At 60.7% G+C, this 134,343-nt stretch overlaps 31 protein-coding genes across 31 annotated transcripts; all 31 read right to left on the reverse strand.

The window, feature by feature from the left end:
• Positions 1-716: 716 nt before the first annotated feature.
• On the reverse strand, positions 717-1,868 carry LSCM1_03558 (uncharacterized protein; the record flags this gene model as incomplete). Its single annotated transcript, XM_067321095.1, has 1 exon — positions 717-1,868. The coding sequence occupies one exon, from the start codon at positions 1,866-1,868 to the stop codon at positions 717-719; it is 1,152 nt and encodes a 383-aa protein (XP_067177705.1).
• A 977-nt stretch (positions 1,869-2,845) lies between these two features.
• On the reverse strand, positions 2,846-3,952 carry LSCM1_03559 (uncharacterized protein; the record flags this gene model as incomplete). Its single annotated transcript, XM_067321096.1, has 1 exon — positions 2,846-3,952. The coding sequence occupies one exon, from the start codon at positions 3,950-3,952 to the stop codon at positions 2,846-2,848; it is 1,107 nt and encodes a 368-aa protein (XP_067177706.1).
• A 5,603-nt stretch (positions 3,953-9,555) lies between these two features.
• Positions 9,556-9,804, reverse strand: LSCM1_03561 (uncharacterized protein; the record flags this gene model as incomplete). Its single annotated transcript, XM_067321097.1, has 1 exon — positions 9,556-9,804. One exon carries the CDS (start codon positions 9,802-9,804, stop codon positions 9,556-9,558), a length of 249 nt encoding a protein of 82 aa, XP_067177707.1.
• Positions 9,805-11,641: 1,837 nt separating this feature from the next.
• Positions 11,642-12,085, reverse strand: LSCM1_03562 (uncharacterized protein; the record flags this gene model as incomplete). The annotated part of the gene is made up of 1 exon (XM_067321098.1): positions 11,642-12,085. One exon carries the CDS (start codon positions 12,083-12,085, stop codon positions 11,642-11,644), a length of 444 nt encoding a protein of 147 aa, XP_067177708.1.
• Positions 12,086-13,387: 1,302 nt separating this feature from the next.
• On the reverse strand, positions 13,388-14,722 carry LSCM1_03563 (uncharacterized protein; the record flags this gene model as incomplete). The annotated part of the gene is made up of 1 exon (XM_067321099.1): positions 13,388-14,722. One exon carries the CDS (start codon positions 14,720-14,722, stop codon positions 13,388-13,390), a length of 1,335 nt encoding a protein of 444 aa, XP_067177709.1.
• Positions 14,723-23,457: 8,735 nt separating this feature from the next.
• LSCM1_03565 (uncharacterized protein) lies at positions 23,458-24,465 on the reverse strand (the record flags this gene model as incomplete). The annotated part of the gene is made up of 1 exon (XM_067321100.1): positions 23,458-24,465. One exon carries the CDS (start codon positions 24,463-24,465, stop codon positions 23,458-23,460), a length of 1,008 nt encoding a protein of 335 aa, XP_067177710.1.
• A 1,885-nt stretch (positions 24,466-26,350) lies between these two features.
• Positions 26,351-31,912, reverse strand: LSCM1_03566 (uncharacterized protein; the record flags this gene model as incomplete). Its single annotated transcript, XM_067321101.1, has 1 exon — positions 26,351-31,912. The coding sequence occupies one exon, from the start codon at positions 31,910-31,912 to the stop codon at positions 26,351-26,353; it is 5,562 nt and encodes a 1,853-aa protein (XP_067177711.1).
• A 1,440-nt stretch (positions 31,913-33,352) lies between these two features.
• LSCM1_03567 (uncharacterized protein) lies at positions 33,353-36,187 on the reverse strand (the record flags this gene model as incomplete). Its single annotated transcript, XM_067321102.1, has 1 exon — positions 33,353-36,187. The coding sequence occupies one exon, from the start codon at positions 36,185-36,187 to the stop codon at positions 33,353-33,355; it is 2,835 nt and encodes a 944-aa protein (XP_067177712.1).
• A 2,994-nt stretch (positions 36,188-39,181) lies between these two features.
• On the reverse strand, positions 39,182-39,343 carry LSCM1_03568 (uncharacterized protein; the record flags this gene model as incomplete). The annotated part of the gene is made up of 1 exon (XM_067321103.1): positions 39,182-39,343. The coding sequence occupies one exon, from the start codon at positions 39,341-39,343 to the stop codon at positions 39,182-39,184; it is 162 nt and encodes a 53-aa protein (XP_067177713.1).
• Positions 39,344-40,079: 736 nt separating this feature from the next.
• Positions 40,080-41,210, reverse strand: LSCM1_03569 (uncharacterized protein; the record flags this gene model as incomplete). The annotated part of the gene is made up of 1 exon (XM_067321104.1): positions 40,080-41,210. One exon carries the CDS (start codon positions 41,208-41,210, stop codon positions 40,080-40,082), a length of 1,131 nt encoding a protein of 376 aa, XP_067177714.1.
• Positions 41,211-42,875: 1,665 nt separating this feature from the next.
• On the reverse strand, positions 42,876-47,678 carry LSCM1_03570 (uncharacterized protein; the record flags this gene model as incomplete). The annotated part of the gene is made up of 1 exon (XM_067321105.1): positions 42,876-47,678. One exon carries the CDS (start codon positions 47,676-47,678, stop codon positions 42,876-42,878), a length of 4,803 nt encoding a protein of 1,600 aa, XP_067177715.1.
• A 1,306-nt stretch (positions 47,679-48,984) lies between these two features.
• LSCM1_03571 (uncharacterized protein) lies at positions 48,985-50,145 on the reverse strand (the record flags this gene model as incomplete). The annotated part of the gene is made up of 1 exon (XM_067321106.1): positions 48,985-50,145. The coding sequence occupies one exon, from the start codon at positions 50,143-50,145 to the stop codon at positions 48,985-48,987; it is 1,161 nt and encodes a 386-aa protein (XP_067177716.1).
• A 1,257-nt stretch (positions 50,146-51,402) lies between these two features.
• On the reverse strand, positions 51,403-51,894 carry LSCM1_03572 (uncharacterized protein; the record flags this gene model as incomplete). Its single annotated transcript, XM_067321107.1, has 1 exon — positions 51,403-51,894. The coding sequence occupies one exon, from the start codon at positions 51,892-51,894 to the stop codon at positions 51,403-51,405; it is 492 nt and encodes a 163-aa protein (XP_067177717.1).
• Positions 51,895-52,883: 989 nt separating this feature from the next.
• Positions 52,884-53,609, reverse strand: LSCM1_03573 (uncharacterized protein; the record flags this gene model as incomplete). The annotated part of the gene is made up of 1 exon (XM_067321108.1): positions 52,884-53,609. The coding sequence occupies one exon, from the start codon at positions 53,607-53,609 to the stop codon at positions 52,884-52,886; it is 726 nt and encodes a 241-aa protein (XP_067177718.1).
• A 1,938-nt stretch (positions 53,610-55,547) lies between these two features.
• LSCM1_03574 (uncharacterized protein) lies at positions 55,548-56,612 on the reverse strand (the record flags this gene model as incomplete). Its single annotated transcript, XM_067321109.1, has 1 exon — positions 55,548-56,612. The coding sequence occupies one exon, from the start codon at positions 56,610-56,612 to the stop codon at positions 55,548-55,550; it is 1,065 nt and encodes a 354-aa protein (XP_067177719.1).
• A 707-nt stretch (positions 56,613-57,319) lies between these two features.
• On the reverse strand, positions 57,320-58,357 carry LSCM1_03575 (uncharacterized protein; the record flags this gene model as incomplete). Its single annotated transcript, XM_067321110.1, has 1 exon — positions 57,320-58,357. One exon carries the CDS (start codon positions 58,355-58,357, stop codon positions 57,320-57,322), a length of 1,038 nt encoding a protein of 345 aa, XP_067177720.1.
• A 1,096-nt stretch (positions 58,358-59,453) lies between these two features.
• On the reverse strand, positions 59,454-65,546 carry LSCM1_03576 (uncharacterized protein; the record flags this gene model as incomplete). The annotated part of the gene is made up of 1 exon (XM_067321111.1): positions 59,454-65,546. The coding sequence occupies one exon, from the start codon at positions 65,544-65,546 to the stop codon at positions 59,454-59,456; it is 6,093 nt and encodes a 2,030-aa protein (XP_067177721.1).
• Positions 65,547-67,521: 1,975 nt separating this feature from the next.
• On the reverse strand, positions 67,522-67,800 carry LSCM1_03577 (uncharacterized protein; the record flags this gene model as incomplete). The annotated part of the gene is made up of 1 exon (XM_067321112.1): positions 67,522-67,800. One exon carries the CDS (start codon positions 67,798-67,800, stop codon positions 67,522-67,524), a length of 279 nt encoding a protein of 92 aa, XP_067177722.1.
• Positions 67,801-68,888: 1,088 nt separating this feature from the next.
• LSCM1_03578 (uncharacterized protein) lies at positions 68,889-71,150 on the reverse strand (the record flags this gene model as incomplete). The annotated part of the gene is made up of 1 exon (XM_067321113.1): positions 68,889-71,150. One exon carries the CDS (start codon positions 71,148-71,150, stop codon positions 68,889-68,891), a length of 2,262 nt encoding a protein of 753 aa, XP_067177723.1.
• A 915-nt stretch (positions 71,151-72,065) lies between these two features.
• Positions 72,066-73,223, reverse strand: LSCM1_03579 (uncharacterized protein; the record flags this gene model as incomplete). Its single annotated transcript, XM_067321114.1, has 1 exon — positions 72,066-73,223. The coding sequence occupies one exon, from the start codon at positions 73,221-73,223 to the stop codon at positions 72,066-72,068; it is 1,158 nt and encodes a 385-aa protein (XP_067177724.1).
• A 626-nt stretch (positions 73,224-73,849) lies between these two features.
• On the reverse strand, positions 73,850-77,272 carry LSCM1_03580 (uncharacterized protein; the record flags this gene model as incomplete). The annotated part of the gene is made up of 1 exon (XM_067321115.1): positions 73,850-77,272. One exon carries the CDS (start codon positions 77,270-77,272, stop codon positions 73,850-73,852), a length of 3,423 nt encoding a protein of 1,140 aa, XP_067177725.1.
• Positions 77,273-79,197: 1,925 nt separating this feature from the next.
• On the reverse strand, positions 79,198-81,333 carry LSCM1_03581 (uncharacterized protein; the record flags this gene model as incomplete). Its single annotated transcript, XM_067321116.1, has 1 exon — positions 79,198-81,333. The coding sequence occupies one exon, from the start codon at positions 81,331-81,333 to the stop codon at positions 79,198-79,200; it is 2,136 nt and encodes a 711-aa protein (XP_067177726.1).
• Positions 81,334-83,654: 2,321 nt separating this feature from the next.
• Positions 83,655-85,367, reverse strand: LSCM1_03582 (uncharacterized protein; the record flags this gene model as incomplete). Its single annotated transcript, XM_067321117.1, has 1 exon — positions 83,655-85,367. The coding sequence occupies one exon, from the start codon at positions 85,365-85,367 to the stop codon at positions 83,655-83,657; it is 1,713 nt and encodes a 570-aa protein (XP_067177727.1).
• Positions 85,368-87,552: 2,185 nt separating this feature from the next.
• On the reverse strand, positions 87,553-89,850 carry LSCM1_03583 (uncharacterized protein; the record flags this gene model as incomplete). Its single annotated transcript, XM_067321118.1, has 1 exon — positions 87,553-89,850. One exon carries the CDS (start codon positions 89,848-89,850, stop codon positions 87,553-87,555), a length of 2,298 nt encoding a protein of 765 aa, XP_067177728.1.
• Positions 89,851-91,158: 1,308 nt separating this feature from the next.
• On the reverse strand, positions 91,159-93,258 carry LSCM1_03584 (uncharacterized protein; the record flags this gene model as incomplete). Its single annotated transcript, XM_067321119.1, has 1 exon — positions 91,159-93,258. The coding sequence occupies one exon, from the start codon at positions 93,256-93,258 to the stop codon at positions 91,159-91,161; it is 2,100 nt and encodes a 699-aa protein (XP_067177729.1).
• An 804-nt stretch (positions 93,259-94,062) lies between these two features.
• Positions 94,063-94,608, reverse strand: LSCM1_03585 (uncharacterized protein; the record flags this gene model as incomplete). Its single annotated transcript, XM_067321120.1, has 1 exon — positions 94,063-94,608. The coding sequence occupies one exon, from the start codon at positions 94,606-94,608 to the stop codon at positions 94,063-94,065; it is 546 nt and encodes a 181-aa protein (XP_067177730.1).
• A 596-nt stretch (positions 94,609-95,204) lies between these two features.
• Positions 95,205-95,945, reverse strand: LSCM1_03586 (uncharacterized protein; the record flags this gene model as incomplete). Its single annotated transcript, XM_067321121.1, has 1 exon — positions 95,205-95,945. The coding sequence occupies one exon, from the start codon at positions 95,943-95,945 to the stop codon at positions 95,205-95,207; it is 741 nt and encodes a 246-aa protein (XP_067177731.1).
• An 889-nt stretch (positions 95,946-96,834) lies between these two features.
• On the reverse strand, positions 96,835-97,779 carry LSCM1_03587 (uncharacterized protein; the record flags this gene model as incomplete). Its single annotated transcript, XM_067321122.1, has 1 exon — positions 96,835-97,779. The coding sequence occupies one exon, from the start codon at positions 97,777-97,779 to the stop codon at positions 96,835-96,837; it is 945 nt and encodes a 314-aa protein (XP_067177732.1).
• A 568-nt stretch (positions 97,780-98,347) lies between these two features.
• Positions 98,348-99,526, reverse strand: LSCM1_03588 (uncharacterized protein; the record flags this gene model as incomplete). The annotated part of the gene is made up of 1 exon (XM_067321123.1): positions 98,348-99,526. One exon carries the CDS (start codon positions 99,524-99,526, stop codon positions 98,348-98,350), a length of 1,179 nt encoding a protein of 392 aa, XP_067177733.1.
• Positions 99,527-99,906: 380 nt separating this feature from the next.
• On the reverse strand, positions 99,907-100,389 carry LSCM1_03589 (uncharacterized protein; the record flags this gene model as incomplete). The annotated part of the gene is made up of 1 exon (XM_067321124.1): positions 99,907-100,389. One exon carries the CDS (start codon positions 100,387-100,389, stop codon positions 99,907-99,909), a length of 483 nt encoding a protein of 160 aa, XP_067177734.1.
• Positions 100,390-100,692: 303 nt separating this feature from the next.
• On the reverse strand, positions 100,693-101,943 carry LSCM1_03590 (uncharacterized protein; the record flags this gene model as incomplete). Its single annotated transcript, XM_067321125.1, has 1 exon — positions 100,693-101,943. One exon carries the CDS (start codon positions 101,941-101,943, stop codon positions 100,693-100,695), a length of 1,251 nt encoding a protein of 416 aa, XP_067177735.1.
• Positions 101,944-134,343: the final 32,400 nt, after the last annotated feature.

Here is a 134,343-nt window from a genome sequence, read left to right on the forward strand (position 1 = left end):
TCAGCGTGAACGCTCGCACAACGATGTGCGTGTGTGTGTGTGTGTAGGTTTGATGCAACGCCGCTCTCCGGAGGTGTCGATGAGGAAGAGGTAAGAAAGGGAGGAAAGGGAGGAAAAAGCCGGGTGAGAACACAGCCAACGTTGGAAGGCGACGGTGCCATTTGAGGTCGCAATAACAGCGAAGGCCAGAGGCGTGCGTTTGGAGTGAGTAAAGCGCCGCACAGTACGATACGCCTTCGCTGTGGCGTGTACACACACAACACACACAACACAGAGAGAGAGAGAGAGACAGCATCCTCATGGTCGCTCCGCGTGTTGCTGTTTTTCTGGTCGTTGCGCATTCACTATCCGCCCACCTAAAAAGACTACCCTCAGAGGCGACGCACGCGAAGAGCACCAGCGGAAATCTGCCCACGTATCTGCATGCGCGTGTATGCCATGTATGCATGCGAGCAAAACTTGAGGGGCGGTCGCCCTCTCTATTGTGTCCATCTGCGTCCGGAGACAGATGGCCAGAGGCCGTTCCGCGATCAGGGAGGGAGGAAGAAGAAGACGGCAAACGTGCGGTGGGAGCTGGACGGATGTTGACTTCTTGATGCATCCGATCTGTCCGTTGCGCTGCTAGACAGTACACACACACACACAAGCTGATGGTGCAGGGATCCATCCTGCGAGTCGAATAAGCGGGAAGAGAAGTTGAAGTGCGACGCTCGTGCCTAGAAGTCCTCCGAGAGGGAGAACTTCTTTGACGTCCCCTCCGTGCTCATGACGCCGGCCTTCTGGTACTCGCCCACCTTCTTCTCGAAGAAGTTCGTCTTGCCCTGCAGCGAGATCATCTCCATGAAGTCAAATGGCTGCGTCGCGTTGTAGTGCTTCTCCTCACCGAGCGAGATGAGCAGTCGGTCCGCCACGAACTCGATGTACTGTGCCATCAACTCCGAGTTCATGCCGATCAGCCGCACCGGCAGCGCGTCGCAGATGAACTCGCGCTCGATGTTCACCGCATCCACGATGATCTCCAGCACGCGCTCGCGGGGTAGCTTGTGCCTGATGTGCGAGTTGTACAACAGACATGCGAAGTCCGTGTGCAGGCCTTCGTCTCGCGAGATGAGCTCGTTGCTGAACGTCAGCCCCGGCATCAGGCCACGCTTCTTCAGCCAGAACAGCGCACAGAACGAGCCCGAAAAGAAGATGCCCTCCACCGCGGCAAACGCAATCAGTCGCTCCTGAAAGCTCGCGCTGCTCCCAATCCACCGTACAGCCCACTCTGCCTTCTTCTTGATGCACGGGATCGTCTGAATCGCGTGCAGCAGCCGCAACTTCTCCTCGCTGTCCGTGATGTACGTGTCCAGCAGCACCGAGTACGTCTCGGAGTGAATGTTCTCCATCATCAGCTGGAACCCATAGAACGCGCGCGCCTCCGGCACCTTTACGTCGCTCATAAAGCGCTGCGCGAGGTTCTCGACGACGATGCCGTCACTGCCGGCGAAGAAGGCGAGCACGTGCTTGATGAAGTGCCGCTCCCCGTCGTTCAGCGCCACCCAGTCCTTCATGTCGTTGCCGAGGTCGATCTCCTCCACCGTCCAGATGCAGCTCTCCTGCTCCTTGTACTTGCGCCAGATGTCATGATACTGGATCGGGAAGAGGACGTAGCGGAACGGATTCTCCTGCTGCAGCGGCTCCTCCTCGGTAGTCTCACCCGCTGGTGACACCTCGGCGCCGGCCGCGACGGGCTTCATGATGAGAGCATCCGCCTTGGCAGCATCGGTAGCCACGCCGGCTATCGACACGTGAGCGACTTCCGCCCCCACATTTTCTTCACGCGCACGTTTCGCGGCAGGTTGTAGGCCGGCTTCAGTGGAAGACATGGTGATGAGCGAGGACTGGCACCGGCGCAAGGTAGAAAGCTTCGAGAGGATCGAGGCGCCCGTGCAGATAACGAAGTTTATGAGTCTCTATGGAGTGGGGGCAACAGATAGTAGGAGAGCTCTGTGCGTGTGTATGTGTGTCTATGACGCTAAACAAAAAAGGAGCTGGTGGATCACCACGAGAGAGAGAGTGAGATGACTGCGTGTGGGTGCGTGTGGAGGGGGGTGTCGATTTGAAAAGTTGAGAGAGCTGAGGCACAAGGAGGCAGCGGTGTGCGCGCGTCGGTGCATGCAAGGCGCACGTGGTGGTGGGTGGCATGGCACACCCACAGGCACACAGGCATCCACACAACGCATGACAGATGTCGGCCCGAAGCTGAGAGACTCTCCTCACCCACGCGGAGGAGAAGCAAACACAAGACGAGCTGAGGCCATCGATGTCTGGATAGGAGGGAGGGGAAATCTTCAGCGGGCGAGAGCCCGTCGAGAGAGATGTGGGTGCACATTGAGAGGTGCGCATGCACCCATACGTGCACAGTGCCCATTAATACCTCGTCGCCGCCTTTACAGACGTTCGGCAGTGTGCTTACGTGTACAGGTGCACCTCTGTAGATGTTATACGCAAGCTGCGGAATGGCGGCAGGGGAGGCGAGAGAGAGAGGGACACGAGAAGCCCTGTTCTGTGCGTCACAGGGTACACACACGCATACACACACAGACGCGCACTTTCAGCAGTACGCACTCGCGTTTTTAGTTCAACTTATGGCGAATTGTCACAGCACATAGCGAGAGGGAGAGGGGGGAGTCATTGCCCCACGGCAGGAAGGTCGACAGCATCGCACACCGAGGGCGGGGATGTCGTTGCCGCTCGCCACAGCAGCCACCTCCACGCCCCCCTCTCCTTTCCTGCCTTTTCTCTCCGCAGCCTGCACGCCGGCTCTCCACCTCCTCCACGTCGTCATGCACCATGGACTCCATTAAGTGTGTGGTCGCTTACGCTGGCCCTTGCGAGCGCATGCCGCCTCACCGCCCTTTCCGCCCTCTTCCCTCTTCGGGATCTCACACTCAATGACCACAACGCGGCGCGCTGAAGTAGCAGCATCCGTGTCGGCAGCGGGCGCCCGCGACTTCCGTGCGCGCTTCTTTGGCGCCAGCTCGGGGCCGACCTCTGGCGCCTCGCTGGAAGACTGCAGCGGCCGCTGCGACTCGCCTGAGAAGAAAAAGGGTCCGGGTGCCGCACGCGGCGGGCGGATGCCGATGCAACGCATAGCAGCCGGCTCAGAGACGAGCAGGACTGCTTGCCCTGGCACGATGGGCTCATCCTCGAGGCACCTCGCTGTCACGCGCAGCTGCTGATCCTCAGGAACCCCGGTGCGGCACCTGTGCTTCGCAGCCACCGTCGCGTCGCCGTTGCTCAGCTCTACCTCGACGTCGTGGCCCTCCCTATGTGGCACATTGTCGGTGCTTGTGGTCGAAGAAGCCCTCAGCAGCAATAGAGCGGCGTCATCTGTGCTTCCTCGCGCTGCCACCGCAGCGGACACGGCAACTGTAGGCACCCGCACTTGCATGCACGACGTGAACGGCGACGCCTCCGAGACACCGGCGCAGATCCCGTGCTGAAGACGAGCTGCAACCAGGGTCACCATCACGTTCACCTGTACATCGCCGCGTGGGTTCACCTGACGAGCTGTGTCGGAGTGGACCTCTGCGGACTTGATGTGAACAATCACGTACGGCGTCAGCGAAGAGGATGACGACGTCGAAGCTGCATGATCATCGAGTGAGGTGTAAGCACCGTGCCCGTGCTTGCCGTCATTATCGACCTCCTGCTGCTGCGCAAGGTCCTCCGCGGATGGCTCGTAGGGGCGGTGTAGCAGCTTTTTCAGTAGTGCCGTATGCAGTGCGTCGCGGTCACGCAAGTGGCGGAGTGGAAGCACGACGGAGATGACCTTTGTGACGGCGATAGCATCGGTGAGGGAAGCAGAGCCCATCGAAAAGAACGGCGCCGGGTCCGGCACGCTGGCAGACACACTCACCGTCGCTGGTTTGGACGGCCGTGCCCTCCTTGCCCGCTGCTGTGTCATCACTCTTGCCTATGGGTGCCTATGTGGTGTGTGTGTGTGTGTGTCGGGGTATCTCGCTCAGCAGGATCGCAAAGAGTGGCATGTGCGCACGTGAGGGAGCGAGCAGGAGCGATATGGCGGCCAGCAGCACCGGGGGGGTGCGTGCGAGGGAGCGCGCGCGCGAAAGGGGTCCACAGCAGTGCAGCGGTTCCCGGCTTGCATCGATGCAGAGACGCTCTGCACTAATCGATGTTGAACGCCACAGAGCACAGCGCGCGGTCAAGACAAAGTGGGGCATTCGCTTGAGGGCTGAAGATGTGCGAGGGGTGTGGGGCGGCAGGTGCTGCCAAACCTGCGCGTCCCGCACGGCGCGCTTCGATACCAGTGGACGTAGCCCTGTCTTCTTCATGCTTGTGCGCGGACGCGTGCGCACCAGCACGTGCGCGTGTCCCCTGAAAGACGCCAGGACTGTGGAGCATGGGCATCGGTTGCCGCCTCCTACACAAAACATGCGATAGAGAGAGTTGGGGTGGGAAGAGATGCCCTCTTCGGCAAGCACGCGCTCTTGACTATAGGATTGGAAGTACGTAAGCCAGCACACGAAAATAGTGTCGAGTGGGACAACGAAGAGCGACGTGCACGCACGCACTCGCGAGAGAGAGGACCTGTCTACGCAGAGGCACCAGCGCATGCGCCGGCGCGCTCATCAACTCAAGGTCGGAGAGGAGGAGAGGGTATTTGAATGGCCAACGCGCTACAGAGCGCCCAGCAGAGCGCAGCCGCGTACCTTCCGCGCTCGTGCAGGAACAGATGGGCTCTTCATTTCCGTCTCGCTCCTCTGCTGCTGGTTGCTAGGTTAGCTGAAGTGTTCTCTACTGTCACCACGCGGCCCATTTCGAGCTGTGATGGAGCCGGAGACTGCCCGCGAATATTGCCGCGATCGTTGCCAGTGTAGCGCTGCCTACTGGACGCCACCGCTCCAGCGTACACCATCATCGTCGCCGCCGGTGTCCACGCGTGCAGGAGTGTGGTGCAGCGGCAGCGAATCTTCACGATACGGCGGGCTTTCACTTCGGCTGCTACTACCGCTGCTACTCGGCAGCCCTCTCAGCACCAAGTCCAGCACGTCACGCACTTCCACAGCCTGATCCGGCGAATCCTGCCACGACTTCAAGGCGCAACTGAAGTACTGCTGCGTCAGCGGGTCCCAGAACATGTTGCGGTCGAACGAGTAGTACATGTCACTGCGGTCATCGTAAACCCAGTCGGTGGCGCCAGCGATCGGCACGCCGAGCTCCGCAGCGGTGAAGTATTCGGGGTCGTACTCGCGGTTGAAGAAGCGAAGAAACGTGCGATGGCGCATTCGACCTTGCTGATAGGCCAGCGCGTTGCGCAGCTTGCCGGGGAGACTCTGCTTTGACTTCGGCTTCCTCGAGGTGAGTGAGGGATGCGTCGTTGCCTTCTGCGGTTCAACGCTGCGCTGACGCCCCGCGCGTGACCGGAAAGACCCCTCGGGCGATGCTTCCTCCTGGTCACAACGCTGGCGCTGGTCGCCGTTGCTGCCGTCCGCGGCCGCGGCACCGACACTCAGGCCGCGCGTCGCGAGTCGGTTGCATGCGTTGTCGTCCGAGGCGTAGGATACTGCCGTCGTTGAGCCAGCAGCAGTGCTGATGCGGCCGTCGTCGAAGGAAAATGTCGGCACTGGTTGATGCGCTCGGTGGCAGCGAGATTGTCGGCCGCGAAAGAGTGCCGAGTCCCCTTCGTCGGTCGCACCGTCCCGCACCTCAGCAAAGAAAACGTGTGGCTCACCACGAGCCGGCTTTGTCGACATCGTCGACGTGGCATTGTCGTTGGTATGGACTTGGCTGCAATGCTCCACCCCGCTGGTGAAGTTCGCGTCACCGGCCAAGGCGGATGATGCGGAGCGTAATGCCCTCATGTAGTCGGCGCGCAGCACGTCCCCGTTCACGCCCTCATTCTCACCGCCGTCTTGACCTGCGAGGATTCGACTACTCGAAGGGGCTTCGGGGGCACTCCCCGGCGGCCTCACCGACCGGCAACCACTGAACGGCGAAGCGGTTCGCGCAGCGTCGCAGGTACTGCAAGCACTAGCGCCACCACCGCCGTCTCCCATGAGGGCGGCAGTTGTCGGCAAGTCGAGCATACGCACAATGTAGTCTTCTACTTGCACATCGCGGGACAGCCGCTGCCGTTCAGCTCGAAGCTGCCGACGCGATGTGGCACGAATACTGTGGATATAGCTGTGCATGCACAGCACGAGTGCGAGCAGCAGCCCATGCAGGGCGATGGTGGCGATGTACAGCTGGTACCCGTAGCGGTAGCTCACATTGCACCCGTTGCCAAAGGCGTTCCCACCCTCGCAGGTGCGCCGCAGACACGAGGTGTATAAGCTGAACAGAACCACCGTTGCAATGCCACTGCCCACACTCAGGAGAAGGTTGGAAAAGAGCAGGACAAGAGCGCCACTGCGTGTAGGGCGAACCGCAAGCCGCAGGCCCAGTACCACGACTAGCACCTCGCACAGAAGCTGCAGAATCCCCATCGCCCACAGAGCCACGATAAAGCGGCGCACAAACCCCGCAGACGCGTGGCACAGCACGGCGCCGGTGGCAGCGTGCACGACGCTCCACTCCAGCTGCGAGCTACGCCACGACGTGCACATGCGGCGGTGCCGATCTTGGCATGAGAAGAACAGCCCGACAGACAAGATGATGTCGTCGCTCTCGACGCTCAGCCACTCCGTTGTGCACGTGCTCAGGACAAGGCAAAAAACCGAGAAGCTGAGCAAGAGCTGCATGAGGATACAGAAACGCCAGAGAACGTTCACCGCGTCGTACTTCTGCTTCTTGTAGAGCACAAAGCTCTCCAGGTCTTGGCGGCTGTAGGCCTCTCGCTGATGCGGCCTCAGGGCAACCATGCTGCAGCCCATGCGGTGGCGAAGGACCACCACGGCGGGAAGGCCGGACGCCAAGCCGCGCGGTGGTTGCTCCTCGACAGAGGTCAGCAGTGGCGCACCCATCGGAGCGGTGTCAGCTCCTACCTGTCCACAGCACTCCTCCACACCGCCCTCGGCGCAGTCGGCCCCGCCGTCACGGCGAGCAGCCGCTTCGGTTTCTTTAACAGAAGCGCAACGACCGCCATCGCACGTTTGCACCTTCATGGGAAAGTACGGAGAGCTTGTTAGAGACGGGAAGCCGACCAGGTCACCGCTTGCGTCGCGGACGCTGGCTTCGTCTGCCCTCCTCCTGCTGTCGCCGCTGTCGGCCCCATCCCTGCCCGCCTGAGCATCCTCCTGTGCGAAACACATAGCCTCCCTTGCAGCAGCCGTTACAGAAGATGTCGATCTGACAGCACCACCCAGACTCCCCCTTCCAGTCTCCAGGCTCTCCGCGCCAGTGTCACCTCCCAGCGTCAAGTGGGAGAGGAAGCACTAAGAGGGATCGCGGTTCAAGAATCGGCGGCGGCGGCAGGGACTACAGCGGCCTGCCGGCCATGCAGTCGCCTCAAGAGGCACTCGGAGAAGCCCACTTGACGGGTGCAGACGATTAGACCCGTACCTGAGACGCACTACTCCGATGGCGACAGTGATGACACAAAGCAGGAAGACGTGGCAGGAGCAGAAAGAGTGAGTGGATAATGAGCTGAGAGAAGCAACAACTGAGAGAGACTGCGCCCCGAGGCTGCAGGCTATGCAACCGCCAACTGTGCGAGAGACAGGCAAAGGCCGACGCGACGAGTAACGAGCATCAAGATGAAGAGGGCGCCAAAGGGCGCGTGTCCATTGAATCCGCCACTGCATCTGACGACGCCAATACGGAGAGATACCTTTCCCCTCACAGTTCTTTCGGTGTTGTTCTTCATTAGCCGACGTTTGCATCCGCGTGCCCCGTTGCGCTGTCGTGCAGCATGCACACACGCACACTAAGAGAGGCGCAACGCCGCCGCACTCCACCGCGCCCTGCCACAGACGCCCACCGCGGGTGGCGACGCGGCCGCGGGCTGCGCGTCACCCGCAAGGCGCCCCCACCCAGCCATCATGATGCCCGCCCCCTCGCCCATACCCCTCGGGGAAGGCGCAGGCCCCTCACACAAGCGGGCACCGAGCACCGGGTGAGGCGCGCTCGAGTCACGCGCCCACCCTTCGCCCATCGCACGGACGGTGTGCAGGCGGGTGCCCGCCTGTCGCGCGCAGCCCCGGCGGCACGCCGTCCGCGGCATGGCACCCTCCCCTCCCCCACACACACACACGCACGCACCTTCCCCCCTCTCTTTCCCCGGCATCCGTAGCGATGCGTCGCTCTCGCCTTCCCACACACCGTGGCTGCTGGGCCCTGTCACCGGCAGAGAGAGGGGAGAGGGGGGCGGCGGTCCGGCATCCATAGAGTATATATGAAGAGCAGCGGCATAGTGAGAAGATGAAAGCGAAAGCGCCAAGAGAAGAGAGCCTCACGAAAGAGGGACTGTCAGGCTTGTGAGCGCCGCTGAAGAGCGAAGAGAGAAGGCGGAGGACGTCGAGCAGCGGAGAGCCCAAGAAAGAGGCCGTCGACCTGAGGATCAGATGTGCGAGCAGAAGGTGACCGGGGGAAGGAACCAGGGGAAGAGGGCGTGAAAGCGCTCACTCGCGGTCGCGCCCCCCCTTCCCCTTCCACACCCCCTTCCTCGGCCGTGTTCTCCAATCGTGCTCCACGCCGCAGAGTACAGGAGGCAGTTGTGCAACGCCAGAGAGAGCGAGAGAGCACGCGCGGTGTCAGAGGCCGCCGCAGAGGAGCGTGTGGAGTCGCAACGACACCACCACCACCCTCACAGCCACCACCCTTCCTGCTAAGCTCAGCTGAGTCGATCAGCATCTGAGGACGCGAGGGTACCCGTCTTGGCGTGCATCCGTGTACAGTAGCCTATGGGCGTCAGCCAGATGAGGAAAGAGAGGGAAAAGGGGGGCGGTGGTGGTGGTGCGCGATGAGGCGCAGTTGATGGCGTGGTTTGTGAGTAGCTCCGTGGAGGTCAGGGAGCTAAGGGAGTCCGCACAAAGGAGTCGAGGGAGGGGGCGGGGGTGGGCACCAGATAACGGGTAGAGCACGATGCGAGACGCCACAAGGGAACGGGTGAGCGACCTGCATGGGTCACTGGAGCGGCAGAGGCGTCTCTCTTGCCTCTTTCTTGAGCGCTATCGGTGCTGTTCGTGGTGCACTTCTGGAAAGAGGTCTGGCATAGACGGCCAGAGGCCGCAGCAGCAGCAGCAGTGTGGGAGGGCAGCGAGAGGTAGCCGGCAGTGCGCACAAGCACACAAACAGAAAAGGAGAGTAGCAGAGGCCGCCGCAGCAGCAGCAGCAGCAGCGATATACGGAAAGACCTTTTGCGCTTCTGCAGGCAACGCGGAACGGAAAGAGAACAGACGCTGCTCGCCCGTCCCCGTCCCCTTCCCCCCTTCCCCTTACCCCCATCACGACCAGCTTCATCCGAGAAGCGACAGGGAAGATGCGAGACAGAGAGAGAGAGGCACTTGCCTACACGGGTGAAAGCGGAGGGTTGCGCAAGTAGAGCACCGTGTGCGCACGCCGGTGACGACGCAGGCGCAGAGCTGTGTACCCTGAGGCGCGGTGGTGCTACGCTGTCTCGCTGAAAGGGCTTTCGCCGGAGCACCCCGGCCCGCTCGGTGCGTGAAACGGTGTAAGCGCCGCAACCCGGCCTTCCATGTCGCGTATCATGTCATGAATCTTCCTCACGTAGTCGAGGTGAGCACTGTAGGTGCGGTGCCGCATCACGAGATTGTAATCAAGCCGAGCCAGCAGGCCCTGCAGCTCTTGCTCTGCTAGTACGACGTCCACCTCCTTCCGAGTAAGGCGTGGCTCCATCGCTGGCGCAGCGGCAAAAGCAGCGGAAGGACTAAAAGAAAAGAGTGGGGGAGACAGAGCTCGTGTGTTGGGTGCAAGGGAGTGGGAGGGGGACCTGTGCGGCCTCCCGAGAGCCGTGCCCTTGGTACGCAGTGAGACGGAGACGGCGGTCCTGTCGTTGCCCCCAAAGCAAGCGAAGAGGCGAGTCGTATGAAAGGGCGGAGAAAGTGAGTGGGTGTGAAAGCAGCGGCGATGCAGCACGTCCCGGTGCTTTAATGTTTGTGTGTCCGTGTGTGTGTGTAAGAGGAGGGGGGGTACTGTTACCGCTTGGAGAGCTGCCTTCCTGGAAGCCAAGCAATTCATCTGCTGCGCCGTGAGTGTCTTGCGAGCGCACGACTCACCCACGGAGGCCGGCGAAGCAGTGGCCCCGTTCGCGCCGATCATGAAGCACACTGCATGTGCCAAAGGGTAGAAGGAGAAAACGGAGAACAAAACTTCCGTCGGCGCTGGCGCTGCACGCGATGCGGCCGCACAAGCCGGGAAAGTTATCTCGCGCCATCACACCCCATCACTTCTTTTTCTTCGACGCTTCACAGGGACAAAACACCATCACGTCTGCGTACAACTCCGCGCGTCTTCTTCTCGCGTGCACGGTGTAACCCCATTTCCTTTCCCTACGTACTGTATCGGTGCCGCCACTGCAGCTAAAGTCGTTGTCTCCCTCCCTTTCTCCTGTGAACGGTCCCACCCGCTCGCCCACCCACCTCACACACGCGCACACCATTCTGCTCCATTCTGCTGCCTTCGAGAACACCATGGAGGGGCACGAAGAGAGGGAGAAAGAGCGCGAGCGCGCAGGTGGAGATCAGATAACGGTGGTAGGGCCCCTCCCACCTCCTTTACGTCTTCGTACGCCTTTCACTCCCCCGGCAGCCGGACTGATGATGACGTCTGCGTTTCTGCAGAGTCCTCGGGAGCACACCAAAATAGAGACATGACACACACGCACACGCGCGTACCTGCGTGCCTCGGGATGAGTGGATGGCTAACGCCCAAGGACTAGTGGGGTCCACCATCAAAGAGCTCTTCCTCTCTCCACCCGCGTGCCCCGTTGCGCTGTCGTGCAGCATGCACACACGCACACTAAGAGAGGCGCAACGCCGCCGCACTCCACCGCGCCCTGCCACAGACGCCCACCGCGGGTGGCGACGCGGCCGCGGGCTGCGCGTCACCCGCAAGGCGCCCCCACCCAGCCATCATGCTGCCCGCCCCCTCGCCCATACCCCTCGGGGAAGGCGCAGGCCCCTCACACAAGCGGGCACCGAGCACCGGGTGAGGCGCGCTCGAGTCACGCGCCCACCCTTCGCCCATCGCACGGACGGTGTGCAGGCGGGTGCCCGCCTGTCGCGCGCAGCCCCGGCGGCACGCCGTCCGCGGCATGGCACCCTCCCCTCCCCCACACACACACACGCACGCACCTTCCCCCCTCTCTTTCCCCGGCATCCGTAGCGATGCGTCGCTCTCGCCTTCCCACACACCGTGGCTGCTGGGCCCTGTCACCGGCAGAGAGAGGGGAGAGGGGGGCGGCGGTCCGGCATCCATAGAGAGTCTGTCAAAGTAACAACGGAGAAAGAGAAGGGAGGGAGGGGTCGACAGCGGCCGGTGGCCACGAGACGTCATGTCCTTCAACAGGGTCTGGCACCAGTGCGCACGCCAAAGAGCGCCTATCACCTAAGCGCCGACGAGCGCAGACAGACGCATCCCTTGGAATATCGGCACAGATGCGCATAACCTCACACAGGCGCGCTTCGGGGGGAAGAAGGAAATGGAGGAGGAGAGGGCGAAGTCTGTTGCTAAGCTACTCGATCTTGCCCGGAAGCGCAGCCTTGGGGTACGACGCTGTCCAACGCTCCCCGTTCACCTGCGAGTAGTCCCAGTGCTTGGCGCACTCCTTCGCCCACCATACCCGCCGCATCATCGACGTCTCCTTGTTGTTTGCCACGTTCTCATACCACAGCGGGGCGAGCGACATGCCGATGCAGAAGCCGAGCACCGAAAAGCCGCTGAAGGTGGAGAAGAGCACAAAATATGTATTCCTGCGCCGCATGACGACGTACCACGACCCAATCACCGTCGACGCCGCGGACACAGCAAGAGCAAAAGTCAGCTGACAGCGCCGCTGCCTAAATTGCTGCCCCCACACGCCACCCTCCTTCTCAAACCGGCGCATGTCGCTCGGCCACATCATCGGCAGGTCGGCTATAAGGACCTTGCCAGCTGCCTTGTCTTCGTTTCCACCCATCGTCGGGGAGGGGGGAGGTGCAGCTACGGAAGGCGCCCGAAGGAGGAGATGCAGCGAGCGAGTCTCTGATGAGACTTTTTCTTCTTTCGATTTCGTCCGGTCAAGTGCTGTCGCAGAGACGCGCGGGGACAGAGATGCGCGCAGACGACACACGCACACACTTACACAGAGGGAAGGAGAGTGGGTATGGGCGGTTTTCTTTTTCCTGGGGACTCCTTTCTTGTCACGCGAGAAGGGCGAGAAGAGGGGAACAGGGCGCCGAAAATAGCAATGAACGATAGGCGACGCTTTTCTTTTTTTCTGCGGAAAAGGGGGGAAGCAAAATACGTCGTGTTGCTGCAGCCCATTTCACATATCGTCAGCGTTTATGTATACATATACATATATACATATGTATACATAAATATGTGTGTGTGTGTGAGGGAGAGGGAGAGGGAGGATACAGAGGAGAGAAGGGAAAGGGTGAGCAGGGACAATGGTGGAAATGGAAAGCGAGCAAGCGAGTGGTGACGACAGGCTCATGCACACACACACACATTCCTCCTCCATCTTGCGCATGGGTGCTGCGAACCGTCGCCACGTGAAATGGAAAGCAGAGCCAACACAGAGACAGAGGGAGGAAAAGAAGACGGGGCAGCGCGGCGAAGGAAAGGGCCCAAACGGTAGTGCGCATGAGGTGCGTGCATCAAGCGTGTGCGCCATGACCGCTGACCGCACGGTTTTCCTCGCCGCTCTCATCGACAGAGCAAAGAGAGAGAGAGAGACAGAGTGAGAGGCAGTGAGACAAAGACAAAGCCACATCACCACCCACCTGTTGCGCAGCCTTTCCTCGCCGCGCTCTCGCCGTATGCGCCTGCGTCACGGTTTATTTGCTTTAATGTATTTCGGTATCCTATCCACCACTCGCGGAAGCCGGCGTTAGCGAAGGGGGAGGAGAGAAAGGAGGGGGAGGGAGGGGGGCCACGCACGCACGCACAAAAAGAAATGAGTCGCCCCCTCCGCCTCGCCTCTGCTTTCTTTGTTTCCCGTTTTCCCTTTTTAAATCGTCCCATCCTCTCGCCTTGGCACGCACGCGTACACGTTTAGGTTCATCCATGTCGGGCGCACTGTCGCCTGTGCCCGCCTTAGTCCACTCGTGCGCCTCTTCCGCCCAAAGCGTCGCCTCCGTTGCCCCCAACCCTTTTATCGGGCACCTTGGGGGAGGGGGGAGGTTAGCGGCTCAATCACACAGTCCGGTTGCCTGCACACCACCACCGCCACCACCGTCACGCACGCATTCGTTTCAGCGGGGCTTCTTTCCTTCTAACGGCGATTGCGTGGCGGGCTGCGGCTCTGACGGCGTCGACGAGGCGGGCTGCGGCTGCGCGAGTGGCGACGGCGGTCGCGGTCGAGCGAGCCAGAGCGGCGGCGGGGGCGGTCGCGGTCGAGCGAGTCAGAGCGGCGGCGGGGGCGGTCGCGGTCGAGCGAGTCAGAGCGGCGGCGGGGGCGGTCGCGGTCGAGCGAGTCAGAGCGGCGGCGGGGGCGGTCGCGGTCGAGTGAGCCAGAGCGGCGGCGGGGACGGCGGTCGCGATCGGACGAGGAGGAAGACGATCGACGACGACGACGACGCTCGTTGCTGCGGCGCCGGGAACTATGCGCGGGCTCCTTGCACTGTGCCGCCACGTGCCCCTCCTTATCACACCGGCGGCAGATCAGCGGAAGTCGCTGCTCCACCCTCACGCGGGTGCCCATAAACATCTCCCCTGACTTGCTGATGGCCCGTTTAGCGTTCTCGGCTGAGGTGAATGCCACAAAGGCAACACCGATTTCGGGCTTGAGAAACACATCAACCAGTGGCCCGCAGTCGGGCGAGAAAAAGGCGCGCAGAGCCTCCTTGGTGACGTCAGAGGGAACACCGTGAACGACGACGCGGACCTCCAGCGGCCGCCTGCTCGGCGCCGAGGTGCCGGCGCCATCGCTGCCGCGGCGTGACAGGTCGTGCCGGGGTGCAGGCGAAGGCGCATCATCACGGGGCGGGCAAGGCCGCACAACGACGGGGTTACCGTTCACCATGGTCCCGTCCAGCTTCAGTGCCTTCGTATACGCCTCCTCCGTTGTGTATCCCACGAAGGCCATGTGGCGGGTGGGGATCAGGCGAAAGTCGCAGATGGCACCGCACGAGCTGAAGACGTCGCGCAGCTGCGCTCGCGTCGTGTGAGGATAAATGGACGAGACCACAACTTTGTTTTTGGACGTCCTCTCGGCCTCTGCCGAACGACGCGCCGGCAGGCCAGTGCCCGGTTCCCCCGAAGCTGTGGCGGCAGCTGCACTGCCGTTGGTATCCCCGACAGCGTCCGCGGCGGTGGTGGTCGCCAAGGCGGCCGCCTCCTGCGTCGCGGCGGCGCTTGGCGCCACAGCGGAGATGTAGATCGGGATGTCCTCCTGAAAGTCGCTGCCACTGATGGACACGGCACTGACGGCATCTTCGGGTTTGTCGAAGACGACCTCCACGGCTGCTGCGGTCCCAGAAGACGGCTGCTGCTCCGTGGTGGGCAAGTGCACCTCTGCCACGTTGCCGATCCGTGTAAAGAAGTCGAAGATGTCGTCCTCCGTCGCTGAGGCCGGCACCCCGGTCACGTAGACAGTGCAGGAGCTCATGGTGATGTGTGCCCCTCTTCGTTCTTCTATGTGCAAGGGGGGTGGGGGAGGGGGGAAGAAGCGGTAGTAAAGACACGCAAGCGCCCACGCGAGATGGCTGAGTGTATGTGTGTGGGGGAGGTGGCGGGGGGCGAGAGAGAGGAGAACAAAACAATCGGCGAACGTGAGATGAACCCCCCTGTGTGTGCACCGAGAGAGTCACGTACGCACGCACACGCACAGACTGGTGGAGGGAGGAGGGGGGTAATCGATCAGCGTGCTAGTTGGAGCTGAGATGACGAAGGAAAGCGGCGGTTTAGTGGGATCGTCAAAGTTTCGTGGCAACGCTCGTGGTGCTGATGGAGGTGTCTCGCAGAGTCAAATATAGAAGCAAAAAGGGGGAGAGAGAGAGGCGCACACACGCACCGGAGAGGCGGAGGGATGAGGGAAGGGAAGAGGGGGCAACACGCGCCAGGGTGAGAGCCACACGAAGATGTTGAAACCCGAAAATCGAGGGTAAAAAGGAGTCCAAATGGAAAAAGGGGAAGAGGGGGGGATGGGGAAAGGCGACGGAGAGCACTCACGCACTTAAGCACGCACGCACAGAGAGAGATGTTGGTCAAGGAGGGGCCGTGTGACAGCCGCGAAAAAGAATGTGTGGGTGTGTTTGTGTGTGTGTGTGTGTGTTATCGACACAGACAGACAGAGAGAGGGGAGAGGAGGAGAGGAGGAGAGGAGGAGGGGGGCGAAGAGAGTGTGCAGGCGGTGTGGGCCGAAGAGCAGAAGGAAGCCCAAAATACAAAAGAAAAAGGGAAAGACCCAAATAGAGGGGAAAGGGGGGTTGAAGGAGAGACGTGCGGTTGGTGGCTGCTTCAGTTGCTTTGAGGGGAAGCGGAGGAAGCGGAGGGGGGAGAGGCGCAGGGAGATGGACATGGATGCACGTGTGCTTATCTCCGCCTTGCGTGGCCACACGTGCATCCGCTCTCTCCACTCCTCTCCACGCGGAGGGGAGGGGGAAAGGGGGCGTCGTGGCTTACAAGGACATACACCCATATATACATATATATATATATATGTATGCGTCGCTGCCGCGAATCGCCGTCCTCTCCTCCCCCTCCCCTCTTTTCCTCTCCTCTTCTTTCCCTTTCTCTCGCCGTTTCCATTCTCCTTCGATGTCCGCCATGCCTCGTCCACCCATCCACAGGTGAAGAGAGAGACAGGCTCCATCCAGTGAGCACTCTTCGCTCCCACTGCTACTGCCGCTGTTGCCTCTTCTCTGCGGCTGAAGCATGCGCGCTTCAGCACCCACGTTGATATGTGAATGTATTTATGTATCGTTGTAGCGATCACGTCATCGTCAGCACGCCGACAGGTGAAGCCCTGGCCCGCTCACTGTGTTGCCTGCATCTGCTTCTCCTGCGAGTGCTCCACGAGTCACTGCTGCTCCGGTGGTAATGACGGCCAGGGGCTGCCCCTGCCGTCCCCTTTTCGCTTTGCATTGAGTCGCGAGTGTGTCGCACCTCGAGGCCGATGCGTGTGTACATGCGTTGTTGCTGTTTGTTGGTTCTTCTGTGCGTGTGTGTCTGTTCATGAACGTATTGTTGTAGTGTGCCTGAATGCGCGCGCAGGGATCCGCTCAGCGCACTCCCAAGTCCGCACAAGGGATGCCGTTCATTGCCTGCGCAGTTGCCCCACCCATCCCCCCCCTCAACAGACACACTTAAGCATACTCGCAAGCCCCTTCCACTCCACTGTCCGCCTATCCTCGTGCTCAGCCCGCTTGCCTACTTGTCCCTCTCTCTCCCCCTCCCCTTCCCCCCCCCCCGCGCGCACACACACATCCACATCTACCAATATCCCCTACCCCTGTGGCAGCTTCCACTCACCAACTATCTGCGCGCGAACATGAAGAAAAGGCTGTCATGCCGCCCTCGTACTTCTCCTTCAGCACACGCATCACCGCGATCCAGGCGAACGTGCCACGTTTTTGTTGTCGTTAATGCGCACCTCGCCCCGTGCCCTCTCTCGCTTATCTCCGGTCTCACACCCGCACCACTCCTGTCTCCTTGTCAGCGCTGCGGTATCGGTGCGCGTGCTTTGGCCGACTCATCCTCATTACTGCGGTCAGATAAAGATGGAAGGGGGGCAAGTACCACCGCCCTGTAGAGGTTCTGACCCCCCTGCCCAGGCACTGCTCTGCAGGATGCAGCTCCTCAATAGCCACACTGCCTAGCTGCGCTCTGATCCGCTCGTGCGCCGCGGATCCTCATGTATCTCCCCCAGTGATGCACTGTAGGCGTCCACCATGTGCTGCATCAGCATAGATTTCATGAGGAATAACTCATGCATGACAGGGTGACCGCGCGGCACGTCCACCAGGCGGTTTGTGGCGAAGTCCCACGGCGAGGTGAGCAGCAGCACCCGTCCCGGGTGGTGAAGCTCATGCGCGAGGTCCCTCGCACTGTGCCTCCGGCCCTCATCCTTCGAAGGTGAGCCCGTCACGCCGGGTGCGCCTTCAGCCCCACAGCTCACCCGTGTGCACGGCTCGTCGCGCCCAAGAGGCACACACACCGCGGAGGTCACAGAGTGGGGGGCGGTGGAGGGGGCGGCACTCGCCCTCTCGCCTGATCCCCTCACCACCACATCCATCCCCTCGAGGGCCACCGTGTCGACTTCAGCTCCCGCCGCCGCCCCACTCGCCGTGCCACCTTTGCGCAGCTCCTCACAAGCGGAGGCCTGCGCGGCGCCCTTCTCTACACGCGGTGATGCGACTTCCGTCGCAGCGGCGCTGCTGGGCGGCGCGGGCATGTCTGTCATCTCCGTCCCCTCACACGCGTCGGCAGCCGCTGCGTCTCGCCCGTGTGATCTTCGCAGTACTGGATGCCATGCACCTGCGCTGGCCGGGGATGTAGTCGATGTGCCTGTAGCCGGTGGCACCTCCGCAGAGGAAGCGACAGGAGGCCCGACCACCTGCCGGAGCAGTCGATCCATTGTGTTCAGCTGCAACCTCGGTACGCAGTCGAAGCCGTTCACGACACTCCATACCGGAAAACATGCCGCCCCTGGTGCTCGTTGTCGCGGTGAGTCACGGCAGTGGTAGCCGCCGTCGGCCCGCACGCAGCTCACCTCGTCAAAGCACGAGGCAGCCGGCAGGGATAAGGTCGGCATCGGCGCGAATGCGATCACGTGAATACGCTCGAGCACCGCTGGCGGTAATGCCTGGTCATGGTGCAGCCGCGTGGCGAAGAGCAAGGCAACGCCACCCCCGAGCGAGTGGCCTGTGATCAGAATGGAATAAGACGGATGCTCCACCGCGAGCTGCTCGAGCCCGTCGAGAAGGCCATCAGGCGCGTCCAGAGGCTGCAGCGCGTACGGCTTCAGCACGGCCATCGGCGACTCCTTGGCCGCCCCAGGGGCACCGATGTCATCCACTTCACGGCTGGTAGCAGGAAAAGATGTCTGCTCCGCCATACCCACAGCCCTCTTCGCTGCGGATGTTGGAGTCACCGCTTCAGGTTTGCTGGCGCAGCGTGCTACGCCCTCCGCGGAGGTCGGCGCGGCGTCAGCGACCGCCTCCTTTCTTCGCTGCACCCCTGCCCTCTCCCCGCACCGAGAGGCGCGCTGCTCAAAGAGCGCATGCACCACTTCCGCTGCGCCTTGATGGGCGTAGCCGCCGCAAAACTGCTGGGTGGACGCCGCGAGGTCCGTCATGATGTCGACGGTGTTCAGCGTTCCACGGAAAGAGACGACGATGCGGCCGGCGTCGTCGTCCACGAGGAGGGCGTAGCTGGGCTCGGCAGTCTGTGAGGACCACCGCGACAGTCGCATCGCACCAGGTGGAAGCTCCAGCAAGGCAGTCACCGCCGCGTCGTTTGCCTGCTTCGACACGTCGGCGCTGCTGCGGTTAAGCGTGAAGTGCAGTGCAGCGGAGACGGCAGAAGAAAGGGAGCCGCGGCGGTACAATTCGCCGTAGACTGCTGTCGCGTACCGCATGGCCTGCCAGAGGAGGAGCTGCACCGGATAGCGAGCGACGGGCCACGCTGGTGGCACGTCTTCATCCTTGTCACTGGACACCGCCCCCTGAGCCGTCATCGGTGCTGTCGCCTCTTTCCTGAAGAAAGGTGAGAAGAGGTCTTTGCCGCCGACGCCGCTGACAGTGGCCTTGAGGTTGTCGAAGACGGACTTATCCACGCGCAGTGGTCGCATGACGGCCAAGGCGGGCGTGGAGGATGTGGTCGCGGCAGCACCGGTCCGCGCCTGCCGGTGTAGCTGCACTGCATCCCAGCCAATGCTGCAAAGGAGCCGTGTGTCGTCCAGGGATGCCGCACACGCTGCGTATAACGCCTGATGCGCTTTGCCGAGATCCTGTATTGCCGGGCACCTCCTCACGAGCGTGAGCGGCGCCAACGTCGGATAGCGCGCAGACACCGTGTCGATCAGCGTGCACACACCCGCAAGCACAGCCTTCGCATTCGCGTCATGGCGGCTGTAGGCGGCCGAGTCAGGGCCGAGGTATTTCCTCAGCACTGCCTTGACGCGATCCCATGAAAAGGGCCCACTGTCCACCAAGGGCACCGCGAGGTTCGTTACCACCGCCGCCGCCGCTGCCGCTGGCGTTGGAAAGGCGGGAGGAGAAGGGGAGGACGAGGCCGATGTGGACAAGAGAGACGGCATCGGATGAGCAGCCGGCGCCAGCACCTCACACGCCTGTGTTTGACGCATTTGGGTGATGCAGTGCAGGTGCAAAGAGAGGCCGCAGATATCGCAGCGGTACCCCTCCGATCCAAGCCCCAGAAATGGCTGAGACGGTGCTGCAGCAGCAGCAGCAGACGACCCTGGCGAGGTCGACGACGAGGAAGGCGCAGCAGGAGGCGGAAAGGAAGTCGTCTGAGGCGGCGTGTCGCATGCGCCGGCTGACATTCTGCTCACCGGCCGTATCTTTGGTGCGGGTGAAAACAGTATACGAGCGAAGGGCGACAACGAGGCAGCGCGCGACTGCGGCACCGCTGTCGACTGCTGCAAATGTGGCTGCGGCCAAATCCTCTCTTTCATCATTGCTGCCGCGCACACCTTACACAGAGTGGGGAGAAGAAACTGTGTTGGTCGCAGCTGATGAGTGTGCATAGGCGACGGGGTGGTCGGCGGCGCATGGCTTCCGGGTACAGCGCTCGCACAGCCGGCTCCCTCCGCCATACTGTCACACCCACTGTCTGTCATTGGTGTAGAGGGATCTGTCACGCGCTCCTCACCCAAGCTAACGCCTGGCAGCGCCAGGCACGACAGGAAAGTGTTGAAGGGGCTCTTTTCGTAGATGAAATCGGGTAGCGCGGTGGCCCAGGAGGGTGGCGACAGGCGCGGAGGGTCGGCGGCCACTACCACCGGTGCTCCCTTGACATTGTGCAGCTCGTCCTCGCACATGTGCGGGGGGGCCTTTGGAGGTATCGCGGCAGCCACGGTTGATTCCAACGGCCCTGTTGCTGCTTCGTGCAGCTGCTCGGTCCTGAAGATCTTTAGTAGCGCTGCCTTCTGCTCGGTGAGATACCGCATGAAGTCGGAGGGTGGTGCCGCATCAACTGGTCTAGAGAGCGGAGTGTTACGGCCACTGCGGCATGACTGCGTTGCTGAGTCTGCACCAGCCGTCGAGCCCTCTGCCGAAGAGGTCGATGGGGACCTGCTCATCGCTGGTCTACCATGGCAACGGCACGTCCGAACTCCCTCTTCAGAACTGCTGAGAAATGTGGGTGAAGAGGGGTTAGAATGAGATATAAAGCAGGACCAGAGGAGCCCCCGCCTCTGCGCCTATGCCATGCCGGCCACCGCCACCACCGCTGGCTTGGGCCCCTACGCAGCAATTCACTTCGAGCATCCGCCGAGTGCGCGCGGCAGCATATGCCCGCATGTGATCGAAGCTGAAGCAATCCTGCGCGCGGCAGGCTACAGCAGCGCATGCTTGTGTGCCACTGCGCAGATGGAATGGAAGCCGGCTCCATGGCGCACGTCTGTCGGTCTTTCCTGCACAGCGGACTCTGCTATTTGTGCCCTATCCATTGGGATTGATTTTTTTTCCTGTGAGGCAGGGAAGGGTAATTTTTTTTTCGCCTTCCTCGTTGGACAACGGGGTCAGTCGAAGAGGGGGCGCGCGTTGTGTGAGAAGGGCGACGGGGAGGGGGGAGGAGGCGGCGGCGGCGAGAGAGTTGGAGCGGCGACACACCGGAGACGCCGCCGCCCGTGAAGGCACCGGAATAGGCACCAGAGGAGACAGACGAGAACGCGAGCGCACGACAGAAATAAAAATAAGTAGCGGCCAAGGACACCTTTCGTTGTGAAGGAAACGCCGCTTTAAAGGCGAAGACGACACGCGTCAAGCGACGGAAGATCAGAGACGTGCGGAGGCGTGGCGAGCGGCTCCACGCGTAACAAATGAAGCGAAAAAAGGGGAAGAACAAAAAGCGCCGGCGACCAGCGGCGGGCACTCTTCGCGGGCGCGGCGGCAGAAGTGTGTCACCTGCAGGTGAACGGATAAGATAGATTCGTGTGAAAGGGAGATACACATGGTCACTTACTCACACCCCAGTGCGTGCCCATGCGCGCTCGTATGCGCGTACATGCCTGCGTGTGCTCCGAGCACAGGGGATGGGGCGGGCTCCTCGTGCGGAAGGCAGCGGACCGCTGAGAGAGTAATGTGAGTGCGACCTATCAGACACACGCGCGCGGGTACCATGGCGCGTGATCTGCAAGGCCGCTATGCCGATGCGCCGCACATTTCTCAGGATCCCATCAGCTCCTAGAATGGATGGCTAACGCCCAAGGACTAGTGGGGTCCACCATCAAAGAGCTCTTCCTCTCTCCACCCGCGTGCCCCGTTGCGCTGTCGTGCAGCATGCACACACGCACACTAAGAGAGGCGCAACGCCGCCGCACTCCACCGCGCCCTGCCACAGAGGCCCACCGCGGGTGGCGACGCGGCCGCGGGCTGCGCGTCACCCGCAAGGCGCCCCCACCCAGCCATCATGCTGCCCGCCCCCTCGCCCATACCCCTCGGGGAAGGCGCAGGCCCCTCACACAAGCGGGCACCGAGCACCGGGTGAGGCGCGCTCGAGTCACGCGCCCACCCTTCGCCCATCGCACGGACGGTGTGCAGGCGGGTGCCCGCCTGTCGCGCGCAGCCCCGGCGGCACGCCGTCCGCGGCATGGCACCCTCCCCTCCCCCACACACACACACGCACGCACCTTCCCCCCTCTCTTTCCCCGGCATCCGTAGCGATGCGTCGCTCTCGCCTTCCCACACACCGTGGCTGCTGGGCCCTGTCACCGGCAGAGAGAGGGGAGAGGGGGGGCGGCGTATGCAGAAAAGGTGGCGCAGAGAGAGGAGAAGAGAAGCGGGAGTGTTCCATTAAGTTTCGCTACTCCCTCTCTCACATCCGCCTCTAAGATGTTGTCAGGCGCCACACGAAATGCAGCAAAGCATCGGTGCTGCCACGAAAGCAGCTGTGCGTGTTCGTGTGTGTGTGTGTGTGTGTGAGGGAGACAGACAGATGAGCATTCGAGCGAAAGTGTAACAGCAGAAGGGAGAGCGAAGTAACACATGAAGAAGCGCAATAGTGCAACCAACCGAATGCAGCTGAGGAAGTGGAAACGAAGTCACGCATGGATAGGAAGCCGGCGGAGGTCTACGAGGACACCCAGTCAGCCTCTCTTCGTTCCGGGGTCATGCTGAGCACCATCATTCCTGCAATAGCGATGAGGGGGCGTGTAGTGCTTGGTGGGCGATGCCGATAACGAAACCGCCACCCCCCCTCCCACACACGCCCTTTACTGCAGTACAGCTTTTCGTAGGGAGGATCAAGTGAGCCGGAGGGCGGTGAAATGCGACAAGCTTAGAGGAGTTCCAGACAGCTGTGCAGCAGCAGCGAAGACAGAGGAACACTGTTGCTAACGCAAGCTGCATCGTCCACTTCGTGCCCCTTCCATTGGGCACGCAACGTGGAGGCTTGAAAGGGCTTGCCGTGCCTTCACGTCTGCCTTGTCGCGAATTGCATAGGGCGCTGAGAGGCAAAACCAAACAGCAAACGGATGTGCACACTCACCGATGCACAAAACCCACGCGGGCGTGCGGCACCGAAGAAATACGGAAGCACTGCGCGGGTGTGGCTCTTCCGTGTCGCTGTTGCAAGGTGTCTCCTATCGCTCAACTCCTCCCACCCACCCACGCACCCCCGATGTCGCGGCCTCTCTCTCTCCCTGCCCCATCGACGCTCTGCTGAAGTGCTGAGACCCTCTCTGTGAGGACTGCGGTATCCGCACTAACAACGACAGCAGCAGCAGTCAGAGGCGAAGGGACAGATGTGCGCGAGGGAGGTGTGAGTTGCCATCGAGGGAAGCAAGAGGGGTAAGGGATGCAGAAGATAAGCGGAGATGGCGGTGGGTGGGGAAGTGGTCGCACACGGTAGAGAAAGCGAGGGAGTCAAGCGTGAAAAGAGTGGGCACGACAGAAATGGAGGACAGAGTCGAGCTCATGGTACAAAGCGGCCGAGTTGATCAATATATAAATAAAGAGAAGCCGAGCCCACGCCAACGACAGTGCGGTGTGCCGGAGAGGAGCGAAGAGGGCGAAGGCGAGGGCGCTCCAGGCCCACACAGAAGCGAGCCGTCCCCCCTCCCCTCGGCCACATGCACACACGGGTTGCGCTGCCGACAGCCACGCTGGGCTAGTGTGTCCCACCTGCGGGTGTGTGTGTGTGTGTGCAGGGCTAGCGTTAGGCAATCAGCCACGTCAGAAGGTTGGACTGATCGAACAGGCCGCACAGCAGCGTGGCAAACAAAAGTGCGCCGGCCACCTGGTAGGAGAGCTTGTAATTCATTACCTGCACCCCGATCTCATGCAATGTGACGGTGCCATTGGTCGAGTCGGAGGCAGCGCCCCATCTCTGCGCTGGCGCCCAAGATGGTGAGGAGCTAGACGGCACCGACGCAGCGGAGGCCGCACTGGGACTGGCTGGAGAAATGCCTGGGGAACCTGTTGTGCGTGCAGTGTAACCGGCATCGTTGAGCGGAGTCGACGCCGTCGGCGTAGTGCGTTGGCTCTCGGAGTGGCGGGGCGGCGGCCCCTCCGGCGGGGTGGTGCCATGCGGCTGTGTCGACGATGTCATCGGAGGGCGCGTCTTCGGCAACGGCCCGGCACCGTCCGCCGCCGCCTGGGCCTTGTCGTCCTCTTCCTTCATGCACATCACCAGGGTGTCTGGTACGTTGTTGCGCGCGGCGAAGATGCACTTGAGCTTGTAGCGCATCATCGTTGGCGAGTTCTTTTTTACTTGGCCGATCTGCTTCCAAAACTGCGAAGCGTCGGCCATGACCTCCCGAGACACCTTCGCCTCTCTGCTGCCAGGAGCCCAGTGCGCTAGGGCCGTCGGCGCCAACTGTGCGTCGACAACTGCGAAGTCCACGTGGATGGCATCCCTTGTCGCCTCTGTCGGCAGCTCGCGCTCCTCTGGGTTCTTCCGCATCCTCACATGCTCTGGGTTGAAGGAGAAGACAACCGTGACGTGCTCGCCGGCCCCAATGAAGCCGACAGGAGGGCGAACGGAGTACCTGTACTGCACCCGGCTCAAGATCTTGAACGAGATGACGTTTGCCTTTGGGTCGCCTTGCACAACCGGAAGCGTGTTCTTCATCTGAACGACATTATCGATGGTGGCGTTCGTGAAGGGCAAGGGGAAGAAGAGGCTGTCTTGCGACAGCTTGACCTGAAGGGTGTCGGTGGCCATAGTGTCCGACTAATTCTACCACGCACGCGGGTAGCAGCACGTGAGTGGGCGCCTGAGGTGAAGGGACAAAGTTGGGTGAACGCTGATGAAGAGAAGGGGAGAGAGGCGCACACACAAGGCACCACAGGCGTTGGCTGTCTCGAGGATGGTCGTGGGGGGGGGGCGACGCTCCTGCTTCTGTGTGTATGTGTGTGTGGGGGTGGGTGAGTGTTGCGTAGGTGTGGTGGAGAGATCAGGTTGGGAGATGCCGATGTGCTGAGGGCCTCCAAAGGAGATCCTCACAGGTATGACAAAAGCGCGGTCGCGTGACGCCCACCCGGGCTGCTTCAATGAGTCTGCCGCAGCGCTACGCTGTATGAGTAGGCAACGCTCTCCTCTTATGGCGCATGTGCGTTTGCAGGAGGAGCGACCGACACGGAAGCGCAGAGCTGCAACAGTGTGAAGCGTCAAGAGAGGGAAGAGGCGGAGGTGGACTTGCGCGTAATGAGTGAGAGAGACGGGATGCTGTATCGGCGGCGACGATGGTCAAGAAACGTTTGGGATGGGGGGTGGGGCAGTAGAGGTATGCGGAGACGGAGACACTGACACCTCTGCCGCGGGGCGAGAAGAGAGAAACGCGGGGGCTGCGGCAATGAAGGCGGGGAGCGAGAGAGGAGAAGGTGCCGCGGACACGGCAGGAGGGAAGAGGGGGGAAACGGGTTGTGCGAGCGCAAATGAAGCGGATACGCGAGGCTGGCAGAGGGTGGAGAGTCCGGAGGCAGGCAGAGACAATGGCCATGGCGGGTGTGCGGAGACCCCCGTGTGCTAGGCGAGCCTCCTTGGGGTCTTCTAGCTTGGGCGAGTGAAAAGAAAAAAAGCGGCTCCACTCATACAGCTGTGCAGTGGCGCACACACTCTCCTTCCCACCCCACACACCCGCGTCGGCGTTCCATCGAGGCCCAGAGAGCACGTCCCGGTCATTGTCCTCGCTGTGACAGACGCACAGGCGGCGAATATGAGAAGGGCGGCGTTGAGAGGGCAGGACGAGGAGAGAGAGGCAGGCGGCAACGTCACCGAGCGATAACAGCCGCAAACGGTCATAAGCGCTGCAGCACAGGGAGGCTCACTTGTTGCCCTGTTTCCCTCTGATGCCCTCCTCCCCTTCCTCGGCTCGCTCAGATGGTGCGCAAGCGTTCGTGGCCGCCTACATACGCGCGCGCCCAACAGAGCACGGCGTCATGCGGCACCGTTTTCTCCGGCTCGCGCCTGTCTGACATGAGGGCTTCAGAGAGGTGACACGTAAGGGGGGTGCATCCATCGCACGCACACACACACGCGGAGAAGGAGAGATTCGCACCTACTAAAGAAAGAAAACAAACAGCACGGGAGAGAAGGCAATAAGACATGATGGCGACATCGAATAGTTTACATTTAGTGGCGGCTGATGGCCTCTGCTCTCTCTCCGCTTGGGGAGGGAGGAGAGAGGGGAGGAGAGCAGAAAGAGCAGACACACAGAGAGAGAAGTTACACAGAGAAAACGACGCGAGAGGCGGTGCCAAGGCCGATGCGTCACCAAGGCCGAGCACGTGCACGCATGACGTGTTTGCAGTCCAGTGATGACGGCATGTCGAAAAGGGAAGGAGAGAGGGAGGGAGGGGAGGGGAGACAAGCTGACTACGCCTCATCATACACAGGGACGTAACTTCGGACATGCACATGCTCCCGCGCGCGTGCAGGCGACGCGATTGCATGGGGTCTAGCGGCATGCCTGCGATGCACAGATAAGCGTCCACACGTACCCGTACCTACCCATCCTCTGGTGCGCTGTCGAGTCAGTCAGCAGCCTCGTGGGGACGGAGCAGATCCTCTCGCCCCGGGCCGCGCGGCCCACGCAGCGGGGGAGGCGTCAAACAAACCAGGTCGCGGCAATCTCGTCGTCGATGCAGAGTGTGGCACAGCCGGCGAACGTCGGCGGTATGGCGCAGGTCACCGCATACACGTCCACGGCGCTATCGATCTCTCCACCGCCTTCGAGCTGTGGCGATGGCGACGAGGAGGACCCGGCACCACGGGCAAACGACGGCTGTCGCACCAGCGCCACTTCGTCCGGCACCTCCCCCGCGAGCTTGGCGACGCCACCATGACTTGTACCATCTAGCACCCCAGACCGCCTTGCGGGCAAGCACCGCTGAGGGCGAACGGCAGAGAAGGCCATGTTACAGCCGCTGCCAGCAGCAACCGCAGCGGTGTTGAAGAAACGGAGCGTCACCTTCGGCGCCGCTGATTGCGGTATTGTCGACAGCGACGGTGCCGTTCCCGCATTGCCGTTAGCGCCTTTCAGCGCGAACAGCGGCAGCGAGGACTCAATGATACACAACTCGTCAGCGATGCGCACCAGGCGAGCGCGACGCAGCACCTGGGTGCGCTCGCGTGTGCGCAGCGCACCGCTGGCCGCCGTGGTCGCCTCTCTCAAGGACACCACGCATCCATCTATGAGCTGCAGCGCACACACCAAGTCTTCGTGGTCGTGCTGCAGGCGCAGCAGCTCCTTCCCCTTCTTTTTGGTGATCTCTGCGGCTATGCGGTCACGCTCGCCAGCGAGGATGGGCTGCACGCGCGCTAGGTACGCCTCGCGGACGTCCAAGTCGGCGCGCAATCGCCCGGTGAGCTCTCGAAGAGCAGGGATAGAAATCACTGAGGGTTGCAAACACGCCTGCACGTTGCCCCGGCTGGACGCCACCAGCTTCTCGGCTGCAGCACGCTCCGTCATGGCGACGTACTCGCGCAGCGCAGCGCTCTCCGGTAGTTCGGGCATCACACTTGCGCTCAGCGGGTGACGGTGTGCCGGTGCGGCTGCCGAAAAGGGACCGGTGGTGGCGGCTGCAGAGAGAGCTGTGGCCGAAGACGCCACGGCGCCGCCATGTTCCGTACGCGCCGCCGGCGCCCTCCTCTTCGACGTGCTGGCAAGACCGCCACTAGCGAGCGACGAGCCGTACCTCGACTTGGCTCCACCGCCGCTTGCCTTACCTGCGGCGCTGAACTTCTTTGCGGCGCGCTCGCCCTCGCTGCATGTTTTTCCCCCCTCCGCAGCCGTCCCTTTGGAGGGGCCTGGGGCACCTTCAGCATCGGCAGACGAGCCTTCCCCGGCCGCACCAGCCGCTGTACCCGTCCCCCCTGCGCTTGCGGATGAATGCAAAGGGAAAGAGGTGGGCGCCGAAGCGGCCACTGCTGTAGCGGTGCCTCCTGACAGGTCGCTGTCGCCAAGTGCGGCACCCGTGGCACCTGCGCCCGCTTCATCGGATGACCCGGCAACTTCGGCGAGTGGCTGGTCGACCGCCTCCACGGGTGACTGCGGCGACTGGCCTTGCGGTGTACCGTCAGCGGTCGGCGACTGCGCAGTCGAGGCGACTGCCTCTTCGTCACCCTCTGCCGCCACTTCCTCTGCTAGCTTTCTGCGCAGACGTCGCAGCGTCGACAGGCGCCGATGCCGCCATCGTTCATTGCAGTTGGCCGGCAGCTGTACAGCTACACAAATCGCACGCCCTGCGACTGCCGCCGCCTCGCCACCTCTGTCGCCACTTAACTGCTGACGGAGTTGCAGCGCCTCCGGCGCGCCACCGCTCCGCTCCGACTCGCGGAGGTCCACTGAAAGCGGACAGAGCAACACGCCATCCCTGCCGAGCAGTGGCTCATGCAGCGTGACCCACCCCGTGGACGCGGCAGTCGGCGGGGTGGGGGCCGTCCTCGAGAGCACAGATGTCTGCGCCGCTGTGTGGGAGGTAGTGGTCAGACCTGTAGCTCTCTGTATTGAGAGAGGCGAGGCAGCCATGCCAGCGAGACCATTCAGAAGGTAGCGCCACTCTGGCGCCATTAGCACAGAGGGCGTGTGCGCGGAAGACACTCCAGAAGCGGCGACGGCGACAGCGCCGGTGTTCACCTCGACCGGCTTCGGGTACTGCTGCATGCGAATAAAGGCGACGTGTTCGAACTCGCCCATTGGGTCGTTCATGTCCTTCGCGTAGAGGTGCAGGGAGAGCGGCACGGCGGCGCCGGCAGCGGGCACTGTCAGCGCGCCTGCATCGCGCAGCCCATCTTCGTTCAGCGCGGCACCACCACTCCCGGTCGATGCAACGGCGTGACGCTGAAAGGCAGCTGCCGTGTCCACCAGCACAAGCCAAACAGACGGGTCCACAGGACTTCGCTGGGACAGAACCTCGGCCGCGCTCGTGGTCGGGTGAGGTGGAGTCGGCTCGTACTGACGCGTTACTTGAGCCACAATGCGGATCGAGGGATCATGACGGCCGTCGCTGCGCATGCGTTCATCCTCAACAGCGCACATGGGGCTGTGCGTAACGGACGAGTCTGGTGAGGTGAGCGGCACACGCACAGCCACGCAAACAATGCGGCACGATGAATCACTGGCGTGTATGTGCATGGGGTGCATGGTGGGCGTCAGCAGTGTGACACCGAGGGTCGAGTGCACGTCCACTGCGGCGCGACGCGCCTCGACTGCGTCCGCAATACTGACGCTGTGGCTGGTGCTCTGTGGGCCGCCGTCGTGCATCGCGGCCGGCGTGCTCCGCACAACGCGCCGCGCCGCTGCCGGACTCATGTGGCGGCACCCACGCACCACTTCGTACTCTTCGAAGCCGGACGCAAACAGTAGCGTCGTGCAGATGGCAGCGTGTGATTTCTCCGCGAAGGGGGGCTGCATGCCCCGACTGCTAGCGGTGCAGGAGGAGGCATAAGATGCCACCTGCCGCTCTTCGCACGCTTCCGCAAAGGTCGGTACACGACGCCAGCCACTCACCTGCTGCCAGCCGCACCCGATCGTATAGGCGCCGGCCCACAGAAGGGGCCACAGCCGCTGCGCCGCAGCCGCAGCCGCTCGCTGCGCGTGAGACGTGGCCGTGGTGGCGCCATTGCCACCGCTGCTACTCTTGTATTCAGTCGCCTCGAACGGCGCACCTTCTTTGCCCGACCACACAGCCAGCGCCTCATTGGCGCCTTCACGCTCCCCCATCCCCCGCTGCGATGGCGCCGCGCGGAGCTGCGACGCGCGTGCACGCTCCGCCGTGTCACTGGTGCCGGCAGGCGCATCGGCTGCCGCGTACACGCGGCCTTCGATGCGCACTCCTGCGTAGCACTGTGTTACATTGATGCTATGCGCCATCGAGGGCGCCGATGTCCTCCGCGCTGCGTGGTCGCTGCTCTGCGGTAAGCTGTGGTTCGAGAAGCCCAGCACCGGGGTCAGCGAGCCGACAATCATCTGCAGTAGCAGGGAGCGTGGGCTGCCAGGCCCTGCCTGTAGGTGAAGCCCGCGCACCTCGCCAGAGATGTAGCCATACGTCGCGCATGCATTCTTCGTAACGCTGGCGAGAAGCGAGGCCTCCTCCGACAGCAACGGCAGCACCCACGACGGCACCGCCTCCGTCCCGCTCGGCTCGCGAGCCGAGCCTTCGTCCACGTCCATGCGATTGCGCATCCCGTGCAATGCGCTAGAGTTCGTGACCTTCGCCCTTGCTTCTTCTCCTTGGCGCTCCCCTAGGCGGCGCGAAAGCTGCTCTAAAGTTGACAGAGGTGTCGTGGCTGCACTCATGTACTCAGCCAGCCTCACCAGCGTGGCACGCGACACCGCGAACAGGTCCTGCAGCGCTGCCACCCGCTCCTCGTCGCCGTAGTAGGTTTCAGCTGTATCGCGAGCGGCCAACGAAAGGCCTCGGTGGTGCTGCACGAGAGGGGCTGGCTGTGCCTCTCGCAGCACACGCACCGCGTCCAGCACAAGATTGGCGGCAGCAAGACTCCGCTGGCAGGCGTTGCAAACGTCGCAGAGCTCCTTTGCCATGTGCTGAATGCGTGCCTCGTGCACGCTGCGCAGCTGCGCCAGGTCCTCGTTACGGCGCTGCACAAGGGGGTCGTCCGAAGTGCCGCCCCCGTGAGCCAGTAAGCTGGTGGTGCTGGAGTAGCTCAGCTTCTTGTTGCCGTGCGGCACCACCGCCGACACGCTCGACTCGGTTGCGTTGTTGCCATACAACGTCGCCGGGGAGGGGTTCATGTTTTGGCCGAGCGTGTTCGGCGTCAAGAATCGGCGGCCCTTTTTCAGCGCTCTTTCGTCCTCGGAGGCCCATGCCGCCTGCTGTGCCGCCTCCGCCTGCTGCTGAGCGAGTCGCATGTCACGCAGCGCAACTTCGAGGGCGGCGCGGTAGCGCTGCTGACAGCGAAATTGGTGACGTAACTGAGAGAGGGTCAGCTCATGGAGCCCGTTGCTGCGCAGCGTTGATGGGGTCATGCTCACCGCGGACGTGCCCGCCACTGTCACTCCCCCGCCAGGAAGTTCGGGCGACACCGTCTCCCACCGTGACGGCAGTCCACTGCTGCCGTGCAAGCCGGCTTTGTGTGTGCTCTGACGCTCAGACGCTGGCGACGCTCGACTGATGCGCCGTGGCGCGGCGCTGCCCGAACTGGAACCCGTGGACAGCGCTGGCACCGAGGGGGAGCTGGCGAAGCCTTTTTTGCCCTTGCGCTTCTCGTGACCGGTCTGCAAGCCCGTCTTCGGCGACACGACGTGCGCCGAGCCACGAGAGCCGGCGGCGCCAGTCGCGGATGCCGCCTCGACTCGCGCAAGACAGTATTGCTCCTCCAGCTGGCGGCGCAGCTCGGTGGCAGCGTTCTCGGCAGCGCTCTCGTCGCAGAAATAGAGGTCATCCTCCTGGACGTAGGGTGCACCGATCGTGACCTCTCGCTCCACAATGGCCGCGTAAGCTGCCGGCGCACGCCGCAGCTCGTTCACCTCCCGCACAAGCTCCTCCTCAAAGGCGGTGTAGGCCTCGGTACTCGTACTGACCGCATTGCGCACAGTTGCCGTGTTGGTGAAATTTGCTGCCCACGCCTTGCGCAGCGATGCATCCCCCGTCACTTGCACCGACTCCCTTGCTGCACCGACATCAGCAGCTGATGCAGAAGGCGTCGCCTTCCTGGTCGAGGCCGCCATAGCTGCGTGCGCGAGAAGCGACCGTTCGCTGCAGCTCAACAGCAGTAGCCGCGCCATGCTGTTGTGCCCTCTTGCGCTCATCTGCAGCGCTGCGGAGGGATGTGGCGCGCGGTCGGCGGCTCCTTCGTTCAGCTGCCCTCGCAGCCCACGCAAGGTTGCAGCGGAAACGGCTGCGGCAGCAGCAGCCGGTGACCTATTGTGGGCGACATCGACGCTCGAGTCAGCGGTGCAAGTGCGGGCGGAGTGCGGGCCCGGTACCGAAGAGACAGACTTGCACGTGAAGCAAGAAGAGCTGTAACCTTGCGGCGACACACCACCATGGTCAGGGAGCAGGGCAGTGTGGATGGCGGCCTCAGAGCCCGGGGCTGCTGTTGTTCCTGATGCAGGGGTGGCACCTGCGAGTGTCTGGGCAGCCAGCACCTCATGCTTTAGGACAGTGTGTCGCCCCGAAGACCGCGTGGCCTCTGTGGTGGGCATCAGGGCAGTCAGAAATCCCAAGAGTAAATACAACGGCAAGGGAGGCTATGCAGGCAGCCACGACTCACAAGAGGGCGAGCAGATCCTTTGCTGGAGCGGTGGTGCTGATGGCGGCGACGTGAAGATGCGGCTCCGCACACACACACACACCGCAGAAGGGGAGGGAGGGAGGGGGGCTGCGAGTGATGGACGCAAAAAGTGGGGGAGAGAGACCTGCCATGAAGCATTCATACACGAGCGCGCGCACTTCTGTTCCTTCACCGGCGCGACAGAAAAATGGCTCGGAGAGAGTAGGAATAGCCCCCATCGCCCGCCGCACATGCAGAGTCAGATGATTCCCTAGGGAGGGCGCTGTGCGATCGAGCCACTCGCCTCAAGCTGCATGGCTCGAGGTGGTCCTTCGGCACGCTTCTGCGTCATTTCTTTTCTTCCGCTTTAGTATCCACGAGAGTGCTGGCTCGCCACGTGTCCTCCTCCCCCTTCCTCCTCTGCCTCCTCTCCACACACGCACGCACCTTCCCCCCTCTCTTTCCCCGGCATCCGTAGCGATGCGTCGCTCTCGCCTCCCCACACACCGTGGCTGCTGGGCCCTGTCACCGACAGAGAGAGGAGAGAGGGGGCGGCTGTCCGGCACTGGCGGGGATGGGGAGAAGGGGGCGTATGCAGAAAAGGCTGCTCAAGGAGAGGAGAAGAGAGGCGGGGCATGGAGCGAGATGACGTACAGTCGCACGCGCACATGCATAACGGCACGCGGCAAGTGATTTGCTGCGCTCTTCGCAAGTGTCGAAGATGACGAACGCGTGAATCAACGGTGAGCATTGCCGAGCGTGCCGTCCTCACCCCTCGTTCTCCCCCTCCTCTCTTCTCGCACTCCGTCGGGTGGGGCAAAGCAGTAAGGAGTGGCGCTGAAAGAATTCGCTGCTCGCTCGAAGGGGCGCACGAGGCAAAAAAAAAACGAACGCAACAGAAGAGGCATCATGTTTTCATGGGAAAGAGGCGGTGGGGAGGGGGGAAGGGGGCGCAAGCGACTGCGCAGAGCAGCAAAAAAGGGCCAACGTTACACAGGAAGGGGAGGAGGAAAGGGAGACGGGGGGCGTCGAGGGAAGAAAACGATATGGCGCTGAGGCAGATACATAAGCGGCTGCCCCGGCTGTGGCAAACACGAGGTGATGGGGGGCGGCGGCGGCAGGGAAGAAGAGGACCGGCGTACGGGGCCTGGAGTGGGAGCTCGTACGGAGCGGGATGCGCGCGGGTGACCCCCACCCGCCGCCTGTGGGCGCGTGTTTGCATTGCGTCCCCACCAACATCCGGGCCCCGCCCCACGCGCCGCTTCACGGAAGAGAACCAAATAAACGAACAGGAACAAGGAGCAGCGGGAGGGAGTCGGCGGTGGTGGCGAGCGGGCATGTGCGCACACGTGGCTCGAAGGGCTCCGCGTGCTTACGGAGCAGACCTCCTGCGGCGAGCGAGCCGCTGTCGAATGTTATCATCGAACCTCCGCCAGACCGGCTCCCACGTCAATTCGTCCTTCGACTCCTCGAGGACCTCCTCCAGCAGGGATGCCTGTGTAACACGAGGACGCCGGCAGAGACTTCCGATTTCATACGCCGTCATGTGAAACTCAAGGGCGGCGATCTGCAGCAGGCGCGTGGTGCACCGAATCACATCTGCCGCCGTGTTCGCCGCGTCCCTGTCGTGTGCAACAGGAGCAGAGACACGCCTGCTTGATTCCGCATGCGACGCTGGAAAGGATGCGTTGGAGGAAGACGGCGATGACGAGAGCGACCACGCAGACGCCACAGCACCAGCACAGAAAGCAGCGGCGCTGCCGCTGCTTTCCTGTTCGTTGAAGCCATCCATTCCGCTGAATTTTCTCAGGTCCCCAGTCACTGTACGCCAAGCCCTCACATGCGGAGCCGGGCAGGCGGCAACGTCTCCAGCACTCGCGCCGATGGGTTTCTGTGCAATTGGAGCCGTGAGCGCGAAGAGCACTGCCACGGAGCCCGTTCTCGGCGCCACCTCTTCTTCGGTCGGCACCGTCTGCAGAGGCGAGAACACGGCGTGCTCGCCTAACTGCGCAGCGGCAGTGCAGCGGTTGCACTGGTTGCAGTGATGCTGCGGAGTGTGCCGCGTCGCGAGTGATGCACTCGCAGGGCACAGAATTGCAGACTTTTGCGCAGCTGCTCGGGCACGCTGAAGACCACTGTGCGTCCGAGACGTCAGCGCAGCTTCTGGCTGTCTCTCCTCCGCCTCCACGTCATAAAAGCCAGCTTCTACTGGCGGAGTCGACACGCTGAGGCTGCCAGCGCTGCTGTGTGCGAGGAGCGCCGTTCGCACCAGCTGCGCATCTTCCACTGCATCGAGGGCAGCGATGTAAGCTAGATTGCGCTTCGAGAAGGGCTTCTTAGACTGTGGCCACGACAGCCACTCGTAGTCCGGATCAGCGTAGCCTGATGGGCAGATGTAACTGTGGTCAATGGGGATCAACTGAGGAGCGTCATCCTTGACATCGCTACCGGTTGCGGGCACCTCGGCAGGTGGTCCGACCGCTGTCGAAGGCACGGCGGGCGACAATGCCATCCTGTCACCCGCCGTGGTGCTAGCTAGAGTGGCGCACCGAGGGCGACGAGCCATGCTGACCCGACGGCCGTCTCGGCGACGGTGATAGTTGCGCACAAGTACGTTGCCCCCGTGTCGGTCGCCGTTGAGGGTGCGGATGTCGAAGATGGCAAGCGCGTGCACCTCGTCGACGTCGAAGTGTCCCGGAAGAACGTCTGCAGCTTCCTTACAGTCCGGTATGAACAGCTGCAGGCTGCCGATCTGCGCGTGCACGTTTGCTACCGCCCGAGCGGCCATGTGGCGATCATCGATGGCACCGGTACCGCGACGGTCTTTCTCATCTACGCATTGGCCATGAAGGCCCCCGCTCGCAGGCGCAGCACCACCGCCTGCCGCCGCGTCTAGCGCGCACATAGGTGAGTCGGCGGCAGCACCACCATCACCGGCGTCGTCAACTCTTGTCGTATAGGCTTTGGGCCAGTACGTCGATATCACCTCCAGCGTCGGCGGCACACCAGCGTTGTGTCCGTGATCGAGGAGGTAGGCGAGCACCTCACGGGGGCTGCCACTGCCAGGGGCAAATGTTTCCGTGCGATCGCTTTCACAATTGGCGTGCGGGTTGCCAACCTGACCGATTTCCTCGTCACAGGGCTTGAAGATGGCCACAATCGCATCACCGTCGCCACTGACGTTCGTCGCAGAAGTCGGTGCCGTCGGCGAGGACGACAGCCTTGCGAGTCGCACCATGTATGTGCCGCCAGCGCTGTTGCCGTGCAGTTCCAGGCGCAGAGGGGCGTCCCACAGCGAAAAGGCAGAGAGTACCTGGCGGGACGAGAGGGGCTTGCTGGATGCTGATGCATTCTGTAGCAGGGCCTCGTTAACGCCGCAAAGGCGTGGCCTCATAGTCCAGTAATCGCGTGGGCTGCAACTGCTGGAGCCGCGGCATCGACGGCGGCGGAGACACAGGGAGCGGTCGCCTTCCGTGTCATTAGTGAGCATGGCGTCGCGGCCCTCGAAGCACCACGCATCGGGAAAGCAGGGATGGCCGTTAGACGGCGCCGCCGTCGGCATGGCGGTAGATGTCGTCGGCCCCGTGCAGCGACCGCAATCAGCGTGCGCGGGATCAGCGTGTTGTACGCACTTGCGAAAGCGTCGTCGTGCGGTGTCGCCCCCGCATCTCACCAGCGCAGGGGGGCATCCCCTCGTATTCGGCAGATCGCAGGAGAACGAAGCGAACCAGAAAGAGGCTGAGGAAGGTGGCGTCATGCCCGCTGCGGGGGTCTCAACTGTGTCCGCACCGGACAAGCCCCTCTCGCGCTCCTTTGGCGCGTCCCCGCGATGCGAGTGAGGGCCGCTGCGGGTGCTCCCCGTGCGATCGGTAGCGATGTCAGTAGTCTCGTGGTATGTCGGTGCACGCAAGGACGCCTGCATGGAGGTGACAAAAGTGCTGCCACTATCCCACTTGCCGCCGCGGCCGTCCCGGTCGTCCTCGCCGCTCTCAGCGAGCGGCGTCAAGTCCAACTCCCGGGAGCTGTGGGAATGGGGAAGTTCGTCCTCTCTGCAGTTCCCTAGCCACACCACCTCGCGATTTGGGAGTAACAGGAGAGGCGACGTCACCGGGTGCACAGACCCCGAGGCGGCTTGCTGTTGCTGTCCGCGAGCGTCCTCTGCGACCTTCACTAGGAGCCGCCGCGGCTCTTCCCGCGCCGCCCTCATACTTGCCGAGGTCCCTGGCAGAAAAAGACGCTGCTACAGACGGCACAAGAGCCACGATGTCTGCCTCGTCACTCAAGTCAATGCCGTGGCAGTGTTAGAGAGCAGACGGGGGGTAAGTGAAGTACGTCGGTCACCGCGAAGGTGAAGGCGCACACTTGGGACGAATGCAGAGAGAAGAGAAGAGCTTTGAGCAATCCGCTTAGCAGACACCAGAAGGGAATCGCACCGCCAGCACTGCGTGGAGGGGACGGCGAGCGGTGACGGTGATGGTGACGGCAGTGTGTGTGTGGGGGGGGGAGGGGAGGCGTGCGCTGCACGGTGGACAAAGGAGGGAAGGAAGGACAGACAGACAGGCGGAAAGGGAGATGAAGAGACGCAGAGGGAGAGAGAGAGGAAGAAAGAGAGGAAGAGAACAGGTCCGCAGACACGAGGGTGGAGGAGGAGGTGCGACACCTGCAGAAGCTGATGAATGACCCGTGATTGTACAGTATGTGCAACGGATGCGCCCCCGCGCACCAGCGAGTTCGCCAGTCACCGGAACCCCACGAACAACAGAAGGCTGCAACATACATACATAAGCATACGTGCGCGCAGACACACAGCGTATGCAGAGAGAGAGAGACAACAACGGGGTAGGAGAAAGGAAGGGAGGGCACTACTGACATGCAACTTCAGGAGAGAGGGGGGCGTGAAGAAAGGGAAGGAGAGGAAGGCAGCAGGGCAGAGAGGAGGTGAGAAGGGGAGGAGGAGAGAGAAGAGGGGAAGAGCAGCTGATGGATGGCCCGGGGCCGACAAGCAGTGCACTCGTTGTCAAGTGCGCGCGCACGAGAGAGAAAGAGCGACCACGAGAGTCAATGCATGAATAGATGAAAGCAGCTCAGGAAAAGGCCCCGGTATATCGATGCAAAGATATATACCTAAACGTTTCGTGCGCGGAGGGTGGGAGGGAGCCGGGTGTGTGGGCGTTGCGGGGTGTCTGCGCCGTCCACACGGGCGTTGTGAAGAAGGGGGGAAAGGGGAATGCTTTACAACTTGGACAGAGAGTGCAGTAAAGCGGTGAAAAAAGGGGGGCGGGGAGTGGAAGGAGGAGGGAAGGATTCGCGAGACAGCCGAGCTCACACCGATCCTTAACAAAGGAAAAAAAAGCGAAGCGGGGCGACGTTTGCCATGAGACGATGATAGGAACAGAGACGTAAGGGCCCGCGCTGTGTTTCGGGAAGGAGGTGGGGAGGGTATATGTGTGCAGAGAGATCGATCTTCGTATCGCGGGCCCTCACTGACCCGCCGGTCCACCCGCTCTCCCCCTCGCTTCTTCCACCACGCCGCCTTCAAGACGGCTCGCGCCTTTGCTGTTGCGGCCGCCTACCGTCGCCGTTGCTGCTGGGAATCGATGTGCTACGCGCTAGCACGCATCCACGGGGATACGCATACGATGCATGCAATCACCCGTCACATACGCATGCACGGCCGCGAGGACAGGCGCACGCTAGCGGGTGTGCGTTGGGGAGGAGGGGGTGAAGAAGGGGGGAAGGAGGGGGTAGGCTAAGTTGATGGATCCGCCTCCCGTTAGTGGAATACGAGCTCCTCGACGGACGAAGCGATCGGCGTCAATTGGCACAAGGCGTATCGAGAAAAAAAAATGTTGCGTGATCAGTGCTTTGATGTTGCCTCCTCCTGAAGGCTGCGTAGGTGCGAGCGCAGTGAACTCGCGCGTGCTGGCGCGTCGACCCACACAAGCGCTGGTTGGTGTTGGGGTGCGTACAGCGCCAGAGAGAGAGAGCGCGGAAATGAACAGCGCAGAGCGTGGACGAGGAAAGAGAGGCGTGACGGCGGTGAAAACGTACACGGAGACAGAGAGGGAGAGAGAGAGAGCCGATTCGTGCCAAACACTTTACCGCTTTGTGACCTTTATATTGTTGGCAACGCCTTTTTGTGTGTGTGTGTGTGCTCAGTGGGCAGGGGGAGGGGATGCGAACGCGTGAGCTTCTCGCCTTGGAGGCTATCCTGCATAAGCGTGGATGTGCATGGCGTATGAGGTGATCGTGAGCGTTCGAGACATTGGCCATCACGCGTGAAGGGCAGCGAGGTACAAGGACAAGAAGAGCAGGGAGGAGGAGGAGGAGACGGGCGTGAAGAGTCGGAGGCATGGGAATGGCGTGAAGAAAGAAGGGTGCACTGAGCACTGAACTCACCCCCATCGCGATGCCCCTTCTCTCGCTCGTCAGCATACGCTCAATGGAGTGCCCTCACAGGCGCACGTGTGCAGAGGGGCAGAGAGCGCACGTATATGTGCGCGTATGTCTGCGTGAATGGCTCTCGTGAGCGTTGAGAGAAGGGGGAGGGTCGACGATTCAGTGATGGTGAGAGCACTTCTCTCTTTCGCGCCAACGCATATTCTCGCTGTCCGGGTTCACGCCGCTGTCCCGTTGGAATGACAGCACGCCTAGAGTAGCCTTCACCTGTCGTGAGCCTCCTCGTTTCTCTGCACGAAGATGCTCTCGTCGAGGTGGTCAAGTGACTCGAGCAAGCAAGCAACAGAGAGAGAGACGAAGATCGAAGAGAGCGATTGCGAAGACAACAATAGCGCCGCTACCTCGACCGACACGCACGCGAAGGAACGAAGGGGGGGCGATGATGGGAAAGGCTCAACGCAGGAGAGGGACGGTGATGTTGTGTGGCGTGTGCGAATACGTCCTTGTTGCATCACACGTCCATGTGCCCATGTGTGCCGCATTTCGCAAAGGTCGAGGAGAAACGGGAAAAAAAATCCGATACCAGGAAGAGAGAGAGACCGCACGGGGACAGGTGAAGGCAGGCGAAGTGCTCCAGCGCAGGAGGACTCCATCTGCTTCCCTTTCCCCTCCCAGAACCGCGCCAGTCCCTGCTTGATCCGCCGTTCCACACTATTCCCTCGCTCGCCTCCCCCTTTCCCTCTATGTGCTTCCCCACCGCCCACCCTGTCCTCCGTTCTATCGGGGCTCCTCTGTTTTCCCTCTACTGAATCTTCTTTGCCTGCCGCAGGTCGTACTGCTGGCGCATCCAGTCCCAATGCTCCTTGCTGCTACCACCATCGCTCACGAGCGCCAGTAACGATGCGGCGCACATGAACACAAGTCCATACCTATACATGTGGGACTGGTATGACACCCACTTCATCTTTGTCAGCTGTTGAAGAGGCGGCCAATGAATTGCGCTCGAGGGAGAGCAGTTCGCTGGCAGAGGAGATGGAGGCCGTATCGGCGATGATGGCGCGAACCGAAGAGACAAGAAGGGTAAATATAAGGAATCCTGCCGTACCCGCGCCTCAAGGAAGGAGGAAGGGGGAGGGACGGAGGGAGCGTGTGTCTTCTTGAGGGTGTGTGACCGTGCGGCAGAGTCCCGCTCCAAGACAAGGTCATATGGGGAGGGGGGAGGAGATGCAGCGATGAAGAGAACGTCGGCGGAGACGCTTGGATGGCACCCGCCGCGGCCATAGGCGCATGCAAACACGTTCTTCATGGGACAGGCAAGTGGCTCGCACGCCGCACCTTGGAGGAGGGAGAGGGAGAGTGGCTCAGCGGGGTAGCTGAGAGACGAAAATGTCGGAGCGCAGCGAAAGAATGGGCAGCTTCGTCACCTTTGCTTTCTTTTCCTATTTGAAGCCGCAACGGCCGCGCCCCTTCCCCACCTCCCCCCTCCACACACACACAGAGAGAGGGGGAGGGGAGGAGAGGGGATCAGCAGCAGCAGCAGCGGCAGCAGCGGTCACCACATCGCCAACGTCATGCAAGAGAGGCATCGTGTCCTCTCACTCCTGCTGAAATGAGAGAGAGGGAAGAAGGAGGGGGACGGAGCAGTGGACGAGTCGAGGCGGCGCAAGATTTTGCAGACACACACACGCCGGTACACACCCTCATCCGTCTTGATGCGTCAGCAACCGATTTGCCTCCATCATCTGCGCACCCATCATGCGCTCTCCTCCGCGGCACCCCACATCAGGGTACCGACGCAGATACAGCACATCGCCAACACTCAGTGGCTGCAGCGCGCGCAAGGCAAAAAATCCACCCCCGGCCAGCAGGGCTGGATCCATCAGCTCATGTTCCGCGCTGATCGTCTGCGACACTCCTCGCACCGTGCGCGTCTCCTGCGTCACTCTGGGCTCCTCCTTGCCCTTCTCGAAAAAGGGGATCTGCAGCTCTTCGCATTGCGCCCGGAGTGTCGCCACGTCTGAGTAGGGGTAGTACTCGAGGACCGTGTTGTGCGAGCCATCCTCCAGCTGCGGGATGGCGTCGACGAGGGGGACGAGGGTTGGGACGTACATTTCGCTCGACTTGGCCTTGAAGAAGTTCGTGCCTGGTATGAACGACTCCACGGCAGCCGCCTCGATCGGCTGCGAGCGGAGGTGCACGCACGCCAGCCCACGGAAGAAGTTCTCCAGGAACACCTCCGGATCCTCGCACGCGTCCGTCGCCATCTCGGAGAGATAGTGGTCCACCATGCCACTCTCCTCCTCGCGCTCCTTGCCCATGCCGTTCGAGATGCCGTCGCGACCGCGCGTGTCCTCGAAGAGGTAATGCACGTATGGCGTGTACGCAGACTCCTCAAGGGAGGCGATGCGTGCCATCCAGCCGGCCTGCGCGAACTCGAACATGCAGGCGCTCTGCATGAAGGGCAAGCGCTCGTTGTAGTTCATCCAGTTCAGCTGTAACGGAAATGCCGTGGAAGGGCAGTCGTACATCTCCTTAGCAACGGTCAAGAAGTTGAAGCACGCGGAGAGGGGACTAGTAATGATGGCTTGCCCCGGCAGGATCGGTTTCGAGGCACGCAGACACCGCGCGAAGTGGACAGTCGACGTCATCTTCACGTTTCCGTACGCGCGCACCTGACGCCCACGGCACCACGCGCCGAACCTCACCATCGTTTCCTTCTTGTAAAGCCACGTCCCCACCTCCGTCACGAGCCGCGGCTTGCGCGTCGTTTCACGGTGGATGGGGAGGCCCCCACCCATGGCGCTACTCGCCGCCGGCGATGTACGACGCATCGCAACAAAGACAATGGAATACTCTGGCGGAGCGTACTTCGAATCTGATGAGTGATCGCCTCTCGCCCTTGTCGCCTCTCTTTCCTTCTTCGTCCTACGCAAGCACGCGCTGTACAGTGGCCCTTGCATACGCGCGCGCCGATGCGTGCTCAGGGCGTGTGTACGTATGGTCAGGGGAATCCCAGGCAGGAGGAGGGAGGCCCGCGAACGTCACGCGGGTACCTAAGAAACGCGCACCATCGTCGCATGCGATTTGTGGTAGATCAGCAGAAAGGGGGGAGAAGAGGAGGACAGTGGGGCATGGCGGAGGGAGAGGGAGCACCGGCTCGAGTGCGTGGCCGCGTGCATGGACGCAGGCGCGCGCGTGGGCGCCTGCAGAGAGAGAAAGAGAGTCGCACAGGTTCGCGTACACGCACACACGCCGCTCACAGCGCAACTCGCAGTAGGTGTGAGAGCAGCATGCAGAGCAAAGGCGGCGCCGATGTGGCTGCGCCACATTAGCCTTGTCTGTCACACTCTCTGAAGCGACAAGTCCCGCCGGCAGACTCCTCAGTCACCACAAAGACGTGCGTTCAGCACGTGGGAGTCCTCTCGGGCCCTCGACTATCTCTCTCCCCCCACCCCTCCCTCCCGATGTGCTGCAGACCAACAAACCTACTGCAGTTGTAGCCAATGCTCCTACCGTGTCGAGCACCGCATTGCCTTCCGCTTTGGCGCTCCATGGAAAGGGCGAGGGGAGGGGAGGAGAGGGACGGGGCGAAGAAGCTTGTGCACAGGAGATGGAGGGGGGGCACAGAGGGCGCACATAGCGGCACCGGAAGGAAAAGGAAATGGGCCACGGTGGATAGAGGAGAGGGGAAAACAGGTATGTTACATGTACGTACATGGCACGAGCACACGCGCATACACCCACGCGCAGAGCAGCGCAGCATCAACACTCCCAAAGGGAGCCGGGGGTGGGAGGGTGAAGGGAATGCACAGCAAAGGAAAGGTCCCTCGTGGGGGGAAGAGACGGAAGAGGAAAGGACGACGGTGACGACCACGACATATCCGCAACAAACATGTGAGCAACAGGGAAAGGAACGAAGGCAACGAGGGGGCGAGCATCACGAGACGCAACTAACCTGACGGATTGTGTGCGTGCGTGAATGGATGCGTTTACGGGGTGGGGGTGAGCGTGTAGGGCTGGTTCAGAGGAAGGTGGAGCTGATACATGGGGGCAGGCGTTCAATTAAAAAAAAACGGCATGCGGGAGAGGTGCACCGACACAGGGGGGGAAGAGCATTTGGGAACGTAGGGAGCAACAAAGCACGCACACTATTCGAAAGGCCCTCACACACACACACGCACACACACGAGAGAGAGAGGGGGGAATACACGTAGACGGGGGCCTTGACGAAAGGAGGAGGGGGACGATGTTCGAGTGTAAACTCGTGCGCAGATGTACACTGTACGGGAAGGGGCGAAAGGGAGGGGCATACAGGCACACGGCGTGAGAGAGGTGCGCGTGTTTCTTTTTTTTTTTGCGTGACGCACACACAGATCTGAATGTCCTCGCTGCGTCATCGCGCCATTTCTTTCGCACCTCTGCCCCGAAGCATGTTTGGATGCACATTTGTACGTGTGTGTGTGCGCGCGCTCTCACGGAGACGGTGTGCCACAGCTCTACTGAGAGGCGGCAAAGGAGTCTACGGATGGCAATTTGCCGCTCGCCTTTGCTGAGGTGGTGGCCGGCCGCCCAGCGAGGGTGCGCTCTAAATTCTCAATGTACGCGCGCAGCATGCGCAGCTCTCGACTGTTCATCTCAATTTCAGACTGCGGGGACGTCGGTCGCTGGCCGCCGCTGCTGCCTCCACCGCCACGCCGACGCGTTCCGGCACCACTGCGAGTACTCCCAGCCTCGCTGGGGGCAAACTGGATCGAGTGTCCGACGGTTTCCGCGGCGATGGAGCGCGAGGTGTCGATGGTACCTGCCTCCGACACGCCGCTGCGCTCGGCGCTGGCGCGACCCGCACCGTGGCCTGCTCCCCTGCCCCCACCCGTGCGCCGCTGCAGTTGATACTGCTGCTGCTGCTTCGACACCGTATCTGCTGCTACTCGTGCGCGTAGGTGATCCATCTCGCTGCGTAGCGAGTGGATCTCGCGAATGAGGGACAAGTTCTCCGTCATCATCGCCGAGGCCTCCTTCTTGTGCCGCTGCTGGTCAGACTTTAGCTTGCGCCGAAGAGCGTCGACGGAAGTGGAAAGGTACTCGAGCTGGGACTGCAGCTCGTGCTTCACGTTCGGGTCCGCTGGAGCAATTTGCTTGACGTCGCGCGGTGCAACGTGTACCTCGTACAGGCGGGCGACGGCGGCAGCCAAGGCCACCGGGTCCTGCAACTGATGGGCCAGCTCTCCTATGTCACGCTCAGCTCGCGAGCGGTACGTCTCCAACCCTTGCAGCTCCCGCAATCGAGCCTGCAGCGTGCGTTGCTGCTCCGCAATGTCCTTCTTCAGCTCCTCCGTGTTTTGGCGCAGGGTGAGGTTGCTCGTGTGCTGCTCTTCAAGATTCATGTTCTGCCGCTTCGTCTCCAGGTTGAGCTCCGCAATCTCGCGCTGCTTCGGCTCTATCTGCCCTTTCAGCTCGCGAATTTGGTGGTCGAGCACGTACTTGTGCTTCTCCAGCTCTTGGTTTTGCTTCTTGAGGCTGTAGATGACCTTCTCCCTCTTTTCTGTGATGCTGTCCCGCTCGTCGATGTCCTGATGCAGCTGCGCCACCTGCTGCGTCAGGTCCGCCAGTTGGCTCTGCAGGGCCGCCTTGGCGCCGTCGAGCAGCTGCAGTTCGCTTGTGCGAACCTCAATCTCGCGCTCCAGCCGCATCGCGTTCTTACGCATAACGGCCCCCTCGCCCTTGAGGCGCAGGAATCGCTCCCGCACCTTCTGCAGAGTGCCTTTCTGGCTCTGAAAGACCGCCTGCGATTCCGAGTCAGTATCCAATTCGAGCTGGTGGAGGGTGACGCGGTTCGTCTCTTGGCTGTGCTCCAGCTGGCGGCGCAGCTTGTGCACCGCCTCGGTGCGCTGGCTTAGCACGTCCTGGAAGTGCGCCTCGTCCTCGGCGCGTGCCTGCTCCAGGCTGGCCCGCAACGCCTTGAGCTCCGCCGCGTGTGCCACCTTCGTCGTCTCGAGGCGGTGCTGCAACGCGCCACATTCGTCAGCAAGGGCGTCCACTTCGCGCTGGCGCTGCGTCTCCATGTCCTCCAGGCTCTGTGCTGCATCCCGAGCCTTCTCATTCATGGCGTCCAGAAAGGTCTGCTCCTGATCTGCCTTTGCGTGTCGAAGGGCGTCGTACTCCGAGGCCAGCGCAATGGCGTCCTGTTGCAGCTCTTCTGCCCGCTCACGGGTACGGGTGCCCTGCTCGTGCGCGCGACGCTTATCCTCGCTCTCCATGTCTGTCTTCAGCTTCTCCATGTACTGCTGCAGACTCTCTATCTCGATGGCCTGCTCCTCCATCTCCTGCCTCGTGACGAGCACCTCCTCAGTGCTGGTCATGTTGCGGCGGCTTGCCGGGTCGTGGTGCTGGGCGGTGGTGCCGGCCGCACCCGCGCCAGTGGGCTTCGCCTTCTCCTTCTCCGCAAAGACCTCCCACATGATGACGCTGCCGTCAGCGCTGGCGGTGAAGAGGGTCGTCTCGTCAAAGGACAGGGCCATGCGGGTCACTGGAAGCGCATGCGCCGCTATTGGGGCCTCCTGAATGCCGGCCTGCAGGGGGAAAGTCATGGCCTTAACGGAGCCGTCCTCCGCGCCGGCGACGAGCACGCGCTGGTGCGGCGCCACCATGAGGCGGGTCAGGGCCGTCTCCGTGAACTCGTAGTCGCCAACGCTGTTGCCTAGGGCACTGCCGACAGCAGCGCTGTCCGCCCCAGCAGGCGTCGCCATCATGCGACCCGCGCCACCGACCGCGCCTCGACCGCCCGCTGTGCCACCCTTGACCGTGCCAACGTGGATGGTGCCAAGACTCTGCCGATCAATCTCGCGCAGCAGTACCTTCCACGACACGTCAAGCGCCGTCGCCGGCGTAGGCGCCGCCACTGCCCAGACGCTGCGGTCATCGGATGCGACTGCAACATACTGGAAGCGCCTGTCGGAGTGTTCCGTCTGCTTGCGCATCTCCGACATGTTCCAGTCCATGATGATGCCATCCGAGGAGCATGTCACAGCGCGGTTATCCGTTGGGTACGCCGTTGTGGAGCACCACTGGAAGTCTTTGATGCGCTGTGGGTGCCCGCGCAGCTGCCCCTGCACCTCGCATGTGTTCGCGTCGATGATATGGACAAGGTTATGGTGCACAACGGCGAAGAGTTGGCCACCCTTCGCGAAGCACACATCGGATGCGTTGCGCAGGCTGACTGTGCGGCGCTCACGCATCGAGTTCCACAACACGCTCATGACACGCACCTTGTCAGGAAAGCAAACGACCGCGACTAGGCCGTCGGGGTGGATCGCAACGGCACCCGGCTCCGACGCAAAGAACTGGCACATGAGCAGCTGCCCCGTCTGCGTGTTCCAAACACGAATGCTGTGATCACTGCCGGAGGTGACGAGGAGCGGCTTGCGCACACTGCAGTCCATCCCGTTTATGCGACCGCAATGAGTGAAGGGGAAAAGAGGGCGGAAGAGCATGCTGCGGGCTGACACAGCCCCGGATAGGGCCGCCGACGGCACTGCCCCCCCGGGCTCGCCGTGGCCGTGCTCTACGAGGGAGGGAAGCAGCGCGAGCAGCATTGACGGCTCCCCACCACTGGTTCCGCCAGAGGTAACGGCGGCCGGCGTAGACATGTCCGACGTGTGAAACATCGCCTCGCGCGCTGTCCAGTTCTGCTGGAAACTGAGTCCGTACAGCTTCCCAGACGCCGTGAGGAGCGCAAGGCACTCCTCCGCCTGATCGAGGGCTAAGGCCGAGACGCTGCGCCGCTGTGCATCGCTGCCCAGGGCGTGTTCAGCGCTGTCAACGCCGCCTTTGTAGGCGCCCGTGTTGTCGCCCCCTCCGCTCTGCCCGTGTCGCTCAGGTGCTGCTGCTGTGACCGCATTCGCGGTGGCACCCTTGGTGCCCGCCCGCTCGCGTAGGTGAGAGAAGCGACCGGCGCGCCTCGTGCCGGCACTCCCCACATCTGCGGTATTTGCCGTGGTCGCCGACAGTGGCGCGGCAGCCGAAGTGATGGTGTCTGTGATAGGCATCAGCGCTGGGGCAGAGGAGTTTTGTACCGCAGATGCCCTCTGCGGTGCACGAGGCGAGCGCTGCTGCTGCAACTCGCCGGCCTCGCAGGCTGGAATTTCTAGTCGGCACACGAACGTGTAGCCGGTCGCTTCGCCTGCAGCTTCCTCGCCCGCCGGTCCATCCGCGACGCCGTCGGCGCCAGCGGCGTTGCCGTCGCCTTGGAAAATGAGCACACGGCCACAGTTTGTGCCGGCGATGAAGCCGCTGTGCTGCCGCGCCCGCGACTGCTGCAGCTGCTGATGGGTTGGAGCAATGCACGTAACGACGTCCACGGGCGCGGCGGCCGCCACCTCCTCCAGAAGGGGTTCGGAGGTGAGACCTCGCAGGCGCGACGGAGACGATGGCGGCATCTCAATCGCCCCCAGGTACCGCCCCTCCTGAATGAGAAGAAGACGTCCGCTGTATGTTGCCAAGACGACGTTGTGCTCGGTGATCCAGAGGTGCGTCGAAAAGCTCTCGAACTGCTCGCGCGGCACGCCCGTGGTCGGCTGCGGCTGCAGGACGCCCTCGGTGTACCGGAAAAAGCGAAAGAAGCCGATGCCCGCTACAGTCACCAGCAGCGGGTCGAGGGGGCAGACACCAATACTCGTGACGACCTGCGGCGGTGTACGCGATGCCGCAAAGGTGCCACGCGGCGCCGTGTTGGCAGCTGTGCTCGCCTGTGTACTCCCCTCTCGGCAAGCGGAGTTGCCGTCGATGCGGGATGCGTTGTCGCCCAACGCGCCGATTGGCTTCGGCTCCTGTCCCTGCTCAGCTGGCGCGCACAGCTTCCCGACCGACACGGAAGCGAGCGGCTGAGAGCGCTCCCAGTTCCAGTAGTGCAGCTTCCAACCCGGCGCGCCACCCTGCGTGACGAGGTGCCGCCCATCGCTGCTAAAGCTGAGTGCGACATAGCGATTACTATCCAGGTCCGCCACACTGAGCACCTTTCGGCGCTTACGAGTCACGGTGTCTATGATCTGCACCTGCGGATGCGGGCCACTCTCAGCGATCGCCATAAACTTCTTATTGGCGCTCATCGCAATCGCGGTGATGGCCGTGCTGTGATACGCCGCCTCGAGGAAGCGTTGCGTACACGAATTCGGCTGCTGCAGCACAATGGTCTTACCGACCGGGTACACAAGGGAGCCGTCATCCAGCCAGTGCAGGCAGTTCTTGCCGTCGTGGTTCGTGCCGAACACATAGCGCTTCACCAGCGCCCGTCTCGAGTCCATGATGCCTTCCGCCTCCCGTTGCCTGTGTATGCTGGCCAAGGGCCACCTCCTTCGTGAATCGAGGCACGTTGTCGGGCCTCCACGACGCCCACGTCGGTGTTTGAGCGCACTGAGAAGCAGTGAGGTGAGTGTGTCCGCTATCAGCCGACACTTCAGAATTGAGATTACCCTCAGCCCTCCGTTTCCTCCTTCACTTTCCCTCTCAGCTGGGGAGCCTCAAGTGGATACCGGCAGCGACACGCGCGCTCGCACGCCCACACACGGCTCCAGAGAGAGAGACGAGGGGAGAAAGAACGGAGGCGGACGCGTATAAGCAGGCCACGCGCCTCCCTGCCTGGGCCGCGGTTGCAAGGGAGAAGGCGGGGGAGCAGAGGAGATGCTGACAGACAGACAGAGAGAGACACACACACACACACTCAGAGGGAGACACCTGCAGAAGAGATGACTACCGGGTGTCATCGGAGGGGAAACGGAAAAAAAAAGATCGGGTCGCGTCCGAAAGACGGCAGCAGTGTGTGTGTGTGTGTGTGAGGGGAGAAAGAGGACAGAGAGAGGACCGGGAGCTGAGAAGCGAAAGAGCAGAGAGGCCGCTAAGCTCACATACAGAGAGAGAGAGGCGGGGGCTGCCGCGTACTCATGAGTGAGGGGTAAAATGCAGATAGAAGGGTGAAGGGGGGGAGGGGCTTGTCCTGGCACTCCGCGCCACCGTGACACTGAGGATTTCGGTTGCTTCCGGGTTGTCGTGGACACCTTTGCCTCGTCCTCTTCACCTGCTGAGGAGAGTCGGTAGGCACTTTCTCACGCACACACGCCGTGACCGAGAACGGTCATTTGGGGCATGGGGAACTTCGCTCCGTGCGCGCCTCTGTCTGCCCGATCGCACGACAGTCTCCGTGGGCGCGCGGCTGCGCGTGCCCGAGAGAGGATACTTGAGCTATCACGCCTTCCTTTCGTATGGATCACTTGTGAAGCAACACGCGCACATCCCAGCGGCACATTGGCACACGGCAAGCAGCCACATCCGAGAGTAGACACTCCGTAATGAGGGCGGAACCCCTAGAGCTCCATCACACCACCACAAAACGCCGGAACACCTTAGTCAACACCACCGGCGACACCACCGCACTTCGCTCTCTGGGAGAGGAAGAGGGATGCCCCAGTGCCTACACCGCGGCTGCCACGCGCGCGCCTAGCGAGGGAAGCTGAGCGGAGCCACACACACACCTCTGGTCCCAGGTCCTACTCCTCGCGGACAGCAATGCTTGACTGTACACTTGTCCCGGCAACCCTCTTCGACGACAGGTGATCAGGCGGAGCGGGACTTGTACTTGTCGCCGACGAAGTAGAAGACACCGCGAGCGATCTCTTCCGGCAGCTGCCGAATCGCAAGATGGCACGGTATCTCCTTAATCTCTATATGGCGCACTTTTTTGTTCGCAAGGTACTCCCCCACGGGCATGCCGGTCGTCTCGAGGTCGTGCACAATGCTCTTGATCGTGCGCAGGGCGCGGTCGTTCGCGGGGTAGTCCTGGCCGGTGTCCATGTACTCGCCGCGGATGAAGTCATCCACGAGGATGGCGTTTCCGTTGCAGTTACGCACGGAGAGGGGGCGGTTCTCGATGATGAGGGTGTCCTCCAGCGGCCGCCTCAGCCATAAGATGTTCTTCTCGTAGTAATTGTCACCTGTGAACCATTCCTTGCTACGGGAAAGGTACTGCGACACGCGTACACCCATCGGGTCGATTATCCCGAGTACCTGCCGCATGTACCGCTCGCTCGAGGCGGACCACAGAACCACCTCCGCGTCGATAGAGCTGAGGTAGTCAAGCAGCTCGGCAAGGTAGGGGCGGGGAACGAGACCGGCCTTGAGGCGGAACGCCTTGTCACCGTAGGAAACAATGGTCTCATCGACGTCGAGCACGATAGTAAGGCGGCTGCGGTACTGCTTCTTCCGCGGCCCCAGCAAGCCGCTCTCCGCGCGCTGCAACTTCTGCATCTGCCACAGTTTAGCTGTGGCGGCCATCATGAGGACAATGATGGTGAACAGATAGTACCGCACGCCTCGATCAGCCAACATGCGCCGCCAGTACTCGCGAAAGCGTTTGGCGCCATAGAAGCGGTCGTCCGTATAGCCGTCCCACGCGTTCTCCTTATTGGCGTACATGTGCACGCCCCCCTGGCGGCCGGCGCTGCTGGCTGTCCCCAACACTCCAGCGGCCACCTCAGCGTACGACTTGCTCCGCGTCGTCGTGGGCAATTCAGACGCGCTTGCAGCTCCATGGCCACCAGCAGAGACGGCGTAGTGCGACTGACGGTGCAGCGCCGTCTTCTGGAACAAGTCGCGCGGGGCTGAGCCGCCGTCACCCCTGTGCGGCTTCGCACCAGAGACGTCACCGGAGCGGTCTGGGCGGCCAAAAGGTGTCCAGCTGCCAAAGGGGGCGAGCAGTGCACAAGAGCGGCGGCGCATGGCGACGAGGGGTTTCACGCCAAGGCGCACCTGTGTGTTTTACGGCTGCGGCTGCTGCGAGGAGGGGGAAGGGAAGTCGGCACGGCGACACAGCCAACGATAGTTGAGGGGACGGCTGACGGGCAGGGGGTTGGTCTCTGAAACGGTGGAACACTCGGCCGTCAACCTGAGCGAGGGCCTCTGTATGCGTTCCGGGGCGTAAGTCCTTAGGCAGGGACGATCCCAATGGCACCTGAGTGCTCCCTCGAGCAGCGCGGCAGACTCCTCTCTCGATTAAAGAGGACGCGATGCGGCCACGAAGGGGCAACTTCACACACACAAACGCAGAGGAAGACGCGCGCGCTACGTGCCCCCCCCGCCTATGGTACGAGTGATGTACGCCCAAAAAAGGGCAGCGGAAGCGTTCCCGATGGAGTCCTCCTACCCACGTGACCGCTTCTTCTGATTCCTGTGGGATCAAGACGCGCTGTGCGACTGCAGAAGAGGAGGGAGGCGGAGGCGGAGGATGGAGGTGAAAGCGGTGCTAGAGGAGACATGGAAAGGGGTGGGGTGAGGTAGGGTGGGGCGGGTTAGGTAAGGCGGTCATGATTCAGAGTGCATTGTGCAAATAGGGAAAGGCACATGAGTGCTTGGCTCTCGCGATGCGGAACAGCGGTGGGCGTTCCAACACAGCCCTTTCCGACCGTCTCTCTCTCGCTCCCTTCCCTCTTGCCCGCTGTTGCCACCGTATCACACGCAGACACGCCCTCGTTCATCTTCAGCACAGAGCGATGGCAAGAGTCTCTGCCCTACGCTTGGGAACGTGTCAGTCGGTGGTGGGTGTAAATGAGGGATGGGAAGCGGCAGCGGAGAGGGTGCGCAGGTGCCCTGCTATGGCCTCTCCCCTCTCTGGGTCACCCACCCACCCACCCCACACACACCTGGCACCGATCCGCTCTACGAATGTTTGATTCACCTATGCGCGGCGCTCATACATCCATCGTCTTCGCAGCAACTGCTCAGACCCGAAGAGGGCGAGGGCCTGACAACAACACCCTCACCTGGCCGGCACCACACCCGCGCTACCTCACAGGAAGATCCCCTCCATCCGTGTTGGGTACGGCATTCAGCTCCATCAGGGCTGCATGTCGCACAGGTTCCTGCACCTTGGACCCGTGCACACCCCGCGCCTGCTCTCGCGCTCGCTCCTCCTCAGTCATCCTCACCGTATATGCATCACTCAACGAGGGAAGCCGAAGAGGCAGAGAGCCGTGCGGCTCACCCGCGCTTCTTGGACTCTGTCGATGACGATGATGCTGCTGCCGCCGCCCTGCTCGCAGCAGTTCGCTTCCACCATCGATACGCTACGCACACTGTCGCCACGTTCACCACATAGGTAAGACAGCACACCAAGCACAAGTCACGCAGGACTACGACGAGGATGGAGGCGAGGCAGAGAGTAGCCAGGATACTCGGCGCGCTAATGACTAAGATCAGCGTCGGATGCCAACAGCAGAGCATTTCCACCATGTAGTAAGCCACCCCCACGAGCGCGATCGAAGTCTTTGGAAGGCCAAAGAAGCGAGCGCCGACGCCGTACTCCGAGGAGAAGACCTTCGTGCATGAGAAGGGCCCGATATCGCAGTAGGCATTGTACACGACGCCGAGCTGCTTCGCCCGCTCCGCGCGCACCTCGACGTAGTACGCGTAGCTAGACAGAAGACAGCCGGCAAGGCACAGACTCACCAACGACAGGTTCACTTGGAACATTGTGTCTCGGGTTTCCCTCACCATTCTCTTCTGCGGGGGACTGTTTACGGCGTATGCTGCAGCAAAGATGTCGGGTGCCGGTGAAGGTCATAACACATGTGTGAGCGTGTATGTATGTATGTCGCGGGAAGAGGTGAGAGGCGTGCAAGCCGATAAAATGACACAGGAAAAGGGCCGCCAAGATTCTCGGAGGAAACTGAGAAGTTCGAGGTAGGATTGAAGCAAACAAAGAGAGGCGAGGCGGTCGTGCGATACGCGGTCGTTACACCAGCAGACACGGGTACACCGCCTATCGACTGCCTAGCGGATCAGAGGAGTCGTCCGCTCTCACTCCTGCTCTCCCTCACCGGTGCAGATGCGGTGGGGGAAGCCCCCCCTGACAGTCATCTGATCAGCATAGAGGGGGAAGACGGCGAGGCAGCAGCCCTTCTCCCTTCCCTCCCTCCAACCGCACGTGCGCGCGACAGAGAGGAGAGTGTCGAGTGGTTGACAGAAAAAGGGGACGCCACGCGCCTTCTCACACAGCGTACCCCCTCACCTCACCCCTCTTTTCCTTGTCGTCTCGCGCACGTGTTCCATTTCTGCTGCTGTTGTTGCAGCGCACGTGCGCCTCAAGTCTTTCGCTCCTATCCATGTACGTGGTAGACAAGGACCACGCATACGGCCAAGCACACACTCATACAAAATTATGTGCACGCGTGTATCCACAGACGCGCTTCTCTCGAGCGGGGAGGGCGCGGCCGTGGCGACAACCTGTCAACGTCAGTTTGCTTGAGCAGCCACACAAGCGCACGGGCTCGCGTGGTGTGCAAATAAGCAGGGGCAGGAGCGGTGGAGGGAGATGCACCCGCCGACGCGCAGACACATCGACACCATCTCTGCTCGCTTTTGTTGAAAGAGTGGTGTCGCGCAAGTTACTGCCAGACGCACGACAGCGGGAAAAGCGCTGCCCCACCCGCCCCGCGCCGTCCCTGACTCGGCTCGTGCGCCTACTCGTCGGTCCCTAGCTTGAGCGCGTGGACGATGCGCTCCCGCAGCAGGTTCGGGTCGAGGGTGCCGTCCTCGTTCGTACACCCCTCAAAGCCAAGGATACGATCAATGCATACGTCGTTCAGGAAGAGCACACACTGCGGCAATGTCGTCACGCGCAGCCGCTCGACCAGGAAGGGTGAGCGCTCGGCGTCGATTTTCACGAACTTCACTTCCAGCAGAGTGCGTGATAGCTCTGACAAGCGGCGGTCTATCACCTTGCACGACTCGAAGTCTTTGTGATAGAAGTGCACGCACACCCGCTCGCTCCCGCCCTTCTCGCGCACAACAATGTTAAAGAAGTCGTCTTGCGCGATTTCGCGGTACTCCCCATGCTGCTTGCTGAGCCATTCGGCCTCTTTCTCTTTGTTGGCTCGCATGTGTTGCAGGCGTATCCGGCGAAGCTCCATCAGCTCGGCATCCTCGTCGTCCTCCTCCGCGTCCGCCACATGTCCGCGCTCGATTTTATCCACATGCTTCTCTGCAGCCGGGTCGTACACTGGGACGCCGTTGTCGCGGGCGGCTTCAACAATCGGGCGGCGATGCGTCGGGATGACATCGCTCATATCACGACCCTGGCGGTACGCCCGCGAATTCATCTGCTCTATGGTGGCAGTAAGGTTCTCGTTGGCCTTGAGGTTGCTGGCCTCATTCACCACACCACTCGACTTGCCAGAGCCTAGCATGATGCCGCTGTAAGTGTGTATATATATATATATGTGTGTGTGTACGCGTCAGGGAGAGCGCACTCTAGTGGTGGAGAACGACTCTCTCGCAGCTATAAAGGCGTGGGTGCGTGCGTGTGCGTTGTGTGTGTGTGTGTGTGTTGGGGGAGAAGGGGAGGGGGTCGGTCAATGACTCACGCAAGCAGCGACGAAGGAGAAGTGAAGTCTTCCCCTTCTTTCCTCTACGGGCTGTGTATGGTGGCACGTTGCCGACGCCCCCAGTCCAGATGAGACACACAAGACGACGGAGACGGAAAGTTACAAGGCAAGGCTGATGGCGGTCAGTGCAGCCTACGCGGATTGTGTATGTGTGTGTGTGTGCGTATGAGCTTCGAGTGGAGAGAAGCCTCACAGGCAGCTCTGCCAAGGAGTAACGTATCCAGAGACTAGCAGCGTCAATGCTCCCCTCTGTCGACACAAATTCAGAGACTACGCACAGACACAAAAAAAAAACGGCCGCCGCCTCTTGAGGCCCTGGTCATCATCAACGCCTCACGCAGCGACAGCGAATGCACCATTACACCGGAAAGACGCGAAAAGGGGGGAAATACGCAGTCACGCAGCAGGAGCGATATAGATAGACGTCTGGAAGGAGATGTGGAGGCAATGCTGCTCAGACGTCCGAGCACTGGCACCGCTGCCTCTCGCATGCCCTTATTCCGTCCCATCTGGTCGTGTGTGTGTGTGACTCACTCGTTCGGCAGCACCCCACTTATCCACCAGCAGCGGTCTGGCAGCTGCCGCCCTCCATTGCGACGTTCAGGCGTACACACAACATGTACATCAGAATGCAGGCGCAAAAGAGCGGCAGCAGCGTAGGCGCCCATCTCATGATGGGCTTCCAGGCATGACGTCACGAGATGCGTGCACGAGAGCGAGAGGAAAAGGCGCAGAGAGCGCGCAAAGCGCTGTCACGGGGCAGCACGCATGAAAAAAGCTCTCTCAGCCCTGTAGAGGGAGGGGGGAGGCGACATCAGGAGGCAGCAAGTCAAGCCACAACCATGCCGTTTCATGTGTGGGGGGAGGGAGGGAGAGGGAGATGTGTATGGGTGTGTGCGGTGGATGCCAAGCTGGCCGCTGGCCTGCGCACCCACACCATCCGTTCGGAGATGAGACAGGAAGAGAGGAAGGCGGTCGAGCTCAGAGCGAATTTGCGCTGATGCGAAAGAGTGAGAAGAGGAGGGGAAGTGAAGTGAAGTTTGGCATACACATACACGCACACAGAGCACAGAAAAGCGGTGTGAGAGGTGTCCATAGAAACAGACTGTCGCAAAGACGGAAAGAGAGAGTGCCGCTGTGCGTGTGTGTCTGTCTGTGTGTGTGTCTGCCAGTCTGTGTGGGCGAGTGCGTCAGCAAATCAAGCCGAAGAAAACGCTCACTCAGATGTACCGAGGGAGAAGGCGGACACCGAACTTTTCAACAGGGGACGGAAACACAAGCCGGCGAGCCCATCGCGTGCGCATCTCATCCCCCCCCCCGCGTCCCCTTGGCCGAAGGAGATGCGCGCGAGTGAGAGAGGCACCGCGCACAAGGGGAGGGGAGGGGCACCAGCAGCACAGGAGTGCGTCTATGCGAGGCAGTCGCAGCTCACCACATTCCGCAAAACAGCAGAGAGAGGTGGAGAGGAGAGCAAGCGCCAGTAGAAAGCAGCCAGATGCACACACGCACACACACAGACAGACAGACATCTATACGTGTACGTATGCGTCTCAACACACGCAGGCATGGCAGACGTATAGCTCTGCTTGTACTGAGACAAGGCAGACGCATGAAGGGCATGGAGACCGACGGTGAGAAAGAAGGCGCGGCGAGGCACCATCACCGCTACCACGCGCACACACGTGTCATCCAAATACGTGGAGGAGGATGAGGAAAGAGGAGATGACCCGTCTTCCACATCTACTGATTCCGCAGCGCATTCGCCGCACGCAAAAAGCTCTCGTTTGCCAGCGCTCTACGCAACCCTGGCTCGTGCTCATCCACGCCCAGCTGCACGCCATACTCGTGCAGCTGTTGTCGAAAGCCAATGTTCGGCGACGCACACGGGCGGCGGTGCTGAACCAGATGAATCGCAGCAGACGAGCTGAGGCGCAGCTTCCGCATGAGATAAGCGGACACCACCGTCGGAGCGCGAGAAATGCCGGCGCCACAATGAACAAGCACTCCGCCACGGCTCTTTACGAGCGCGTTCTCAATAAACTCAAAGGTGCGCGCAAAGTGGGGCGTCATGTCGTAGTCGGGGCGGTCGTCTGCGGACAGCGTCATGTACATGAAGTTCCCCGGGAAGCGTGGCTGTGTGCCAATGCAGCAGCACACGTGCGTGATGCCGTGGCGTTGCATGAGCGCACGATCGCTCGCTGGGTGGTAGGAGCCGCACCACAGGCCAGGGACGACCTCCTGCATCTGGCTGAGGCAATCGATTCCAAAGCTGCTCGAGCCACGAGCGCCGCCGCACTCCGCAACTGCGCTGCCCAGCGCGCCACTACTGCTCGAGCTTCCCGCAGGCCCGCTCTCGTCCGTCAGCAGCACCATCTGCCGCAGCTCCTTCGTGACGGCAGGATCCCCAAGCTCGCTGCAGAGCTCTTCCAGAAGCTCACAGACGACCTTGCGGGCCTCAGCAAGCCCTTCCTGATCGATGGGCAGATTTGTCGCCATCATTCGGAACGCCTCCAAAGGCTCTCGAAGGATGGGTGGCATCTGAATGCGATTGTTTAGAGAGGCACTGGTGCCGGTCTGCGTGCGCTGCGGATGTGACTGCGCGCTGCTCCGGGGAGCCGACGCGGATGAAGCGGTGGGGGTGCTGCAGTTGGAGTCATCGAGGCACTCGGCGGCTTTGTTGAGAGTGGCGAGTTGAGGGTAGGCTGAAAGGAAGCGCAGTACGCGGAAAAAAAGGTTTAGGTCGCCCTCGGGGAGGTGGTGAAAGGCGCCCTGCGGCGGCGGCGGCCTCATCATCTTGGGCGGCATGGCGAAGATGCTCCTTCACTCCAATGGAAGAGGCTGGCGAGCAGGCTGTGATGCGACAGAGGGGCGGGGAAGAGGTGCAGCTTGCGCTGGTGACAGCAGGCCGCGTCGTTCGTGCGTCTGTATAAAGATCCCGGTGCGAGTGGCGTTGCTCACGTTTGCCGTTTAGCCCTCCGCTGTGGTTGAGGCGAATGTGGTTCGTAGTGATGGCGATGGGAATGGAGATGGGGGGGAGGAGGCGTCGTAGACAGCTTTTTTACCAGGGAGAGAGAACGTATGGCGGAACACTGTCTCGATAGGAAAGGGAGGAGAGAGGGCGTGTGGCGGGGGCGTGTCAAAGTGCATCGGTGCTGCTGCTACTTTACCCGTTGGATGGAGCTGCGCAGCGGAGGGGGGTGAGCCAAAGTGCTCGGGCACTGCTCTTGCGTGTGGGGCGGTACGACGGTGCGCGTGAGAGAACCAAAAAGGAGCGCGGGAGTGGACGGAACGAATCGCTTCGTAACGGAGCCCACCGCGCTGGCGGCGCAACGGGGAGGGGAGAGAGAGGGGGGACAGAAAGACCCCTACCCCTTCTCGTTTGTGAAGTGGACGAAAATAGCAACATGAACGGCGGGGCAGCCGACTCAGACTCAGCACACCCAGTAGCGCCTCTTGCTCGGCACTCGGCAGACTCTCCACACCACCACCACCACGCAACAAGCACGCCTGCCTCAGTGCGGCGGTGCTGCATCCCGCGACCAGTACACCTGCGACTGCACCTGCTCGTCGGTCATTCTCAGCTGCCGCTGGCGATCATGCTCTGGCAGGCGATAATTTAGAAACACAACACGCATCTCCTCCGGTGTCATTTCGTTGAACCAGCCGCGCGTGTTGAGGTAGCGACGCGCCATTTCTCGATGGCGCCTATCCTGCGTAAAGAGGCTCTTGGGGTGAGACGACTTCCACAGCGCGTTCAGCAGGTTAGCATCCTTCAGGCCCTCCTCAAGCTGTGCGTTGGTCAGCGGCGCCATGTTCGGTCGATGCAGACGCTCAATCAACGGGGCGGACTCGAGCTCCTTCGCCTTCAGTGCCTCGTACTGCGCCATGTGCACTTGACGGTACTTCTCGCTCTCCTCCATGTACTGCTTCTCCGTCATACCCTTCACGGGCGAACTGTGCGTGGTATCAACGCCGATGATGGCAATGCCCATGCGTCTCGCCTGGCCAATGACACGCCGCACACGCACCTCTATGGGTGGGTACTCGACCTTGCCCCACGACATCTGCTTCATCTTGGCGATCTCGTAGCACATCTCTAGGGTTAGGTAGGCGCAGTAGCTGCCGCGCAGCACAACGGGGCCCGTCTCGCCTCTTTTCTTGCGAATGGCTCGCAGCAGAAACCACGCCGTCGGCGGCGGCTCGATTCGGAAGATGTACGACTTGTCGAAGTACACCTGAATCCGCACGATGAGATCGACGTCCTCCTTGAAGTGCGGCTTCGTGCGGTCGTTGAACGCCTTGGCGAAGTCCATCGCCTTCAGCCCCAGCTTCGAGAACTCCTGGCCAACCGGCGGCCCTGTGGCGGCCTTGCCTGCTTTGATGAAGAAGCGCCAGTTGTGCAGCACCGCCTTGTTCGGAAAGTCCGGTACGGCGAAGATGTCCTTTGCCTTCGCCTCCACCTTGGGGTCGAGAAAACGGTTGCTTCCGGGCTCGATATTGACCGTCTTCGGCCGCGCCTTGAGGTGCCACAGCACACCACGTCGCAGCATTTCAGCGGAGCAGGCGAGGTGGAGCGCCGTCGTGCCTCAGATGCGGGGAAGGAAAAAGCCGACGACAGTAACAGCCCGCAGCAGAGTGCTCGTGCCTCTGTGTCTTTGTGGGGGGGGGAGGAGGGGGACGAGTTGCCTCTTCAACAGAGGGGCTCGACGGGCGCGTGCGTCTGTGCACGCGCAATCACCTGCGGGAAGAGATGCAACTAAAACGAGGAGCGCCCGCTACGCCGTCTGGAGATGCTGCCCGAGAGGACAGAAACACCCCGAACGAGAGAAGGGGGCGAGGATGGGCGCAGCAAGAGAGATGGTGCGCGCCCGCCTCTGCCTATGCGTGTGTATGGGCGTGTGTGTGTGTGTTGACCCGCTCCATAAAGCGCACCACAAGCACGCACACCAAGACCCACTCGCACACACAACTCTTAATCGAGTACTTGAACGACTCGTAGCGTCAGGCACTAGGGCAGAGAGGCCCCAAAGACGCGTTAGCACATGCGAGCCATGAAGACAGCAAGAGAGTGGAAGAAGAAGAGAGTCCTGGTGACTGCAGTAGCAAGCCGAGTGAAGTAGGTGCGCATCTGTGTGGATGGTGTGCTTACCTTTGCTTCGAGGGGGAGGGGGCGGCCAGCACGGGCCGCACTCACATCAACGCACAAAGACGGGATATGCCCCCTCAACCTCCACCGAGGGGGATCAACGCGTCTGTCGCACGTCATGTGCGCTCTTCGCCTCTGCCCAGCGGCGCCGTTTTCAGGAAGGAAAAGCAACGTGTGATGAAGGGGGGGCGTTGATGGGCACGTGCGTACGTCTGGCTGTGTGTGTGTGGTTGGGGGAGCGGGGGTAGGAGCGTGCAAACCCGCTGGTCGACTGGCGGCGATCTTGTGAAGCGTAAGTAAAGGCGTCCTGTGCGATGCGCAGCAGTCACGCCGCCCTGAGCCCTCTCTCCCCCTCTCCTTCTAACAACAACGTCTGCCTTACCATAAGCAGTAGGCGCCACGCTGCGCGATCCACGTCCTTTGGTGTGGAGGTGGAGAGAGGAGGAAGGAGGGGCGCATTCCTGCCCATGCTCTAGTGAGTTGCGTCGGTAATGTGTCGGCTACGGAGGTGCGCACGGTAGCTCGGGCCCGTGGGTCGTCAAGCATCGCTCGCACCGCACACACCCGTGTAACACGTGGCTTCGAGAGAGCTTCATGTCCTGCAGGTATGCCCACTTGGTCTCTGTGTTGATGTGCTCCCTCTCGTGTGGACGGAGTAGGAGACACAGGCGGCGCAGCGTCGCAAAGCCGATCTCGTCAAAGATAGTGCTGGCGTTGACCACATCGATCAAGTCGAGGGCTGCAAGAAGCAGCCGACGAGTCCATGCGTCCTGCAGGGAGGGCGGAAGCGCCGGTAGTGGCTCGTGACACTGGTGGGCGTGATCGTCCTTGTTGAGATGCCGTCGCCGCGGTGACCTCGAGCTCGGCAGCGAGTCCTTGATGCGGTGTTCGGCAAGAGTGCACACACCGTCCAAGACCTGGCGCACATCTACGATTGCCGAGTGCGCCATTCCCCTCTCATGGCCACTGCTCTCGAGCACAGCCACTAGCGGCTCGGCGGAGCAGGCCTGCTGCGCAGACGTCAAGTCACACCCGCGCCAGGGCAGGCGCTCGTGCAAGCAGTGCTGGGGATAAAGCACGCACGAATGCCTGCCTGAGTCGCAGCAGCGAGGTGGCGCTACCGACACGGACGAGGTGATGAGTCGAACTCCAGAGAGAACAAAACGTGACAGCCACGCCCAGTCCAGTCTCCGGCGGGGTGCTGTCACAGACACACAAGAGGAAGTCGCCCTCGTGGCTCCACCGCTGTCGATGCCGGTGGGCGTCGAGGCTGCATGCTTGGGCGGTGGCACTTCAAGTGCAACCCCCTCTTGGAGGGCGTGCGCCAGGGCTTTCAGGAGCAGTCGCAGAGCCATGGCATGCTCTCCAGGCAGTAGCGGTAGCGGGGCCGGCGCAGCTTCGTCGCTCGCCTGGCGTGGCAGGGACGGGGGCGCCGGCTGCCTGATACCATCACCAGTACCAGCATGAGGTATGCCGGGTATATCATACGCGCACGACGACCGACCCCACGCGCACCACCCGCAAGAGGCGCACACGTCGACCATCAAGAGGGGGCGAAGGCGCAGCGGCAACCGCGCGGACGGAGCCGCCGCCTCCGGTGTCTCAGACGTCACACTCGCCCCGCATGAAGCGCAGATGACAGCGGTCGTCGCGCCTGTCAAGCACGAGCGAGGAAGCCATTGCGCATTCGACTGCGGCACCGTCGTCGCTCCCTCCACTGATCGCGCTGCAGAGAAGACTTTCGAGGCTAAGCCCCCAGTGCCCCGCAGCCCAGGCTGTCGCACAGTGATGTAGCCAGGCAACGGTGCGCTCGCTGGTAGCAGCACCGCCTCCACCACCGCCGAAGCGGTCGTCGGAGAAAGCTGCGCTGCTGCGTCACTCCACGCAAAGCGATCGCGAAACGGGCTCAGTACCTCGGCTAGATGGCGCGGCGTGAAGGCGCACGCGGCGCAGCTGTGAGAGGGAGGCGCCGCGGTTGCGCCTGAGTCGCCATCAGCGTCTTGTGTCGCTAAGTTGATACGGTTGACGTGCATGCAGCCGCCATGCAAGCACAGCCATCGTGTGGCGCTTGGAACGCGCAACGGGGCGTCCGCGCCTGCGGAGGAGGAAGAGGCTTCATCGTCCGCTTGCGAATCGGTCGCGCTGGCGTCCATCACAACACGTGTCACCTGTGTCACCCACCGCCACCACCCATCGGAGACGGCCTTCCGCACCTCAATCGGCCATGTCAGCGGCGCGTGGCACTGCCAGCAATGAAGCATGCCAGTACGACTTTCCGCATTGCAGGAGGGGCACGCCTGCATCAGCCAAGGTATCGCAATGAACGGTGCGGCAGCGTTGTGCGTCTCCGTCAAGCGTCCGAGGCCAGGCAACAGAGGCAACGCCGATGGCAACGACGACACCGTGGCCATCCGCGTCGCCCTCGGTACAGCGGCAGCAGCAGCGGGCCGGCCGGCACCGCAGAGTTCGCAGTGAGTACGTATCCCAGGGTTGAGCACCACCGTGCACTCGACGCACCACCACAGATACAGCAAGTGCTGTCCCGTAACAGCAGCAGGTGGAATAGCGCTGGTGACAGATGTGGACGAGCACGATGGCGGCCTGGTCGACGATGAAGCGCAGCTTGCGGCAGGCGGCTTGCAGAGCTCTCGAATGCGCTGATGGAGTGCACCGCACTGTTCGCACCACGGAAGCATACGCGCCTCAATGGACTTGGGGCTATACTGACAACACTTACAAGCCAGTGCAGCCGCAGCGTAGCTTGCGTCGCTGCTCTCGCCTGCCGCACCGGCCACCGCCTCACGCTTCTGCGGATCGGTCGTCGCTCGCCGGCATCCGCGGCAGAAGAACACGTGCTGGGGATCGTTCAGGGTCCGGCAGTGCGCACATGTCCAGTGCCGCAGGAGCACGACGCGCGCGATGGCAGCAGAGGTGGTGAACCGACTGGCTGCGCGACCAGTGCCGGCGACGGTGGCAGCAGCAGCAGCAGCAGTACCTCCGACTGCGAAGCCCCTAACCACAGCAGACGACAGGCCCTGTGCCAGAGCATCCACGCGGCCCGCATCGACTGTGGACGCACGTGCCAAAGGGTCTGCAGGTGATGAGGGCGACTTCGGCACCTCTTCGCTCCCCTGAGACGAGGACGGCGGGAGCAGCAATGACCCACACACATCACAGCTCAAGCCACGATCATCACAGTCGTCCACGGATGACGTCAAGCACATGCACGCGCGGCACTGCAGGAGCACCGATGACAAGGCATGGCACCGCTTGCAGGCCTTTGCATATCGGCTATTCCACAGGTAGCACCCGCTGCACTGCCAGGGCTGGCGCTGCTCCTCCTCGGCACGACGGCACTGCAAGATCAAGCTCATGCGATCATGGTAGAAGCTGATGCTCCCTCCAGAGCAAGCGACTGCACGCTGCCCAGTCACAATGAAAGGGCCTCTCGGCTTGGTGACACTCGCAGAGGCCACGCACCACTTCAGCGAGCTCAGCAGCCGCTCAAGCCCCTCCAAGGCGATGCGCGGCATCAAGCGCAGAGTATCCAACGCATAACGCTCAGTGAAGCCGGCGCTCCACGCGCGGCAGCGAGATAGGAGCTGCACATCACGTGGCGTGAGCGCCTCTTTCTCCGTGCTTTGGGCTGAAGTCGTGGTGGTAGCCACTGGCGGCGTCGTTGCCGTCAGTGGTATGCACAGTCGATAGGCAAGGGCTGTGGGCACGGAAGTGCTTGTGCGCGGATAAATTCCGGAGCTGTTCGTCGAGTGGTCAGCCGCTGCAGGCGCCTCGACGAGCTTGTAAAGCTCACCAAGGAGCCACACAGCCGTCCACGCTACCCGTGCATCACTCTCTGCCAGAGAGCTGTCGTCGTTGGCGGCTGGTCGAGAGCCTGCAGTGTCCGGCGGCGCCCTCGGCGGCAGCGGCGTCGCCAGCTGCGCCAGACGCGCTAACAGCAGTCGAGCGATCGGCAGCTGAGGATAACCAGAGAGGAGCCTGGCTGTCACGGCACGGAGGTACCGATCTGTGAGGGATAGCCTCGGTGACGTCGAAGGAGACGCTGACGAAGCCTCGGCGCCGTCGCTGCTGCGTCGGCCCAAGTACGGCGCCACGCAAGACGTCCACAGCTCAACTGTCTTGGCCAGAAGTCCCTTCTGCGGATTTTCGTCGAGATGGCAGCGCAAAACATATGTGCAGAGCACAGCCGTCGCGCGAGTGCGCTCCTCTGCGGAGGTGCACGGCTCTGGAGACAGAGGGAGCAACGAAGACGGAGAAAGCGGAGAAGTGCCGGACTTCGATCTGATTGGCCGACGTGCAGTTGGGGGTAGCGTGGTCGCGGTATCATCATGGGGCCCGCTGGCAGCGGCCTCAGGGGATACCGAGGTGAGGCCTCGCATGAGTGCATGAAGGCACAGAGGCAGTGGAGCCGGCAGTGCGTTCAGGTGTGCATACAAGGAGTACAATCGTGTACGCAGCTCCGCCGGGAGCGGCGCCTCCGCCTCTCCTGATGTGGCCTCGGTAAAGGCGATAACAGCGTTCGGGGGCGCCCCGGAGGCATGAACGGCCTCCAGCCATCGCGAGTCTTGCACCAAGGCGGCCGCCGCACCCTCGATCGCCTCTAGCAGCATCTGGCGCACGGCAATCGCACTGGAAGGCTGGAGCAACGGTGAATGCGAGGAGGCGGGCGACGGATACGTCACTGGAGCCCCTCGCGCGGTCGCATCCATGTGTAGCAACGATACCAGCACCTGCACAGCGGCGCTGTACTGTCCACACTGCAGCAGCGACCGCCCCACCTCCCAGCTCGCCCCCATCGATGGATACCGAAAGTACAGTGCACACACCTGCTCCGGCACGCCCCAGCGGGCGAGCACCTTGGCACTCAGGCGAAGCCCCTCCTGCAGCTTGGCAATCAGCCCAGCGCGGGTGCGCGGTGTGAGCCACCGCAGCAACATCGACCTGCGCACATGGGACACAGCGTAGGACACATCGCGGTCTTCGGTCGCTGCGGATTGGCCACCAACGTTCCCACCCGGCTTGGCTGGTTCCGAGTCACTACCGGCCCTCCCCGCTACCTCGCCGTCTGAGGCCTCCAGCACCGTGAGGTGCTGCGCACACTCTTGCTGAAGGTATGCCACCTGATGCAGTACGGCGGTCTTGTCCACCGCTGCGCTGTCGACAGCGTGCTCGCTCACGTGACCGATGGTGATGAGAGCGTACGCGTCGAAGAGAACGACCTCGCGCCACAGCATCGCACCTGCCTGATGTCGTTGCGGATGATACGTCGGCTGTGAGCGATCGCGATGACGGCGCCGTCGACCCTCCTCCTGCGAGGTGGGCGCGGCGGGTCGCGGTTGCAGTAGCTCGCCCGACAAGAGGCGGCGACGCCATTGCGCCGCAGTTTCCGCCATCGATAAAGAGCCCGTGATGCCATCGGCGCTACGACGGAAGGCGTCATTCCTGTGCGGCCGCTGTTCCTTCTGTTGAGACAGGTGCGTATCTGCGACGGAGCCAGACGGGCTAATCCGCCCACTCACCATCGCATGCAGCTGCAGCAGCGGCACAAGACGACGATGACGCTGTAGAGAACACGCAATACGTCGCAGGGAGATGTAACAGCCAACGGCATGGAACTGCAACTCTTCCAGCGTGGCAGTCGTCGAGCTTGACGATGCCGGAAGATCATTTCCCGGAGCCTTGGGGCTCGATGAAGAGAGCGCATGGCTATGTCTGTGTACGTTCGCAGCTTCGCTGAGTTCGATGATCGCATCCACAGCGTGGGCACAGCTTCGCACCATTTCACTGACCACCAGTTGCCAGTAGGGGTGCCACGTGCCGTAGGAGCCGCTGTTGCTCCACCCGACTACGTCTGTAACGCCGCACGCTGCATACCACTCCCGCAGCCACCCCTCATCTGCTGCCCTTCGGATGTCAGCACCGCCGTCTCTTTCGCGCGTGAACGTCTGCGCCCCCGCGATGTTCGTAGCCTCTGTGTCCAGAACGCCCTGCCACGGCCCAAATGTATGCGCCCTCGCCACCGCCGCTCCCGCGTCGTTTTTCGGCGACGCCGCAGGTGTTGGTGGAAGCTGAAGCAGCTCGCTGCTTTGTGCGGCGCACACGCGATCTGCGGCGGCGGTCATCCATGCGCTCACAGCCGACCAGCTTGCAGCACTCCCCCTGGGCGTTTGCGCCGAGGTTGCCCGGAGCGACGGTGTCATCCGGATATGCCTCGTGGAGTAGCGGTGAAGCAGCCACGGCACACAACTCTGCCAAGCGGCTGCAGATACCGAGCCACTGTCCTCGTCCCCGCCGCGCTGGCTGTGGTGTATGGCCACCGCTGCTGCCTCGACAAGCATGGTGACCGGCACCGCCACCCCAGCATCTGCCGCCGCCGTGAAAACATGGACGAGGCAGGCCAGGGACTGGGCGTCTCGCTCGTAAGCGCCGCGCAACGCCACAAGCTCAGCGACCACGTGGGCTTCCTCCTTGAAGAATGACGCAGCCTCCTCATGCACTGCCTTTCTAGGGCTGCCGAGCGTGTCGGCCCGACGCGATGCCCTTCGAGTGGCCCATCTCTTGAGAACCAGCTCCATCACTTGCAGGCGCCGCAGCACACACTGGACAACATCGACTTGCAATGGCAGTAGCCACGTCTCTTCCGCATCCGTCCACGTCGCCACCAGCTGAGCTGGAGAGCGCCTGTCCTTTAATGATTGCCGGCGTGGTGCGCTACTCTGGCGTCCATTTGAAGTAGAGGGCGTCGTTCTCGGCGCAGCCATGGGCAGTGACTGATGCGAGATGCGGTACGCACGCAGCAGATCGCCCAAGGCGCGGACTTCGCAATGCAGTCGCAGAAAGTCCCCCTCCTGCTGGGAAGACGGTTTAGCCGGCGGCGGTGGTGCCATGCCCCCCGACATCTCTTCGGACACCGTCAGCACGCCAGGCGAGTACGGGCCTGCAATAGAAGCGGGGTATGCAGCACCCCACCGCCGGAGCTGCAGAAGGTAGAACAGTGTAGAGGCCAAAGGTACCTCTTCGGCTGCCTCGCCGGCGCTGCTGCCGCTGTGAATGGCTGGAAAAGCGGAGGCTGGCACGACCGCGGACGGGTGAGACTCACCACCTCCGCGTAAAGCGGGAGTCCGCGAAGGCGTGACTACCTCATCCGATACGAACGGCGGCGAGGCTGTAGTACCCGCCGCTTGCACCGCCCCCAGTGCAGCAGGCAAGCGCCAAGCGGGGATCGACAATGGCGCACCGAGGAGGGGCGGCGGCGCGGCCAGACGAGGCTGGTTGAGCGGAGAGGGGCCAGCACCTACGCATGGCTCTCGGCAAGCGGGAGGCGAAAGAAGAGCAGTCAGCGCATGAGGTCGCCTCATGGCGTCGGTCCTCCTCTCTGTTCACCCCCTATCCAGCCTGTGGCAGCTGTGCAGGTGAGCAGTCGGAGTCGGGAGAGGCGAGCAGAGTGCAGTAACAACAAAAAAAAGCGGAGGAAGCGGACAAGAGTGAGCCGCAATCGATTTTATGTAGTCGTGTTTCTTTTCTTTTCCGCACTGCAGCATTCCTCCGTGACACATCATTCCCCCCGCCCTCTCTCACGCTCATACGAGTCTCCCCCTTCCACCCATGCGTGCACCATATACGCACAACCAGCAACGTGTCCTTTAGGCGTGCGTGTTGGCGTGTTAGCGCGAGGGCGGGGTGTGGGTGGGGATAGAATCGAGTCGATACGGAAGGGAAAAAAAGAGGTACAAAAGACGCGGCCGTATCTCATGTCAGTGTGTGTGCGTGTGCATCGCAAACGGAGAAGTGGTCGATAGTGCGATAAGGACAGGTGACAAGGAGGAAGAGAGTGATCGGTAGAGCGGGGCGGCGTGAGCTGCGAGCAGCGCCTAGGGCATCATAGAGGAACAGGGGCCACTTTCCGTAGCCCAAAGCGCGCCTCTTTTTTTCCTCATTGGCATCCTAAAGGGCCCGACCTCGGCGCTCGCGTACCCCCGGCGAGTGTGTGTATTCTTCCTCCGCGCTGTAGCTATGTCAGATATGACAGCTGGGGTTGAGCCCCGACTTCTCTCAGCGTTGCAGTACTTCTTTCGCGCTTCCGCTCCTCTCCACTTTATGCTTTCTCGTTGTGTGTGTGTATGTGTGTGTGTGATGGGAAAAGAAGAGAGACGGAGAGAGGGAGGCAGAGGGGTAGCGTCCGTAATAGCACCTCCATCCCTCCCTCCCTCGGCGGTGCGCCTTCGTCGCCGTTTCACTTGCTTCTGTGAGCACGCATGCGTGCGCACGTTGGCGAGAACACTTCCACATGAATCAGTACGGCGCTAATCGAGACGACGACTGCTCTCAATGTCACTATCAAGACGCTCCTCCCCCCTTCTCTCACCCTCACACGCACACAAGTCCATAAAGCCCTGCATCGGCACCGTGCAGTATGCAGTACAGCACACACATGCATACATACAGCGGGAGAGGGACCGGTTAGCGGAGTTCAACAGCGCCAATACCGCTGTTCCCCTTTCCTTCCTCGACGCTCCTGATGGCGACGTTGCCGTGGGGCGGGAGCACTTCTCAGCTACACAGCGTACTGTGCGTCAACCTCTCCACCGCATCCACCACGTCCTGGACCCGTATCGCTCGATTGCTCACGACGCGGAGGCGCTCGACCGGTTCATAGAATGGAAAAAGGATGTCGCGATAGAGAACCTCGAGCGTGCGCTGCAGCTCCTCGGTCCGAGCGGCAGAAGCTGAAGAGAAGACATCGACATTGGAGGAGGAGGCGGCGGCTCCAGCGGATATGCCAAAGGAAGAGCGGGTTGCGTCTGCAGCGCTTTCAGGTGCAGAAGACATGACGGGTTGGTGGGGGTGGTAACCGTGGCTACGTCGTTGCCCTTGGGTGCGTGCTCGTCTGAGCGCGCACGGGGTAAGGAAGGGGGACAATAAGGGCGGTATGGGCGCCCGCGGTCAGTTTTCTTCTCCGTTATATAGCTATATCGTCCCGCTCGGGTGTATCCTCAGCTTACCCCGACATACAAACACAAACACACACGTCTTGCCTCACTCTTGTGCGTGGTGCCAGAGCAGCGAGCAGAGGGAGGGAGGGGGGTGGAACCGGGGGGAGCAAGAGCTGCTGCATATATGTTTATGTGCATCGAGGTGCGTGTACGTGCGTGCGGGTGCTATGCGTACGCCGAAGAGGGAGAAACATGAGTGAGACGAGCGGCAATGGTGAAAGAGTGAGGAACAGAGAGGGGTGCAATCGGCCGCCTGATAAGCCGCATAGCACACAGGGTGTGAGTGGCGGGGTGGGGGGAGGGGGGCGCTCAGGCACCACAGGGGGGTGCGACACAAGGAAACAGGAGGAGAGGGGTCAGCCCGCGAGCAACTTCCTCTCACCCTTCCTTCCCCCCACCCTCGCCTCCTCTTATCTGGCCGGCATCTACGTTGGCGCGCCTACATGCTACGCCTCGCCCCTTTGTGTGTTGAGGGGGAGGGGGAGAGGAGGGTTTCCTGGTCAGTTTTTTTGCTGCCGCAGTGGCGCTTCCACCTCCCCTTCGCTGCATCTTCACGGGGGATGAAAAGAGCGAGCAGAGCCACGCAGGAAAGGAGGCGCGTGAGGGATGAGCGGCGGGGGTGATGCGGTGCGCCGCTCATCCCTCACGTGCCTATTCACCGCAAGAAATACAGAAGCGAGCACACACGGGTGTGTGTGTGTGTGCCTTCGTGAGGAGGGGTAAAAGTGCACGCGCGCCCGTGTGTGCGGTGCGACGCGCGTTTTGGAACAAGCAAAGACGGGGTGGGGTAAAAGGGTTCTCCAAGTCATCTCCGTACGTCCCTTTCTGTCTCTCTTGCCCGCACAGCCTCGCTGCCATCTGGGCCACTCACGCGAGTCTCGCCACCACACACACACACGAGCACATCGCTATCCTGTATGAGCCTCACTCGACGTCGTGTAGCAGCAAATCCAGCAGCGCGCCGAGCCGATCAGAGCAAGCGAGCACGCGGCGCTCTGGCTTGCCCATCGCTTTCGCCAGTGCAATCCCATCGCGCAGCAAGAGATGCACTCCGGCCATCATGAGAGGCCGCTCCGCTACCTTGTGGCATCTTAGCGGGTACTTGAGTGCATCCGTGAGTGTATACGGGGCCGCTAACACTTGTTGGGCGCTGATGTTCGGCGACGGAAGCACGTGACTCTGCCCGCTCCCTAAAAGAATCGGGCAGGGAAGTGCGCAGCTGTACAAAATAGAAAGCGCAACGAGCAGGTGGCCAGCGTGGCCAAGAGCGACCGCCTCCTCATGCATGTCCTCCGCCGTACTCGCCACCAAATGCGAGGCAGTGTCGGCGTCAGCGCGGCCGGCAAACATAATGGGAAGCGCACATTTGTTGATGTGATCCTTCGCATCCGCCGCGCGTGTGCACGCCTCATTCGCGTACTGAGATGAAAGGTCGACGGTGTAGACAAGACACAATTCTCGCGCACGCTGCTGCCGGCTTCGGGCGAGCTGGGCGCGCAACCGCGCGCGTCTCGCCTCCTCTTCGCGCGCCATGGCCCTTGACTGCTCCCGTGCCTCGGATGACGCTATGTAAGCCTGGTGTCTCTGCGCCTGGGCGTGCGCCTCCTCTTGCCTTCGCAGCTGCCGTCGCCGCTGCTCCACCTGCTCTCGCAGCCCCTCCAGCTCCAGGGTGGAAAGGGCGAGTCGCTCTCGAGCAGCTGACAGCTGCACGCGAAGCTCGGCACACAGCGCCTCCTGCGCACGCTCCTCTGGATCGGCGGCAGCCTCGCAATTCAAGTCTGCGGCCAAATTCGCCTGTCGCGCTTCCATCACGTCGGCCAGTCGCTGCCACGCAACGGTCGCGAGAGCTGCAGCCTTTAAGTCTCCCATAGTTAAACGGAGCGGGCCGGCACGAGGGACGGCGTTAGGCGGGTATCGCCAGCCAACCGAGGATGGCGCGCGACTCCACGGCAGCTCCTCACACGCCGCCGCGGTCGATGTTTGGCTACCGATCCTGTGAAGCGTAGATGGAAGGAAAGACATGACTTGCAGGTCGGCCACCGTCGGTGGTGGGGCAAAGGTGCTCGTTCGAGCCGCCTGCATCTCCTCCAGCATCACCGTGGCCGCGGCCGAGACATCTGACAGGCACACGCGCGGGACAAAGACGCCGTCCGTGTATCGTAGAAAGATGATGGGCTTAGTGGAGCATCGAGTCTGTGGCTGCTGTTGCTGCTCGATGTGAAGCACTCGGCTCAGTGTGGCGTCTGCCTCCTCCACGGTCGACCCGGCATACACCACGTCGCGCATGTCCACTCGGCAGCGATGCACACACACGTCCGTCGGCACGATGCGATGGAGAGGAGCAGTTGTGGAGGGCGTAGGGTCCGATGCAGACATCACAGATGACACCGCCTTCGAGAGGCATGCAGCCGTGTAGTAGAAGGCGAGCTCGACCTGCGTAGCCGCACCGTACCCACCCAGTAGCCCTGGGGGTATGGCGGCCCAGCATGGATGTGAGCTGCCACGGGCCACCTCACTCGTATACAGAGAAATCGGTGAAGTAACGAGCGTAGGTGGCCGCTGCTCCTGCACAGCCGACTCGTCGTCTCGGTCGCCATGCACCCTTGAGTCTTCTGTGTCGCGCTTCGCTTGCGCAGGCGCGGCACTGAGCGTCTGACCGACTGGAGCGGCGGAAGAAGAGAACGGAGGAAATACGTCGATAGTGTAGTACACTTCGATGCACAAGGAGGGGCTATGAAACTTGGCCGTGCGTACTGACGAGGTGATATCAGCATTGGCAGCAGTGCTGGCGTGCGCTGCCTCTTCGCCAAGGGGGGTTATGTTGTGGCCCGGAGACGGTGGCAGTGGCAAAGATAAATACCCGGCGTCATCAGCAGATGCAGTGTGCGCTGGCGACGATGGAGAGCCCGATGCCGCCGCAGCGGCCGTCTCCCTTCTCACCTGCGTACTCAACTTCTGGCAGCTACCGTCTTCGCCGCTCTTCTCTGATGATGCAAGCAAGCATAGTGGGGAGTCGTGTCCACCCTCACCAGGTGCGTTTGTTGGCATCGCGGTGCCATGCCGTGCGGTGGATGCAGCGGACCACGGCTGCGGCACCGCCAACCGCACATGTAGTGGGGCACAGCGAAGGGAGACACCGACGAGGTGCTGAAGGCACCGAAAATCGAAGGGCATCAGTGACGTCATTGCATTGCGGCACAGCGAAACCGCCTGTGTGAAGAAGCGGCAGAGGCTCGCCAAAATGTGTATGAGAGGAGGAGGAGAAATGCGCAGGCAAATCTCCACTATGTCCCCGCCAGTCAGTACCTGAGCCCTACCACATCCGAGTGCGCATGTGCGTCACAGTGGGGTCGTGAAAAGCGCGAAGGGGACGGGACATATGCGTGAAGCACGCGAGAACGATTGTAAAGGATGCAAGCAGATGCAGCCGGCGCGGCAAAGAAGACTGCGAGAGAGTGAAACGAGGGGGGAGTGGAGAGGCGGGGGAGGTGATGCGCACACACAGAGAGGCGAGCTCAAGGGCTCTTGGCACAGGTCCTGTCCGTCGCTTCTCCTCTGCTGCGTCGTTCGCCCCCTTCCCGTCACCTCGCGCTCGCCCGCAGAAGTCCGATGACGCGTACGTTCGTGACATCATGGGGAAGCCAAACACCGCAACGCGGAAATTGATGGATGCGTCACCTCAGAGTGGGGCGCACGTTTCCCTCCCCCTCTTCACCCCCCTCTCGGCAGACTGCCGCTCGCTCACTCACTCGCCTACCCCGCAGGTGTGCATCGTCGTTTGTCTTTAGTGCGGAAGAGGTTACTCGCTTCTCGACCGTGTGCCTGCGCACCACACGCGAGCCGCACACATGCGCATAAAGGCGCACCACCATACTTATTTCATGCAACAGGAGGCCTTATTCGGTTTATCTGGCGAGCCACACCATCTCCGGTGGCGCTCCCCACACTGACCCACCAGCGTCCGTCAACATCGTGGGAAACCACTGCTTCGGCGTCGGGCCTCGTGCCTACACAGGCATCCACGAACACAGTCTCTGGAGAGATGAAGCGAAGGAAGCAGTGCACAGGCCCTCGGCCATCTAGTCGACTGCAGCGGTTGCCTCACCGATCGTTATCAGCCTCCTGGTCAGCCGGGAACACTTCACGGTTCCTTTGCGGCGGCTCACGTGTTGGGTGGCTGCCAGTCGCTGGTTGCCCGCTGCCTGCCCCCACTGTCGCAGCGCCACTGCTCGAACTGCTCGCCGGCTCCACGCGCGTGTGCCCCTCGCACACCCGTGCACACTGCACGTGCGCTGTCATCGGATACGCGGAGAGACACACCGATCTGGTGATGTAGTCGATGCCGTCGAGGTTGCAGTCGTCCGTGCACGAGATGCAGTAGAAGGCTGCCACGTGCTTGATACCGCCCTGCAGAGAGTCATCCACTGGTGCCGCAGCAGCCTGTTGTGCCAGCTGCGTCGCCGTCACGATTGGAGAAGCAAGGCTGTTCGTCAGCCCAACCACCTCCGCGCCATGGGGAATGATGGGTGCCACAGAGCCCGGCATCAGTCGCATCAGCACCTGCCCATCCGTCGAGCAGATACGTCCGTCACGGAGTAGGGCAGACATTAGACCGCGGAAACGCGCGTACGTACGTGGCGGCCGCAACGCCGGCGATACCTCGATCACCTTCCCTTGCCGCACGAAGAGACTAATGTACACGCGCAGCCGGTGCTGGTAGGCGAGGTCGGAGTCGAAGAGAGCGAGAAGGCACTGGTGCACAATGTCGGGGCGCACGTCTTTCAGGGACTCGTTCGCGATCTCGGTCGTCGCCGCCCGGTCGTAGGCATCTACGAGGCCCATGTTGCCCAGAAGGATGCCGGCCTTCTCTAGGATGACGACAATATCACGTGGCTTCGCGGCACCGCTGGTGCTTCGAGAAGCGCTGCTCATGGAGCGACCACCTCGCGACGGGGAAGCAGCAGCGGCAGTCCCGGAGCGATGCGATGACGAGAAGCGAGAGTTGGTGGGAGACGAGAAGGGGCGCCTCTCACAGCTCTCAGTGCCCCCGCGGCCGCCGCGGGCGCGCTCGCCGGGCAGGTGTGGTCTCGGAACGGACTCGTCCGCAACCTGCGGTCGATACCCGCCAGCCCACTTAGAGCTGCTAGACATGCCAGCTGCGCTGCGGTCTCGATCACGAAAGCCGCGGGTGCGATCACGACCACCATAGCCATGAAAGCCGTCGCTGCCGCTGCGCTGCCGTTTCAAGTTGGAATCCATGTTGACTGTTTGGGAGAAGCAAGTGAGAAGAGCATCAGCAGCGGAATTCAGTACATGAAGAGTACGTCGGAGAGACACAGTTGCTCGTCCAGAGAGCTGAAAGACTCCTCTGCCTTGGGCTATGGCAGTGTGCGTCTACGCAAGCGCGTTTGCGTGCGTCTGTTAGAGAAGGGCGCAAGCCTTTCCACCACACGCCCCCCCCTGTCAGAGATCCATAGCCGGAAGGCGACACACACACTAAGATGGCACGCGCTGATCATGCACGCACGTCGCGTGGTGCTCTCTATTCTTTGGCGTGCGCTTTTTTTCGCTTCCGCTGAGGAGCCAAACCAACCTCGAAGCACAACCCGCACCTTCCGGAGATGTAATAAAGCGGTGCAGCAAAGAGGCACACACACACACACACGCACGCTCTCTCAAGCACGGCATCGTCTGCGTCGCCGCCGTGCGCGTCTGTCTATGAGAAAAAGCCACCCAGAGAAGTCCGCAGCGAGGCTGACGCGCACACACCTTCGGCGCCCCTCCATCCTTCACTCCAATCCGCGTTCCCGTCAACCCACAGACACGCACACACGCATACACACACGGCATCTCATACTTTCGCTCCGCTTCTGCATTGCGTACCGTTACTCCACGTCGATCACCTCTGCATACGACGGCACGCGGCGGCTCCCGACGGGCTTCGGGTCTGTGAGCGTAAAGACGGGGTCGACGCTGCCGGCCCCTCCCTCGCTGCCCGCTGGTGCCGCGGCTTTGGGAGGCGTGACATGAGGCGGTGGCGGAAGGGGGACTATACCACTCGCCGCAGTAGTACCGTGGGTGCCTGCATCGCTTGCACACCCGGCACGCAGCAAGAGGGAGCGGCTCAGCTCCTGAATACGCTCTACGCTCTGTAGGAGAGTCGAAACAGCGGCCTGCGGGGCATCGCTGCCCTCGCTCCTGTGTCGCTTGCTCTGGTTCCCGGTATTGTCGAGCAACGCCAGATCTCTCTCTTGAAGGTGTTGCAGCACAGCCTCGCAGTACGAGAGACCTCGACGCAAATCTTCCTCAGACGAGGGCGGCGCCATTGCGTCCATGTACGAAGGCGTCGCGCGAAGCGCCTCCGTCAGCACTGGTGCCGGCGCCGACTCCCCCGCCTGCTCACTCTCCTCCGCAGCGAGGCGACGGTTCAGAAACCACTTCTCCGTTTCGCGCCACTCCGCTGCCTCGCGGCCCCGCACTGCAGTCCAAGAGGGACAGCGAGCACCACAGTCGTCATCGTCACCCACCCCATCCTTCTCCCCGGAGCTACCTCTATCGTCGCCCTTTAGAAGCTCCATGAGGGAGTGGGCGGACTCCTCGGGCAGGCGCAGCTTCTCCAGCGACAGCGTCGTGCACTCCTCCATTATGTGCAGCAGTGCAGCGGCAGCGTCGGCGAGAGCGACGGGGTCGTCGTGGCGCACGGTCGCAGAGCCCTCCCTGGCGGCACAAGCTCCGCTAGCAAAGGCAAGGTCTGTCCATCGACGCACGCACGCAACCAAGACTGCGTCCTCAGAGCTGTCTGTCAGTGGCACCACGGCAACCTCGTCCAGTAGCCGCGCGGCTACCCAGCGTGCCACGCGAGTGCAAGGTCGATAAGATGGGATCTCCGCCTCCTCGCTCGCCACCGACAGTCCAGGCTCACAGCCCAGCGACTGCAGAGTGTGCGTCAGAGAGGCGAGTAGCGGCGCAAGAGACAGCAATGCTGTCTTCAGCTCCAACCCACAACGCTCAGCAGTGTCCGCCCCGTTCGCATTGGCTGGGGCAGTAGGGCGGTGCTGTGACACAGCAGTGGAAAGAGCGCTCCACGCACGAGGCACACCTAGGAGCAGCAGGGCAGTCTGGGTACGTCGGGTGGGCTTTGCAGACGCCGGCGTCTTCTCTACCCCAGAGGCCGACTCGTTCTGCTGCACAGACAGGAGCAGCTCGCGCAGCTGCATGGTGGCATCAGTCACTGCGCGCGCCTCGGTGTCTGCCGCCGTCTCGCTTACTTTGCTTCCGCAAAGGTGAGGAGTCATGTGTGCTCTCATCACCTCCGTCAAGTGCGCGACCACCCTTGCAGCCGTGGCGACCTCAGCCTCACCAGCGCACTCAAATTGAGCTGTCGCACCGGCGCATGGCGAAAGCACCCCTAGCATCGCCTCTCCGTAAGCCAGCAGCGATACCGCTGCGCAGATCCAACGGAGTGGTATGGCGGCCAGCGCATGTGTGCTGCCAAAGGCCGCCGCTTGCTCTGGGCCAGCCCTGTATCGGCCATCCTGCGAATGGCATCGCTGCAGTCGCAAGAGGCCCTCGACGAGTGCAGCTGCCCCGCAGCGAAGATCGGCTAATACACGCAGAAGCGCATGCGCGATTGTCACTGCGCCACCAGAGGTGCACAATGTATCTGGAGACGGTATCGCGGACGCAAAGTCAGTGGCTGCCTCTTCCGCCCGGAGGAAAAGCTGCGCCCACGCCTCCAGTACCATTAAGGCAGCCGGGGACGAAGGAAGCGTGCCGGCGACAGACGACAGCAGGAGAGAAGCAAATCTCGCACTACAGACGACAACAACAGCGGGTTCCGCTTTCCCACCCCGGGCCTTTGGTGTGCGCAGCGCCGCTGCTGGCTTCACGGCTTCGGCGCCGCAAGATGTACTTGCGCGAAGGCGCTCTGCAGCACCCGAGCGACAGGCCTCGCCGCTTTCCTTAGGTGCCTCGCACATGCGACGGAGCCACTGATGCCACACTGTGGCGAGTGTGTCCGTCCACAGCGCGCGCAGCGACACGGGAGGCGCCGCTCCTGACGCGTCGAGGGCCTCAGAGCAACAGAGGACATCCGGCGGCAGTGCAACTGCCCACGTCAGGACCTCCGCCCTTAGCAAAGAAGCGCGAGTCCTGGGGGCGTGCACCTGCCCATCCTCCGTTTGGCTGTGCGTCCACCACATCAAACTCTTCATGACCAACTCTTGCGTCGCGAGTGGGGCCAGCCTTGGCGAGCTCGGCGCAGGCGCGAAAGCAGCTGCCTCATCCCCTTCTGCACCTCTCCTTCCGGAGTCACTCGCCTGCTTCACCGAGTCCGCGCTGGTGCCGGCGGCCGGCGGTGTGGCCGCATCTAGGGCCCCTCGCACAACATGCAGATAGAGGCTGAATGCGGCTGTGGCGATTGCCATGCGCGCCGCCACCCCGCCCCCCGCCGCCTCCTCCACCTCTCGTGCGGCCTCCGTCGACACGCACTGGATCAGCAACTCCTCCAAGACGCTTGCTGGGCTCCTGCAGCGTAGCTGTGATGGTATAGCAGCCGAGTCACCTAAAGTAACTTCGCCGCACGGCGACGATGCAGCGTCGCCCTCGTTCCCCTCGTCGGCTCCGCATGCTTCCTCCACATCTAGCTCACCGCTGTGTGCACTCACCGTAGCAGCAGCGGCGGCGGCGCTACCAAAGCAGTTGAAGATGTTGTGGAAGCGTACCACAATGCTGTCGTAAAGCAGCGACACCGCCACTGCGTCCTGTGTACTCGTCGCCACCGTCACACATACGGCAAAGTACAGGCGTACGAGCTGGCTAATCACGGCTGTCGCATCCGGCGTGCAGGGTAGCAGCAGCTGGGGATGGGCCCGTACCGCGGAGACAACGTGCGACGCAAAGAATGCAGCTAGCCGCACGCGCTTCTTGTCACTCCAATCATGCGTCAGAACACCCCAATGAAGCTGCTCGACCATGTGCGCGACGGCAGCGCCATAGTAACCTGGCTCCACCCCACCCTGCGAAGCGATCGTAAGAAGCAGCTTCCACGCTGCGTTGAGCATCGTCAGCTTCTTCGGTGCGGCCTCCACCTCCGTCGTCGCATCGCAGGCCTCCAGTACACTGGAAAACAACGCTGGCGTGCAGTGTGAGGCCAGATGCTGGGCCGAATCCATGAGCTGCGCCAAGGTGTCTGCGCTGATTCGACGCTGACAAGCCTCCTGAAGAATGCGCACCGCCTCATCCACGTCGATGAGACGGGTGGCCCGTAGGGACATCGCCTGAAGCTGACCTCTCGCGCCCCCAGTCATCCCCTGTTTGGTGTGTGCCCGACACCTCTCCGTCGTTGATTGTTGAGGCGCTTTGAAAAGGTACGTTTATGTGATTCAAATTGGACCGTGCCATGGAGATGCGAGTAGCAGACGGCTGTGGCAGGCTGCCGTGGCAGTTTTGGGGAAGGGGAAGGGGAAGCAGATGGGGAGGGAAAAAGGAAATGAGGACGGCACCCCAGGCGTGGCCTCCCGCGCTCTGTCTATGCCCCCTCCCTCAGTTCCGTGTGTGTGTGTGTGTGCGGAAGACAGAGGGGGGTCTCCCTACTCTTTTCTTTTATGATCTACGCGACACCGCCCAGTCGAGGGCAGCGTTACCCTGTGTGGCAACGCGCGCGTGCGGATCTGCGGGAGTCTGGCTCTGTATGCTGCGGCGTGTTTGTCCTTATCGGGAAACCATGTGGCGGACCATGCGAAAGAGAGTGGGTATTGCGGTAAAAATAGCAGGGGAGGGAGGGAGGGACGGGGGAGGGGCAACAAAGCTTCTCCCGAGCTGCTAGTTCTGTCGCCCCAGCTACCACCTCTTTTCTTGAGCAGTATGTGGGCGCCGTCACTACGGGAAGGAGAGAGGAAAGGGCTACAGGACAAAGCTGTAAAGGTGCAGAGAGAGAGAGAGGGGGGAGGCGGGGGGTGGAGGGAGAGAGACCACAGCACCAAGCAACAAGTGTGCAGCGCAGAGCGTATGTGAGAAGAGGCGGGCCATCTCTCTCTCTGTGTGTGTCCAGCAGACACCCATACGTGCACCTGCATGTCTGTGAGACGATGTTTTCTTTTTGGGGGAGGGGGAGGGGGGTGCGCTTGTGAGATCAAGATGCACACAGAAAAAAAAATGACCCGTCTCCTTCCTTGCCCCCAGCGAGAACTGCTCCAATGCCGGCCAGTGTTGCGCGGATGCAAAGTGCTGAGTGAAAACGAAGAGACAAGACAGAAGAGACCCACAGTTGAGGCGAAGGTGTGCACAATACACCCCCGCACTGAGGAAGTCCTTGGAATGGGGGAGGGGGGAAGTGCCTCGTTCTCCAGGGCAGAGATGCAGAGGAAGCGAAGAGACCGCTTTCGACTCATGCTTGATGCGCACACGGAGCATACTTCGTCACCTTTTTTCCTCGCCGCAACGCCCTTTTACTGTTCCCTCACCACGCTACTTCTCACCATCAATGCACCTCTCTCGTCTCTCTCTCCCCCTTTCCTCCCTTCACCTTTTTTGCATCCGAAAGGCAGACAGAGGGGAGTCGCTGGTCGCACGTCACGTGCCCAACTCCACCTTGCTGGGCCCCCATTTTACTAGGGCGGCTGTTTTGACGCCCAGCGCCTGCAGCCGCATGACGCCTCACCCATTGCCACATATACGCAGACACATGCGCAGGAGGAGAGAGAATAGAAGAATAGGAAGAGAGAAAGAAAAGCGCGCCGTTAGAGAGGAAGAGAGGGGGAGGGAGGAGGAGGAGGGAGGCACATAATCTAAGAAAGTTGGCAAACACAAACGGCATCATCATCGACAACATCTATTCCTGCGCGTGCGCGTCTATTCTACAAATAAAATGAGAGGAGAGTGTCGGCAACCACACAAACACAATGGGTTCGTGATCGTAAAAAGAAAAAACGTGAGGGGAGGGAGAGAACTCTGAAGAGATGAACAGAGTGCCTGGAGGACGTCATGGCGGCGGGCGGACACATCCTCTGCCACGCACGCAGATGGAGCACGTCATTGTGCCGGCAGCAACGAGAGGGACAAAGAGAACGGGGGGGCGACAGAAAAAGAGCACGAAAAAAAAAATGAGGTATGGCAAGGCATAGCAGAGAAGAGTAATGCGCTTGACATGCGTGTTCGCGTGCGCCACATCCCTTGGCGTGATCCCTCATCACGCATAATAGGGCACAAAGTCCTTTGCGGCGCCACCGCTCCGTCACTCAGATTGCGACTGCGCAGCGGCGGCGTGCATGTGGAGGATTAGCGGTGGCGATGGTGGCAAGCGCACCTGACACGTGGAGGCGCTCCTGCTGTCGGCGTTGGCACTGTGAGGACGGGCCGGCGTGGGAGTTGTACCAGGAGCACCCGGAAGGGGACTAGTGTCCACGCTGTGGCCACCGTTGTTGCTGATGTCGACAATGTTCACATCCCCCTCCCACGCCGTGCTCTTCGTGACAGTGGTGGCCGTGGGGCGGGCCGCAGCACCTGCCTCGCTTTGCTGCCGGAGCAGATGTGGCGTGGCTGTCTCTGAGGTCACCGCCTCTGGCACCAGTGCGTTTGTTGCCCCCTGAGATGCTGCGTCCAAGGTCGCCTCGGCATCAATGCTGCTGATCCACTCCATGATTGAAGCCAGCCTCTGCTCCAGCGCCGCCTGACGTGCCTCCCATGCGGCCTTATCAGCAGCATGGTCGACGAGCAGCTGCTCCAGTGCGTGAGAGAGAAGATTGCACTTCTGCTCTGCTCGGGTTGCCCGTGCCAGCGCCCCGTCGCACTGGCTCTGCAGAGCCGCCTCTCGCCCTGGTCGCGGTGGTGTAGTCTGCGCTGCACTGGGGGCGTCATGGCTCTGAAATAGCGCGCGCGCAGATGGCGGAGACAGGGGAGAGGCAACTGTTGCCCGTGACGGTTGCCCGGAAGCGCGGCGCGGCACTGTCGCCTGCTCCCGCCTCACCTGCAATGATGCAGAGGCGGTGCGCTTCAGGACGTTCTCGGCGTTGGGTAGAGAAGCCCCTGTCGCATCCCTTTCCTCCGACCTGGCACCGCGCAGTCCCCGAGCATTGGAGGATGTCTCGGGGCTGCGCGACGCGCACCGGCGTGCCGACGACGGCGGTTGCGACCCTGGCGCGCTCACCAGAGGTCGCTGCTTCCTCTGCGGCTGCCGCTGATTCCATGCCGGTCGTGCCACCTGTATCGGATGCGGATTCCACTGTGGATGTGTGAATTGACTGTGCACGGACTCTGAGCGGACGTTGCTGAGGCTCCTGCGCCCTGCCGCTCCGGGTGTGGCAATCCCTGCCGTAGGCACACGGCCCCAGGCGCTGGCCACCTCCCCTTCTTCCACCCCTCGCACCTGAGCAGCTAATGGGGCGCACGCATCGCTGTGCTCAGGTCTCTCCGCGCTGAGAGATCGTCGACCTCGCGATACGCCAGAGCAGCGGCTGTGCTGCAGGCTACTCCGAAGCGCTCCTCCCGTCGCGTACAAGTCGGTCGACGGCGGGCGAGGATCGGGCGACGCGGCGCTAGAGCGCTGATACAGTGGAGATTCAGCTGCTCGAGCCACTCGTGCTACGAGAGTGTCAGCTTGGGCTTGCACCCGCCCAGCCGCGGTTCCCCGAGCCATTCTCTTTGCCATGGAAGAGGCCGGCTTAGGCGACGGACTGCGCGACCGCGATAGCCCGATCAATCGCCTACCTGCATCACTTGAGCGACCTTGTGTCCCGTCGGCAGCTTCGGCGTCACGAGGTGAAGACCGCCGAGGAAGCGGAGAAGAGCCCCGATGACTCCCCGCGCCTGGCTCCATATTGTGCTCCACACCGGATGTGCCGGTGGCGTGGTCTCGCACTAAGCTCGCACAACTCGCGCGCACGCGTTGCACGAGTCGCTCCAGGAAATCTTCCTTCTGCAAAAGCAGCTCGCCAGTAGGGAGGTTGGTTTGGAGCCCAGTCAGTGCAGTTACCGATGGCAACTCGGGCAGCACGTCGCCAGGCGTCGTTTGCAGAGCCACGCCTCTCTCCTGTACCGACTCCTCTAGACGACATTGCTCGTTGTACAGCTTGCTGTCGTCAGCGAAGCCGCTGCCCTCCCCCCACTCACGCGACGGTGGCCACTCTTCCACAGCAGCCGCTCCAGTGCTGCACTCATACACACAAAGCTCTGCCGGTGGTAACGGTGATGCGCCCGCAGGAATGGTAAAAGCCCCGGGAAGCCAAGTGTCAGAGAAACGATGTTTCATGCTTGAGGGGGGCGAGTAGGAGGTCGCCTTCGCCGCCGTATCGCCACCGCTCGGGAAGCCGAGTGTTGGGATCTTGACCGACGGTGCGACGGGCACGCGGTTCAGGTCGCGCGCCGCAAGCATGGCGTGGGCCCTCTTAAAGATGATCCTGTATTGATCACTGCTTCCTGTGTGCATGCACGAATGCGTCTGGGTGTATGCCGGCAAGGCCTCCGCTTTGTTTTCCAGTGCGCGCCCGCAACACACCAGCTTTGATTCCCACGCAAAGACCACCCAAGGGCCAGAGAAGGGAAAGGGGGAGGGCGATGGAAAAGGTAGCGTGAACGACCGAGGAAACAGTGTGCCGTATCTCGTGTGGTCGTTGTCGTGCCCGAGTGTGATAGCATATATATGTCCTGAAGACGTGCCCGCTAGTTCTAAATGATATATATATATATATAAGCTGATCTTCACACTTGCCACTTTTCCCTTTCTTTTTCTCTGTCGATGGTGAGTGCTCCTCCGTCGATAACAGCCGCGGAGAAAGGAAGAGGGAGAGGGGTTGAGGGAGGGGAAGGCCAGGCAGGACGCGATAGAAAAAAAAAGAGGTCTGTGTGTGTTGGTGGGTGTGTGTCGATTATCTATGCATACGTGGTATACGTTTGGCGAGAGTCTGAGGTGCCCGCCTGCCGTAAAGCAGGAGGAGAGCGTATCGTGCAAGAGGAAAGGGGAAAGAGGTGTGGGCAGGAGGAAAGAGAAGCATATATCGATCAATCCACTGCAGGACTATCCTTGCACTCGTGCGCTCCCTCTGCTGTCACTGGCGACGTGTGAGACGGTAACCGACCCCAAAACGTGTGGGACCGCTGAATTAGGATGAGACATTTCCCCAAGTGTCACGTGGGGGGATAGGAGGAGAGGGAGCCGCAATGCAAAGGGGAGAGAGGGTCCACGAAGGTGGGTAGAATGAGTTTCTCTGGTCTCGCAAGGAGAAGAAGGAAGTGGGCTTGATGCGCGCGCGTTTCCGTCTGCTCGTGCGCGTGTCAGCGGCGAAAACACACAATCGCTTGCAACGGCTCTTCTTCATGTTCCCTGTAGCGCAGAAGGACTTACTCAGGAGATTCTGGGAGGAGGGAGGGAAAGGGAAACAGGGTAGGCGCCGACAGGACGCACGCGTGTGCCGCCTGGAAGCCTTCCGGATGAGCCATCATGTACATTTTTCCAACTCCACCCCACACACACACACACTCATCCCTGCAGACTGCTCTCGCTGAGTGTGTGTGCGTATGACTCCTTGCTGCTCTTTCTGTGCAGTTCTTGATGAGAGAAGGCACGCCTTAGTGCGTGTGGTACCTCAGGGGTCCAGCGCCACCCGCCCTCTGCGAGAGTCACGCAGCCCCCCCTCCTCCCTGCCAACACCGAAGCGCCTCTGGCGCTGACAGGGTCAAGTGGCTGCGACGTCACCAGGTCTAGGCGAGTTGTCACCACAGATGTCGGTGGCCAGGCCCTGCATGGCGTCGCGCCGCCGTGGCCTGCGACCGGGAGCATGCCCGCGCCACGCGTGTGGCAGGCAGAGCTGTGGGGTGGCCTGAGCGCACCGCGCCCAGCGCTGACTGCCCACTGGAGTTTGGAGCCTGCGCCGCGCCGAGGGATGCGCCACATGCCGCACGGGACGGCGGGGGGACCTCTGCGAGGCGACCTTCAACGCGGGGGCTGGTAGCGCTTGGGGCTGGGGGTGCCCCCAGGTGGGCTGGACGGCGCGTGGCCGCGACGCGTGCCTACCGCTGTTTCGCACCAGTAGGGTGGGCCTGTGTGGCGGGCCGGGTAAGGGGGCGCCAAAGTGTGTGCACTCTATGGGAGAGAATGGGGGCGTTGAACGAAGAAAAAAATGACTAGTCGCTCAGCGCTTGGTAGATGAGAGCGAAGGGCCTGCCGCTTGGCGCCGTGCAGCATAGCCCATAACGAAGGGTAGCAGAGGAAAGGCAAGCCTGTGCTGCTGTCACACACAAACACAGAAGCGCACCTACTCCCTCACACTTGCCCCTTCATAGCGTCCCCCATCTCCCCCTTCACACGCACGCAAGCCGCCCGCCCATCTCCATCCATCAAGACGCCAGCTGAGCTACCCTGGGACTGAGGGAGGAACGCAGAGCAAGGAGGAAGCGGAGGAAGAAACAGAGAATCGCAAGCACACGCAAGGCGCCGCTGAGAGAGCCGGAGCGATTTAGAGAAACAAAAAAAGGGAAGTCTAAGGGAGAACATCGTGATGAGCGGTAGTGGTACAAAGTAAGAAAGCCAAACAGACACGTCGACCCCACAGACTCTGTCAAGGGAGGGGGAGAGGGAAAGAGAGAGAGAAGGGCGCAGAGCTCCAGCGAACGAGGTTGAAATACACACAGAGAAAGAGATTCACCGCAACCCGGAAAAGATGCAGAAAGCGAAACAGCTACGGCGCACACATCCACTTAGTCAGGGATTCGGGCGCCCTTTATCATGTCATTACGGCGGATAAAGTTCACCACATTATTCAAGGCCTCGAACCACATGTCGCACTTTTCTTTCAGCTCCGTCGCCAACTGCAGCACCCGCTTCCTCGTCTCGATCAGCAGCACGTAGTACGTCTTTGGGAGCCCTCTCTCGTCCAAGGTGGAGAGGTCGCGCAAGGTGACTTGGCAGATGCGGTCAAGGCGCACATTGCCGCAGAAGCGCGGGTTGTGGGTCTCGTAATTGCTCCATACAAGCAGGTATCTTTTCACGTCGATCCAGACCCATCTCGGGTGCACCGAATCACCTTTGACGGTCCATTTGTAGAACCAATCCCCAGCGCGCAGCGTCTCGACGCTCGTGAGCAGGTCCATCGTCGAGTGGGCGTCAGGGAGACCGAGGGCGGGCTCGCGCTCCAGCTGTACGGGCGGCCGTGAAGGTCGCGGCGAGCGATGTGGCAGTAGCGCTGCGGATGATGAGTGGGACCATCGTGAGCTGCCTTCCCGCGAAGATGACGGCGGTGCCGCCCCGGGAAAAGGGCCCATGGGCACTACAGGTGGTGCACAGATATCTCTGAGCTGCCGTGCGTCGTAGCGTCTGCGTCGCCCAGAGAGTTGCTTTCTGCCGACCGCGCCATCTTCGTCCCGCTCTGCCCCCGCGCGCCGCCACGAGCCCCCTCGTGGCTGAGAGCTGTCATCTCGGGATGTCGATTTTCGGACGCCAGGGCGCCCGTGCCAGTGAAGTGGGGACTTCACGCCACTGCCTTCGCGGCCATCGCGGCCATCGTCGCACGACTGAGAGCTATGTCGGCGATGGTGTCGCGATTGGTGGCGAGACGAGCGGTGGCGATTGCCGTGGCTCGCTCCGCGTTTTTGGCCGGGCGACTCCATGTTTGGCGTTGTGGCTGGCCCGTCATTCCACCGTGAGAGATGGCTCGTGCCCCGTTGACTCCAAGTCATGGGTGAAGGGCACGTGCTTATGCAGCTGCGGTCGCGCCGGGTATTCATGCACGTCGGTGACATCACCAGTGGGTGCCAGTGTGAGCAAGAGGTCCATCTGCCCCATCGTTCTCTGCTTGATAGCCGCTCAGGCCACAGAGGTTCCCGAAGAGCGGAGTGCGGCCGTGGAATGTAGAGGGGCGGCGACAGAGGCTCAATAGAGCACGCGCGCCCCCCCGCTCCAGAGAACCACCCTGGCGACGAGGCGGAGGCTAGCGACCGCCGCAGATCTGCGCGTCGTCGAGAAATTGAGTTCGGGGTGCTGTAGGCTAGTGATGGCACGCGGCCGGGGGACTGAAAGCGCACCCCTCCACCTAACGTTGCCTTTGGATTTGGCGACATCAGCGGCGGCGCGGCTGCTCCAGCTGCCCTGCTCCGTGGCACACTTTGCCGCCAATCTGATGGGGTGGGTGATGCTCCTGGTGACGACTGAAGAAGCGGCGACGCCGATGTTGGTGCGGCCGGCGTAGGCATCGTCTGCGCCGCTGCCGCCATCTTCGAGCAACCCGTTGTTTGCGTGCCAGTCGAAGAGCCGCGGCGCTGGCGAGGCGGTGCAGGCGACGGCGGCGACATCGCGCCGTCAGCGTACTTACGCAAAGGCGGGGTCGCGACTAGCTCACAGAACGCACCTAGTACACCACGGCGCCGCCGCGCCTCTAAAATGCGCGTCAGATGCGCCTCATGCAAGCTGTCCATTTTCGGCTACACACAATGGCGCACCCGCCCTCCCTCCTTGCCTTGTATCTATGTTGGTGAGAGGAGAGTGTGTGTGTGCGTTTCTATCCACCAAGCGCAGCGCGCACGCGACTATCCACGAATGAAGGGATCGCCAGTGGGAGAGTGTGCTTGATCATGTAGATAAGCCCACACCAAGAGACACGATCGGTGAGAGGGGCCAGCAAATAGGCCACCTGTGAAGAGGGACAGAATAAATAAAAAAATTGAAACAGAGAGGAGAAAGGCGAATATGCACGACTGTACAAGAGCGAAGGAAAGAGCTGCGACAGCACACATGCGCCAAGCGGCAGGCCCTTCGCTCTCATCTACCAAGCGCTGAGCGACTAGTCATTTTTTTCTTCGTTCAACGCCCTCATTCTCTCCCATAGAGTGCACACACTTTGGCGCCCCCTTACCCGGCCCGCCACACAGGCCCACCCTACTGGTGCGAAACAGCGGTAGGCACGCGTCGCGGCCACGCGCCGTCCAGCCCACCTGGGGGCACCCCCAGCCCCAAGCGCTACCAGCCCCCGCGTTGAAGGTCGCCTCGCAGAGGTCCCCCCGCCGTCCCGTGCGGCATGTGGCGCATCCCTCGGCGCGGCGCAGGCTCCAAACTCCAGTGGGCAGTCAGCGCTGGGCGCGGTGCGCTCAGGCCACCCCACAGCTCTGCCTGCCACACGCGTGGCGCGGGCATGCTCCCGGTCGCAGGCCACGGCGGCGCGACGCCATGCAGGGCCTGGCCACCGACATCTGTGGTGACAACTCGCCTAGACCTGGTGACGTCGCAGCCACTTGACCCTGTCAGCGCCAGAGGCGCTTCGGTGTTGGCAGGGAGGAGGGGGGGCTGCGTGACTCTCGCAGAGGGCGGGTGGCGCTGGACCCCTGAGGTACCACACGCACTAAGGCGTGTTCTTCGTCATGGACGAGAACCACTACGAAAGAATGCACTCAGTCGGTGGGGCAAAATACACGATGGACAGGGCGAGAGCGAGTCAAGTGCTGAAAAACCGTGAAGAGGGCAGGGAGAGAGAGAGGGGGGGGGAGAGTACCGCGAGGGGTGAGAGGAAGAAGCAGTGGTGATAAGAGTGTCTCATGTACATTGTGCTGAACGCGGAGGCCATGCTGAGCGATGCCGAAACGCGCGGCAGGTATGCAGGTGCAAGCGGAAAAAAATGTGCCTTTCGCATAAGAGACGGGAGAGAGTGGAAGAAGAAGGGAAAAAAGGGGAGCTGCGTTCCGGGCCTTGCTCCATTACCTACTTCCCGCGGATTCCTCGTTCTCCTCTTGTGTGAGCTGTCAGCGCCAGCCCACGCGAGGCCTCCCTAGCCGATGGAGGAAGAGGAAGGAAAATGAACCAAAAGGATGTGCATACAGCATCACGGTGTCAGAAGCCGAGTGCAGGGGGGAACGAGTGAGCAAAAACGGCCAAGACGCACGCAACTCGGTGTTGCTCTCGTCTTTCGGAGTCTACCGAAACGGTTGGACGCACGCTACGGGGAGGAAGTTCATGCGAAGAGGCAGAAGAAGGGAAGGACCAATTGGGGAGAAGAGATGTGCTTGTGCCACTATCAAGCACATCGACTCATCAGGCATTTCATGCCAAGCCCATCTGACCTTCACTCACCACCCACCAACCCTAGCTAGGTGGGCCACACGATGTGGCGAGAACCCTTCAGGCTATGTAATGGCCTGAGAGGAAACGTAGAAGCGAATGAGAAACGAAGCGAAGTCTTCTTGTCACTCCTTTCCTCCGTCGCTATTGCTCTTGTATCGGGCCTCACGGTTGCGTCCCAAAGCTATGTGCCGATTCGCCCCTTTCTTCTCTTGGGGCTATCGCCCCCTGAAGTCTCTGTGATGACGCCGCCCCAACAGCACGCTGCAGACAACAAAATCCGCCTCCCATCACTGAAGGCACAAACGCCACCTCCGCCACCTCAAGCAGCGCGTGTGCACGAAAAACGTAGAGGCGGCGGCGGACAGGCAAGAGGAAGAGAACATACGCCTCGCTATCCCTCGGTCTATGGCATCCCATGCATACACACACACACACGCATAAATGCCATGGCCGCCTCGATCTCGATGCACTCCAGCGCACCTGCCTGATGGATGTATCTTCCTACGTCGTATTCACGCTCATCAGAACCCGAAGGTCGCACCTACGGTGCTACGGCGCTTTGCGACGCGCGTACGAGGGCTCGTCGGCGAGACCGTGGAACAGGTCAAACTCCTCCGACGACTCACGTATCCCCTCCTGATCAGCCTTAGCTTTTTCCGCCCGGTGGCCGCGCTTGGATGACGAGGCGCCAACGGCATCATGCAGAGTGACCCGATCCCCGCGCTCGATGTGCGTGTTCGTTCCTGGAATGGTCCAGTAGGCCTCCATGAAGGTAGCCGAGCGGCACGGCGCACGAGCGGTCTCCGGCACCTGCATCGCCTCCACAAGATGCACGCACTGCGGCGCAAGCACGGTCACGACGTTATCAAGGTGGCCTGCGAGCGTCTCTGCCTTGCTAGGGCTCAGCATCTTCGACGACAGCAAGAAGTCCAACCGGTCCATTTGTCTCGTCAGGGCGTAGATCCAGCCAATGTCACGCAGGATCTTGCGGCCACGCGGGTCGCTGCACGTCTCCGTCTCCTTCATCATGACATCAACGTAGTGCATCTCCATGAATGCTTCACCGCAGTGCACGACAGTGCGGTGGCGGAACATGACCCAATCATACCACTGATGCTCACCCCCACCCCTTCGCCGCTCTACCTCACGCGATTGCCGCAGGCGCTTCTTGAGACTGTAGTGCTTGTGGCTGAAGAAGATCAGATGGCGGCCGAGATCAGCGATGCGAGGTGAGTACAGCGGGTTCTTCAAAAAGCGGTCGAGCGCTGGAAACACCGGTTGCAGCAGACTTGTCAGCCACCATCCCCAGTGCGTTGTGCCGATGTTCTTGGTAATTGACCGAAAGGCGACCTCTCGAATCAAGGCGGAGGTGTCCAGGCCCTCTTGCCGGAGATGCACTAGAGTTACAGCAGCGGCCTTGCCTGTGCTGGCAAAAGAGCCGTGCAGGCCCATTGTATTGTCGGTGAATGTCTGTATGTTGAGCAGGTTCTCCTGTAGGAAGTGAACCGTGCCGGCGAGGCGCATGTGGTCCTCGTACGACGGCGGCAACCCGGAAGGATCCGTGAAGACGGGCAGGAGTCGCTGCCACGCAATCAGGTACACGTACGACTTCACCACCAAGCCCACGAGCGGCGACTGGATGTGCTGGAGGCCCAGAAAGGGATAGTTTCGACGATAATCGGGGCCCACTACGTACTTGTCGGCTGTGAAAGTCACCACATCGGTAAGGAGCTTCTTTGTCACGCCAACGTAAAGGGCGCCGGTAGCGATGCGGCGGCGGGTGCGCAGCACCTCTGCTGCTGGTTCGTGACCCTCCTGCCCAGGGACGTACCCCACCTTTGAATCGCATGTGATACAGTGCGGGTCGAGCAAGTAATCGCTTGGGATTCGCACATCCTCGAAATGCAGCACAGCCACGCCACAGCCAGCCATGACGGTGTTCTCGCCCGTGATCAAACGCACCGATACACCACGACGAAGCTGCCCCGGAGCACCAAGCAAGCCGTCCTCTCGAAGAGGGACCAAAAAAAGGTGTGTGCCGTTGTGCTCCTTCTTGTTGAGGGTGAGGGTGGCGCTCACCACGGCCCACTGCGCGCAAGCTGCGGCCACCACGCCGAACTTCCCCGTGCCACGAAGTATAAAACACCGCTCGTGTACGTCGTAGCGCGCCTCTGTGTTCAGAGGGGTACCCTCCGCGACAAGCTCTTGCTCAGCGATGCATCCGATAGTCGTGCCACTGTCCACTCCAGCAAGCACTGCATCCCGCACACTTTTCTTTGCGTGAGTCGCCACCAGCCCTGCAAAGGTGTAGTGCTCCGCCGCCAGTGCCGCGAGCGCCGTGCTGGCCGCGGCGAGGGTCTCGTAGTAGGACGCCAGCCGTCGCGGTGTGGAACGGACCTGCGCGAACGAGACAAATTGCTGCCGGCACAGCGACCGGAATGCCTGCAGTATCTGCGGCAGCCGCAATGCTGAGCCTTCCTCCCGCTGGGTGAAGTTCGACGGGGAAGGGGGAAGTACTTTTGCCAGCGCTACTCGCACGTCCTCCTTGAAATCGACGTCGACCCCTTCACAGATAAAGCGAAAGGTCGGCTCCTCGAAGGCAGTCTCGATCGCGTAGCTCTCACGGGTTGGATTGACCTCGAACAGGCGTGGCTCCGTGCATCGTGCAAAGTGGCGGCGAGGAGCGAGATGAGCCCACAAGTGCGTTGGAGTACCACTACCTAGGAAAAAGACGGGGCTGAAGAGCATGAGCCGCATCCTCCTCGACAGCCATCTGCACGACACTGCTGGGGAAGCACTCACGATCATGACAGACTGCCCCACTCCGGTGCTTCGCCTATGGAGCATGTTTTTTTGCAGCACGCTGGGTACGTGCGCCTGTGATCGTACGTGTCTGGGGGACAGAAGACCGAGAGAGCGACCGTCAACAATGCCCCCCCCCGTTCCTTTCTTCCCCCTCGGCCCGCCTTTGGTGGAGGAGAAAGCACAAGCGAGAGAGAGGGACGGGCCTTTTGCCGTGCTCACCGAAGTATGTGTCTGTATGGGGCTCAAGCGGTGAATTGGCCTACTGAGGAAGGAGGCAAAGAGAAAGGGGCTGGGTGAAGGGTAAGCGTCTGCAAGCAGAGGAGACTGAGCAACGGAAAGACTTGCCGAAGCCGCACAGAAGTCTCGATCGAAACCCGCCGTCACAGATGATGGGCTCGCCCTTCTCTACGGTCTCGTGTATGTTAGGAAGGGGTGTTGCACCAGTGCACTCGAGCGCTTCATCGCTTTTGTGTTTCGTAAAATAGACGTGGTCCTGAGGCGGTGAGACACGCTCCGAAACCTTCTCCCCACTTCGCGGCACTTCGGCACACAAACAAAAACAACACTCTTGCCAAGGGACACCCGCCACGGTGAGATGCATTGCTTGTGACCACGGGGACAGCTGTGCGTGTGCCTGTGCCTTCAACTCTCTTCTTATAACAGCCACACGCATTCGCTTCGCTTCTGCGCTGTCTGGTCGTTATTGTTCAGCACTCACACACACGCACACACATACAGAATCGCTTCCCCAGCGAAGGAGCAAGATGCGCCCCTAGAAGCCTTAGCGCAGCGTACGCAAATGCAAGCGAGGTCCACCCTCGCACACACGAAAATGGCCCACGCCGCCGAAAAGAAAAAGAAAAAAGGGCCGGCCTCGACCCTTACGTCCCCTCCCTAGAGCCACAGGAATACACATAGGGCATCGCATACACGCAACTGCAATGAAATGCACATGCGCGAACGTGAGTCGTAGGGGAAGAAGGGAGGGGAGGGAGCTGGTTCCTCAGAAGGTACCAGCGTATACTTCCCTGTCCGAAGACAAACTTGGCCATTCCGTGCCTGAGCGCTCTGGTGTGTGCAAGCCCCTCCACAAACCCCTCCCCCTACACACAACTATGCCCATGTGAGTAGTCAAGTGCACCCGCAGACACAGGGAGAGGGGGTAGGAGCACCTGCGCCATTCCACTGCGTTCCTTTCCAGAGGCAAGGTAGCGACTCATGATGGGCACGCGCAGAGCTGGGTAGACCCCAGCGCCGTAGAAGACACTAACACCAAAGAAAGACTGCCCTGCAAGCAGCACGGAGTGGTGGGGAAACACTTATTCCCTCGCATGCTTGCGCAAAGGCCACCTACATCATCGCAGATGCATTGTTGCCTATCATGGAGCTCTCGTCCCACAGCTCTGAGTCGCGGCACTGCCCATCGGAGAGACGAACCGCAGCCGCGGCGTACTGGCCTACGCTCCTTTCCGGCGCCACCTCCTGCGCTGGTGCAGCGCGGTGAGTCGTCTTGCGGCCGCCAATGAGGAGCACGCACTCTGCCTTCAGTGCCACTATGTTCGCGTGGAGCGGCGATGCACGGCAGCGCACAAACACTGTCCGATGGAAGATGTGCTCGATACGGCCCGTCTGTCCCTCGAGGCCGATCGGCGTCCATGGGTGCTTCTGGATGCGCACCTCCGCTCCTCGAGAAAGCGTATTTTCGCGGCAGTCCGTTGTTTGGCGTGTGTCGCGGCCTACTGCGCTCACCTGCGCGTAGGACAGCGTGCGCACATCGTTGTTTTCAGTCAGCACATCCACATCGTTTCGATTCAGGCGCACGATGCAGCCGACACAGTTTGGCTCCGTGATAGAAACAAGATCAAAAAGCTGCCACACACCCTTCGAGTGCACCGAGGTGCTCCCCAGCTTGCTTTGGTGGCAGTCGTTCGCCTCAACCTTCAGTTCTGCCCCAACAGCGGCGCGGTCTGGAAACAGCAACACGATGCTGCCCCAGGACTTGACAACGGTGCCGGACTCCCCAGCGTGTTCACCACGCTCCACGACAACGTGCGCGCCCTCGGAGAAGTGCTTCGTGCAGGCGCTAAGCTCCACTTGCACCTTGATGGGCTGCGTGCGGCCAGGAACTGTGCATGTGAGCACGGCCGTGTTCGTGTTGGTGAACACGTTTTCCACCACTCCAATAGTGTTGCGCAGCTGCCCTGTCATCACACGAACGGAGTCGCCAATGCTGATAGGCGGCACCTGCGCAGCCGCCTCCGCTACTTTAAGAGCCCGCTCGACCTTTTCGCGCTGATCATTGTAAAAGCGAGCGAGTTCCTCGGTACTGGGCTGCTCCAGCTGAGCTCCAGATACCACCATACGCGTCGAAACAGTCTTGAGGAGATAGCCTTCCCGGTCAAAGTGCAGATCGCCCCATACGTATGAGTTCTCCATTTCGCGCACCCCCACCGCCTGCCGTGGCGTGAAGAAGCGAGGTTCAAGTCGCTTCGTCGCCCTATTGAATGGCTTCTGCACAAAGTCCTCGCGAGGAACTACCTTGCATGTGATGTGGATACCATCCGGATGCAGCGCCGTCACCTGCGCAAGGTCGCCGCGATAAAAGCGCTGCCGCAGGCGTACGTAGTCGCCAACACGCACCTTCGGCGTGGACGGACGCGTCTCCATTGTCTGCAGAAGCTCCTTCGGGTCTACCACCGCGATGTTAAAGCGGAAGACGCCATCAAGGCCGTTGAGCACATTCTCGACAAAGCGCTTGCGACTTGCCTCAACGTAGATGTACTCTTTCACGTGATCCAGCGCAAAGACGGAGATGATGCCAAGGTCAACCTTTTTGCACTCATAGTTGCGCCCAACACGGTAAGCGTAGCACTTGTTCACAATACGAGTCACTAGCACACGTGACATGCGAGGCCGGCACTTGACAGCAAACACCTTCGGATCGTCCTCGCGTGGCAGAAACTGCGAGGCGAGGCGACGCGAGGACAGGTCGCCACGCGTCAGTAGTGCATCCTCATTGCCTCCGTGCCTGCGGTAGTGTCGATCAGCCTCTTCGTAGTAGCGAGCCATTTCATCCACGCTTTTCTGGTCGTCGCCTTCGTGGAAAATATATCGCTGCGGGCGACCACCGTACCCCGTGTCCTCGACCTCCTCATCACCATCCACGAAGTCTGCGTCAGACAACTCGTCGCCGTCATCGTCATCAGAGTCACCACTATCCGCAGCGTCTAGGACGTACTTGGACTTGATTCGCTCATCATCAGAGGACTCGGCATTGTGCCCCCCCTCCCGTCGACGCTTCTTGTGTTTCTTGCTCTTCTTGCGCTTATGGGGCTCTCGGGGCTTGTCGCCCTCCTGTTCTCCCACCAGGGCCTCAGCAGCCTCACTCACAGCAACCGCATTCGACGCCAGCAAGTCTGCCAGTTCGTCATAGTTGACCTCCTCTGTCATTCTATCCGCGATAAGTCAGTGTACGATTCTGCCGTTGTCCTCTTTGTATGGAGACGCGCGTCCGAGAGCGTAGGAGTGCTTGGGTCTCTGAAAGAGCAGGGAAGATCCGCTCGTCCAGATGTAGGGCAAAGATGATAGCTGCCCCAGAGCCGACGCGCTTACCAAGCTACCGTCCTTCTCGTCTGTCCACGTTCAGGAGAAGCGACACCCACCAAAAAGGAAGTAGAACACGACGCCAGGAGGTGGTGCTACGAGAGGGGAAAACAGGAAAGCGCAAAAGGGAGGGATAGGGGGGGACAAAGGAAAGGGAAGAGGTGTGAGAGGCCAAGACCGCGGCAGATGCGACAAGAGAAGCCCCCACCCCCGCACAGGCACTGTCTGTTTCCCTCCGAGTCTGCATTCATCAAGTCCTCGCCTTGTTGCCCGTTTCCTTCCTTCAAGGGCCAACCGAAACCTCGGCGAATGCACTAGACAGAGTCTGCGCCTCCAGGGCGATACATATGCGCGCGGCACTTGAGTTTTGCTCGCCGACTTCGCCTGTTTCCCTCTCTCTTTATATTTTTCCTGCCACTCAGTGCCACCTCAACGGAGGTCCCTGCGTGCCTCCCCTTCCTACTCCGAATGAAAGCAGATGGAGTCGGCAAGGAAAACATGCATTAGTGTCATTCTCACAAAGAGCAGAAAGCGACTCGTCAGTTGCCTACATGTACATTGTGCCCTGGGAAAGAAGCAGCGCCACTGTGGCGGAGCAAGGAGGTAAGAGGGGAGGTGATACGGGACGGGAGGTAACGAAGCTGCGGCCTTTCACAGCTCCACTTTCGCGACAAGTTTCCCCGCGTTACCTTTCGTAAAGATGCCGTGCCATCGCTTGCCCGTGGAGTCCACGTAGACGCCAAGCCCATGCATCTGGTTGCGGCACCACTCCCCCTCGTAATACGAGCCGTCCGCCCACATGTAGCGCCCCGTTCCGTGAAACTCGTTGCGTGCAAACTCTCCCGTGTAATAGCCACCGCTGGGAAGCCATAGAGCCCCGACTCCCTCCATCAGCCCATTGCGCCACTCCCCTTCATAACGGCTAGAAGACGAATCGTCGAGGATGCCGTAGCCGTGCATGTACGCGTTCAGCGCCGCGGGCGCTGACAAAGGTGCGGCCGTTGCCGCCGAAGCGGCACTACCTGAGGAAGCATACTTCTTTGCTGATGTAGGCGGGGAGGTCACAGGCCCCGCAGATACTGCCTCCGCAATACAGCCCTGCTTGATTCCGTACTTGCCGTCATAAACACTCCCGTCTGGGTAGCGAAACGTGTCTGCTGGCACCTCGCCCTGGTCCTCCTTTCTCTTCGGCGGCATTTTCGACCCTCTCTCGCGTCTTTCCACGGGGAAAGGGTTGATAGAGGGGCACCCACGCGCAAAGAATCAAGCGTGCGATTTTGAGGATATGATTAGAAAACTGAAGCGGAGCCCCCCAAGGAGGAATCTCGAGTCCCCCACGGTGTGACTCTGCCGAATATTATATCAAGTGAGCCGATACAAAAAAAAAGAGGAAAAGGTTTGTTGGTGAGAGTGGGAGAGAGAGGCCGGCGATGAAAAACTCATGTGAGGAAAGCAATCTCAGCCGCTGTGATGGCACCTACCATCCACCAATGCATGTCATCGCGTGTACGACGACCGCAGGAACACGAGAGAAGACGTTAACTCGAACGCGCCTCCAAAGACGTCGGCGGAATCGAAAGGTACGCCATGAGGCAAAAGAAGAAGTACAGAGTAAGGAGGAAGATTGGGGAATGAGGTAGTGACGCATGTAGTGTCGCGTCCCTTCCAAAAATGTTGTTTCTGCTCTCTCCCTCTGTTTCTCGAGGAAATGAGGCGATTGCGATCGCGTCCGCAGGAGTGCTCTGCGGCTGCCGCCACCTTGTGTCTAGGATAGTATACATGTGTGTTTGCACTCAGCGCAACCTGCAGAATGTCATATAAGTGCTTGCACGGACGCGCAGGCAGCACAGCACCACGAGCGCCGTTAAAAGGAAGTGTACCATGAATAGCAGGGAAACAAAGGGTTGAAGAAAGAGCAACACAACGCTTCGCCACAGAAGAAGGTGCAAGGCGATCGTGACTGAGTACATTCCCCGCTTAAGGAGAAAAACTATTGCCCCGATATCCGGCACCAAAACTAGCATACAGCAGGCTGCTATAATCACCTGTTCCGGCTTGTATGTTGTTAGGCTCACCGCGAGTAGCGCGATATCTGCCAAACACACCGCAAACGGCAGCAAAAAGGTCAATTGCGGTGGTGGAGGCAAGATCGTCCCTATCACCAGGGATTTCTGCCGATGCGCACGATCTCTGTGGTGTGAGGGAGCACTCGGCGGCTCAGGACAGTCTACGAAAAACAAGTCTTCAGAGCGCGGCCAGGCCTCGTCGGGCCGTGGCAGCGCGAGCGACACAACCTTCATTTTCAGCAAGGAAGGTGGCGGAATCGCAATCCTGCGTGCTATGTAGCGTGGCACGCGCGACTGATGCTGATTCACATCGCCTTTCATCCCATATAAGAGGACCGGCGCATCTGCGTTGTCGAGAGAATCACGGTGACTCCCGTCTGATGCAAAATCAACTATGGGCCCCTGTGGAACTGGTCTTTTCCGGAACGTTCCCACGACGCTCCACTCCGAGACCGCTCCCTGATCCATCGCAGGACCTTTCCAGCGAGCGTGCGCCCTTGTCTGCTTCCCCTTTGTAGCTGCTGGTGCGTGTTGGCACGCCAGTGAAAAGATGCACTTGCTTAGTAGAAGAGAACAAGGAAAAGGCAAAAAAAAAGGAACAGTCGCTGGTGACCGAGTGAAGGGCCGTTGCTTGCATGCCTCGTTTCCCTCGCTCTTTGTGTGCCGTGAAGTGGGGACAAGAGATGATAGGCAGAGCATAGGCGTGGGGCTGCTTGCCGGTATGAGCAGCAGTTTGGAATGCCGCAGAGGGGGGAAAACAGGCAAGGTAACAAGTGACAATGGAGGGGCGAATTTTGTGATGCAGCGGATGGGCTTTCAGCCCTCACACGTGAAGTTTCCGCTTTTCTGCGTTGGGCGAAGCAGCTGAGGCGACGAGCAGCACCTCACCCTCCATGAATCTGGCAATCCCTCAGGATCAGCCTCCTTCAAGGCCTCCCCAGCAGCTACCCTCTCCCACCACCACCACCACCATGCTTCCACGGTCTACACAAAAGGGAGAAGCAGTACGGCAAAAGAGAAAAGCATGCATAAGACACACGCAAGGGATGAGTTTGGTGGGTACCAAAGGGACACTCTTTTCCCCCTCCTCCATAATGGTAAGCAAGCAAGCAAGTAATGAAGCGTGCGATGCGGCTATATGCGCTGCCAGAGGGAAATAAAAACAGCCAAAGCAAGAGCAAAAAAAAAAAGAGGGAACAAGGGAAAGGAAAGCTGCACAGCCTCTACCGCACAGATTCGATGCTGTTGAACTATTCATAATCAGCAGTGCCAGCCTCGCCTTTTATCATTCCCTTTGCTTTAGTTGCTGCCTTGCTCCTATCCGCAGTAAAGCGCTGCATATGTGTGCTCCTACACATCACTCCGTAGAGAACTTGCTCTCCACCCTCTTCAAGAACAAGCTCTTGAACTGGAGAATGATTACAGTCATGTTGTCGGTGCCGTAGGAGATGGGTGTGGACGCGAGGCACGCGTTCATCAGCCGCTCACATGCTAAAGATACGTCGCCATGATCAGCAACCTCGTTGCGCACAAACTCCACCGCCTTCTCATTTGTCATCATGTCCCATATTCCATCGCACGCGACGATGACAAACTCATCAAGAGGAGTCAGCTCTGTGTGAAACACGTCTGGGATCACCGTGATGGCCATCTGCTCTGGCTTGAGGCTCATGTCCTTGAACGCATAGTCGCCAAAGGCACGGCTGAGAGATAGGATGCCGTTAACTCGTCCAGATTGAACAAACCCTCCTGCTCTCAAGATTCGCTCTCGCTCGGCAGGGTTTGTCGGCTTGTGGTCGTCGCTGAGCGCTATGGCCTCACCGTTGCGGCACAACACTGCCCGTGAATCACCGGCGTTGGCACAGTACAGATGATTTTGGATGATCAAAACACAGTTGCCTGTGCAGCCGCTCAGCTCGTTTGGCATGGCCTTGTGAAGAGCAACGTCACCTGTGCAATAGGCATCCTTCAGCGCCTTCTCAAAGCTTCCCTTTTTGAACGCCTCTGTTGACGTCAGCCAGTTGCGGATGTTCGCCGCGCACGACTGCGCAAACTTGCTACCACAGTGCCCATCAAAGACGGCAGCGATCGCGCAGTCCTCATCTCGGATGTTTCCTGGAACATTAGGAAGTGAGAGGTACACAGCATGGGCGTCCTCCATCGTACTTCGCCACCCCTGCATGCTACTCGCGCCGGCGCGTATTTTGTCGTCCTCCATCAGAATAGAGTATTTATCGCGCACAGGAGAGATGAGGATAGTTTGTGTATTGCCCTTCAGGGCACTCAACCCTTTGAGAGGCATGTTATTTTTTGCTTTTGCACACGTGCCAAGTACTGAAATGAGAAAGGTAAAATACATATGATTCTAGGCGACCTGGACGCAGAGCGCAGCGTGCTGCTCCGGCCCTCAGAAAAGGCTGCTAAGCGTGCACGCTCGCAGCGGTGACAGATTGGCTTCAAGAAAAAAGAGAAGGGCCGAACGCACGTTAGGGAGCAGACGAAGGGGAAGAGTAGATCCAGAGGCCTTTTGGGCCAACGGCAACTTTCTTTGTGAAGCCCGTAGATGTTCCGAGCGCCATCAAAGACATTTAGCCGCTACATGGCCATAGACGTCTGCCGGCAATGTGGAGGTGCACACCCTTGGGCAAGACGGTTTTTGAAGTTCCCTTTAACCCGAAAAATGAGTCCTCTTTGTTAGGTTCTTTGCGTTCGCTTTTTCTGACGAGCTCACTGAAATGCATAGCTTACCCTTCGAAAAGAGGTGAAAGTGGCCCAACTCCTCGATTGCATCGCACCACACCCACTTAATTTAACTTTGCATTCGCTAAAAGAAAAAAGGAAAAGACCAATGTGGATACTGAATGCGTCTATCACTTCTTCCCACCCTTCGCCGCGTTGAACTTGAAGAAAATGATATCGCCATCTTGCACCTCGTAGTTCCGCCCCTGCTGATGTTGCTTGCCCTCATCGCGACAGGCGGCCTCACTCTCCAGCCGGTCAAAGTCGGCCCACTCGATCACCTCTGCGCAGATGAAACCCTTCTCCATGTCAGTGTGGATCTTGCCAGCTGCCTGTGGCGCTTTGGTTCCACGCTGGATAGTCCAGCACTTTACTTCGTCAGCCCCGGCGGTGAAGTAGTGGATAAGGTTGATGATACTGTACGCAGTGCTGATGATCTTGTGGATCTGCGACTTGGTCTTCTTCTCCTCGCAGTATTTATCCACTTCCTCCGGAGGCATGGCAGCAAAGGTTGTCTCCAACTCGGCCGAAAACGGGATCATGGGCTCACCGGTGTGCTCGTCGATCCACTCTTTGAGCTTCTTCAGCCATTTGTTGCGCTGGCGCACATAGTCACCCTCAGACATGTTCACCAAGAACATGGCGGGCTTTGCAGTCAAGAGCTGAATTGTGTTGAGGAAGTCAATCTCCTTGCCGCTCCACTGGCAGCAACGCACTTGCTTGCCCCTCTCCAGCATCTCTTTCACTTTGTGCAGCGTCTCGAGGTCCCCCTTCTTTGACTTGTCCAGACCACGGTTGACAATGGGCGTCAGCTTATCGATCAGGCCATTGACACATTGCAAATCTTTCATGACGAGTTCGGAGAAGATGATTTCGAGATCGCGAATGGGGTCTAAGTCGCCCTCCACGTGCGTAATCTCAATCTCTTCAAAGACACGCACCATGTGTATGATACCATCACAGGAGCTGATGTGGGACAGAAAGTTGTTACCGAGCCCCTCACCGTTACTTGCGCCGCGCACCAGACCAGCGATATCGCAAACGTGTACTTGCGCGGGAACGATAGACGCTGGCTTATGGATACGCACCAGTTTATCGAAGCGGTCATCTGGTATGTTTATATCGGCTGTATTAGGATCAATCGTGCAGAAGGGGCGGTTCTCTGCCGGAACATCCTTCTTGGAAAGGATATTGAAGAACGTTGACTTACCCACGTTGGGAAGACCAACGATCCCGACCTTTAGGTGGCTGCCGGGACGGCCAAGCAACACAGTCTTTGACCCCTCCTTGTCTTGCTTCTTCGGTGGCATTGAGATGAGGGTGTGTAACGGATATCTATTATTGATCCTTTTTATAGTGGTGCGAAGCTGACTTGAATGGGGGGAGAAAGGTGGTTAGGAGAGGAGTAAGAGATAGTTTTTTGAGGAGTGTATAGGAAAAATGACATCAGGGAAGGGGGCGCGGTGGAATCAGATTTTGTAAACACGCTTGACGAAAGCGCGCCTTCGACTAAGGCATTCAAGAATACAGTCAGAACCTCGCTTCTTTCAAGCCCCAAGCATGTCCCCGCACAATTACCAAAAGGATCTTATGAGCGCAGCTCGCTTGCCCTTAGCTTTGAGACGTGGTAAAGTAATTTTCGATTTCATCAGAAATGGTAGCAGGCCCCGGAGGCCGGAGTGTGCGATAATCACAGAGCGATTCTCGCGTCGTCGCTGAGAGCTGCAATCAGTTCCTGGCCTTGGTGTTGAGTGTGAGTAGATGAGCAGCCACACCTCTGCCCACCAATGAGCATGCGCAGACTCTCCAGCTCTTTTTTCTTCCTCTCTATTACCAGTGTGTTTTCCTCCATTGCCTCAAGAAAAACTTCATCCTCGTCCTCCTCCGCTAGACCTCCATTGGAAAACTCAATCAGCGATCCAGAACCCCCACCTTCCTCCTGTGCAGAACGGCTCTCTCCTTTCTCTTTTAAATACGCAACTATTTCTCTGTTGCTCTTTTGTAGAAGCTCAATATGCCGCTCCATATCTTCGATTTCGAGGTGAAGAAGTTCTAAGTTCACCATTTTATCTGGTTGCACCGCTCCGCTTGTCACTCCGGTACTAGAACACCGCCGAATCATATAAACGCCTGGGAGAACCATGTCTCCCCATTCATCATCGCCTCGGCTCATAGCTACGCTGTGAAGTATTAGCAGCTGATGCGCAAAATGTGAGAAGTATGAAGAGCGTCAACTTTTCGTACTCAGAGTCGGTCGTAAGCAGAGTACAGTTAACGAGCTCAAGAGTATAGCGATGTTACAGTGCTAGCGAAATCGGCAAAGATATCATGATTAGAAGAGCGGATCCAAATCTTAGCCACGAGGATCTGCGCCGAAACCTCTGCTGTCAAACATCCAAGTCGACTGAGAGGTTGAGAACACTCTCTCATAATAAGGACTTCAAAGGGTAGCCCGTGTTTTGAATTCTTTTTCTTGTTACATTAACAGACGGCATAACTGGCATACTGTGTCGAGAGTACGCATAGCAGTTTCGTAGTTCGTCATCCATGCTGCATTTTCCATACCACAATTACCTCCGATCTCTGTACAGCTACACAGCAGAGTTGCAATAAAACTGTTGCGGAGAATGAGCGCCTCAAGGTCAGCACCGGTCTCGAGCCGCTCGACTTGACAATCTTCGTCCTTTTCTTCGAGATTCGCCGGTTCATTTGAAGCAATACATAAGGTGTGTTGCACCAATGGTATGCTTTTTGTAAGGTTCTCGAAACAGCGTCGTATATGCAGCCTAAGGGTCAGGCCGGATTGTTGCCGTGCTGTGGTTGCCCAGCATTCACACAACCTCTGACTGGGCCTTGCTCTTGTAAATAAGAGCCAGTCGCTAAAGTTCTCGAAGACTGTCCATCGAAGTGCTTTCTCCGATGCATCTACAATACTGCGCCCGAGTCGCTCAAAAAATAAGACGTTCCGCTTGATGAAAACCTCCTTCAGCCTCTTGTGAATGGGCTGCTGCACAAAAACAACACGCACATCTGATGCTGCCAAGCACGTTTCCAAGTCCTTTACCTCACAACAATCGTCGAAGCGCCTGACGCAGCATGCTCGAAAGTACTTCCTCTTTTGGATCATTCGAGTGCAGAAAACTACCACATCTTTGCTTTCTAAGCATTCGGGCAAGAAAAAATCGAAGGCCTGTGTTTGCAAACCAAGCTCATCATGAGCAGTAGCCCAAGAGCTAACGACGGTATCAAGTTTCCGAATCGTTTGGTGGGTACCCTTAGCGGAATTCAGGAAGAAACTCCCGGAGGTAAAGTTCCCATATTGCCTCTCAACAGCTTCTGGGGCATGGCTCCGTGAGCCGAGTACGCTGTTCTCAAGCTTGCCAACACCAATACAGCTCACTGGCAGCGACAATCGCCAAACTCGTCGCATGCACTCACACTCCCAGTACAGGTTGCCAGCATCTGCCATTCTTCCTACCAGTAGGCTACACAGTAGCCAGGTGCCAATGAGTTGCTCTTGTATTGTTTCCGCCTTCGCAGAGACATGTGACACAACTTTTAAGAAGGCGAGCGCAGTCGGACTCTGCCCACCCCGGCTGCATTCCAAGTGGTTGATAATGGTGCCGACGTCATCCACGAATGACCTTGACGCTGTACAGAAAACAGGCCGAGCTTGCATGCGGACACGGCAGAAGCTGCTAAGAACCAACAGCACTTCAGCGTCCATTATTCCCTGGAGCCTGGACAACTGCAGCGTATTTAGCTGCCATCAGTGAGTTGCAAGAGGCGGCGCCACGCGGAAGGTAGGGATGGTTTCTAGCATGAAGACATTTTATGAGACTGCCGCTAATTGCCAGCTTTAGCCCCAAACCAAACCCCGGTTGTATTCTGATAATGACAGAGGCGCCAACGTCTAGAACAGTTATTCCTTAAGCATCCTCATTGCTGGGGTAAGGATTGAGCGAGTTTTTGTTGTCTGATCCCAGAATCAAAGCTTTGCACGTCCTTGCGCCCTCCTCCGCACGTCGGGGATGGAGAGCACTGAGCACATCGTTTTAGCAAGAGTAGAAGGGCCGATTCTTTTCCCTGGTTTTTCTCAGAAACGCGACAAAGGGATGGCCTATAGGCACAAACACGCATCGGCCACCCCACCACCGCCGCAAAAAGGGCCCGCGACAAACCCCCAAGGGAGCCACACCCGCGTTCACCTGCCTGCCTGCGGTTCGTTCAAACAGCATAATCAGTGGCCAGCGGCGAGCCCCCCACCCCCCATTGAAAGAGGACGCCGCCACAAGAGGCCTTCCGGAAAACCGATTGGGCCCCCCACACACGGCGAAGGATCCGCCCACGAAAAAATAAAGGAATAAAAGGCTCGATCTATCCAAAATAGAGTCACATTTTTCTTCACTGAAATTGACCCTGGGCAAAGTGCGATTCCTGACCCGAAAAGAGTAAAGCGCCGAAAACAGCAAATAAAGAGCAGCCCAGCATTACCACGGCCGAAAGCAGGCACATACCAAGAAGGAAGAGCGACGCGCCACATCCCACACGGAATGGAAGGCCCAGAACCAAGCACGAACCCACCTAAAAAGAAAAATGTGCCACCCTTTTTGTTGCCAGCGATCCTTTTGCTTTCACCGCAGAAGCTCTGACTAACGGTTCGTTATTTCCGCGCCTTTCTTAGATGAGCACACAGACGAACAGTGGACCAGCAACCCAATCCCCCGGGTATAACGAGTCGACTTTCAGGAAATTCCCCAGCCTTTTCTCAACCCTTTCGCTGCCGCCACCCCCCCCCCCTACCACGCACACCCCTCTGGAAACGGACCCCACTTAGCCTAGCCCCCTTGGCCCTCTGCAGCCCAGGATTTTCCCACGACAACTGGCAAGCAATCCCGTTGCAAGGTTTCCCTGTTAATCCTTCCCTTCCCCTTTGGCACCTCAGATAAAAGGCGGCTGGGGGGAGACTGCCCGCATAGCGCCCCGCATGGCTCTTCGCCTAAACATTTGATCTTTCTCAAGGAGAAACCTTTTAGTAAACTTGAGAAATCCGCCGCCAACCTGCCCTTTGGAAAGCCCAAAAGTCTCCCCCCCACACACACACACACAACAAAGCGCCCCTGGTGCTGCCAAAATCAAGCGACCGCAACGTGGCGACGCCTAGGCCGGTAATCACTAGAGGTGTCGGCGGCCAGGCCCAGCATGAAACCGCACAGCCGCACCCTTTGCTTTGCTTCGTCGGCATTTTTTTTGCCAGGGCCCAGGCGCGGCCGAAACCGTGTGGAGCGCCATGCGCGGGTTTCCCTTTCCGGCTGCTGCGCTTTGGGGTGTGAGGCGCCGGCGCGCCCTCTTTGTGTTTCGGCTTTTCCAGGGGTCCCCGGCGCGCCCCGGGAAGATCGGCGCCCGGAACCCACAGACCCCGCGGGCGAGGCCACCGGAAAGGGGGCGAGGGCGCCCCCAACACACGCGGCCGCCCGCGCCGCGACCCCAACCCGAGGAGAAGAACGCCCGGCCCAAACAGCGAGCCTGGAGAGGGCCCGCCCGTAGCCGCGCCTTCGAGGCCCCCACGGGCATTTTCCCAGGCAAGGGGGGGTGCGCCATGAGATTTGCTAGCCTCCCCCTCATGGGGGGGGTTGTGTCACAAAGGGCCGCCCACCCCAACGGACGCCGCCGACCTCCTTTACGGAGAAGAAACCAAGCATTAAGAAAGCAAACCCAAGGCGGTTTTTTTTGCTAAAAATCATTGTTTTATACCCTGGGCGCTGCGTATCGCGGGCCGGGGGGCGCCCCTTGGCTTTTCTCCCTCTAGGGGGGGGAATAAACGGAGGACGTCCGAAAGGCCCCGAAAAACGACCCTGGCGCAAAACAAGGGCGGGATCCCGAAAAGCCCACCCCGGCCCCGGCGCGCCCCTTTGAACCTGGACACCCTAGGGGGTGCTGGGGTTGGCTGCCTCCAGCTGTTGCTGGGCACGGTGGCGCGGATACACGCTATGAAAGTTTGGGCGAAAAGAAAAGCGGCGCAGACGGTGAGACAAAAGAGGGCGGGCTCTTACCACATGGGCCGCCGCCAATCACGTTTTCACGGTATGATAAACAGACGCGAAACGTTCTCATAAAGTTTTTGGCATACAAAAATAGTGAAAAAATGACTCGCGGCACTGCTTTTCTTTTTGGAGAGCAATAAAGGCGAAACAAAGCATGCCACACAGACGGCTGCTGGCGTCTAAGTCTCTTTGAAACCCTAAAGGTTTCCACAAAAAATGCGCCACGGGGTCAACACCCCTTGCCAAAACATTTCCGCTGCAGAATTGCTTTTGATTTTGTGCCATGGGAAGCGCATCCTATAAGAGCCCTTGTGTTTTCGGCTGCCGCTGCACTAAATGCGTAAAAGGGGACTGCTTACGACTTGAAAATTGCGCTTGCCTGTTCTTTGCTTTTCTTGGCACTCATTTGCCAAAAGGAAGCGCGACCAAGCTGTTTACCACAACCTTGGCCCTAGCCAGAATGCCGGGTACCCTTACCATGCCGCCGGCGTTGACACAAATTGCAAAATGCCCCTCTTGGGTTGGGGTGGTGGCTCTTTTTCTGCAAACTCGATTGCGGCTTTTTAAAGGCGGGCAGGGCTTTTGGTACCGGGGCGGCCCTTGGCCCTCGGGGGCGTCCACGCCCCAAATGCGCCCCGCTCGCAACAGAAACCCCGCTATTCACGCGCGGCAGTTCTATAGCAGTGAAAGCAGGCGGCGCACACGGGATCGGTTTTCCAACGGCGTCTTGCAGCATAAGGCTATACCCTTCCTGTGCGCAAGTCTTTGTCGCATGGTTAATGCCTTTCTCCTCACGCGCGTGCGCGTGGCCGCCGGTTGTTGCTGTTGGTGGGGCTGTTGATGCGTTTGGGGGCGCTGTGCAATGCAAAAGTGCTTGGTGGCAGAGCGCTCGCCAAGCCCAGTGGTGGCGCCCCACTCGGAGTGCTTGGCACAAACGTTGAGGGGGACTCGGCGGGCCTTTCAAAGCCCCCATCCAGGCGCCTCGGCGCCCCCAGCGGTTCCCGGGGCACTAAATGATTGGGGTGGGGGCTCCTTGAGCGTTGGGCCATGCCCGCCGGTGGCGCGGCCTGCAGTGGCTGCGTGGGCCGCCGGGGCGTTCCGCCCAGGGTGGTTTGCCCCGCGCTTTCCCAACTCGCACAAGCCCTTCGCAAGGAAAAAAAAACGCTACTTCCCGGCCTCTGGTGCCCCATTGCCTAAAATCCGCTGGCCACACCGCTTAGGTAATATAGGCGGCAACATGTTTTCGCTCAGAGTTTAAAATCCCTAAATAAATCGCTTTTTTTTCCTACCAGCACAGCACCCCAGCCGCCGCTTTGATGTCAAAAGACCCCGCCTTCAGGGGCTTTAAAACCTGCAGGCTTTGCGTTAATTTAAATTCCCGCCAAGCTGGGGCCCCGCGTTGCTAATCCGTGCGTCATCTTTTCGAGAACTTTGTGAATGCAAAAGAAAATCGGTTGGCGAACAGTCATTGGCAGCCTTTACTTTGTAATAGGGATTTCCCCCAGGATGTACAAGTACGGGGGGGCATTTAGCAGGAAGTTCGGCATACATAGTCGCCCGTCGAAATCACACGGCCATCAGGCTTGTCGAGGTGCTAAAATCGCCCTTTCGTTGTTCTAGAAAAACGGTGCGCCGCCCTCCGCCGCTGGCGCCAGATGGGTTTAGTTTCAAACCGCCCTCCGCTACTTTGAGCAGCCGCGCGGCAATCAGACTGCGGCCTCTTGTCTCATCATTCAAACCACCCTGCCTTCTCTTATAAACCGCACATCTTCGCTACTCTGGAAATAAAAAAACGACCGTAATCAGAGCACTTGCCGCCCTCAACGCTCACCCTAATATGCTTTCTGCCGCCTACGCCTCCTTTAAATATGCATTAAATCCCCACCCAGCAAAAATTGACGTGACGATCCAAATGCCACGTAACTTTCTTTCCAGTCGCAAAGACGTTGGCCTAGCCGCCCAATTCCGAAAATGATTCCCCCTTAGTATTAAAACACCCAAAATATCTAACAAGGTACAGAAAACTTTTCAAAATGTCCCTCTCCAGATTGTTAGTGTCACCACCCGTTCTCTTAAAAGAAAAAACCACTTACTATCGCGGCTTTTCGGCGCCCCCCAAAAACCTGCGCATCGCCAGAAACACGTAAAAAACTAATTAAAGTGACACTCTAGTACTAGACATACCCGTGAAATTTTTCAAACAAAATATAAGAACAGCTGTAAGACTAACCGCACCACCCGACTCAATACAGCATAACCGCCAAACGTTCCCCTTTAATCCATGCCCGCGTCTCGATATTCCCCCTGAGGCTTAATTAATCCAGATTCCCTTTTCACGGCCCGTGCCGGCCTCCCCTTATTGCGGTCTGGTGCTCCAGTATTCGATATTCCCTTTTCGCGGCCCGTGCCGGCCTCCCCTTATTGCGGTCTGGTGCTCCAGTATTCGATATTCCCTTTTCACGGCCCGTGCCGGCCTCCCCTTATTGCGGTCTGGTGCTCCAGTATTCGATATTCCCTCTTCGCGGCCCGTGCCGGCCTCCCCTTATTGCGGTCTGGTGCTCCAGTATTCGATATTCCCTCTTCGCGGCCCGTGCCGGCCTCCCCTTATTGCGGTCTGGTGCTCCAGTATTCGATATTCCCTTTTCACGGCCCGTGCCGGCCTCCCCTTATTGCGGTCTGGTGCTCCAGTATTCGATATTCCCTTTTCACGGCCCGTGCCGGCCTCCCCTTATTGCGGTCTGGTGCTCCAGTATTCGATATTCCCTCTTCGCGGCCCGTGCCGGCCTCCCCTTATTGCGGTCTGGTGCTCCAGTATTCGATATTCCCTCTTCGCGGCCCGTGCCGGCCTCCCCTTATTGCGGTCTGGTGCTCCAGTATTCGATATTCCCTCTTCGCGGCCCGTGCCGGCCTCCCCTTATTGCGGTCTGGTGCTCCAGTATTCGATATTCCCTCTTCGCGGCCCGTGCCGGCCTCCCCTTATTGCGGTCTGGTGCTCCAGTATTCGATATTCCCTCTTCGCGGCCCGTGCCGACCTCCCCTTATTGCGGTCTGGTGCTCCAGTATTCGATATTCCCTCTTCGCGGCCCGTGCCGGCCTCCCCTTATTGCGGTCTGGTGCTCCAGTATTCGATATTCCCTCTTCGCGGCCCGTGCCGGCCTCCCCTTATTGCGGTCTGGTGCTCCAGTATTCGATATTCCCTCTTCGCGGCCCGTGCCGGCCTCCCCTTATTGCGGTCTGGTGCTCCAGTATTCGATATTCCCTCTTCGCGGCCCGTGCCGGCCTCCCCTTATTGCGGTCTGGTGCTCCAGTATTCGATATTCCCTCTTCGCGGCCCGTGCCGACCTCCCTTTATTGCGGTCTGGTGCTCCAGTATTCGATATTCCCTCTTCGCGGCCCGTGCCGGCCTCCCCTTATTGCGGTCTGGTGCTCCAGTATTCGATATTCCCTCTTCGCGGCCCGTGCCGGCCTCCCTTATTGCGGTCTGGTGCTCCAGTATTCGATATTCCTCTTCGCGGCCCGTGCCGGCCTCCCCTTATTGCGGTCTGGTGCTCCAGTATTCGATATTCCCTCTTCGCGGCCCGTGCCGGCCTCCCCTTATTGCGGTCTGGTGCTCCAGTATTCGATATTCCCTCTTCGCGGCCCGTGCCGGCCTCCCCTTATTGCGGTCTGGTGCTCCAGTATTCGATATTCCCTCTTCGCGGCCCGTGCCGGCCTCCCCTTATTGCGGTCTGGTGCTCCAGTATTCGATATTCCCTCTTCGCGGCCCGTGCCGGCCTCCCCTTATTGCGGTCTGGTGCTCCAGTATTCGATATTCCCTCTTCGCGGCCCGTGCCGGCCTCCCCTTATTGCGGTCTGGTGCTCCAGTATTCGATATTCCCTCTTCGCGGCCCGTGCCGGCCTCCCCTTATTGCGGTCTGGTGCTCCAGTATTCGATATTCCTCTTCGCGGCCCGTGCCGGCCTCCCCTTATTGCGGTCTGGTGCTCCAGTATTCGATATTCCCTCTTCGCGGCCCGTGCCGGCCTCCCTTATTGCGGTCTGGTGCTCCAGTATTCGATATTCCCTCTTCGCGGCCCGTGCCGGCCTCCCCTTATTGCGGTCTGGTGCTCCAGTATTCGATATTCCCTCTTCGCGGCCCGTGCCGGCCTCCCCTTATTGCGGTCTGGTGCTCCAGTATTCGATATTCCCTCTTCGCGGCCCGTGCCGGCCTCCCTTATTGCGGTCTGGTGCTCCAGTATTCGATATTCCCTCTTCGCGGCCCGTGCCGGCCTCCCTTATTGCGGTCTGGTGCTCCAGTATTCGATATTCCCTCTTCGCGGCCCGTGCCGGCCTCCCCTTATTGCGGTCTGGTGCTCCAGTATTCGATATTCCCTCTTCGCGGCCCGTGCCGGCCTCCCCTTATTGCGGTCTGGTGCTCCAGTATTCGATATTCCTCTTCGCGGCCCGTGCCGGCCTCCCTTATTGCGGTCTGGTGCTCCAGTATTCGATATTCCCTCTTCGCGGCCCGTGCCGACCTCCCCTTATTGCGGTCTGGTGCTCCAGTATTCGATATTCCCTCTTCGCGGCCCGTGCCGGCCTCCCCTTATTGCGGTCTGGTGCTCCAGTATTCGATATTCCCTCTTCGCGGCCCGTGCCGGCCTCCCCTTATTGCGGTCTGGTGCTCCAGTATTCGATATTCCCTCTTCGCGGCCCGTGCCGGCCTCCCTTATTGCGGTCTGGTGCTCCAGTATTCGATATTCCCTCTTCGCGGCCCGTGCCGACCTCCCCTTATTGCGGTCTGGTGCTCCAGTATTCGATATTCCCTCTTCGCGGCCCGTGCCGGCCTCCCCTTATTGCGGTCTGGTGCTCCAGTATTCGATATTCCCTCTTCGCGGCCCGTGCCGACCTCCCCTTATTGCGGTCTGGTGCTCCAGTATTCGATATTCCCTCTTCGCGGCCCGTGCCGGCCTCCCCTTATTGCGGTCTGGTGCTCCAGTATTCGATATTCCCTCTTCGCGGCCCGTGCCGGCCTCCCCTTATTGCGGTCTGGTGCTCCAGTATTCGATATTCCCTCTTCGCGGCCCGTGCCGGCCTCCCCTTATTGCGGTCTGGTGCTCCAGTATTCGATATTCCCTCTTCGCGGCCCGTGCCGGCCTCCCCTTATTGCGGTCTGGTGCTCCAGTATTCGATATTCCTCTTCGCGGCCCGTGCCGGCCTCCCCTTATTGCGGTCTGGTGCTCCAGTATTCGATATTCCTCTTCGCGGCCCGTGCCGGCCTCCCCTTATTGCGGTCTGGTGCTCCAGTATTCGATATTCCCTCTTCGCGGCCCGTGCCGGCCTCCCTTATTGCGGTCTGGTGCTCCAGTATTCGATATTCCCTCTTCGCGGCCCGTGCCGGCCTCCCCTTATTGCGGTCTGGTGCTCCAGTATTCGATATTCCCTCTTCGCGGCCCGTGCCGGCCTCCCCTTATTGCGGTCTGGTGCTCCAGTATTCGATATTCCCTCTTCGCGGCCCGTGCCGGCCTCCCTTATTGCGGTCTGGTGCTCCAGTATTCGATATTCCCTCTTCGCGGCCCGTGCCGGCCTCCCCTTATTGCGGTCTGGTGCTCCAGTATTCGATATTCCCTCTTCGCGGCCCGTGCCGGCCTCCCTTATTGCGGTCTGGTGCTCCAGTATTCGATATTCCTCTTCGCGGCCCGTGCCGGCCTCCCTTATTGCGGTCTGGTGCTCCAGTATTCGATATTCCCTCTTCGCGGCCCGTGCCGGCCTCCCCTTATTGCGGTCTGGTGCTCCAGTATTCGATATTCCTCTTCGCGGCCCGTGCCGGCCTCCCCTTATTGCGGTCTGGTGCTCCAGTATTCGATATTCCCTCTTCGCGGCCCGTGCCGGCCTCCCCTTATTGCGGTCTGGTGCTCCAGTATTCGATATTCCCTCTTCGCGGCCCGTGCCGGCCTCCCCTTATTGCGGTCTGGTGCTCCAGTATTCGATATTCCCTCTTCGCGGCCCGTGCCGGCCTCCCCTTATTGCGGTCTGGTGCTCCAGTATTCGATATTCCCTCTTCGCGGCCCGTGCCGGCCTCCCCTTATTGCGGTCTGGTGCTCCAGTATTCGATATTCCCTCTTCGCGGCCCGTGCCGGCCTCCCCTTATTGCGGTCTGGTGCTCCAGTATTCGATATTCCCTCTTCGCGGCCCGTGCCGGCCTCCCCTTATTGCGGTCTGGTGCTCCAGTATTCGATATTCCCTCTTCGCGGCCCGTGCCGGCCTCCCCTTATTGCGGTCTGGTGCTCCAGTATTCGATATTCCCTCTTCGCGGCCCGTGCCGGCCTCCCCTTATTGCGGTCTGGTGCTCCAGTATTCGATATTCCCTCTTCGCGGCCCGTGCCGGCCTCCCCTTATTGCGGTCTGGTGCTCCAGTATTCGATATTCCCTCTTCGCGGCCCGTGCCGGCCTCCCCTTATTGCGGTCTGGTGCTCCAGTATTCGATATTCCCTCTTCGCGGCCCGTGCCGGCCTCCCCTTATTGCGGTCTGGTGCTCCAGTATTCGATATTCCCTCTTCGCGGCCCGTGCCGGCCTCCCCTTATTGCGGTCTGGTGCTCCAGTATTCGATATTCCCTCTTCGCGGCCCGTGCCGGCCTCCCCTTATTGCGGTCTGGTGCTCCAGTATTCGATATTCCCTCTTCGCGGCCCGTGCCGGCCTCCCCTTATTGCGGTCTGGTGCTCCAGTATTCGATATTCCCTCTTCGCGGCCCGTGCCGGCCTCCCCTTATTGCGGTCTGGTGCTCCAGTATTCGATATTCCCTCTTCGCGGCCCGTGCCGGCCTCCCCTTATTGCGGTCTGGTGCTCCAGTATTCGATATTCCCTCTTCGCGGCCCGTGCCGGCCTCCCCTTATTGCGGTCTGGTGCTCCAGTATTCGATATTCCCTCTTCGCGGCCCGTGCCGGCCTCCCCTTATTGCGGTCTGGTGCTCCAGTATTCGATATTCCCTCTTCGCGGCCCGTGCCGGCCTCCCCTTATTGCGGTCTGGTGCTCCAGTATTCGATATTCCTCTTCGCGGCCCGTGCCGGCCTCCCCTTATTGCGGTCTGGTGCTCCAGTATTCGATATTCCCTCTTCGCGGCCCGTGCCGGCCTCCCTTATTGCGGTCTGGTGCTCCAGTATTCGATATTCCCTCTTCGCGGCCCGTGCCGGCCTCCCTTATTGCGGTCTGGTGCTCCAGTATTCGATATTCCCTCTTCGCGGCCCGTGCCGGCCTCCCCTTATTGCGGTCTGGTGCTCCAGTATTCGATATTCCCTCTTCGCGGCCCGTGCCGGCCTCCCCTTATTGCGGTCTGGTGCTCCAGTATTCGATATTCCCTCTTCGCGGCCCGTGCCGGCCTCCCCTTATTGCGGTCTGGTGCTCCAGTATTCGATATTCCCTCTTCGCGGCCCGTGCCGGCCTCCCTTATTGCGGTCTGGTGCTCCAGTATTCGATATTCCCTCTTCGCGGCCCGTGCCGGCCTCCCCTTATTGCGGTCTGGTGCTCCAGTATTCGATATTCCCTCTTCGCGGCCCGTGCCGGCCTCCCTTATTGCGGTCTGGTGCTCCAGTATTCGATATTCCCTCTTCGCGGCCCGTGCCGGCCTCCCTTATTGCGGTCTGGTGCTCCAGTATTCGATATTCCCTCTTCGCGGCCCGTGCCGGCCTCCCCTTATTGCGGTCTGGTGCTCCAGTATTCGATATTCCCTCTTCGCGGCCCGTGCCGGCCTCCCCTTATTGCGGTCTGGTGCTCCAGTATTCGATATTCCCTCTTCGCGGCCCGTGCCGGCCTCCCCTTATTGCGGTCTGGTGCTCCAGTATTCGATATTCCCTCTTCGCGGCCCGTGCCGGCCTCCCCTTATTGCGGTCTGGTGCTCCAGTATTCGATATTCCCTCTTCGCGGCCCGTGCCGGCCTCCCCTTATTGCGGTCTGGTGCTCCAGTATTCGATATTCCCTCTTCGCGGCCCGTGCCGGCCTCCCCTTATTGCGGTCTGGTGCTCCAGTATTCGATATTCCCTCTTCGCGGCCCGTGCCGGCCTCCCTTATTGCGGTCTGGTGCTCCAGTATTCGATATTCCCTCTTCGCGGCCCGTGCCGGCCTCCCCTTATTGCGGTCTGGTGCTCCAGTATTCGATATTCCCTCTTCGCGGCCCGTGCCGGCCTCCCTTATTGCGGTCTGGTGCTCCAGTATTCGATATTCCCTCTTCGCGGCCCGTGCCGGCCTCCCCTTATTGCGGTCTGGTGCTCCAGTATTCGATATTCCTCTTCGCGGCCCGTGCCGGCCTCCCCTTATTGCGGTCTGGTGCTCCAGTATTCGATATTCCCTCTTCGCGGCCCGTGCCGGCCTCCCCTTATTGCGGTCTGGTGCTCCAGTATTCGATATTCCCTCTTCGCGGCCCGTGCCGGCCTCCCTTATTGCGGTCTGGTGCTCCAGTATTCGATATTCCCTCTTCGCGGCCCGTGCCGGCCTCCCCTTATTGCGGTCTGGTGCTCCAGTATTCGATATTCCCTCTTCGCGGCCCGTGCCGGCCTCCCCTTATTGCGGTCTGGTGCTCCAGTATTCGATATTCCCTCTTCGCGGCCCGTGCCGGCCTCCCCTTATTGCGGTCTGGTGCTCCAGTATTCGATATTCCCTCTTCGCGGCCCGTGCCGGCCTCCCCTTATTGCGGTCTGGTGCTCCAGTATTCGATATTCCTCTTCGCGGCCCGTGCCGGCCTCCCCTTATTGCGGTCTGGTGCTCCAGTATTCGATATTCCCTCTTCGCGGCCCGTGCCGGCCTCCCCTTATTGCGGTCTGGTGCTCCAGTATTCGATATTCCTCTTCGCGGCCCGTGCCGGCCTCCCCTTATTGCGGTCTGGTGCTCCAGTATTCGATATTCCCTCTTCGCGGCCCGTGCCGGCCTCCCCTTATTGCGGTCTGGTGCTCCAGTATTCGATATTCCCTCTTCGCGGCCCGTGCCGGCCTCCCCTTATTGCGGTCTGGTGCTCCAGTATTCGATATTCCTCTTCGCGGCCCGTGCCGGCCTCCCCTTATTGCGGTCTGGTGCTCCAGTATTCGATATTCCCTCTTCGCGGCCCGTGCCGGCCTCCCCTTATTGCGGTCTGGTGCTCCAGTATTCGATATTCCCTCTTCGCGGCCCGTGCCGGCCTCCCCTTATTGCGGTCTGGTGCTCCAGTATTCGATATTCCCTCTTCGCGGCCCGTGCCGGCCTCCCCTTATTGCGGTCTGGTGCTCCAGTATTCGATATTCCCTCTTCGCGGCCCGTGCCGGCCTCCCCTTATTGCGGTCTGGTGCTCCAGTATTCGATATTCCCTCTTCGCGGCCCGTGCCGGCCTCCCCTTATTGCGGTCTGGTGCTCCAGTATTCGATATTCCCTCTTCGCGGCCCGTGCCGGCCTCCCCTTATTGCGGTCTGGTGCTCCAGTATTCGATATTCCCTCTTCGCGGCCCGTGCCGGCCTCCCCTTATTGCGGTCTGGTGCTCCAGTATTCGATATTCCCTCTTCGCGGCCCGTGCCGGCCTCCCCTTATTGCGGTCTGGTGCTCCAGTATTCGATATTCCCTCTTCGCGGCCCGTGCCGGCCTCCCCTTATTGCGGTCTGGTGCTCCAGTATTCGATATTCCCTCTTCGCGGCCCGTGCCGGCCTCCCCTTATTGCGGTCTGGTGCTCCAGTATTCGATATTCCCTCTTCGCGGCCCGTGCCGGCCTCCCTTATTGCGGTCTGGTGCTCCAGTATTCGATATTCCTCTTCGCGGCCCGTGCCGGCCTCCCCTTATTGCGGTCTGGTGCTCCAGTATTCGATATTCCCTCTTCGCGGCCCGTGCCGGCCTCCCCTTATTGCGGTCTGGTGCTCCAGTATTCGATATTCCCTCTTCGCGGCCCGTGCCGGCCTCCCCTTATTGCGGTCTGGTGCTCCAGTATTCGATATTCCCTCTTCGCGGCCCGTGCCGGCCTCCCTTATTGCGGTCTGGTGCTCCAGTATTCGATATTCCCTCTTCGCGGCCCGTGCCGGCCTCCCTTATTGCGGTCTGGTGCTCCAGTATTCGATATTCCCTCTTCGCGGCCCGTGCCGGCCTCCCTTATTGCGGTCTGGTGCTCCAGTATTCGATATTCCCTCTTCGCGGCCCGTGCCGGCCTCCCCTTATTGCGGTCTGGTGCTCCAGTATTCGATATTCCCTCTTCGCGGCCCGTGCCGGCCTCCCCTTATTGCGGTCTGGTGCTCCAGTATTCGATATTCCCTCTTCGCGGCCCGTGCCGGCCTCCCTTATTGCGGTCTGGTGCTCCAGTATTCGATATTCCCTCTTCGCGGCCCGTGCCGGCCTCCCCTTATTGCGGTCTGGTGCTCCAGTATTCGATATTCCTCTTCGCGGCCCGTGCCGGCCTCCCCTTATTGCGGTCTGGTGCTCCAGTATTCGATATTCCCTCTTCGCGGCCCGTGCCGGCCTCCCCTTATTGCGGTCTGGTGCTCCAGTATTCGATATTCCCTCTTCGCGGCCCGTGCCGGCCTCCCTTATTGCGGTCTGGTGCTCCAGTATTCGATATTCCTCTTCGCGGCCCGTGCCGGCCTCCCCTTATTGCGGTCTGGTGCTCCAGTATTCGATATTCCCTCTTCGCGGCCCGTGCCGGCCTCCCCTTATTGCGGTCTGGTGCTCCAGTATTCGATATTCCCTCTTCGCGGCCCGTGCCGGCCTCCCCTTATTGCGGTCTGGTGCTCCAGTATTCGATATTCCCTCTTCGCGGCCCGTGCCGGCCTCCCCTTATTGCGGTCTGGTGCTCCAGTATTCGATATTCCCTCTTCGCGGCCCGTGCCGGCCTCCCCTTATTGCGGTCTGGTGCTCCAGTATTCGATATTCCCTCTTCGCGGCCCGTGCCGGCCTCCCTTATTGCGGTCTGGTTCTCCAGTATTCGATATTCCTCTTCACGGCCCGTGCCTGCCTCCCCTTATTGCGGTCTGGTGCTCCAGTATTCGATATTCCCTCTTCGCGGCCCGTGCCGGCCTCCCCTTATTGCGGTCTGGTGCTCCAGTATTCGATATTCCCTCTTCGCGGCCCGTGCCGGCCTCCCCTTATTGCGGTCTGGTGCTCCAGTATTCGATATTCCCTCTTCGCGGCCCGTGCCGGCCTCCCCTTATTGCGGTCTGGTGCTCCAGTATTCGATATTCCCTCTTCGCGGCCCGTGCCGGCCTCCCCTTATTGCGGTCTGGTGCTCCAGTATTCGATATTCCCTCTTCGCGGCCCGTGCCGGCCTCCCCTTATTGCGGTCTGGTGCTCCAGTATTCGATATTCCCTCTTCGCGGCCCGTGCCGGCCTCCCCTTATTGCGGTCTGGTGCTCCAGTATTCGATATTCCTCTTCGCGGCCCGTGCCGGCCTCCCCTTATTGCGGTCTGGTGCTCCAGTATTCGATATTCCCTCTTCGCGGCCCGTGCCGGCCTCCCCTTATTGCGGTCTGGTGCTCCAGTATTCGATATTCCCTCTTCGCGGCCCGTGCCGGCCTCCCCTTATTGCGGTCTGGTGCTCCAGTATTCGATATTCCCTCTTCGCGGCCCGTGCCGGCCTCCCCTTATTGCGGTCTGGTGCTCCAGTATTCGATATTCCCTCTTCGCGGCCCGTGCCGGCCTCCCCTTATTGCGGTCTGGTGCTCCAGTATTCGATATTCCTCTTCGCGGCCCGTGCCGGCCTCCCCTTATTGCGGTCTGGTGCTCCAGTATTCGATATTCCCTCTTCGCGGCCCGTGCCGGCCTCCCCTTATTGCGGTCTGGTGCTCCAGTATTCGATATTCCTCTTCGCGGCCCGTGCCGGCCTCCCCTTATTGCGGTCTGGTGCTCCAGTATTCGATATTCCCTCTTCGCGGCCCGTGCCGGCCTCCCCTTATTGCGGTCTGGTGCTCCAGTATTCGATATTCCCTCTTCGCGGCCCGTGCCGGCCTCCCCTTATTGCGGTCTGGTGCTCCAGTATTCGATATTCCCTCTTCGCGGCCCGTGCCGGCCTCCCCTTATTGCGGTCTGGTGCTCCAGTATTCGATATTCCCTCTTCGCGGCCCGTGCCGGCCTCCCCTTATTGCGGTCTGGTGCTCCAGTATTCGATATTCCCTCTTCGCGGCCCGTGCCGGCCTCCCCTTATTGCGGTCTGGTGCTCCAGTATTCGATATTCCCTCTTCGCGGCCCGTGCCGGCCTCCCCTTATTGCGGTCTGGTGCTCCAGTATTCGATATTCCCTCTTCGCGGCCCGTGCCGGCCTCCCTTATTGCGGTCTGGTGCTCCAGTATTCGATATTCCCTCTTCGCGGCCCGTGCCGGCCTCCCCTTATTGCGGTCTGGTGCTCCAGTATTCGATATTCCCTCTTCGCGGCCCGTGCCGGCCTCCCTTATTGCGGTCTGGTGCTCCAGTATTCGATATTCCCTCTTCGCGGCCCGTGCCGGCCTCCCCTTATTGCGGTCTGGTGCTCCAGTATTCGATATTCCCTCTTCGCGGCCCGTGCCGGCCTCCCCTTATTGCGGTCTGGTGCTCCAGTATTCGATATTCCCTCTTCGCGGCCCGTGCCGGCCTCCCCTTATTGCGGTCTGGTGCTCCAGTATTCGATATTCCCTCTTCGCGGCCCGTGCCGGCCTCCCCTTATTGCGGTCTGGTGCTCCAGTATTCGATATTCCCTCTTCACGGCCCGTGCCGGCCTCCCCTTATTGCGGTCTGGTGCTCCAGTATTCGATATTCCCTCTTCGCGGCCCGTGCCGGCCTCCCCTTATTGCGGTCTGGTGCTCCAGTATTCGATATTCCCTCTTCGCGGCCCGTGCCGGCCTCCCTTATTGCGGTCTGGTGCTCCAGTATTCGATATTCCCTCTTCGCGGCCCGTGCCGGCCTCCCCTTATTGCGGTCTGGTGCTCCAGTATTCGATATTCCCTCTTCGCGGCCCGTGCCGGCCTCCCCTTATTGCGGTCTGGTGCTCCAGTATTCGATATTCCCTCTTCGCGGCCCGTGCCGGCCTCCCCTTATTGCGGTCTGGTGCTCCAGTATTCGATATTCCCTCTTCGCGGCCCGTGCCGGCCTCCCCTTATTGCGGTCTGGTGCTCCAGTATTCGATATTCCCTCTTCGCGGCCCGTGCCGGCCTCCCCTTATTGCGGTCTGGTGCTCCAGTATTCGATATTCCCTCTTCGCGGCCCGTGCCGGCCTCCCCTTATTGCGGTCTGGTGCTCCAGTATTCGATATTCCCTCTTCGCGGCCCGTGCCGGCCTCCCTTATTGCGGTCTGGTGCTCCAGTATTCGATATTCCCTCTTCGCGGCCCGTGCCGGCCTCCCCTTATTGCGGTCTGGTGCTCCAGTATTCGATATTCCCTCTTCGCGGCCCGTGCCGGCCTCCCCTTATTGCGGTCTGGTGCTCCAGTATTCGATATTCCCTCTTCGCGGCCCGTGCCGGCCTCCCCTTATTGCGGTCTGGTGCTCCAGTATTCGATATTCCCTCTTCGCGGCCCGTGCCGGCCTCCCCTTATTGCGGTCTGGTGCTCCAGTATTCGATATTCCCTCTTCGCGGCCCGTGCCGGCCTCCCCTTATTGCGGTCTGGTGCTCCAGTATTCGATATTCCCTCTTCGCGGCCCGTGCCGGCCTCCCTTATTGCGGTCTGGTGCTCCAGTATTCGATATTCCCTCTTCGCGGCCCGTGCCGGCCTCCCCTTATTGCGGTCTGGTGCTCCAGTATTCGATATTCCCTCTTCGCGGCCCGTGCCGGCCTCCCCTTATTGCGGTCTGGTGCTCCAGTATTCGATATTCCCTCTTCGCGGCCCGTGCCGGCCTCCCCTTATTGCGGTCTGGTGCTCCAGTATTCGATATTCCCTCTTCGCGGCCCGTGCCGGCCTCCCCTTATTGCGGTCTGGTGCTCCAGTATTCGATATTCCCTTTCGCGGCCCGTGCCGGCCTCCCCTTATTGCGGTCTGGTGCTCCAGTATTCGATATTCCCTCTTCGCGGCCCGTGCCGGCCTCCCCTTATTGCGGTCTGGTGCTCCAGTATTCGATATTCCCTCTTCGCGGCCCGTGCCGGCCTCCCCTTATTGCGGTCTGGTGCTCCAGTATTCGATATTCCCTCTTCGCGGCCCGTGCCGGCCTCCCTTATTGCGGTCTGGTGCTCCAGTATTCGATATTCCCTCTTCGCGGCCCGTGCCGGCCTCCCCTTATTGCGGTCTGGTGCTCCAGTATTCGATATTCCCTCTTCGCGGCCCGTGCCGGCCTCCCCTTATTGCGGTCTGGTGCTCCAGTATTCGATATTCCCTCTTCGCGGCCCGTGCCGGCCTCCCCTTATTGCGGTCTGGTGCTCCAGTATTCGATATTCCCTCTTCGCGGCCCGTGCCGGCCTCCCCTTATTGCGGTCTGGTGCTCCAGTATTCGATATTCCCTCTTCGCGGCCCGTGCCGACCTCCCCTTATTGCGGTCTGGTGCTCCAGTATTCGATATTCCTCTTCGCGGCCCGTGCCGACCTCACCTTATTGCGGTCTGGTGCTCCAGTATTCGATATTCCCTCTTCGCGGCCCGTGCCGGCCTCCCCTTATTGCGGTCTGGTGCTCCAGTATTCGATATTCCCTCTTCGCGGCCCGTGCCGGCCTCCCCTTATTGCGGTCTGGTGCTCCAGTATTCGATATTCCCTCTTCGCGGCCCGTGCCGGCCTCCCCTTATTGCGGTCTGGTGCTCCAGTATTCGATATTCCCTCTTCGCGGCCCGTGCCGGCCTCCCCTTATTGCGGTCTGGTGCTCCAGTATTCGATATTCCCTCTTCGCGGCCCGTGCCGGCCTCCCCTTATTGCGGTCTGGTGCTCCAGTATTCGATATTCCCTCTTCGCGGCCCGTGCCGGCCTCCCCTTATTGCGGTCTGGTGCTCCAGTATTCGATATTCCTCTTCGCGGCCCGTGTCGGCCTCCCCTTATTGCGGTCTGGTGCTCCAGTATTCGATATTCCCTCTTCGCGGCCCGTGTCGGCCTCCCCTTATTGCGGTCTGGTGCTCCAGTATTCGATATTCCCTCTTCGCGGCCCGTGCCGGCCTCCCCTTATTGCGGTCTGGTGCTCCAGTATTCGATATTCCCTCTTCGCGGCCCGTGCCGGCCTCCCCTTATTGCGGTCTGGTGCTCCAGTATTCGATATTCCCTCTTCGCGGCCCGTGCCGGCCTCCCCTTATTGCGGTCTGGTGCTCCAGTATTCGATATTCCCTCTTCGCGGCCCGTGCCGGCCTCCCCTTATTGCGGTCTGGTGCTCCAGTATTCGATATTCCTCTTCGCGGCCCGTGCCGGCCTCCCCTTATTGCGGTCTGGTGCTCCAGTATTCGATATTCCTCTTCGCGGCCCGTGCCGGCCTCCCTTATTGCGGTCTGGTGCTCCAGTATTCGATATTCCCTCTTCGCGGCCCGTGCCGGCCTCCCTTATTGCGGTCTGGTGCTCCAGTATTCGATATTCCCTCTTCGCGGCCCGTGCCGGCCTCCCTTATTGCGGTCTGGTGCTCCAGTATTCGATATTCCCTCTTCGCGGCCCGTGCCGGCCTCCCCTTATTGCGGTCTGGTGCTCCAGTATTCGATATTCCCTCTTCGCGGCCCGTGCCGGCCTCCCCTTATTGCGGTCTGGTGCTCCAGTATTCGATATTCCCTCTTCGCGGCCCGTGCCGGCCTCCCCTTATTGCGGTCTGGTGCTCCAGTATTCGATATTCCCTCTTCGCGGCCCGTGCCGGCCTCCCTTATTGCGGTCTGGTGCTCCAGTATTCGATATTCCCTCTTCGCGGCCCGTGCCGGCCTCCCCTTATTGCGGTCTGGTGCTCCAGTATTCGATATTCCTCTTCGCGGCCCGTGCCGGCCTCCCCTTATTGCGGTCTGGTGCTCCAGTATTCGATATTCCTCTTCGCGGCCCGTGCCGGCCTCCCCTTATTGCGGTCTGGTGCTCCAGTATTCGATATTCCCTCTTCGCGGCCCGTGCCGGCCTCCCCTTATTGCGGTCTGGTGCTCCAGTATTCGATATTCCCTCTTCGCGGCCCGTGCCGGCCTCCCCTTATTGCGGTCTGGTGCTCCAGTATTCGATATTCCCTCTTCGCGGCCCGTGCCGGCCTCCCCTTATTGCGGTCTGGTGCTCCAGTATTCGATATTCCCTCTTCGCGGCCCGTGCCGGCCTCCCCTTATTGCGGTCTGGTGCTCCAGTATTCGATATTCCTCTTCGCGGCCCGTGCCGGCCTCCCCTTATTGCGGTCTGGTGCTCCAGTATTCGATATTCCTCTTCGCGGCCCGTGCCGGCCTCCCCTTATTGCGGTCTGGTGCTCCAGTATTCGATATTCCCTCTTCGCGGCCCGTGCCGGCCTCCCCTTATTGCGGTCTGGTGCTCCAGTATTCGATATTCCCTCTTCGCGGCCCGTGCCGGCCTCCCCTTATTGCGGTCTGGTGCTCCAGTATTCGATATTCCCTCTTCGCGGCCCGTGCCGGCCTCCCTTATTGCGGTCTGGTGCTCCAGTATTCGATATTCCCTCTTCGCGGCCCGTGCCGGCCTCCCCTTATTGCGGTCTGGTGCTCCAGTATTCGATATTCCCTCTTCGCGGCCCGTGCCGGCCTCCCTTATTGCGGTCTGGTGCTCCAGTATTCGATATTCCCTCTTCGCGGCCCGTGCCGGCCTCCCCTTATTGCGGTCTGGTGCTCCAGTATTCGATATTCCCTCTTCGCGGCCCGTGCCGGCCTCCCCTTATTGCGGTCTGGTGCTCCAGTATTCGATATTCCCTCTTCGCGGCCCGTGCCGGCCTCCCCTTATTGCGGTCTGGTGCTCCAGTATTCGATATTCCTCTTCGCGGCCCGTGCCGGCCTCCCCTTATTGCGGTCTGGTGCTCCAGTATTCGATATTCCCTCTTCGCGGCCCGTGCCGGCCTCCCCTTATTGCGGTCTGGTGCTCCAGTATTCGATATTCCTCTTCGCGGCCCGTGCCGGCCTCCCCTTATTGCGGTCTGGTGCTCCAGTATTCGATATTCCTCTTCGCGGCCCGTGCCGGCCTCCCTTATTGCGGTCTGGTGCTCCAGTATTCGATATTCCCTCTTCGCGGCCCGTGCCGGCCTCCCCTTATTGCGGTCTGGTGCTCCAGTATTCGATATTCCCTCTTCGCGGCCCGTGCCGGCCTCCCTTATTGCGGTCTGGTGCTCCAGTATTCGATATTCCCTCTTCGCGGCCCGTGCCGGCCTCCCCTTATTGCGGTCTGGTGCTCCAGTATTCGATATTCCCTCTTCGCGGCCCGTGCCGGCCTCCCCTTATTGCGGTCTGGTGCTCCAGTATTCGATATTCCATCTTCGCGGCCCGTGCCGGCCTCCCCTTATTGCGGTCTGGTGCTCCAGTATTCGATATTCCCTCTTCGCGGCCCGTGCCGGCCTCCCCTTATTGCGGTCTGGTGCTCCAGTATTCGATATTCCCTCTTCGCGGCCCGTGCCGGCCTCCCCTTATTGCGGTCTGGTGCTCCAGTATTCGATATTCCCTCTTCGCGGCCCGTGCCGGCCTCCCCTTATTGCGGTCTGGTGCTCCAGTATTCGATATTCCCTCTTCGCGGCCCGTGCCGGCCTCCCCTTATTGCGGTCTGGTGCTCCAGTATTCGATATTCCTCTTCGCGGCCCGTGCCGGCCTCCCCTTATTGCGGTCTGGTGCTCCAGTATTCGATATTCCCTCTTCGCGGCCCGTGCCGGCCTCCCTTATTGCGGTCTGGTGCTCCAGTATTCGATATTCCCTCTTCGCGGCCCGTGCCGGCCTCCCCTTATTGCGGTCTGGTGCTCCAGTATTCGATATTCCCTCTTCGCGGCCCGTGCCGGCCTCCCCTTATTGCGGTCTGGTGCTCCAGTATTCGATATTCCCTCTTCGCGGCCCGTGCCGGCCTCCCTTATTGCGGTCTGGTGCTCCAGTATTCGATATTCCCTCTTCGCGGCCCGTGCCGGCCTCCCCTTATTGCGGTCTGGTGCTCCAGTATTCGATATTCCTCTTCGCGGCCCGTGCCGGCCTCCCTTATTGCGGTCTGGTGCTCCAGTATTCGATATTCCCTCTTCGCGGCCCGTGCCGGCCTCCCCTTATTGCGGTCTGGTGCTCCAGTATTCGATATTCCTCTTCGCGGCCCGTGCCGGCCTCCCCTTATTGCGGTCTGGTGCTCCAGTATTCGATATTCCCTCTTCGCGGCCCGTGCCGGCCTCCCCTTATTGCGGTCTGGTGCTCCAGTATTCGATATTCCCTCTTCGCGGCCCGTGCCGGCCTCCCCTTATTGCGGTCTGGTGCTCCAGTATTCGATATTCCCTCTTCGCGGCCCGTGCCGGCCTCCCCTTATTGCGGTCTGGTGCTCCAGTATTCGATATTCCCTCTTCGCGGCCCGTGCCGGCCTCCCTTATTGCGGTCTGGTGCTCCAGTATTCGATATTCCTCTTCGCGGCCCGTGCCGGCCTCCCCTTATTGCGGTCTGGTGCTCCAGTATTCGATATTCCCTCTTCGCGGCCCGTGCCGGCCTCCCCTTATTGCGGTCTGGTGCTCCAGTATTCGATATTCCCTCTTCGCGGCCCGTGCCGGCCTCCCTTATTGCGGTCTGGTGCTCCAGTATTCGATATTCCCTCTTCGCGGCCCGTGCCGGCCTCCCCTTATTGCGGTCTGGTGCTCCAGTATTCGATATTCCCTCTTCGCGGCCCGTGCCGGCCTCCCTTATTGCGGTCTGGTGCTCCAGTATTCGATATTCCCTCTTCGCGGCCCGTGCCGGCCTCCCCTTATTGCGGTCTGGTGCTCCAGTATTCGATATTCCCTCTTCGCGGCCCGTGCCGGCCTCCCCTTATTGCGGTCTGGTGCTCCAGTATTCGATATTCCCTCTTCGCGGCCCGTGCCGGCCTCCCCTTATTGCGGTCTGGTGCTCCAGTATTCGATATTCCCTCTTCGCGGCCCGTGCCGGCCTCCCCTTATTGCGGTCTGGTGCTCCAGTATTCGATATTCCCTCTTCGCGGCCCGTGCCGGCCTCCCCTTATTGCGGTCTGGTGCTCCAGTATTCGATATTCCCTCTTCGCGGCCCGTGCCGGCCTCCCCTTATTGCGGTCTGGTGCTCCAGTATTCGATATTCCCTCTTCGCGGCCCGTGCCGGCCTCCCCTTATTGCGGTCTGGTGCTCCAGTATTCGATATTCCCTCTTCGCGGCCCGTGCCGGCCTCCCCTTATTGCGGTCTGGTGCTCCAGTATTCGATATTCCCTCTTCGCGGCCCGTGCCGGCCTCCCTTATTGCGGTCTGGTGCTCCAGTATTCGATATTCCCTCTTCGCGGCCCGTGCCGGCCTCCCCTTATTGCGGTCTGGTGCTCCAGTATTCGATATTCCCTCTTCGCGGCCCGTGCCGGCCTCCCCTTATTGCGGTCTGGTGCTCCAGTATTCGATATTCCCTCTTCGCGGCCCGTGCCGGCCTCCCCTTATTGCGGTCTGGTGCTCCAGTATTCGATATTCCCTCTTCGCGGCCCGTGCCGGCCTCCCCTTATTGCGGTCTGGTGCTCCAGTATTCGATATTCCCTCTTCGCGGCCCGTGCCGGCCTCCCCTTATTGCGGTCTGGTGCTCCAGTATTCGATATTCCCTCTTCGCGGCCCGTGCCGGCCTCCCCTTATTGCGGTCTGGTGCTCCAGTATTCGATATTCCTCTTCGCGGCCCGTGCCGGCCTCCCCTTATTGCGGTCTGGTGCTCCAGTATTCGATATTCCCTCTTCGCGGCCCGTGCCGGCCTCCCCTTATTGCGGTCTGGTGCTCCAGTATTCGATATTCCCTCTTCGCGGCCCGTGCCGGCCTCCCCTTATTGCGGTCTGGTGCTCCAGTATTCGATATTCCCTCTTCGCGGCCCGTGCCGGCCTCCCCTTATTGCGGTCTGGTGCTCCAGTATTCGATATTCCCTCTTCGCGGCCCGTGTCGGCCTCCCTTATTGCGGTCTGGTGCTCCAGTATTCGATATTCCCTCTTCGCGGCCCGTGCCGGCCTCCCCTTATTGCGGTCTGGTGCTCCAGTATTCGATATTCCCTCTTCGCGGCCCGTGCCGGCCTCCCCTTATTGCGGTCTGGTGCTCCAGTATTCGATATTCCCTCTTCGCGGCCCGTGCCGGCCTCCCTTATTGCGGTCTGGTGCTCCAGTATTCGATATTCCCTCTTCGCGGCCCGTGCCGGCCTCCCCTTATTGCGGTCTGGTGCTCCAGTATTCGATATTCCCTCTTCGCGGCCCGTGCCGGCCTCCCCTTATTGCGGTCTGGTGCTCCAGTATTCGATATTCCCTCTTCGCGGCCCGTGCCGGCCTCCCCTTATTGCGGTCTGGTGCTCCAGTATTCGATATTCCCTCTTCGCGGCCCGTGCCGGCCTCCCCTTATTGCGGTCTGGTGCTCCAGTATTCGATATTCCCTCTTCGCGGCCCGTGCCGGCCTCCCCTTATTGCGGTCTGGTGCTCCAGTATTCGATATTCCCTCTTCGCGGCCCGTGCCGGCCTCCCCTTATTGCGGTCTGGTGCTCCAGTATTCGATATTCCCTCTTCGCGGCCCGTGCCGGCCTCCCCTTATTGCGGTCTGGTGCTCCAGTATTCGATATTCCCTCTTCGCGGCCCGTGCCGGCCTCCCCTTATTGCGGTCTGGTGCTCCAGTATTCGATATTCCCTTTTCGCGGCCCGTGCCGGCCTCCCCTTATTGCGGTCTGGTGCTCCAGTATTCGATATTCCCTCTTCGCGGCCCGTGCCGGCCTCCCCTTATTGCGGTCTGGTGCTCCAGTATTCGATATTCCCTCTTCGCGGCCCGTGCCGGCCTCCCTTATTGCGGTCTGGTGCTCCAGTATTCGATATTCCCTCTTCGCGGCCCGTGCCGGCCTCCCCTTATTGCGGTCTGGTGCTCCAGTATTCGATATTCCCTCTTCGCGGCCCGTGCCGGCCTCCCCTTATTGCGGTCTGGTGCTCCAGTATTCGATATTCCCTCTTCGCGGCCCGTGCCGGCCTCCCCTTATTGCGGTCTGGTGCTCCAGTATTCGATATTCCCTCTTCGCGGCCCGTGCCGGCCTCCCCTTATTGCGGTCTGGTGCTCCAGTATTCGATATTCCCTCTTCGCGGCCCGTGCCGGCCTCCCCTTATTGCGGTCTGGTGCTCCAGTATTCGATATTCCCTCTTCGCGGCCCGTGCCGGCCTCCCCTTATTGCGGTCTGGTGCTCCAGTATTCGATATTCCCTCTTCGCGGCCCGTGCCGGCCTCCCCTTATTGCGGTCTGGTGCTCCAGTATTCGATATTCCCTCTTCGCGGCCCGTGCCGGCCTCCCCTTATTGCGGTCTGGTGCTCCAGTATTCGATATTCCCTCTTCGCGGCCCGTGCCGGCCTCCCCTTATTGCGGTCTGGTGCTCCAGTATTCGATATTCCCTCTTCGCGGCCCGTGCCGGCCTCCCCTTATTGCGGTCTGGTGCTCCAGTATTCGATATTCCCTCTTCGCGGCCCGTGCCGGCCTCCCCTTATTGCGGTCTGGTGCTCCAGTATTCGATATTCCCTCTTCGCGGCCCGTGCCGGCCTCCCCTTATTGCGGTCTGGTGCTCCAGTATTCGATATTCCCTCTTCGCGGCCCGTGCCGGCCTCCCCTTATTGCGGTCTGGTGCTCCAGTATTCGATATTCCCTCTTCGCGGCCCGTGCCGGCCTCCCCTTATTGCGGTCTGGTGCTCCAGTATTCGATATTCCCTCTTCGCGGCCCGTGCCGGCCTCCCCTTATTGCGGTCTGGTGCTCCAGTATTCGATATTCCCTCTTCGCGGCCCGTGCCGGCCTCCCCTTATTGCGGTCTGGTGCTCCAGTATTCGATATTCCCTCTTCGCGGCCCGTGCCGGCCTCCCCTTATTGCGGTCTGGTGCTCCAGTATTCGATATTCCCTCTTCGCGGCCCGTGCCGGCCTCCCTTATTGCGGTCTGGTGCTCCAGTATTCGATATTCCCTCTTCGCGGCCCGTGCCGGCCTCCCCTTATTGCGGTCTGGTGCTCCAGTATTCGATATTCCCTCTTCGCGGCCCGTGCCGGCCTCCCCTTATTGCGGTCTGGTGCTCCAGTATTCGATATTCCCTCTTCGCGGCCCGTGCCGGCCTCCCCTTATTGCGGTCTGGTGCTCCAGTATTCGATATTCCCTCTTCGCGGCCCGTGCCGGCCTCCCCTTATTGCGGTCTGGTGCTCCAGTATTCGATATTCCCTCTTCGCGGCCCGTGCCGGCCTCCCCTTATTGCGGTCTGGTGCTCCAGTATTCGATATTCCCTCTTCGCGGCCCGTGCCGGCCTCCCCTTATTGCGGTCTGGTGCTCCAGTATTCGATATTCCCTCTTCGCGGCCCGTGCCGGCCTCCCTTATTGCGGTCTGGTGCTCCAGTATTCGATATTCCCTCTTCGCGGCCCGTGCCGGCCTCCCCTTATTGCGGTCTGGTGCTCCAGTATTCGATATTCCCTCTTCGCGGCCCGTGCCGGCCTCCCTTATTGCGGTCTGGTGCTCCAGTATTCGATATTCCCTCTTCGCGGCCCGTGCCGGCCTCCCCTTATTGCGGTCTGGTGCTCCAGTATTCGATATTCCCTCTTCGCGGCCCGTGCCGGCCTCCCCTTATTGCGGTCTGGTGCTCCAGTATTCGATATTCCCTCTTCGCGGCCCGTGCCGGCCTCCCCTTATTGCGGTCTGGTGCTCCAGTATTCGATATTCCCTCTTCGCGGCCCGTGCCGGCCTCCCCTTATTGCGGTCTGGTGCTCCAGTATTCGATATTCCCTCTTCGCGGCCCGTGCCGGCCTCCCTTATTGCGGTCTGGTGCTCCAGTATTCGATATTCCCTCTTCGCGGCCCGTGCCGGCCTCCCCTTATTGCGGTCTGGTGCTCCAGTATTCGATATTCCCTCTTCGCGGCCCGTGCCGGCCTCCCCTTATTGCGGTCTGGTGCTCCAGTATTCGATATTCCCTCTTCGCGGCCCGTGCCGGCCTCCCTTATTGCGGTCTGGTGCTCCAGTATTCGATATTCCCTCTTCGCGGCCCGTGCCGGCCTCCCTTATTGCGGTCTGGTGCTCCAGTATTCGATATTCCCTCTTCGCGGCCCGTGCCGGCCTCCCCTTATTGCGGTCTGGTGCTCCAGTATTCGATATTCCCTCTTCGCGGCCCGTGCCGGCCTCCCCTTATTGCGGTCTGGTGCTCCAGTATTCGATATTCCCTCTTCGCGGCCCGTGCCGGCCTCCCCTTATTGCGGTCTGGTGCTCCAGTATTCGATATTCCCTCTTCGCGGCCCGTGCCGGCCTCCCCTTATTGCGGTCTGGTGCTCCAGTATTCGATATTCCCTCTTCGCGGCCCGTGCCGGCCTCCCCTTATTGCGGTCTGGTGCTCCAGTATTCGATATTCCCTCTTCGCGGCCCGTGCCGGCCTCCCCTTATTGCGGTCTGGTGCTCCAGTATTCGATATTCCCTCTTCGCGGCCCGTGCCGGCCTCCCCTTATTGCGGTCTGGTGCTCCAGTATTCGATATTCCCTCTTCGCGGCCCGTGCCGGCCTCCCCTTATTGCGGTCTGGTGCTCCAGTATTCGATATTCCCTCTTCGCGGCCCGTGCCGGCCTCCCCTTATTGCGGTCTGGTGCTCCAGTATTCGATATTCCCTCTTCGCGGCCCGTGCCGGCCTCCCCTTATTGCGGTCTGGTGCTCCAGTATTCGATATTCCCTTTTCGCGGCCCGTGCCGGCCTCCCCTTATTGCGGTCTGGTGCTCCAGTATTCGATATTCCCTCTTCGCGGCCCGTGCCGGCCTCCCCTTATTGCGGTCTGGTGCTCCAGTATTCGATATTCCCTCTTCGCGGCCCGTGCCGGCCTCCCCTTATTGCGGTCTGGTGCTCCAGTATTCGATATTCCCTTTTCACGGCCCGTGCCGGCCTCCCCTTATTGCGGTCTGGTGCTCCAGTATTCGATATTCCCTCTTCGCGGCCCGTGCCGGCCTCCCCTTATTGCGGTCTGGTGCTCCAGTATTCGATATTCCCTCTTCGCGGCCCGTGCCGGCCTCCCCTTATTGCGGTCTGGTGCTCCAGTATTCGATATTCCCTCTTCGCGGCCCGTGCCGGCCTCCCCTTATTGCGGTCTGGTGCTCCAGTATTCGATATTCCCTCTTCGCGGCCCGTGCCGGCCTCCCCTTATTGCGGTCTGGTGCTCCAGTATTCGATATTCCCTCTTCGCGGCCCGTGCCGGCCTCCCCTTATTGCGGTCTGGTGCTCCAGTATTCGATATTCCCTCTTCGCGGCCCGTGCCGGCCTCCCCTTATTGCGGTCTGGTGCTCCAGTATTCGATATTCCCTCTTCGCGGCCCGTGCCGGCCTCCCCTTATTGCGGTCTGGTGCTCCAGTATTCGATATTCCCTCTTCGCGGCCCGTGCCGGCCTCCCCTTATTGCGGTCTGGTGCTCCAGTATTCGATATTCCCTCTTCGCGGCCCGTGCCGGCCTCCCCTTATTGCGGTCTGGTGCTCCAGTATTCGATATTCCCTTTTCGCGGCCCGTGCCGGCCTCCCCTTATTGCGGTCTGGTGCTCCAGTATTCGATATTCCCTCTTCGCGGCCCGTGCCGGCCTCCCCTTATTGCGGTCTGGTGCTCCAGTATTCGATATTCCCTCTTCGCGGCCCGTGCCGGCCTCCCCTTATTGCGGTCTGGTGCTCCAGTATTCGATATTCCTCTTCGCGGCCCGTGCCGGCCTCCCCTTATTGCGGTCTGGTGCTCCAGTATTCGATATTCCCTCTTCGCGGCCCGTGCCGGCCTCCCCTTATTGCGGTCTGGTGCTCCAGTATTCGATATTCCCTCTTCGCGGCCCGTGCCGGCCTCCCCTTATTGCGGTCTGGTGCTCCAGTATTCGATATTCCCTCTTCGCGGCCCGTGCCGGCCTCCCCTTATTGCGGTCTGGTGCTCCAGTATTCGATATTCCCTCTTCGCGGCCCGTGCCGGCCTCCCCTTATTGCGGTCTGGTGCTCCAGTATTCGATATTCCCTCTTCGCGGCCCGTGCCGGCCTCCCCTTATTGCGGTCTGGTGCTCCAGTATTCGATATTCCCTCTTCGCGGCCCGTGCCGGCCTCCCCTTATTGCGGTCTGGTGCTCCAGTATTCGATATTCCCTCTTCGCGGCCCGTGCCGGCCTCCCCTTATTGCGGTCTGGTGCTCCAGTATTCGATATTCCCTCTTCGCGGCCCGTGCCGGCCTCCCCTTATTGCGGTCTGGTGCTCCAGTATTCGATATTCCCTCTTCGCGGCCCGTGCCGGCCTCCCCTTATTGCGGTCTGGTGCTCCAGTATTCGATATTCCCTCTTCGCGGCCCGTGCCGGCCTCCCCTTATTGCGGTCTGGTGCTCCAGTATTCGATATTCCCTTTTCGCGGCCCGTGCCGGCCTCCCCTTATTGCGGTCTGGTGCTCCAGTATTCGATATTCCCTCTTCGCGGCCCGTGCCGGCCTCCCCTTATTGCGGTCTGGTGCTCCAGTATTCGATATTCCCTCTTCGCGGCCCGTGCCGGCCTCCCCTTATTGCGGTCTGGTGCTCCAGTATTCGATATTCCCTCTTCGCGGCCCGTGCCGGCCTCCCCTTATTGCGGTCTGGTGCTCCAGTATTCGATATTCCCTCTTCGCGGCCCGTGCCGGCCTCCCTTATTGCGGTCTGGTGCTCCAGTATTCGATATTCCCTCTTCGCGGCCCGTGCCGGCCTCCCCTTATTGCGGTCTGGTGCTCCAGTATTCGATATTCCCTCTTCGCGGCCCGTGCCGGCCTCCCCTTATTGCGGTCTGGTGCTCCAGTATTCGATATTCCCTCTTCGCGGCCCGTGCCGGCCTCCCCTTATTGCGGTCTGGTGCTCCAGTATTCGATATTCCCTCTTCGCGGCCCGTGCCGGCCTCCCCTTATTGCGGTCTGGTGCTCCAGTATTCGATATTCCCTTTTCGCGGCCCGTGCCGGCCTCCCCTTATTGCGGTCTGGTGCTCCAGTATTCGATATTCCCTCTTCGCGGCCCGTGCCGACCTCCCCTTATTGCGGTCTGGTGCTCCAGTATTCGATATTCCCTCTTCGCGGCCCGTGCCGGCCTCCCTTATTGCGGTCTGGTGCTCCAGTATTCGATATTCCCTCTTCGCGGCCCGTGCCGGCCTCCCCTTATTGCGGTCTGGTGCTCCAGTATTCGATATTCCCTCTTCGCGGCCCGTGCCGGCCTCCCCTTATTGCGGTCTGGTGCTCCAGTATTCGATATTCCCTCTTCGCGGCCCGTGCCGGCCTCCCTTATTGCGGTCTGGTGCTCCAGTATTCGATATTCCCTCTTCGCGGCCCGTGCCGGCCTCCCCTTATTGCGGTCTGGTGCTCCAGTATTCGATATTCCCTCTTCGCGGCCCGTGCCGGCCTCCCCTTATTGCGGTCTGGTGCTCCAGTATTCGATATTCCCTCTTCGCGGCCCGTGCCGGCCTCCCCTTATTGCGGTCTGGTGCTCCAGTATTCGATATTCCCTCTTCGCGGCCCGTGCCGGCCTCCCCTTATTGCGGTCTGGTGCTCCAGTATTCGATATTCCCTCTTCGCGGCCCGTGCCGGCCTCCCTTATTGCGGTCTGGTGCTCCAGTATTCGATATTCCCTCTTCGCGGCCCGTGCCGGCCTCCCCTTATTGCGGTCTGGTGCTCCAGTATTCGATATTCCCTCTTCGCGGCCCGTGCCGGCCTCCCCTTATTGCGGTCTGGTGCTCCAGTATTCGATATTCCCTCTTCGCGGCCCGTGCCGGCCTCCCCTTATTGCGGTCTGGTGCTCCAGTATTCGATATTCCCTCTTCGCGGCCCGTGCCGGCCTCCCCTTATTGCGGTCTGGTGCTCCAGTATTCGATATTCCCTCTTCGCGGCCCGTGCCGGCCTCCCTTATTGCGGTCTGGTGCTCCAGTATTCGATATTCCCTCTTCGCGGCCCGTGCCGGCCTCCCCTTATTGCGGTCTGGTGCTCCAGTATTCGATATTCCCTCTTCGCGGCCCGTGCCGGCCTCCCCTTATTGCGGTCTGGTGCTCCAGTATTCGATATTCCCTCTTCGCGGCCCGTGCCGGCCTCCCTTATTGCGGTCTGGTGCTCCAGTATTCGATATTCCCTCTTCGCGGCCCGTGCCGGCCTCCCCTTATTGCGGTCTGGTGCTCCAGTATTCGATATTCCCTCTTCGCGGCCCGTGCCGGCCTCCCCTTATTGCGGTCTGGTGCTCCAGTATTCGATATTCCCTCTTCGCGGCCCGTGCCGGCCTCCCTTATTGCGGTCTGGTGCTCCAGTATTCGATATTCCCTCTTCGCGGCCCGTGCCGGCCTCCCCTTATTGCGGTCTGGTGCTCCAGTATTCGATATTCCCTCTTCGCGGCCCGTGCCGGCCTCCCCTTATTGCGGTCTGGTGCTCCAGTATTCGATATTCCCTCTTCGCGGCCCGTGCCGGCCTCCCTTATTGCGGTCTGGTGCTCCAGTATTCGATATTCCCTCTTCGCGGCCCGTGCCGGCCTCCCCTTATTGCGGTCTGGTGCTCCAGTATTCGATATTCCCTCTTCGCGGCCCGTGCCGGCCTCCCCTTATTGCGGTCTGGTGCTCCAGTATTCGATATTCCCTCTTCGCGGCCCGTGCCGGCCTCCCCTTATTGCGGTCTGGTGCTCCAGTATTCGATATTCCCTCTTCGCGGCCCGTGCCGGCCTCCCTTATTGCGGTCTGGTGCTCCAGTATTCGATATTCCCTCTTCGCGGCCCGTGCCGGCCTCCCTTATTGCGGTCTGGTGCTCCAGTATTCGATATTCCCTCTTCGCGGCCCGTGCCGGCCTCCCCTTATTGCGGTCTGGTGCTCCAGTATTCGATATTCCCTCTTCGCGGCCCGTGCCGGCCTCCCCTTATTGCGGTCTGGTGCTCCAGTATTCGATATTCCCTCTTCGCGGCCCGTGCCGGCCTCCCTTATTGCGGTCTGGTGCTCCAGTATTCGATATTCCCTCTTCGCGGCCCGTGCCGGCCTCCCCTTATTGCGGTCTGGTGCTCCAGTATTCGATATTCCCTCTTCGCGGCCCGTGCCGGCCTCCCCTTATTGCGGTCTGGTGCTCCAGTATTCGATATTCCCTCTTCGCGGCCCGTGCCGGCCTCCCCTTATTGCGGTCTGGTGCTCCAGTATTCGATATTCCCTTTTCACGGCCCGTGCCGGCCTCCCCTTATTGCGGTCTGGTGCTCCAGTATTCGATATTCCCTCTTCACGGCCCGTGCCGGCCTCCCCTTATTGCGGTCTGGTGCTCCAGTATTCGATATTCCCTTTTCGCGGCCCGTGCCGGCCTCCCCTTATTGCGGTCTGGTGCTCCAGTATTCGATATTCCCTCTTCGCGGCCCGTGCCGGCCTCCCCTTATTGCGGTCTGGTGCTCCAGTATTCGATATTCCCTCTTCGCGGCCCGTGCCGGCCTCCCCTTATTGCGGTCTGGTGCTCCAGTATTCGATATTCCCTCTTCGCGGCCCGTGCCGGCCTCCCCTTATTGCGGTCTGGTGCTCCAGTATTCGATATTCCCTCTTCGCGGCCCGTGCCGGCCTCCCCTTATTGCGGTCTGGTGCTCCAGTATTCGATATTCCCTTTTCGCGGCCCGTGCCGGCCTCCCCTTATTGCGGTCTGGTGCTCCAGTATTCGATATTCCCTTTTCGCGGCCCGTGCCGGCCTCCCCTTATTGCGGTCTGGTGCTCCAGTATTCGATATTCCCTTTTCACGGCCCGTGCCGGCCTCCCCTTATTGCGGTCTGGTGCTCCAGTATTCGATATTCCCTTTTCGCGGCCCGTGCCGGCCTCCCCTTATTGCGGTCTGGTGCTCCAGTATTCGATATTCCCTTTTCACGGCCCGTGCCGGCCTCCCCTTATTGCGGTCTGGTGCTCCAGTATTCGATATTCCCTCTTCGCGGCCCGTGCCGGCCTCCCCTTATTGCGGTCTGGTGCTCCAGTATTCGATATTCCCTCTTCGCGGCCCGTGCCGGCCTCCCCTTATTGCGGTCTGGTGCTCCAGTATTCGATATTCCCTCTTCGCGGCCCGTGCCGGCCTCCCCTTATTGCGGTCTGGTGCTCCAGTATTCGATATTCCCTCTTCGCGGCCCGTGCCGGCCTCCCCTTATTGCGGTCTGGTGCTCCAGTATTCGATATTCCCTCTTCGCGGCCCGTGCCGGCCTCCCTTATTGCGGTCTGGTGCTCCAGTATTCGATATTCCCTCTTCGCGGCCCGTGCCGGCCTCCCTTATTGCGGTCTGGTGCTCCAGTATTCGATATTCCCTCTTCGCGGCCCGTGCCGGCCTCCCTTATTGCGGTCTGGTGCTCCAGTATTCGATATTCCCTCTTCGCGGCCCGTGCCGGCCTCCCCTTATTGCGGTCTGGTGCTCCAGTATTCGATATTCCCTCTTCGCGGCCCGTGCCGGCCTCCCCTTATTGCGGTCTGGTGCTCCAGTATTCGATATTCCCTCTTCGCGGCCCGTGCCGGCCTCCCTTATTGCGGTCTGGTGCTCCAGTATTCGATATTCCCTCTTCGCGGCCCGTGCCGGCCTCCCCTTATTGCGGTCTGGTGCTCCAGTATTCGATATTCCTCTTCGCGGCCCGTGCCGGCCTCCCCTTATTGCGGTCTGGTGCTCCAGTATTCGATATTCCCTCTTCGCGGCCCGTGCCGGCCTCCCCTTATTGCGGTCTGGTGCTCCAGTATTCGATATTCCCTCTTCGCGGCCCGTGCCGGCCTCCCTTATTGCGGTCTGGTGCTCCAGTATTCGATATTCCCTCTTCGCGGCCCGTGCCGGCCTCCCCTTATTGCGGTCTGGTGCTCCAGTATTCGATATTCCCTCTTCGCGGCCCGTGCCGGCCTCCCCTTATTGCGGTCTGGTGCTCCAGTATTCGATATTCCTCTTCGCGGCCCGTGCCGGCCTCCCCTTATTGCGGTCTGGTGCTCCAGTATTCGATATTCCCTCTTCGCGGCCCGTGCCGGCCTCCCCTTATTGCGGTCTGGTGCTCCAGTATTCGATATTCCCTCTTCGCGGCCCGTGCCGGCCTCCCCTTATTGCGGTCTGGTGCTCCAGTATTCGATATTCCCTCTTCGCGGCCCGTGCCGGCCTCCCCTTATTGCGGTCTGGTGCTCCAGTATTCGATATTCCCTCTTCGCGGCCCGTGCCGGCCTCCC

This window comes from Leishmania martiniquensis, chromosome 27, assembly GCF_017916325.1.
Source record: "Leishmania martiniquensis isolate LSCM1 chromosome 27, whole genome shotgun sequence".
NCBI classification, from domain to species: Eukaryota; Euglenozoa; class Kinetoplastea; order Trypanosomatida; family Trypanosomatidae; genus Leishmania; species Leishmania martiniquensis.